The sequence below is a fragment of the Dama dama genome, chromosome 21 (genome assembly GCF_033118175.1).
Source record: "Dama dama isolate Ldn47 chromosome 21, ASM3311817v1, whole genome shotgun sequence".
NCBI classification, from domain to species: domain Eukaryota; kingdom Metazoa; phylum Chordata; class Mammalia; order Artiodactyla; family Cervidae; genus Dama; species Dama dama.
In genome coordinates this window covers 71547145-71691323 of record NC_083701.1, presented here as the reverse complement: position 1 = coordinate 71691323, position 144179 = coordinate 71547145, and the positions used below count along the sequence as shown (strand labels likewise).

The 144179-nt window shown below is 38.4% G+C and overlaps 1 protein-coding gene, 1 long non-coding RNA gene and 1 pseudogene across 2 annotated transcripts; 1 reads left to right on the top strand and 2 right to left on the bottom strand.

Annotated features, from left to right (window-relative positions):
- Positions 1-39862: 39862 nt before the first annotated feature.
- On the bottom strand, positions 39863-121776 carry LOC133042834 (uncharacterized). Its single transcript, XR_009689597.1, has 3 exons — positions 121690-121776; positions 112581-112719; positions 39863-39994 (listed from the first exon to the last, which is right to left on the bottom strand). It is a non-coding gene; the product is annotated as an uncharacterized LOC133042834 (long non-coding RNA).
- LOC133042375 (spindlin-1-like) lies at positions 65281-66053 on the bottom strand (annotated as a pseudogene).
- An 11148-nt stretch (positions 121777-132924) lies between the features above and the next one.
- On the top strand, positions 132925-133530 carry LOC133042374 (chromobox protein homolog 1-like). Its single transcript, XM_061122876.1, has one exon. It carries the CDS (start codon positions 132925-132927, stop codon positions 133483-133485), a length of 561 nt encoding a protein of 186 aa, XP_060978859.1. The 3' UTR covers positions 133486-133530.
- Positions 133531-144179: the final 10649 nt, after the last annotated feature.

Below are 144179 nucleotides of genomic sequence, written 5' to 3'. Positions count from 1 at the left end.
TTAATATGCTATCTAGATTGGTCATAACTTTTCTTCCAAGGAGCAAGCGTCCTTTAATTTCATGATTGCAGTCACCATTTGCAGTGATTTTGGAGCCCCCCAAAATTAAAAAATCCAGTACCTTACTGTCTTGATTACTGTTACTTTGTGCTATAGTCTGAAGTCAGGGAGGCTGATTCGTTTTTGCTGAGCACTGAGCTCCATGGCTGTTTCAGTGGCTTTGTTCTTTGCTTTGAAAAAAGAAAAAGGAAAGAAACTATACAACAGAGTATACAATATTTTTCTTTTTAATAGAAAATATGAATATCTGAATTATTGAATTTTTTAAAGTGTATTTGAAATGTCTTTTTATTAACATGTATTACATGCTAGAGTAATCAAGGGTGGGTGAGGGGCACAGATCTCTATTGTCTCTCAAGATCCTATAGATAGATGTGTTAGAAAAGAAACAAGTGGAATATGATAAAAGGAACTAGTAGTATAGCTAAGTTTGGAAATGAGGTAAGCCAACTATAATCGGCTTTGTGTGTTCAGAGAAGCTTATTTGTATCAAAACTAGAGATCATTTGGCATTTGGGATTTTCTTAAAGGATACCAATGATTGTATAGACTAAGAGAAAATACATACATACATAACATATACATATATATGTTTGGGTGGGTGCCATCACTTTTCAGATTATAAAGATAGGAAGTAGTTATAGGAACTCTCTTTTATCCATAGGGATTTTAATGCTCAAAGTATATTAATATTTGTTGATACATTTGGCTCTCACCTGTGAGCAGTCAAAAGTATGCCTGAAGCGATACATACCCATAAAATGAACATACATTTAAATATATGTTCATGCATTCTATTGTACATTATATCTATAAAATGAATATATGTTCATTTATGCATGTTCATCTTCAATATATTGCATAAACACAAGTATAAAGATTCAGAGGATTAGAAAGTAGTGAAAAGATTATGTTTTGAAGACAAAATTTGTACTTTAATCACAGTTTCATTGCTTACTAGTTTTCTCAACATGAGACCTTCATTTTTGTCCCTTTAGCCTCAGTTTTATCATTTGCAAAAAGTGAATAGCAGTAACTAAATAAATCTATAAAGTTGTAAGAGGACCAAGGTGAACAGAAGACGTGGCTAGGAAAACACTAATAGAAAACCATGGAAGACTTGACTGTTTCGTGTATTGGTTCATGAATCAATTAACCCATTCATTCAAATAACCACATTGTCATTCTCTCTTGAAACATTTACTACTTCCTTTCTATGTGCCATACGTCATTCTCAGAATTAAAATTCAAAGTTGGACTAAGTAAATTCTCTTCTCCAAGAAACTCTCATTCTAAAAAGAACACATTCATTTGGACAGTTTTGAACTTGCACTCTGGGTCCTTCTTTTTCTTCCCATTTTGTGCATGTAGACCCAACCTCAAACTGGGTCCATTAGTCAACCATAAGCTAAATTACACAAGGATAATACCTGCTTGCTTTGATGAAATATGATTATATCATTCAGACACAAAACTTTATAGACTTTAAATCTTGTGAGATCACAGTTCCATGCTCAGAGATTAGGGCTGTCTCCTAAACCAATAAAGAAATACTTCTATGCCCAAGAAGAGTAGAAATTGATGATCAAAAACATTTTTTTAAACTTAAACATAGATCATTAGTTATTTAACAGAAAGGGAAGATAGTTACTTCAAAAGAAACTGAAATTATGACTTCTCAATAAACCATAAAATGTAAAAATTTGAACTTGAAATATAGCCAAAAATGCATACAGTGAGCTAGAAGTTAATAGAGGTTAAGATAATAAAATATGGTCATTTAACTATTTAGTACCTAGAAACTATAAAGGCTAGCCTGTTGGAAATTCAATCCTGAAGGGTTATATAAAGCATTTTAATTAATACTCACAGTAGTTTTTTAAAATGTCAGATATATAACCTACCCCTTATCACTTTTTGTAGGTTTTCTCTTAATTCATATAATTCTAGCCTGCTTTTTCCCCTTGCTTTCTCTCTGCTTTATCAAAATCAAATGTGAGTCAGCCGACATTACATTGCACACATTAAGATAATTTCCTTTCCTTGAGATGTATCAGAGCTACTTTGCAAAGTAATAGATTAAATTACCACATTGCTTATTTTCTATCTTTAATTTGTATATTTGCAAGACAAACTTTGCCAAATTTATTTCTCAGAAATTGGTTTCTTCTATAGAAATAAAATAAGCCATATAGTTATTTATCATTTACTTTACTGTACTTTTATGGGAATCTGATACAGAGTGGCAGCCTGGATGTTTAGATAAGATAACAAAATATGTCATTTGGCCTCCTAATTTTTAATAAAACCACATCTATAAGCTGATGAACCCTGATAACCTGAAGTAGAGTGTGACATTTACCAACAAATTATAAGTTTAGATTTTCAAAGACTAACTTAAAGGATGTAGTTTATTTCCTCTTGTGTACTTTATTGGTCAATAGATGGACAGAGGTGACTTCATTACAGCCTTAGGGTCCAACTATTCAGTTTTCTTGAAAATTTGGTTTACAGAAAAATAGAAAGAAGGAAGTTTTCTTATACAAAATAATTACATTTAAGAATTATTTTCTTACATTGTTTGAGAAACTTGGTAAAGTGATTCTCCCTTATATGTCTTATGTTTAGAATAGATTTGCCAGTTGAAATTCATGTCATAATGTAATAGAATATATCTCCAAGCACGGCAGCAATTACTCCTAAGATAGGCAGTTCTATTTTTCAAAATAGTACTCAGAAATTTCAAAATATATGTTGAATCTTTTATCATTTTCTAATTATCTCTTCTAGTTTGGTTAGACTACAGAAACAGAAGCTTAGCAGAACACGTTAGAAAAGGGAAATAATAATATAATAAGTATGTGTTTGTATAGGCACTCTAGTATAATATATAAATCTCTATAAATTGTCTGTTGTATATCGATCTAACCTCTTCTACCAAGCCTTATGAAATATTTTGGACTTATTTAAATATAGGAGTCAATTGCCTTTAAATTCTTATGTTGTTTATCTCCCACTGCCACAAATTCTCTTTGAGGATAAAATTGTATATTAAATCATGACTAATATTGAGCTAAAATATAATAATGCCTAATCCTTTCATTATTTAAAGAATGACTATTCTGAAAAGGATTGTTGGAGGAATGAAAGCATAGAATAAAAAACCAATAGCCGATTAGTTTTGGTTGACTTTGCTATATTGCATGAATTAGTGTATGAATAATCTAATTGTATATTGAGTGCATTTTGCATTGATTTTACCATATGATTTTTTTTTTTTTTTGGTCAGGCTACTTTTCTCAATGTACCCATGTTAAGCCAGCAATTAAAGATTGACTCAAACAACGGTTGAAGATAAGGAACAGGCACAAAGAACCAGGTATACAAATGCATAGGTAGGCAAGTTAAAATAGCAAAAGAAAATTATTTTAATTTTATAGAAGATCTCAAAATAATGAGAAACCCTGGATTCCAGAAATAAAGGAGATAATCAATCCAAGATCACTGTTTTCCAAAGATTTGATATACTACCAGTCATGAAGAATGAATTTCCTTACTCCTGGGTCTATTAATGTATGCCGAAGTAAAGAGAGAAATGGTGTACCTGGGCATGATTTGGAGTTCTTATGAAAAGAAAATAAGAAATCAATTAATTTCACAGTACAAAGTAGATGCAGTTTATATGAAGTAGTCTGGGGAGTCAGACAATCCATATACATAAATTAACTTCCATGGAAATAAATAGACTAGCTCTCCCATACTATTAAAAGTTTCATTTGCAGTGTTTTTTTTAACCTGTTTTTCTGTTAATGACATTTACTAACACCAGAATACACTTGAAGACCTAATGCTAGTCAATGCAGTTCTAACCTTGATGATAAAGCACTTATTTTCATTAAAGTTACAAAATTTGGCTTATCTGCTCAGCCTCTGGTTGTTAGGTAAAAGGTTTATATATATGTCCTTCACTGATGGGAATGTTGTTGCCTTTCAATGAGAAGTAAATTCTTTACAAACATTACATTTTTATACATAAAGGATTATTCACTTCTCCAGCAATTTAAAAAATATTCTTAGATTATTTTAAACATATCTACAGCCACAGAAATGGTTTATGGGGTAAAAGTTATCAAATATGCTCTCCTTCTCAAATTCTGTTTTCTGTGGATTCAGTTATTTTCATGTAGATCTGGAGGATTGGTTGAGCAGGCTAAGAGAACACCTAGGGGAAGGCACAGGGAAATTTCTGTGAAGAGTTTCTCATAAGAAAAGAAAAAATTGAAATAAACAAAATATACTTACAAACACTTAGACTGAAGCCATCATGGATGTCAGCACCATGGTGAATTAATTAGTTAAGAACACATATGAGTATTTTTAAAAAGTCATTTTAGAGATGTGTGATGCAGTGAACCCACATAACTCTGAATCAAGCAAAAGTGTTGGTAAAAGTAATTTACGTTTGAAAAATGTTACAGATGAGCCTATTTGCAAAGCCTATTTGAGAAACAGCGACACAGACATAGAGAACAAACACATGGACACCACGCAGGAAAGAGGAGTTGGGATAAACTGGGAGGTTGGGATTGACATATATACACGGTAGCAGTAGCACAGTTAGTCGCTAAGTCGTGTCCAACAAATTGTAGCCCACCAGGCTCCTCTCTCCATGGGATTCTCCAGGCAAGAATACTGCAATGGGTTGCCATTCCATTCTCCAGAGGATCTTCCTGACCCAGGGATCGAACTCAGGTCTCCTGCATTGTAGGCAGATTCTTTACCATCTGAGCTACAGGGAAAATCTATATATATACTACTATACAGAAAATCAATAGTTAATGAGAACCCACTGTATGGCACAAGGAACTCTACTCAATGCACTGTGGGGACCTATATGGGAAGAAAATGCAAAAAAGGGGATATGTGTATTGTCGTTGTTCAGTCACGTAGTCATGTCCAACTCTTTGCAACCCCATGGACTGCAGCACACCAGGTTTCCCTGTTCTTCACCATCTCCCAGAGTTCGCTCAAACTCATGTCCATTGAGTCGATGATGCCATCCAACCATCCCATCCTCTGTCCTCCTGCCCTTGTCCTCCTGCCCTCAGTTTATCCCAGTATCAGGGTCTTTTCCAGTGAGTCGACTCTTCGCATCAGGTAGCCAAAGTATTGGAGCTTCAGTTTCGGCATCAGTCCTTCCAATGAGTGTTCAGAGTTGATTTCGTTTAGGATTGACTGGTTTGATCTCCTTGCTGTCTAAGGGACTCAAGAGTCTTACCCAGGATCACAGTTCAAAAGCATCAATTCTTTTGCACTCAGCCTTCTTTATGGTCCAATTCTTATATCTGTACATGACTACTGGAAAAACCATAGCTTTGATAATATGGACCTTTGTTAGCAAACTGATGTCCAATTTTTAATATGCTGTCTAGGTTTGTCATAGCTTTTCTTGCAAATTCTCAACCACTGAATCACCAGGGAAGTCCATATATATGTATACATTTAGCTGATTCACTTTTCTGTATGGCAGAAGCTAACAATATTTTAAAACAACTATACTCCAATAAAAATTTTTAGAAAATAATTTACAAATGAGCTTTTGTTTTGTTTGTTTAATCATGGGCTGATTTTATCATTGCTATAAAATAACTGCTATATAGAGAATTTAAATAGAAATTTGAAAGAGTCTATTTGGAAGTCTCAAACTTACATAAAACAAAGTCTAGCTTCTTGACACTGCAAATTGTTGATACCCTATACAATCCAACTCAACAAGAAACACCATCAACCAAATGGCTCAAATATTCAAAATAGTTGTTCAGTTGACTCTTTTATCTTACCCAAATTATCAAATCCATAAGCAAATCTTATTATTTTTCCTTCAGTGTGTCTGTAACTTCAATCCACTTCTGTTCATTTCCAATGCTAAAACCTGTGTTCTAGCCATTATAATTTTTTTCCTCAAAGACTATATGCAATAGATTCCTAAATGATCTCTAACTTCTGTCTCTCCCCATGAATTCTCTACTAAACAGCCAGTGTAGTCTTTTAAAAGAATAAATTCCTTTATGCGACTCCCTGGCTTAAATTCTCATGTTAAATGTAATCCAAACTCCATAACAAGGCCAAAACAAGAGGCTCTTCATATTTTGATATTCCTCTGAACATTGCATAAATTTAAGTTTATATTTATGTATAGGTATACTGTGTAAACTCCATTATCTCAGTCATGAGAAGTTTGACTTAGGGGTGGTTAGAAGATATGCATCATTCTTTTACACATTCACTCACTTCCTTTGACAATACCAACAATGCAGAGACATCACTCTGCCAACAACGGTGCATCTAGTCAAAGCTATGGCTTTTCCCATAGTCATGTATGGATGTGAGAGTTGGACCATAAAGAAAGCTGAGCGCATAAGAAATAGTGCTTTTGAACTGTGGTGATGGAGAAGACTCTTGGGAGTCCCTTGGACTGCAAGGAGATCCAACCAGTCCATCCTAAGGGAAATCAGTCCTGAATATTCATTGGAAGGACTGATGCTATAGCTGAAGCTCCAATACTCTGGCTACCTGATGATGCTGGGGAAGACCGAAGGCAGGAGGAGAAGGAGATGATAGAGGATGAGATGATTGGATGGCATCACCTACTCGATGGATATGAGTTTGAGCAAGCTCCAGGAGTTGATGATGGACAGGAAGCCTGGAGTGCTGCAGTTTATGGGGTTGCAAAGAGTTGGACACAACTGAGTGACTGAACTGAACTGGACTCACTTCCTAGTAATTTTTTAATGACTACTTTTGGATGAGAATTTTGAGGCAATTTATATTAATTATATATAAAAATAATCATGCTTGTGTAAATATAAATAATATTCATTTGCATATGCCTAGAATAACCCCTCCATTTGTAATACTCTTTATTTTAAGGTTTGTTTTGTCAGATATGACAATTGCTACTCCTGCTTTCTTTTGATTTTCATCTCTTTCCATCCTCTCACTTCCAGTATGTATGTGTCTCTAGGTCAAAAGTGTGTCTCAGTAGATAGTGTATATATAGGTCTTGGTTTTACAACCATTCAGCCAGTCTATGTCTTTTGGTTGGAACATTTAATCCATTTATATTTAAAGTGTTTACCGGTATATGTGTTTCTATTGACATTTTCTTAATTGTTTGGGCTTACTTTTGCTTTTCATTATTGTTCATTTCATTATTGTACTGCATTTTCCTTTGAAATCTCTAAAAGCTTTCTCTTTCTTTGGTTTTCATGAATGTAATGTGCCTACATGTGGTTTTCTTTCAGTCAGTCTTACTTGGACTTAATTGAACTTTTTCAATCCATATTTGTTGTTTTTGATCAAATTTGGAGCATATCTATCCTTTATTTATTCATATATATATGAATATGTATATGTATTTATTCATATATATATAGCATATATATGGTGCATCACTTAAACAACGTATATTGGTAGACATTTTCATATTATCTCACGGAGTCATAGTGGTGTGATTTCAGGCAATCTAATCTCAGCACCCTTACTCCTAACTAGCATATATAATTGTTGTGGTAAGTATATAGTGCCTTTAAAATAATTCTTACACAGTTTTAAAATTTATCCTATTAGTCTGTAAGCTCTCTGAGGGTGGATGATTTCTTCTTCTTTCTTTCAAAGTTATTTTTAACAATTATTGCCCTATAAAAATTTGAATGACTATTCATATCAGGTGGGTTTTGCGATTAAAAATTCTGACGTAAAATTCTCTATTTTAGAATAAAATGCAGCAGCTAAAAAGCTAAAAATTGTATATTGCTTAATAAATCTAGAAATTATACATCAGACTTATTTCCTTTTGAGGTTATACATAAGTTAAAATGGTAACTATTTACATTTTCTAAACTGATATAATAGAGAACCAGGGAAAGGATACTGTTAAATAACAGGGTTTTTTTCTCAAATGAATCACATTTGCCACAGTAATCTATGGTTTACAATCTCATGTCAGATAGACTCACCATAGGATTAAAAAACTTACTGAAGATACAGTCATTCGTGGTCCAGCCTCAGAATCCACCACCTGTAATTTGTTCTAAGTTCTACGTCTGACTGGAGAAGGAAATCACAACCCACTCCAGTGTTCTTGCCTGGAGAAGTCCGTGGGCGCGGGAGTCAGAGAGAGCCTGAAGGGTTGTAGTCCATGGAGACCACAGTCAGACACCGCTGAGTGGATAACACACACACGGTTCAACGTCCCAGGATGTGTCAAAGTGACCATCAGTATTTGCGAGTCTGAGTAAGTGTCTGCGCTGCTCTGTGCTTAGTCTCTCAGGCGTGTCTGACTCTGCAACCACGTGGACTGCATCCCGCCAGGCTCTCTGTCCATGAGGATTCTCCAGGCAAGAACACTGGGGGGTGGGTTGCCATGCCCTCCTCTGAATGATTTTCCCAACCTATGAATCTAACCGGGGTCTCCTGCATTGCAGGCAGATTCTTTACCAGCTGAGCCACCAGCGAAGACCCGAGCCGGTGTACTATTATTCAACCTGGTAAATACTACCTTTCTTTCTTCCTGTTTTTGATTCTTGAGTTTTCTGAGTGATACCAACATATTTTCTTTAACATAGAATGCTGCTGCTAAGTCACTTCAGTCGTGTCGGACTCTGCGATCCTATAGACCATAGCCCTCCAGGCTCCTCTGTCCGTGGGCTTCCCCAGGCAAGAATACTGGAATGGGTTGCCATTTCCTCCTCCAGGGGTTAACATAGAATGATTACATGCAACGTGAAAATAATACTTCTTAACAACAAGACTATATTATTTTGTGCATTTATTAACAGTGTAAGAAATCCAGTATTTATAGCATAAGCTTAGGTTTGTATATTAAATTACAGTATCAAATTCAAATCTTACAAATATGAGGCTTTTTTCTTTCACAAAGTGTATCTCCCTGGGGGAATTATGAATAATAATGCAAGGTAGTCTGCTCATCTGATACATTTTTTAAAAAATAGGAAAATTAAATGTATTGATTATAAAAGCTGCTCAAGTGTTTAAAATAAAAATCCTACAGAAAACTTTTTTTTTAAATCTCTGCTGCAGAAAAAAGATCTCATTTCCTTATGGTAAATTGAGAATTTTTTCCAGGCATTTTTGAGATTCTCTGCACCCTGATAAATTTTTAAATTTTGATTTAACATATTAGTATAAGTTAATCTGCATCAGAAATGCTAAAAGATGCTGGTATATTTTCTTTATGGCACTTAGTCCTCTCAAATTATCTTTATTTTTTATTTTATTCATCTTACTGCCAACTAGAATATAAACACAATGACACACACATCTTAGTATTGCTTTTTAAAAATCTTTGAACTTTTTGAAAAAAAATTTAAATGACATGTTGAATGAATAAACAAAATGACTGGCACTCATCTATTTATTAAATAAGTAATCACAGCCTCTTAAAAGTGCAAATTGCCATAAAATTAACACTATATATGTGTATCTGTGTGTTTGAGTATAACATATATTAATACTTATAATTTAAGCTTGCATATTTGAAATTCATATGTAATTAAAATTTTTAAGTGCTAAGATATTCCTAACAGTGTTCATTGAGAATCTAGAACCTGGGAGCAACATGAAAAAAAAATTAACTTGAAGATACTATGGTATATTCAAATATTTTGTGAGAGAAAATGCAACTAATTTTGTTTCTCTTCTTATGTTCCTTTTTCAGAAAGTGGGTGGAAAAAGTAAATCTAATGCATGAAAGACACACCCTTAATTCTGAAACATTTTCCAAATTTATTTAGTATTCAAAGAAATATTTAAAGGGAGTGAGAAAAACCACTAATTCATCAAAGTCAGATGATTTGGGTTTGAACCTTCACTTTACCATCTCACAGCTTTTTGGCTCCAGGAAAGCTTCATGGACTCTTTCACTTTCAATTTACTCAGTGCAAAAAGCAGAAATTGTAATCACTACTTTAAGAATTTTAATATGATTAAATGATCATATGCATATAATGTAAAGCAACTAATATAGACACCTAATAAATATTATCTAATATATATTAACATGGTAACAATATAGACTAATGATTAGGCCAAGTACCAAATGCCCAACCATGAACAGACAACAGTGGTCAGTAGACTAAAAGTGGATAGATTTGCTGTTGTTGTTGTTCAGTTGCTAATTAACGTGCAACTCTTTGAAACCCATGGACTACAGTACACCAGACTTCCCTGTCCCTCACTATCTCCTGGAATTTCCTAAAATTCATGTCCATTGTATCAGTGATGCTATTTAACTATCTCATCCTATGCTGCCCTCTTTTCCTTTTGCCTTAAATCTTTCACAGCATCACGGTCTTTTTCAAATGAATTTTTTTTTTCATTTATTTTCAATAAGTCGGCTTTTCACATCAGGTGGTCAAATTATTGGAGCTTCAGCTTCAGCAAGAGTCCTTCCAATGAATATTCAGGATTGATTTCCTTTAAGGTGGACTGGTTGGATCTCCTCACAGTCTATGGGAATCTCAAACAGTTTTCTTCAGCACCACATTTAAAAAGCATCATTTCTTTGCCACTCAGCCTTCTTTATGATCCAACTCTTATATTTGCACATGACTATTGGAAAAACCATAGCTTTGACTGTATGGACCTTTGTTGGCAAAGTAATGTCTCTACTTTTTAATATACTGTCTAGGTTTGTCAGTTTTCTCTCCAAGAAGCATTGTCTTTTAATTTCATGGCTGCAGTCACTATCTGCAGTGATTTTGGAGCTCAAGAAAATAAAATCTTTCACTGCTTCCACTTTTTCCCCCTTCTATTTGCCATGAAGTGATGAGACCAGGTGCCATAATCTTAGTTTTTGCATGCTGACTTTTAAGCCAGCTTTTTCACTCTCCTCTTTCACCATCATCAAGAGACTCTTTAATTCCTCCTCACTTTCTGCCATTTACGTAACACTGTTTGGCTACTTTTAGGCTGTATGCCACCAAAGGGAGAGCATCTATAGAGTAAGTCAATTATAATGTCCTTGAAAAGTTTAACAGAAAAGTTGCTGACTACTTGTGGATATTTGACTGAAACAGATCAAATTGTGTTGCAGATGACAACTCAGTTCTCTAAATTCGTGAAAGTCAGCATATTCCACAAACAACAGGTGATAAAACAGGCATAAGCATAATACTCTGGAGACAAAAACCTTGAGATCAAAGGTTCCATATCATGGTACTAAGTTTAGCCCATATCACTGATGAACATAGATGTAAAAACCCTCAAAAAATTCTAGCAAGCAGAATTTAACAATATATTGCAAGGATCATGCACCATGTTCAAGTTGGGTTTATCCCAGGGGTGCATGCATTGTTCAATATATGTGATACATCATATTAACAAATTAAAATATAAACATCATAAGATACCATCAATATATGAATAAAAAGCTTTTAACAACACTTAGCACCCATTTATGAGAAAAGCTCTTCAAAAAATGTGCATAGAAGGAAACTACATCAACATAATAAAGGCCATATATGATAAACCCACAGGAAACATTATTCTCAATGGTGAAAAACTGAGAGCATTTCCTCTAAAATCAGGGACAAGGCAAGTGTGCCCACTCTCACCACTATTATTCAAAACATAGTTTTGTAAATCCTAGCCACAGCACTCAGAGAAGAAAAAGAAATAAAGAGAATCAAGATTGGAAAAGAAGTAAAACTCTCACTGTTTGCAGGTGACAGGATATTACACATAGAAAACTCTAAAGGTACTATCAGAAAATTACTAGAGGTAATTCACTTTTAGTAAAGTCATAGGATACAAAATCGATACACAGAAATCCCTTGCATTTCTATACACTAACAGTGAAAAATCAGGAAGAGCTTGTAACTCACCCAGCCTGGCATTTCACATGATGTGCTCTGTGTATAAGTTAAATAAACAGACTGACAATAAACATCATTATCTTACTCCTTCCTCAATCCTGAACTAGTCCATTGTTTCATACAGTGTTATAACTGTTGCTTCTTGACCCACATACAGTTTTCTCAGGAGACAGGTAAGATGGTCTGGTATTCCCAACTCTTTTTTTTTTCCTTTATTTATTTATTTTTTTTTCCAGTAGGTTTTGTCATACACTGATATGAATCAGCCATAGATTTACACGTATTCCCCATCCCGATCCCCCCTCCCACCTCCCTCTCCACCCAATTCCTCTGGGTCTTCCCAGTGCACCAGGCCCGAGCACTTGTCTCATGCATCCCACCTGGGCTGGTGATCTGTTTCACCATAGATAATATACATGCTGTTCTTTTGAAACATCCCACCCTCACCTTCTCCCACAGAGTTCAAAAGTCTGTTCTGTACTTCTGTGTCTCTTTTTCTGTTTTGCATATAGGGTTGTCATTACCATCTTTCTAAATTCCATATATATGTGTTAGTATGCTGTAATGTTCTTTATCTTTCTGGCTTACTTCACTCTGAATAATGGGCTCCAGTTTCATCCATCTCATTAGAACTGGTTCAAATGAATTCTTTTTAACGGCTGAGTAATATTCCATGGTGTATATGTACCACAGCTTCCTTATCCATTCTTCTGCTGATGGGCATCTAGGTTGCTTCCATGTCCTGGCTATTATAAACACACACACAAACAGATGGAGAAACATACCATGTTCATGGATTGGAAGAATCAATATTGTCAAAATGGCTAGTCTACCCAAAGCAATCTATAGATTCAATGCAATCCCTATCAAGCTACCAACGGTATTTTTCACAGAATTAGAACAAATAATTTCACAATTTGTATGGAAATACAAAAAACCTCGAATAGCCAAAGTAATCTTGAGAAAGAAGAATGGAACTGGAAGAATCAACCTGCCTGACTTCAGACTATACTACAAAGCCACAGTCATCAAGACAGTATGGTACTGGCACAAAGACAGAAATATAGATCAATGGAACAGAATAGAAAGCCCAGAGATAAATCCACGAACCTATGGACACCTTATCTTTGACAAAGGAGGCAAGGATATACAATGGAAAAAAGACAACCTCTTTAACAAGTGGTGCTGGGAAAGCTGGTCAACCACTTGTAACAGAATGAAACTAAAACACTTTCTAACACCATACACAAAAATAAACTCAAAATGGATTAAAGATCTAAATGTAAGACCAGAAACTATAAAACTCCTAGAGGAGAACATAGGCAAAACACTCTCCGACATAAACCACAGCAAGATCCTCTATGACCCACCTCCCAGAATATTGGAAATAAAAGCAAAACTAAACAAATGGGACCTAATGAAACTTAAAAGCTTTTGCACTACAAAGGAAACTATAAGCAAGGTGAAAAGACAGCCCTCAGATTGGGAGAAAATAATAGCAAATGAAGAAACAGACAAAGGATTAATCTCAAAAATATACAAGCAACTCCTGCAGCTCAATTCCAGAAAAATAAATGACCCAATCAAAAAATGGGCCAAAGAACTAAACAGACATTTCTCCAAAGAAGACATACAGATGGCTAGCAAACACATGAAAAGATGCTCAACATCACTCATTCTCAGAGAAATGCAAATCAAAACCACAATGAGGTACCATTACACGCCAGTCAGGATGGCTGCTATCCAAAAGTCTACAAGCAATAAATGCTGGAGAGGGTGTGGAGAAAAGGGAACCCTCTTACACTGTTGGTGGGAATGCAAACTAGTACAGCCACTATGGAAAACAGTGTGGAGATTTCTTAAAAAACTGGAAATAGAACTGCCATATGACCCAGCAATCCCACTTCTGGGCATACACACTGAGGAAACCAGATCTGAAAGAGACACGTGCACCCCAATGTTCATCGCAGCACTGTTTATAATAGCCAGGACATGGAAGCAACCTATTCCCAACTCTTTAAAGGGTTTTCGAATTTATTATGACCCACACAGTCAAAGGCTTTAGCATAGTCAGTGAGAGATAGATGTTTTTCTGGAATTCCCTGCTTTCTCTATGATCCAGTGAAATTTGACAGTTTGATCCCTGGTTCCTCTGCCTTTCCTAAATCCAGGTTGAACATCTGGAAGTTCTCTGTTCACAATGGAATATTACTCAACTATAAAAAGGAATGCATTTGAGTCAGTTTTAATGTGGTTGATGAACCTAGGGCCTGCTATACAGAGTGAAGTAAGTCAGAAAGAGAAAAGAAAATATTGTATATTAACACATGTATAAGGAATCTAGAAAAATGGTATTGAACCTGTTTGCAGAGCCACAATGGAGATGCAGACTTGTAAGAGGTAGAGAACAGACTTGTGGACACAATAGAGGAAGAAGGGGGGGGGGGGGTACGAATTGAGAGAGTAGCATGGAATCATGTAGATTACCATCTGTACATTAGATATTCAGTGACAATTTGCTCTATGACTCAGGAAGCTCAAACTATTGCTCTGTGACTACCTAGATGGGAAAGATAGGGTGAAAAGTGGAAGGGGGTTTCAAGAAGGAGGGGGACATATCATATATATACCCATGCATGATTCTTGTTGACATATGGCAGAAAGCAACACAGTGCATATGGCAGAAAGCAACACAGTGCCACAAAGCAATTATCCTCCTATTAAAAATAAATAAATTAAAAAAAATAATTGTGTGTGCTGTGAATTTGTCCTATAATGGTTTATTATGGTGAGTTGGGTTCTATCTATGCCCTCTTTCTGGAGTTTTTAATTATAAATAAATGTCAAATTTTGTCAAAAGTTTTTCCTGTTGAGATGACTACATGGTTTTTATTCTTTAATTTATTATTATGATGTATCACATTAATTGATTTGCATATGTGGCAAATCTTTGCATCCCTGGAATAAATCCCACTCAATGATTTTTTATGTGTTGTTGGCTTCTGTGTGCAACTATTTTGTTGAGGATTTTTGCATCTATGTTCATCAGTTTTACTAACCTGTTGTTTTCTCTCTCTCTCTCTCTTTTTTTTTGTAAAACATTTGTCTGATTTTGGCATAAGGGTGATGGTGGTCTCCTAGAATGAGCTTGGAAGTATTCCCTCTTCCATGATATTTTGAAAGATATTGAGAAGGATATGTTTTGGCTCTTCTCTAAATGTTTGACAGAATTCACACATGAAACTATTTGATCCTTGACTTTATTTTGTTGGGAGATTTTTAATCACAGTTTCAACTTTCTTACCTCGGTTTGATGTATTCTTATTTTCTAGGTCTTCCTTGTTCAGGCTTACGAGGTTGTACCTTTCTAAGAATTTGTCCATTTCTTCCAAGTTGTCCACATTATAGGTATGTACTTTTTTGTAGTATGATTCTCTTTATTTATGTGGTAGCAGTTGTCACTTCTCTTTCACTTAAAATTTTATTTACATGAGTCCCCTTTTCCCCCTTGATGAGTCTTGCTAAAGGCTTATGAATTTTGTTCATCTTCTCCAAGAATCAGCTTTTACTTTCATTAATCTTTGCTCTTGTTTTGTTTCTATTTCATTTAGTTCTGCTTTGATTTAAGAAATTTTTTCCACCTACTATCTTGAGGTTTTTGCTTGTTCTTTTTTCTAGTGTAAGGTTAGGTTGTTTATTTGAGATTTTTCTTGTTTCTTGAGATAAAATTGTATTGGTATAAGCTTCCTTCTTAGAGTGGCTTTTGCTATATTCCATAGGTTTTGGATATCATGTTTTGCTCTCATTTGTTTCTAGGTATTTTGATAATTTCCTCTTTGATTTCTTCAGGTTATTTAGTATAATATTGTTTATGTTCCAAGTGTTTGTGTTTTTTAAATTTTTTTTCCTATGTGAGTGTGTTATTTGCTCAGTCATGTATGATTCTTTGTGACTCCATGGCCTGTAGCTTGCAAGACTCCTCTGTCTATGGAATTGTCCAGGCAAGAATATTGGAAGTGAAAATGGCTCAGTCGTGTCCAACTCTTTGTGACCCCATGGACTATACAGTCCATGGAATTCTCCAGGCCAGAATACTGGAGTGGGTAGCCTTTCCCTTCTCCGGAGGATCTTCCCAACCCAGGGATCAAACCCAGGTCTCCCACATTGCGGTGGATTCTTTACCAGCTGAGCCACAAGGGAAGCCCAAGGATACTGGAGTGAGTAGCCTATCCCTTCTCCAGGGAATCTTCCCACCCCAGGAATCAAACTGGGATCTCCTGCATTCCAGGTGGATTCTTTACCACCTGAGCTATCCGGAAAGCCTATAATTTATATCAGATCTCATAGTGCTGTGGTCAGGGAAAAATGTCTGATATAATTTTGATTGTCTTAAATTTAGCAAGACTTGATTTGTGACCTGAGATGTGATCTCTCCTGGAGAATGTTCCAGTGCACTTGAGAAAAAAGTGTGCTTTCCTGCTTTTGTGTTGAATGCCCTTTAATTATCAATTAAGTCTATTTGAACTAATCTGCCACTTAAGGCTTGTGTTTCCTTATTAATTTTCTGTCTGGATGATGTACCCATTAGTGTAAGTGTGGTTTTCAAGGCCCCACTCTTATTGTGTTACTGTCAAGTCCCCCTTTTATGGCTGGTAGTATGTGACTCGTGTATTGATTTGCTCCTATCTTGGGTGAATATATATAATTTAGTTATGTCTTCTTGAACTGTTCCTTGATCATTCTGTAGGTTCCTTCTTTGTGTCTTATAATAATCTTCATTTCAAAGTCTATTTTGTCTGATGTGAGTACTGCTATTCCAACTCTTTTTCTGAGTTCTATTTGCATATCCTTTCTTTTCCATCCCCTCACTTTCAGTCTTTTATTTCCCAAGGGGAAAAAGTGGGTGTCTGAAGTGGGTGTCTTCTGGACAGCATATATATGGGTGTTTGTTTATATTCATTAAATTAGTCTGTGTCTTTTGTTTGGAGAACTTAGTTCATTTAAATTTAAGATAATTATTGATACGCACATTCCTATTGCCATTTTCTTAATTGTTTGGGGTTTGTTTTGTAGGGTTTTTTTTTTTTTTTTTTTTTTTTCTCTTGTGTTCATTACCTAGAGAAGTTCTTTTAGCAATTGCTGCCAAGCTGGTTTGGTCGTCTTGAATTCTCTTAGTTTTTGATTGTCTGTATAGCTTTTGATTTCTCCATCAAATCTAAATGAGATCCTTACTGGGTAGAGAATTCTTGGTTGCAGACTTTCCCACTTTATTCCTTTAAATATATCTTGTCACTCCCTTCTGGCCTGCAGATTTTGTGTTGAAAAATCACCTGATAACCTTATGGGGTTTCCTTTGTTTGTTATTTGTTGCTTTTCTCTTCTTGCTTTTAATATTTTTTCTTTGCATTTCATGTTTGTTAGGTTGATTAATATGTGTCTCAGCTAGTTTCTCCTTGGGTTAATCCTGCATTGGACTTTCTGTTCTTCCTGGACTTGGGTGACTATTTTCTTTCTCATGTTATAGAAGTTTTCCACTATAACCTCTTCAAATAATTTTTCAGACACTTTTTCTTTCTCTTCCTGTTTTGGGGCCCCTATAATTTGAATGTTGGTACATTTAATGTTGTCTGTGAGATTTCTGAGACTGTGTTAATTCATTTTTATTCTTTTTTCCTGATCCATGGCACTCGATTTCTACCATTTTGTCTTCTGGTTCACTTTTCAGTTCTTCTATGTCAGTTATTCTGATATTAATTATTTCTAGTGTGTTTTTCAAGTTTTGTATTGTTCATCACTTTGCTTGTTCTTCAGTTTTTCCCAGTTCCTTGTTATTTATTTATTTATTTTTTTTTTTTTTTGCATTTTCTCAATCTGTGCATCCATTCATTTTCTGAAATCTTGGATCATCCTTACCATCATTACTCTGAATTCTTACTCGTGTATATTGCCTACTTCCTTTTAATTTAGTTGGTCTTATCATTTTTATCTTGTTCCTTTGTCTGCAGCGTATTTCTCTGCCATCTCATTTTGTTTAAGTCACTGTGTTTTTTGTCTCCTTGCCACAGACTGCAAGGCTGTGGTCCTCTTGCTTCTTCTGTCTGCTGTCTGGTGGATGAGTTTGGTCCAGGGCCTTGTATAGGCTTTCAGTGGGGAAGGGATCAGTTCTTGCAGTTTGATGCATGGAGCTTGGTCTTGTCTCTGATGGTCAGAGCTGTGTCAGGCATTACGTTTTGGGCCATCTGTGAGCCTGGTATGACTTTAAGCAGTCTGTGTGCTGATGGGCAAGTTGCATTCCTGTCTCGCCAGTTGTTTGGCAAGCATTCTAATGCTGGAACTTGCAGACTGTTGTATCAAGTCAGATTTTGGTGCCACAGTGGGGACCTCCAGAAGAGCTCTTGCCAATTGATATTCCCTGGGGCCAGGAATTCTTTGGTGGCACAGTGGACAGGATTCAGCAGTCCCACAAAGTGGGCACAATCTGGTATACCAAGACCCCACAAACCATGATATGTAATCAAAAAAAAAAAAAAAAGAAGAAGAAGAAAGAAAGAATAGAAAACAAACAAACAAATGAGAAGCCAGAATAACAATAAAAACAAAAAAGGAAAACAAGAAAAGAAAAAAGAAAAGAAAATCTATAGAAAAATAGAAATGAAAAAAAAAACAAGAAAAAACTAAACAGAAAAATTCAATGAAGCAAAATAAAACTATAAAAATAAAAGTAACAAAAAACAAAAGAAAAAATAGCAAAGAATATTTTAAAAAATAGGAAAATTATAATAAAAAGAAAGAGAAAAAAAAGAAAAACATCCAAAGAAAACAAAAAACCTACAGAGCAAAAGAAAAATAGCTAAGTAAAGCAAAATGTAAAGTAAAAGTAGCAAAATAAAAAACTACTTAAAATTTTAAAAATAATAAAACTAATACAATTATGAAATAAAACAACAACTAAATGAAACATCCCTTGGACCTCCACTATCAATGTGCTTGCTCCAAAGCAGAGCCACACCCCACCCCAGCCTCCCCAGGAGGTCCTCCAAGAACTCAAGGTAGGTCTCTGGACCCATTGTGGCCACTATCGGGGCAGCTCAGGGTCTGACCTAGCCCAACTGGCCCGTGTACGTGCTCCCCAATTCCATGGCTTCTAAAGCTAGACCCATCTCCGTTGTGGGAGCACTCACTGTCCATTCAGATATCCCACAGATGCTAGGTTTACCAAGCTGAGGGAGGGGGTTTCACTCATGGCTGGTGCAGCCACACAGAGAGCTTTCAGTTCTTCCTCATCTGCACAATCCCTGGGGCTCAGTTTTGCTTTCAGCTCCACCTCTGCCTGTGGATCGCCATCGGGCATCTGCTCCCTATCTCGGTGGGGTTGGGGGTGGCAGGGAAGGCCTTGACTGACTGGGGCACACTTCCTCATTCAGGCTGGAGAGGGATAAGCTGGCAACGACTGGGGTTCATGCACTCATTCTGATGGGATCCCCGTCTCCTGCCTGGAGTGACGGGGGCTGACGAGAGACTGTGACAGACCGGGGTGCACATGGTCGTCCAAGAGTGAGGAGGACACGGCAGCAATGACTAGGGCACACAGCTGGCTCTGGTGAGAGTCCCCCCAGTGTTGGAGGCGGGGACTCCTGCATGGGGAGAGAGGCCGCAAAGGTTGCCCGGTGCCTTGTACACCACTCAATAATGGTCCCTCCCTTCCAAGGCAGTCTGCCCTTCTTCTAGGAGCATTCTTGGCTATGGAGAATGCTCCCTCCCATCCCTCAGTCTGTCTCCATGCAGCAGGGGTCCTCACTCCTATCGCTTCAAGTGGTCTCCAAGCTGCCAATATCAGTTTTCTTCCTTCTACCCCCTCTCCAAACCCCACACTCAGCAACCAGCCCAGCAGCGCTGGAGGACTCCTGACTCAGGCTGGGGCATGCAGGGTTGTGGCCCAGACCATCCATGGAAGTCTTGCTCTGTCCTGCATGCCGCAGAGTAGCCCCTGAAGCCCCTCCCTCTAATTCAGCTGATCTTACCACCAGTGGGTGGGCCTCCCTGGGTACAGCAACCTCTCCTCTCCTTCAACTGCCGCAACCCCCACCCCAGGGGTGTGGGTCCCATGCCCTGTCTTCTGTTTCTCTTTCAGGCCCTTTCTTAGTGGAAATTCTGACCGTATATTCTTGTAGATATACAGACAGGTTGTACCAAGAGATAGTCTTTCCTTCAGAATAAATGGATTGAGATAACCCAAGCAAAATTGAATCCTCTTATCATTGTCTTATTAAGCAAAGCCGTTACACAGAGTCAGAGTACATTCGTGTAGTTTTTCCTTTCAGTTTAATTAGGCAAAACTGCTTCTCCCTCACTGCATCTCTCACTCTTTCCCAGGAAGTATTCCTCAAGTACCTAACACTGAGTTATTTTCCCTTTCTCTTCTGATGCACATCCTAAGATGCCCTGAAAGCAGAACGCATCCAATCATTAATTACACAGCAGTGTTTACTAAGCTCTCCCTGAAGCAAATACCTCAGCAGTTTTTCTGTGTACACTGAGTTTGTGCTGGCCCAGATCTAGCTGTTTTTCAATTAATTATCTGCTTACTTGCCCTAAGGCCTGTTCTTACTTTCAGCTCTTGCTGACTGTGATCTTGGATGTTTTTTCCCATTTTATTGGAGCCGACTTCTGATATCAATTCTATGTCAGCCTGCTCCTACAGAAGTGCTATGATGCTGCTTCTTTGCCTTTGCTTTCAGGTCACTCCCATGATAACTGCTTTAAAACATACACACAAATCTTGAAATATTATTCTCTATGTACATCTTTCTGCTATTTTCTAGCACTACTACAGTTTTGTTCCCATATCTATTTCTTTTCAAAGTGACTGAGAAATCAAAGAAAGCAAATGCAATCACTGGATTACCATCTCAGATTCAAAGCCTTATCCATTGCTTTTAGGTAAAATTACAAATGTTTAGTATTCATTTATATTTATAATATGTATTTACAATGTGATTACTAACAAAAGTCATATATAATTTCTTAAAATTGTGTACCTAGTTTTCTCTTTGAGGCTGTCTATTTTATTCCATCCCCAATTTAGTACTTTCAACTTCCCTACTAAAGGAAAACTTGAAATCAACTCAGAATATTTTTTCTTAAAGAATAAGGTTTAGCAGAGTATCAAAATCTTGGTTGTTAAATTATTCTGCTCAAAGTTTTGCTAGACCTGGCTTTAATCTAAATTTATCACCCATGAGGTTTATGACCTTGTAGAAATAACATCTTTTCCTCCTAGGATATCTATTTGCAAGAGTTATTGGGAAAAATAAATTAGGCAATGCCTAGAAACCCTTTGGTATAGTGCCTGGTGAATAGTAATTATTCTAGATACTATGCTAACACAGTACACTCAAATAAGGAAGGCAAGGTAAGGACCTAAGAGAAGCAAAGGAGAAAAACAAGAGATAGAAAGAATACCCAGAAGAACTATACAGGAAAGGTCTAAATGAGTCAGATAACCACAATACTGTGATCACTCACCTAGAGCCAGACATACTGCAGTTTGAAGTCAAGTGGCCTTAGGAAGTATTGCTATACACAAAGCTAGTGGAGGTGATGAAATTCCGGCTGAGCTATTTCAAATCCTAAAATATGATGCTGTTAAAGTGCTGCACTCAATATGCCAGCAAATTTGGAAAACTCAGCAGTGGTCACAGGACTGGAAATGGTCATTTTAATTTTAATCCCAAGAGGGATGATGCCAAAGAATGCTCAAACTACTGTACAATTGTCCTGATTCACATGCTAGAAAGATTATGCTCAAAATCCTTCAACCTAGGGTCCAGTACTATATGAACCAAGAGCTTCCAGATGTACAAGCTGGGTTTCAAAGAGTCAGAGGAACCAGAGATCAAATTGTCAACATTCATTGAAACATGGAGAAAGCAAGGGCATTCCAGAAAAATATCTACTTCTGCTTCGTTGACTACATTAAAGCCTTTGACTGTGTGGATCACCACAAACTGTGGAAAATTCTTAAAGAGATGAGAATACCAGACTACTTTACCTTCCTCTTGAGAAACCTGTATGTGGGTCAAGAAGCAATAGCTAGAACTGGAAATGGAACAACTGATTCGTTCAAAATCGGGAACAGAGTACAGCAAGGCTGTATACTGTCACCCTGCTTAATTAACTTCTATGCAGAGTACTTCATGTGAAATGCAGGGCTGGATAAATCACAAGCTGGAATCAAGATTGCCAGGAGAAATATCAACAGCCTCAGATATGCAGGGGTGTGTGTGTCACATGTCCAACTCTTTGTGACCCTATGGACTGTAGCCTGCCCATGGAATTCTCAGATGGTACCACTCTAATGTCAGAAAGTGAAAAGGAACTAAACAGCCTCATAATGAGGGTGAAAGAGGAGAGTGGAACAGCTGGCTTAAAACTCAACATTCAAAAAACTAAGATAATAGCATCCAGTCCCATCACTTCATGGCAAATAGAAAGGGAAAAGGTAGAGGCTGTGAAAGATTTTATTTTCTTGGGTTGCAAAATCACTGTGGTGGTGAATGCAGCCATGAAAATAAAAGATTCTTGCTCCTTGGAAGGACTTCCCTCATAGCTCAGTTGGTAAAGAATCTGGCTGCAATGTAGGAGACCCCGGTTCAATTCATGGGTCAGGAACAACCACTAGAAAAAGGATAGGCTACCCACTCCAGTATTCTTGGGCTTCCCTTGTGGCTCAGCTGGTAAAGAATCCACCTGCAATGCAGGAGACCTCGGTTTGATCCCTGAGTTGGGAAGATCCCCTGGAGAAGGGAAAAGATACCCACTCCAGTATTCTGGCCTGGAGAATTCCATGGACTATACAGTCCATGCGGTAGCAAAGAGTCGGACATGACTGAGCTCCTTGGAAGAATAGCTACGACAAACCTAGACAGTGATTTAAAAAGTAGAGACATCATTTTGTCAACAAAGGTCTGGATAGTCAAATCTATGGTTTTTCTAGTAGTCATGTAGGGATTTGAGAGTAGGTCCCTGAAAAAGTCTGAGCACTGAATAATTGATGCTTTTAATCTGTGGTGTTGGAGAAGACTGTTGAGAGTCTCTTGAACTGCAAGAAGATCAAACCAGTCAATCCACAGGAAATCAACCCTAAATATTCACTGGTAGGACTGATGCTGAAGCTAAAACTCCAATACTTTGGCCACCTAATGCAGAGAGCTGCCTCATTGGAAAAGGCCTGATGCTAGGAAAGATTGAAGGCAAAAGGAGGAGGGGCAACAGGGGATGAAATAGTTAGATAGCATCAGTGCAGTCCATGGGGTCGCGCAGAGTTGGACACAACTTAGCAACTGAACAAAGACAACAACAACAACAAAGTCATTTGGAAAAATCATGTCAAAACTTGGACTTTTAAATGCAGAAAAGGAATATTTGCATTTTAGCAAATAATTGTCAGAAACCAGATAGCACCTTTAATTTACCCAGTGGCATATCAAAATGGTAACAACACATTAGATGTAACACTAGGCTAAAGATGGCTTGATCATAATTGTTCTCTTTTAAAATCCATCTATCTTCAGGTCTACATTATCTAGTTATCTTCCTCATGATCTAATTATGATTTTATTAAAGTTTTGGAGTGTCATGGATAGGTTTCCAACTCACGTATATACCTATTTAAAAAAAAAAAACAAAAACTTGGCACTTTTTCTATTTTTCATCTGTCAAGTTATATTGAATAGTACTGACCCACTCATCTCCCTGGCTTCTGATTCTACACAGTTCCTAATCCACTGTGCTAGACTTAACAATATTAATAGTACTGTGTTTCTGATTGTAGTTACAAACTCCTTGGTAGTATTTAAATTAGAATTGCTCAATAATTATGTTCTTATACTCAGCTGATATTCAAAACCAGAAACCTACCATCAGATTGCCCCAAAAGCATTTGAAAATTCAATGATATGTGCTTACTTTCACATAAAATCACTTCATAATGAAAGGGTGGATAAAATAGTGAAGAAAAGCTGCAGTCCTTGTATAAATAATTTTATATAAATATTTTTTATACACAAACTTAAAACTAAAATGTTTACCCTATATATCAGTTTAGTTTAGCTGTTCAGTCATGTCCGACTCTTTGTGACCCCATGGACTGCAGCACGCCAGGCTTCCCTGTCCATAACCAACTCCCAAAGCTTGCTCAGACTCAGGGCCATTGAGTCGGTGATGCCATCCAACCATCTCATCCTCTGTCGCCCCCTTCTCCTCCTGCCTTCAGTCTTTCCCAGCATCAGGGTCTTTTCCAGTGAGTCAGTTGTTTGCATCAGGCGGCCAAAGTATTGGAGCTTGAGCATCAGTCCTTCCAATGAATATTCAGGATTGATTTCCTTTAGGATTGACTGGTTTGCTCTCCTTTCAGTCCAAGGGACTCTCAAGAGTCTTCTCCAACACCACAGTTCAAAAGCATCAATTCTTTGGCATTCAGCTTTCTTTATGGTCCATCTCTCACATCCATACATGACTACTGGAAAAACCATAGCTTTGACTAGATGGACCTTTGTCAGTAATGTCGCTGCTTTTTAATATTCTGTCTAGGTTTGTTAAAGCTTTTCTTCCAAGGAGCAAGTGTGTTTTAATTGCATGGCTGCAATCACCATCTGCAATGATTTTGGAGCCCGAGAAAATAGTCTCTCGCTGTTCCACTGTTTCCCCATCTATTTGCCATGAAGTGATGGGACCAGATGCCATGATCTTAGTTTTCTGAATGTTGAGATTTAAGCCAGCTTTTTCACTGTCCTCTTTCACCTTCATCAAGAAGCTCTTTAGTTTCTTTTTGCTTTCTGCCTTAAGGATGGTGTCATCCATTTATCTAAGGTTACTGATATTTCTCCCGACAATCTTGATTCCAGCTTGTGCTTCGGCATTTCGCACGATGTACTCTGCATATAAGTTAAATAAGCAGAGTGATGGTATCCAGCCTTAACGTACTCCTTTCCCAATTTGGAACCAGTCTGTTGTTCCATGTCCAGTTCTAACTGTTGCTTCTTGACCTGCATACATATCTCTCAGGAGGCAGGAAAGGTGGTCTGGTATTCCCTCTATATAGTGGCATTATAAAATAGAATTAAGCCTAGGAAAGTTTTAGTGTTATTTATAACGATATCTTCCAAGCACATTACTTCTTTGAAGTTCATATTCAAAGTCTTCAGTATAGAAAATTAAGCAACTGTCAAAAAATTGAATAAAAAAGAAGAAAACAGAAATGGCTATTTTTCTCCATTTTATTGTAATTAGGCAGAGATATACATGGAACAGTTTAAACAAAAGGCTGGTGTTTTACATTCAGATGGTAAACTACTGTGTTATTTTATGTTGCAAACTTTTGTATACGTTGAGCTTGAGGTTGCTATTGGTATTCTAGTTAAACAATAATGGTTTATCTTTCTTTCATATAGAAGGCATTTCATAGAAATTACATAGTAGTAAAATGTCATGTCCTAAGTCGTGTCCAACCCTTGTGACCTCATGGACTGTAGCCTGCCAGGCTCCTCTGTCCATGAGACTTTCCAGGCAAGAATACTGGAGTGGGTGGCCATTTCCTTGGGGATCTTGCCAATCCAGGGATCAAACCCTGGTCTCCTGCATTGCAAGCAGATTCATCAACTGAGCTACCAGGGAAGCCGATCTTAAGGTAGCAATTGGTATTCTACTTAAGCAATAATGGCTTATCTTTCTTCCCTTTAAAAGGCATTTCATTGAAATTATATATTGACACTCAAATCAATATTTTACATTCTAACATGGTGCCTCCAGGGCTGTTTAAATAGTTTCAGAAACATTGCTTCAGTTAATCTTCTTGTTGACATTTGTGGGAATCACTTTTGATACATTTTCTAAGAAAAGAGATGAATCTTTTAGTGCTGAAAATATAGTTTTAGTAATGCTCACATCTACTTTTAGTTAAAGATCCCTGTTACTGGGCATGGGTAAACAAAATTCACAGGTTTTTATTGGCACCTGTCACTTCTTCCCTCAACCTTAGTATATCAGTCAGCCTGTCCACAAACAAACCTGATTTTGAAACTGGACTGAATAAAAATTTTACTTCATTTCACTCAGTGGAATAGATGAATAATAAAACCATGTGAAGTCCTCTATGAACTGATCCCAAGTTTATCTCTCAACATTTTGTAGGGGATTTTACTCATTTGTTTTTGATGGTGTTGTTCAGTCAATCAGTCCTGTCCAACTCTTTGTGACCCCATGGACTGCAACACGCCAGACTTCCCAGTCCTTTACTATCTCCTTGAATTTGTTCCAATCGTGTCCATTGAGTCAATGGTGGCATATTGAGTTTAGCACTTTAACAGCATCGTCTTTTAGGCTTTGAAAAAGTTCAGCTAGTATTCCCTCACCTCCACTAGCTTTGTTAATAGTAATGCTTCCTAAGGCCCACTTGACTTCACACTCCAGGATGTCTGGTTTTAGGTGAGTGATCACACCATTATGGTTATCCAGGTCACTAAGACCTTTTTTGAATGTTCTGTGTATTCTTGCCACCTCTTCTTAATCTCTTCTGCTTCTGTTAGGTCCATACCATTTCTGTGCTTTTTTGTGCCCATCTTTGCATGAAATTTTCCTTGGTATCTCTATTTCTCTCAAAGAGCTCACTAGTCTTTCCCATTCTATTGTTTTCCTCTATTTCTTTGCTTGTTCATTTAAGAAGGCTTTCTTATCTCTCCTTGCTATTCTTTGGAACTCTGCAGTCAGATAGATATATCATTCCTTTTTTCCTTTGCCTTTCATTTCTCTGCTATTTGTAAGGCCTCCTCTGACAACCATTTTTCCTTTTGCATTTCTTTTGCTTGGGGATGGTTTCGATCATCACCTCCTGTATACTGTTACAAACTTCTGTCCCTAGTTCTTCAGGAACTCTATCAAATCTAATCCCTTGAATCAATTTGTCACTTTCACTATATAATCATAAGGGATTTGATTAAGGTCATACCTGAATGGTCTAGTGGTTTTCCCTACTTTCTTCAATTTAAGTCTGAATTTGGCAACAAGAGCTCATGTTTTTAATGAAGCAGTTTCAAACTCCTTTTGGGATAATAAACATATACAAATAGCTCCTAACTCATGCTGTTTCTATGCCTTAATGCCTCTCATCTGTGCCTCATTTTTTGCTACTTTTGCTTGGGGAGGAAGGTTCAGTGCACAGGTTAACTTTCTAGAGAGCTCTCTGACACCTGCTTCCCCCTTACTCCATCAGATACCCCAGCTATATGTGCATAGTATCACTGGTACTTTTTTGCATCTGTATCCCTCATGGACTCTAAATCATTTTAAGAGGGGTATACTATAGTTATTATTTTATTTCTAAGCAATAACACAATGCTTGGTGTTCATTAAGAATCTAATGTAAATGTCAGTTCAGTCATTCAGTTGTGTCCGACTCTTTGCAAAACCATGGACCGTAGCATGCCAGGCTTCCCTGTCCATCATCAACTCTTGGAGCTTGCTCAAACTCATGTCCATCGAGTTGATGATGCCATGTAAATGTAAATGTATAAAACTTTAACCTAAGTTCTTTTAATTACACAAGTGTCTTGACTATCAGAATAACCATTGTACACTAGGCCTGATCCAGTACGAAATGAGAACACAAGTCTCACTTCAATCAAGAGAGCTAAATGTTTTTTAAATTCTACTACAAGAAAAAGAGTAAAGAAAACTTATAAGAAATTATAGTAAGAGATACGGTATCCTCAACAAATACATGAAAACCTTAGAAAAAGGTTTTATATCTTCTTAAACATTACACAATTATAATTCTTCAAATGCTTAATAATGTATTCTGTGCTTGGCATCTATGTTGGTTTTGTTAAATGCCAACTTCCTGTTTCCAAAGTTAGTATTTAAAAAGACTCTCTTTCCTTTATTTCAATGCACATTTACAGAGAGACTTAGGTTCACAGAGTATGATACAAAACAGGCATCTTTTGTATTTTATACTACCTTCTTTCTACCCAACTACAAAGGAGAACAAATGAAAGGAAGCTCAAGGCAAAGAGTTGTAAGTTTAGTTCCTACTGGTAGATGGGTCAGTGCTGGAGAAGAAAGGAAATGGGGACAGATTGTTCAGAGGACAATCAGCCATCAAAGTGCAGGTAAAGGTGCAATGGTCCAGAAGACCGCCAAAACTTCCTTCAGGTCCATTTTAGCAATGTGGGGAAATAGCATTTGCTGCGGCCTCTGCTTATATCTGGGAGAAAGTTTCCCATCCACACTTGACACCTGCCTCTAGGGAGAGCTGGATATGACTGATTCTTAATGGAAGTGTACAGGTAAGAGGAAGACAAAGCTTCATCAGATTAAAATCACCTAACTAACTGCAAGGAGATCCAACCAGTCAATCCTAAAGGAAATCAGTTATGAATATTCATTGGGAAGGACTGATGCTGAAGCTGAAACTCCAATACTTTGGCCACCTGACGCAAAGAGCTGACTCATTGGAAAAGACCCTGATGCTGGGAAAGATTGAGGGAAAGAAGAGAAGGGGGTGGTAGAAGATGAGATGTTTAGATAGCATTACCGCCACAATAGACATGAATTTGAGCAAAATCTAGGAGACAGTGGAGGACAGAGGAGACTGGCATGCTGCAGTTTATGAAGTCGCAGAGTCGGACAGGACTTTGAACAAAAACAATAGCAACAGCGTGTGGCTTAGGAAACTGCCCCATTAAGGAATTTATTTATAAAACAGTGTTGAACTAAAAAAAGCTGAAGAAAATCCCTTTTTGAAAAATCAGAATGTAAAAAATTGAACCTAATTTTAATACAGTGACTGAAAATCAGAATCTATTTATCAATTAACAAATATTAATGAATTTTTTTGGGCATAGTTCCCACTTTCTCAAATCTTGCTGCTAGGACAGAGAATAGTTTAGAAGGATGTGATATAAAGGAGCCATTATAAACACTTAAGGGGTTAATTTTTTTTTAAATAAATTAAGAATATTCCAAGCAGAAGCAATAGGATGTTTAGAGATTTCAAGCTAAAACTGACCATGTCTCAAAGTGTTAGAAAAAAAATTCTATTAGAACTGTAGCAGACTTAAAAATTGGGAGAGTGGTATGAAGTGAGTCTGGAAAGGTTGGCAGGGGCATAAGTATACAGGGATTTTTGGTTCAAATTTATGTGCTAAATATGCTCAAATTTAACAGTGTTTTAATAGCATTTAGACTTTACAACTGTAAAACAAAACAAAACCACTGAAAACAAATAAGGATACAGAAATGTAGTTGAGAGGTAAAATCATGTAATTATAATTTCAGTTTTTCATTACTTTCTACTGAGCTTTTGGTTTTGAATGCCTAGTCATCAACTTCCAAGATAAACCAGATTGAAGGGGAAAAAAGTTGTCAACTTCCAAGATAAATCATATTGAAAGTATGACCATGCATTGGTCTACTAAGATATTATCACAGGTATGGATCCTGGTGTATGTCTATGTTCATATAAGGAAACCTATGTATAATTACATAATATATTAATAGACTTGGGTGTACATATGATGGGTGTATTTATGACAGATGGCTAATGGTCTCAGGTGAATGAGACTTAAAAGAATACCAGTCACCAAGTGTTACCCTTCTAGCATTAAGAGAGAAGAAGGAAACTACTATTCAGAGACCGGCTAAAAATGAAACAAGAGAAGGCAAATGAATAGAAAACATGTACAGTGATCCCTCCACTCCTTTCCTTAGCAGGTGATGACTCATCTTTCCCTGGACAGAGCCCATTTTTTCCATTTCCCATCAGTTTTTCTGAGTGAAATTCCTGTGTCCTTTGTTCTCAGAAATAAGAAACAAACTTTATCTAGCTTTAAGCACTCATCAGACCTTTTTAGTGTCATGACAGAGTCATCTGCTATTCTGCTCCTTCTTATACTTTTATAGCTCTTAACTAGCTCAGGCTTCTCTAAATTTCAGACTGTGAGAAAAAATGGAAATTTCTCTAGGTATCAACCTTGGCTATTTCTTGACATTCCTATGAGAAGTTTCTGGACTATATAATGTCTCAGCTTTCTTCCAATAAAACCAACTGGGGCACTTCATACACAGTGGAGAATAATCACCATTTTTAGGTTTGGGATACACTGAATTGCTTGGGATCCTAAGGACTATCTAACACCCAAATCCCTTCTATCATAATGAGTCACAAGTGGACTTTTAATTTTCAGTTTAGCACTTAGCTTTATTAAATTTATCAGTCAATTGTCTAATATTTAGAAGAAGAGCATTTGCTCTATGTGTTACCAGAATGGCCACTAGACTCTTGATCAAAACTCACCAACTCCTCCTTTAGACAGGAACCAACATACATCTCTAAGTCACAGAGTCTGAACCCAAAGGAAATTATAGGAAGAGAAAGACAGAAACAGAATAGAACCAGCTGAAACCAAAATGTCCACAAATATGACCTCCAACAGACCCTGAGCATCATTCTATACTGATTTTACTGTATTAACACACGGTGTGAGACCCCTACAAGTGACCAATACTGGATATCAGAGACCAAAACGGATAGAAAATAGATTCACCCCATTTTTAGGGAAGCCCTGCTTCTTTCCCAGAAAACTAATACATGTGCCTCCTCATCATTAGTCTCACTCTTACCCTCACTGTGCTATCCCTTAAAAGCAAATTGCTCTCACCATTACAGCGAGAAGTTGATTTGTAACTTGTTTCCACTTCTTCATGCTCTGGCCATTGAATAAAGCTTGTGCTGCTTCAATCTCAGCCTTCATTTCATTTTGGGTGAGTGAACTCAGATGGAAAAAGAACCTTCACTACCAAGGCCTTAGCCAGGCTAGGGCCTGAGCAGGGGTCCGTATAACTTAATTTGGTAATGTATGTTACGGTTGTTCAATCACTAAATCATGTCCAACTCTGCTATAAGGTATGCATAGCAGTGATTCAGGGGAATTCCTTTAAAATAATCAGGTAATTCTGTAAATGATCACAAAATGCATATGTCTGTAAGTTATTCCTTTCATAGAATCTTCTCAAGAAGGAACACTTATTCTGCTAATACTACTGTTACTTAAAAGGTATTTTTGAACCATTTGTTTGAAGATGTATTTGAATTAGTTTATAATCTAATGTTTGCACAGTTATAGTGAATATAGAGCAGTAGATAAAAGATTGATAAGTTCACCCCAGTTTAAAGTAGGAAAAAAAATCACTTCAATAGAGATTGACTAAAGAATGGCAGAGCATCTGCTCCACACATGGCCACCAGCTCACTGCTTTAAGGGAATATCTTTAATGTAATTTGCTCATTATAAAAATGTATATAACAAAATATGTGCACTCATGAATCACTTCCTTCACAGGATTATCTAGGTAAGCAACATAGTAACATCGTGATTGCTAAAATATTCTTAAATTAGTCACTTGGTGTGCCTTGAGACTCAGTTTACAAGTAATGTGAAAGACAATCTCATTTTTGTTTGGTCATAGTTAATGCAGGATACAAATGAAAAGATAGGTCCTAATATAATTCAGAGCTAAGACATAGCATTTCAATACAGATTGGCCAAGAAACTATCTAAGGAAGAAGTAAGATTTAAACTAGACCTTGAATACAAGTATCATTTGGAGATGTATAGAGAGGCAAAGATAGCAGTCTATGCAGGCAGCTCTGTAAAGAAATTCAACACAGGACAACTCAGATTCTGCTCAGGAAAGAGTAAGTAGATATAACTGAAAACAAAGATGCAGAGGAAGACAGAAACAAAATTAGGCTGATAGTTTGTACCAAATTGTGGAGAGTGCTGAGCTCATATGAGTTTTAATTAGCACAATGCCACTGGTAGCCCTAAACCACATTCAAATGCCATTTTTATCATTTTGCTGTAAGCCTTTCCATTAACAGTTTTGTGTGGCTCGTTGTTTGGCATTATTTCGGTCATGGTGCTGCTTTCATTAGCTAATATAAGCAAGATATCTATTAAAGATTTGTTTTTAATTTCCTGCAGCATTTCTATTTTAATTTTTTAGATATTTATAGTTACAAGTATTTGATGAAGACCCTATTCCCTTCAGAATATCAGAATAGGAGAAGTATGAAGAACAAGTGACTTTATTCATTAAAATGCTTAATGTGAAAAAGCCTGTTTCCCCAAAAGAGCTGCATAAAAGGCCACTGTGTAGATTACGCAATCTCGCAAAAACAAAAGACTGTTTTCACCAAAACTAGGTATGTTGGAGTTTTCTTCTCGTTCATTCTTCATTCTTTAATTGTATGGTTTCTTTATTCTCCTTGTTTTACATTATTTACTGTTTCTTCTTGTCTTGACTTCTATTCCACTAACTTGTCCTTAAGCCTCAAAATCTTCCACCTATGTGTTGAGTGTTAAGAGTGCTCATGACTGGAGAGAAGGAATTCTGCTAAGAAGATATTTTAATAGTTTGAATTGAAGGTGATAGAGGGCTGACTTGGAAACATGGTAGAAGGGACAGAGTGAAAACAGATTATTCTAGTGATGTCAGCGCTTCCCTAGTGGCTCAGACGGTGAAGAATCTGCCTGACCCATAGTTGATCCCTGGGTCAGGAAGAATCCCCTGGAGAAAGGAGTGGCTACCCACTCCAATATTCTTGCCTGGAGAATTCCATGGACAGAGGAGCCTAATGGGCTACAGTACATGTGGTTGCAGGGAGTTAGACACTCCTGATCGACTAACACCCTCTTTTCACTAGTAATGTTATGGGAGGAAAATTAACAGGATATTGTGCTTACTTAAAGGTGAGGAGTGAAATTTAGTCTCTGAGGATTAGAATGTGTAATATATGCAATGTTTTCTTCAGCTAGTGTTCAAAAATATTGGTTATAATTTAAATACTATTTATACAATGGTGTTCTGTCCATTATAGGAATCAAATTTTGTGTAATTTTATAAAATTTATTTCCTCTAAGTCTGTATTTGTTTCTAACACATATTTTTAAAGATTCTTCATTATGTGAATGGTTTGATGAATTCTTACAATAATGCTTATTAGCTGTCTTTATCGAGGTATCACTAGACTGGCAAGAGCTTCTTCTTTTTGTGGAGCTTGAGAGTTTCTCTCTGTAATTACTTGTATTACTTATCATTACTTTCTTTTCATCTTCTCTCATTACTTTCTTACTTCTCAGGTGGCAATGACAGGGATTTGATTCTAACTGGATCGAAACTGAAACCAGATCTTTTCTTTCACATGTTATGGGCCCCATTTCATACCAATTGTTACTGACTTTGGTGGATGTGGGGGGGTGGGGTATATTTTGAACCCCTTGCTTGGTGAGCTACAAAAATACAGTAAGAGAAATTTTACAAAAAAAAAAAAAAATTATGAAGAAATAACAGCAGTCCACCTGGGTTGGATTCCTGGGTCAGGAAGATCTGCTGGAGAAGGGATAGGTTACCCACTCCAGTATTCTTGGGCTTCCCCTGTAGCTAAGACGGTAAAGAATCCGCCTTGATGTGGGAGACCTGGGTTTGATCTCTGGGTTGGGAAGATTCCCTGGAGAAGGGAAAGGCTACCCACTCCAGTATTCTGGCCTGGAGAATTCCATGGACTGTATAGACCATGGGGTCACAAAGAGTCAGACACGACTGAGCAACTTTCACTTTCACTTTCATATCCTGTAGGATACCTATAAACAAAGATTTCTTTCTGCTTCAGTCTTTACCAAAGTGGCTAAGCTGCCATAACTTAAAAGTAGGGTCTGTAAAATGCTCTGGAATAGCAGAAATAAGCCTGTTTCTTATACTGGAAAGTTTTCATTTTAAATGGCTTTTTAAATTACCTCCCCCTTTCCTTCTTTTAATAGCAATATTTTCTGTCTCTCATCTGTATTTTTAAGTGTTAACTCACAAACTGAATGCAGCCTGTGCTTGGCAAATAGGTATTAAATACTTTTTCCTGGAAAATGTGTTTGCTCATTAAATTTGACAGTCATTGGTAAATGTGGTAAATGCTGTCAGTGCCAAGAACTCTCTGGCATGGCTGCAGCTACAGGCCATTATTTTAATTGCCTTTAACCTATAATCAATATTTACTGCTTACCATAGAAAGGGACTGCATAGCTAAGCAGTATAAGAAGTGAGTTTATTCTTCTATACCTTAAATTCTGCTTTTATACCTAAAAGATAATATTAAATGCTTCCTCCGGGTACTATCGTCTGTATCAAAACTGTTTCCTACCACTTATTTTGTAAAATATTCACTTATTTTGTAAAATATTTGACATCAGTCAAATCATGTCTATTAGAAATGAAACAGTTGAATTTATAGCTGTGTGAATCCAAAATTCTGCTTTATCATGGAGTTATCTACATCACTCTCATTTTGTCATTGGAAGAAGTTTCTAAATTTTAATAGAAATTTGAGAAATGCATGATTTTAAGCATAAAATCACCATTATTTACTCTGGGAATTTGGAAAAGAACTAAGCCTACAGGTAAAAATCAAGAGATCCTAATTGGAAAGAGGTAGAATGCAAAGGCATGCTGCGATTCATGGGATCGCAGAGTCGGACACGACTGAGCGACTGAGCTGAACTGAACTGAGAATGCAAAGGCTAGGAGAATGCTTTGATTCTTTAAATGTGTGAGTTAACGATGGGGCACCATCGAAGATTATTAAACTGAGGTGTGGCATATAAATGTCACTGTGAAATGATCACTCTGATGACAATGTGGAGACTAAAATGGTAGAGTCAGGATAAGTGGGGTTTAGCATAAATAATAAATATAGCAATTAAAATAAATATAGCAATTATGTACATCAGGAATATAATAAGAGTTTGTGTGTGGCTGTGTACATACATAGGCACTTGAATCTTCATTGGAGACATTTTATAAAAGCAAATATTGGGAAAGGGTTAATTTTCAAAAGTCAGGGATTGGTAAAATAAATATATTACTCTCCATGATAATGAAACGGTTGAATTTGCTTTCTAAGAAGTGTTTTTAGTACACATTGTTCATGGTACACGGTTGACATAATGTTTTTGACACACTATGTGAAAAATTGCATAAATATATATATATATATGACACATTCTTACACATCTGGATGTAAATATTAAATATTATCTCAAAATATTCAAAGTATGGTTGATTGATTTTCTCCTTTTATTTAAATTTATTTTCTAAATTTCTATAGCCAATGAACACTGTATGTAAAAATTGTTGCAAATATCCACATGAAAAAATATTATGCAGCACTATGGATGTGGTCATGAAATTTGAAAGAAGGGCACAATATTAGGGGTTGATGTTAGATTTAACTGGAATTTGATGACACTGAGTTTATCTATAACTCTTCAAGAGTTTGACAAATGTCACCACCAATGAACATCTACAGGGTAGTCATTTCTCAAATAATAACTTTATATGTATCATAACCTTAATTCATGGAAGAGGAAATATGTGAAGAAATAAAATTGCTTAACTACTTTATAATCAAAACACTTTTGTATGATAGTGTCTTATAGTATAGTCTCTAAAGACAAGTGATAATTATATTGGGCAAGAATAATCTACCATTAGAAAACCATTGAAATTCTCAGCTACAAAAAATTAGCGTCTTTTTCCAAATAAAATTTAAACTCCCTTATATTCTAAAAGAAAATATTTCCTGTTAAAATGAATGATGAATTAAGTGAAAATGTATGGCATCAGCCAAACATCATATATTGTTTTTGTTGTTGTTCAGCATCCTGCCCAGCATTTCATGTGATGTACCCTGCATAGAAGTTAAATAAGCAGGGTGCATTATATAGCCTTGTCATACTTCTTTCCCAACTTTGAACCAGTCTGTTTCTCCATGTCTGGTTCTAACTGTTGCTGCATACAGGTTTCTCAGAAGACAGGTAAAGTAGTCTGGTACTCTCATCTCTTTAAGAATTTCCCACACTTTGGTGTGATCCACATAATCAATGAAGTAGAAGTAGATAGATGCTTTTCTGGAATTCCCTTGCATTCTCCGTGATCCAACAAATGTTGCCAATTTGGTCTCTGGTTTCTCCACCTTTTCTAAACCCAGCTTATACATTTGGAAGTTCTTGGTTCATGTACTGCTGAAGCCTACCTTGAAAGATTATGAGCGTTACTTTGCTAGTATGTGAGAGGAGTGCAGTTATATGGTAGCTGGAACATTCTTTGGCATTGCCCTTCTTTTAGATTGGAATGAAAGTGACATTTTCCAGTCCTAAGCCCATTGCTGAGTTTTCCAAATTTGCTAACATATTGAGTGCAACAGAATAGTCTTTCAGGATTGCAAACAGCTCACCTGGAATTCAGTCACCTCCACTAGCTTTGTTTGTAGCAATTCTTCTTAGGCCTGCTTGACTTCACAGTTCAGTATGTCTGGCTCTAGGTGAGTGACCACACCACTGTAGTTATCAGGAACATTAGAACCTCTTTTGTATCGTTCTTCTTGTATTCTTGCCACCTCTTTTTAATCTCTTCTGCTTGTATAGGTCAATATTAATTCTGTCCTTTATTATGTCCATCTTTGCATGAAATATTCCCTTAACATCTCCGATTATCTTGAAGAGCTCTCTGGTCTTTCCTATTCTATTGTTTTCTTCTATTCCTTTGCCTTATTCACTTAAGAAGACTTTCCTATCTTTCCTTGCTATTCTCTGAAACTCTTCATTCAGATGGGTGTATCTTTACCTTTCTCCCTTGCTATTCACTTCTCTTCTTTTCTCAGCTATTGTAAAGCTTCCTCAAACAAACACTTTGCCTTTTTGCATTTCTTTTCCTTAGAGATCATTTTGATCACTACCTCCTGTACAATACTATGAACCTCTGTCCATATTTCTTTAGTCACTCTGTTTACCAGATCTAACCCCTTGAATCTATTTATCACCTCCACTCTATAATAATAAGGGACTTGATTTAGGTCATACCTGAATTGTCTAGTGGTTTTCCCTACTTTTTGCCATTTCAGCCTAAATTTTGAAATAAGGAGCTCATGATCTGAGCCACAGTCAGCTCCTAGTCTTGTTTTTGTTGACTGTATATAGTTTCTCCATCTTTGGCTGCAAAGAACATAATCAGTATGACTTCAGAGTTGATCATCTTGTGATGTCCCTGTGTACTTCTTTTGCATTGTTGGGAAAAGGTGTTTGCTATAACCAGCATGTCCTCTTGACAAAGCTCTGTTGGCCTTTGCCTGCTTCGTTTTGTGCTCCAAGGCCAAAGTTGCCTATTATTCTGGTTATCTCTTGAATCCCTACTTGTGCATTTCAATCCTCTATGATAAAAGGGACACCTTTATGTTGTTGTTGTTGTTAGTTCCAGATAGTGTTATAGGTCTTCACAGAACCATCAACTTTAGCTTCTTAGGCATCAGTGCTTGGGGCATAGACTTGGATTACTGTGATGTTGAATGGTTTGCCTTGGAAACGAACCAAGATCATTCTGTCATTTCTGAGACTGTATTTAAGTACTGCATTTTGAAATCTTTTGTTGACTATGAAGGCTGCTGCATTTCTTCTAAGGAATTCTTGTCCACAGTAATTGATATAATGGTCCTCTGAATTAAATTTGCCCATTCTCATCCAAGGGCTTCCCTCATAGCTCAGTCAGTAAAGAGTCTGACTTCAATGCAGGAGACCTGGGTTTGATCCCTGGGTTGGGAAGATCCCCTGGAGAAGGAAATGGCAACCTACTCCGGTATTCTTGCCTGGAGAATCCCGTGGATGGAGGAGCCTGGCAGTACAGTCTGTAGGGTCGCAAGAGTCAGATACGACTGAGCAACTAATGCACAGCATGCACACAGAGCATATTCCCATCCATTATAGTTCACTGATTCCTATGAGGTCGATGTCCAGTCTTGCTATCTCCTGCTTGACCACATCCAGTTTACCTTGACTCCTGAGCCTTTCATTCCAGGTTCCTCTGCAACATCACCCTTTACAGCTTCAGAGTTTACCTTCACTCTCAGACACATCCACAGCAAAGCATCATTTCTGCTTTGGCCCAGCCCCTTCATACTTACTGGATCTATTAGTAATTGCCCTCTGTTCTTCCCCAGTAGCATATTGGGCACCTTCCAACCTGAGGAGGGGCTGATCTTCTGGCATCATATCTTTTTGCCTTTTCATACCGTCCCCAGGGTGCGCGCAGCAAGAATTCTGGAGTGGGTTACCATTTCTTTCTTCAGTGAACCATGTTTTATCAGAACTCTTCACTATGACCCGTCCATCTTGAGTGGTCCTCGATAGCATGGCTCATAGCTTCATTGAGTTATGCAAGCCCCTTGACCATGATAAAGCTGTGACCCATGAAGCGGCATGTATAATTAGTGTGAATGAAGGCTAAGTCACTTCAGTCATGTCCGACTCATCGTGACCATATGCACTGTAGCCCACCAGGTTCCTCCCTCCATGGGATTCTCCAGGCAAGAATCCTGGAGTGGGTTGCCATGCCCTCCTCCAGGGCATCTTCTGGACTCAGGGGTTGAACCTACGTCTCCTATGGCTCCTGCACTGCCAGCAGATTCTTTACCTCTGAGCCACCAGAGACGCCCCAGACTTAGTATAAAAGATGTGTTTTCTCAGTCCAGGACAAAATGCACCAAGCAGTGTATTATGATTTATTTCATTCAAAAAATACTTTTCATTATCTGTCTTGTGCAATGCACTGTGTTAAGCCCGAAGAACCTATGAAGCTTATGAAGTGTAGTGTAATTTCAAGGAGGTAATAGTCAAACAGATGAAATGACATATATTGTGACAATCAGAAAGCAAGGTAAATATAACAAAGCGGTTATAATAACAATAGAAATCATATAGACAACAAGTTTCACTGAATAAGAAGCAAAATTCCTTAAGTCCTAGATTTTCATGAGAAGCTGGGACTAATACCATAGGTATTGAGTACCCTCCCATTTCAGACTGACTGTAGATGCAAGACTTAACAGGAAATTATGAGATCTGTTTTGCCATCTTTAGCCCACCATGTTCTTATATAAAAAGGGGAACCCACTTAATTGAATGGAAAATTTTCAGCTATAAGGGAGATTATATAGAAGAGGTTTTTGAGAAACTGAAAGAAGTTTCTCAATCACTTTCTCAATTATGAAATATGTAATTGGCAACTGATAGCTATCCAGAAACACTGACAGATCACCTCCTCAGCAGTCCTAGGTCTTGGGTGAGTAGGAGTAAGAATCTAGACATATAAATAATTTTAATTGTCCTAAGAAAATGTTAATTTCTAATTTTCACTATGGAGTGTGTCTTAGTAGTGCCAAAACCAACTGACTGCTGATGGCTTCAAAATATAGCTTCATTTAGTAGATATAAAATTTATAACTACATGGATCACATAATTAGGTCCTTAGAAGTTTAAGCTGTATGACATATGATGGCACAAATAATAAATATATTAAATTTCAGAATAATAGTTTGGTGACATGTACAGTTAGATGATTGTTTTCAAAATAAGCTTTATTCTCCCAGGTTATACTTATTTTATTATAACAAGCAATCACAAGAATTTGAGGAGAAATCTATTTATTTTTAGCAGAATGGGGTAAAATGCTGTCATCTTGCATTTCAAATTAGAGAAAGGGAAGCTGAATTATACACTACATATTATTGAGATAAATAGCTCACTATTTGGATAAAAGTAAAGCAAAACTCTTATTATTTGTAACATCCAAATTGGTCAAATGGGTTAAATACTTAAATATAAAAATAATGCAAGAAACCATTCAAGGGTTTAATTTTTTGAAAGTATACTAAGAATTGGGAAGACCCAAGTATAGTAATAAATTCAGACCACATAATGGATAAGCCTGAAAGTATAAATATCTTAAAGTACCTTTATGGGACACACACCAAGTCACATGCACAGAAAAAGGTGTTCTACATCCCTGGTAGATAGACAGTCTCTAAGGTGGCTCCTAATGATTCTTATCCTTGGGTATTATCCTCCTCTTAAGTGTGGGCTGGATCTGGTAACAGTTCCTGGAAAATAGGAAAAGCAAAAATGATGTATGTTATCACTGTGATTAAGAACTGTAGCTTCCTTGCTCTGGCTTCAGCATCCTTGGCTGACCTGCTGCCATGTCAAGGGGACACTCAGGGTGCGGGTGGAGAGATCTATATGGAAAAGATACAAGACCTGCCAGCAACCACACAAGCACTATTGGAAGGGGACTTGCCCCCAGTTGAGCTCTGAGATGACTGTAGCCCCTGCCAATACTTTGATGACGGCCTGCCTGAGAGCCTGAGCCTGAGGCTCCCAGCTAAGCTACACCTGTTGTCCGTATCGCTGTTTCCACAGAAACCGTGAGATAATAAATGCTTGTTGTTCTGAGCTGCTAAGTTTGGGGATGATTTGTTACACAGCAATAGATAATTAAATAGCCTCATAATTCTTAAAACATAAGACATTAGAAATAATTATTCACACAACATATTGACAAAGATTGAAGGTTAATGATGCCCATTCTTGACAATGTGTGGGAAAAAAAATATTCATGCTATTTATAATGTACAGATTGGTTCATTTTTAAAGGGACGAGTCCCCTCCCTCTTGAAACTCGCTCCCATCTCCCTCCCCATCCTACCCTTCTAGGTTGTAACAGAGTCCCTGTTTGAGTCCCCTGGGTCATACAGAAAACTCCCATTGGCTGTCATTTTACATATGATCATGTAAATTTCTGTGTTACTCTTTCCATACATCTCACCCTCTTCTTCCGCCCCACCCCTGCCATGACCAAAAGTCTATTCCCTATGTCTGTGTCTCCATTGCTTCCCTGTAAGTAATTTCATCAGTACCATCTTTCTAGATTTCATATATATGCATTAGTAGACAATACTTATCATTCTCTTTCTCTTTCTGACTCCCTTCACTCCGTATAATAGGCTCTAGGTTCATCCACCTCATTAGAACTGACTCTAATAGGCTCCTTTTTATGGCTGAGTAGTATTCCATTGTGTATATGTACCACAGCTTCTTTATCCATTCATCTGTGGATGGACATCTAGGTTGCTTCCATGTTCTAGCTATTGTAAATAGTGCTGCAGTGAACATTGGGGCACATGTGTCTTTTACAGTTTTTGTTTCCTTGGGGTATATGCCTAGAAGTGGGATTGCTGGGTCATATGGTGGTTTTATTCCTAGTTTTTTAAGGAATCTCCATACTGTCTCCAATAGTAGCTGTATCAATTTACATTCCCACCAACAATGCAAGAGGCTTCCATTTTCTCCACAATATCTCCAGGATTTATTATTTGTAGAATTTCTGATGATGGCCATTCTGACTGGTGTGAGGTTGTATCTCATTGTAGCTTTGATCGGCATTTCTCTAATAATGAGTGATGCTGAGCATCTTTTCATGTCTAATTAGGTCTTTTGTGTTTCCAAATAATTGTGAAATTTTTTCTTCTAGTTCTGTGAAAAATGACATTGGTATTTTGATAGGGATCACATTGAATCTGTAGGCTGCATTTCATAGTATAGTCCTTTTCACAATATTGATTCTTTCAAACCAGGAACATGGAATATCTCTCCATCAATTTATGTCATCTTTGATTTCTTTCAGCAGTGTCTTATAACTTTCTGTGTATAGTTCCTTTGTCTCCCGTAGGTAGATATTTTATTCCTAGATATTATAGATATATTATAATATTCCTAGATATTTTATTCTTTTTGTTGCAATGGTGAATGAAATTGATTCCTTAATTTCTCTTTATGATTTTTATTGTAAGCATATAAGAATGCAAGTGATTTCTGTGTGTTGATTTTGTATCCTGTGACTTTGCTAAATTCACTGATTAGCTCTAGTAATTTTCTGATAGTAACTTTAGGGTTTTCTATGTATAGTGTCATATTATCTGCAACAGTGAGAGTTTTAATTCTTTTTTTCCAATCCATATTCCTGTTGTTTCTTTTTCCTCTTTGATTGCCATAGCTAGGACTTCCAAAACTATGTTGAATAATAGAAGTGAGTGTAGGTGCACCCTTGTCTTGTTGCCGATCTTAAAGGGAATGCTTTCAGTTTTTCACCACTGAGAATGTTTGCTGTGGGTTTATCATATATAGTCTTTACTGTGTTGAGGTAGATTCCTTCTATGACCATATTTTGAAGTTTTTATCATAAATGTGTGCTTAATTTCATCAAATGCTTTTTCTGCATCTATTGTGATGATCATACGACTTTTATCTTTCAATTTGTATCTTTACTATGATTACTCTGAATTCTTTTTCAAGTAGATTGCCTATTTCTGCTCCATATATTTGGTCTTTTGGATTTTTATAGTTTTCCCTTTATCTGCTGCATGTTTCTCTGTCTTTTCATTTTGTTTGATTTACTATAATTGGTATATCCTTTCTGCAGGTTGCAAGGTCATAGTTACTCTTACTTGTGGAGTTTGCCCCCAGTGGGTTGGGAGGGCCAGTGCCTTGTGAAGGTTATCTGGTTGCTGGGATTCTTGTCTGTGTTCTTGTGGGCATAGCCAATCTTTTCTCTCTGAAAGGCAGTGCTGATCCCAGTGGTGAGTTTTGCAGTGTCCCTGGGCTTGGGATGCCTTTGGGCACCCTGGCTGCTAATGGGCAGGATTGTGCTTTTGTTTCATTGACTGTTTGGCGTGGTGCACCCACCACTGGAGCTGGCTGACTTTCTGGTAGGGTCTTGTCTTTGTGTTGAGATGAAGGCCTTGGGGAGAGCTCTCATCCATTAACGTTTCAAGGGATCGGGAGTTCTCTCCTGGTCCAACGTCCTGGAATCAGGTCTCCCACCTCAGAGGTTCAGTTCTAATTCTTTACTGTAGCCCCAAGACTCCCTAAGCCACACAGCATAGTAGAGATAGAGAAAGAAAGAGATCGAGTGTAAAAAAAAAGATGAAGTCAACCAAACTTACAAACAACAAAAAAAGAATGGATAGACAAACTCCCAAGAAAAAATAGTATAAAATAAAACAAAACCACTCAACAGACAAGAACACCCAAAGAAACTCACTTTCATAAAAAGAAAAGAAGAGAGAGAAAAGTGAAAATAAATAAATAAAAACAGGAACCAGAAAAGAAGAGATTATATGAGCCAATAAGCAAAACATCCATATGTGAAAATAAATCGGAAAAACTAGACTAGCAAAACTACAAAATCAAAAACAATGGGTGGGAGGGAATATAATATTTTTAAAAAGAGCAATACGAAAATTAAAAAATAGAATAAAATAAATTTATTTAAAAATAAGAGTTTTTTAAAAAGCGAAAAGTAAGCTGAAAATGAAAATTAAAGGAATAATAAAGAATAACAATAGAACAATATAAAAAAGAAAAAGACAGTGCGTGTGTGTGTGCATGTACACAAGGAGAGAGAGAGAGGCAGTAAGAAGAATGTCTTCCCGAGTCCTCCATTGTCCTTGCCACACAGTGAGCATCCGACAGTCTGCTTACCAAGGAGGTCCTCCGATAGTTCTAGGAAGGCCTCTGGACCTGGGAACTGTGAGGTCAGTTCAGACTAAAATATGGCTTTAATTCAACTTGTACTTACTTCCAAGGTCCGCAGTCTCAGGCTAACTGTGGTAGGGTAATCTGCTGCATCCCTGACTGCAAGAGTGAATTCCCTTCCTCTTCCTCGGTCACACAGTCCCTGGTGTGTGACAGCTCAGGTGTTTTGGCCTCCCCTCTGCACGTTAGCTAAACATTTACAAGTTAATGAGCTACCTAATGCTAAGGTGCTTTCCATTGTAGATATAGATTGCTATATCTGTCTCTTTAAATGTTAAAAGAAAGGCGTGTGTTACTCCCTCAGCTGTGTCTAACCCTTTGTGATCCCATGGACTGTGGCCCGCCAGGCTCCTCTCTCCATGGGATTCTCCAGGCAAGAATACTGGAGCGGGTTGCCATTCCCTTCTCCAAAAGAAAGGCAATCTTGTAATAATCTCACAAAATTAATAATAGAATATTTCTAAAGGCTCTGTGGCACCTCGCATATTTTAAGACATGAAAATAGAGTTTCTACCCCCAACCAGTTCAAAGTATCCAAGAAAACTGTGATGGTAGTTTAGTTGCTAAATCGTGTCCAACTCTTGCGATCCCGTAGACTGTAGCATGTCAGGCTCCTCTGTCCATGGGATTCTCCAGGCAAGCATAATGGAGTGGGTTGCCATTTCAAGTCACCGAAATAGTAACAAAACCAGATCAATCATGGCGAAGTCATAGAAATTCATGTAGCATAGGAAAAAAAAAAAAAATCAATGTATGGCAAAACCCACTACAATATTGTAAAGTAATTAGCCTCCAACTAATAAAAATAAATGGAAAAAAAAACTCAGTTTCTTGAGGTGAACTGATATATAAGCTTGAAACATTAATCGTATTAGCAGAGTCTGCAAGAAAAGGTAGGGGTGCACTGGGTACATATATAGTCTGAAAAGTTCCCCTGAGTTTACTGTATATATTCAGCCGATTTCCCCATACCAGGAGGCGGTGTCTTACCTACCCACATATGTATCCCTTTATTGAAAATTTTTATTTTAAAATCTTAAATGTTCACATTGCTATTTTAAAATAGATAACCAACAAGGACCTACTGTATAGCACGGGAGATGTTTCTCAGTACTCTGTAATACCTAAATGGGAAAGGAATTTGAAAAAGAATTGACACATGTATATGGAAAACTGAATCACTTTGCTATACACCTGAAACTAACACAACATTGTTAGTCGGACATGACTTAGTGACTGAACAGCAACAAAGAATGACACGGGTGGTGAAAAATAAAAATAAATCAAGGATGCATCCACAATTTCTGGTTTTAATAACTGGATGGAGGGGAGCACCATTTATTGAAATACAGTGTATGTTGGTTGCACTTTATAATCATTAAATCAGTATGTATACATCTTGGAGGCCATAGGACTCATCAGTTCAAGGGTGCAATATTCAAATATCTCAGGTTTAAAGTCTACTTGCTTACATAGAAATCCCACTTCTTTGTAGTAACTTCTAGAAATTCTGAAAGAACTGTGTGTATGTGTTTATGTATGTATAACTATAGTCATTAAACTATCTAGGACTCTGATCCATATTATCTTTTTTGCATTTTAGTGTATGATTTGAAGGTTCTGTCTCCAATAGTAGAAGTCCCAGTTTTCTTGTTACATTAAGATAACCTACACATACATTGAAGCCATCACTCTGTCTATCATAGAATATTACTATGAAGCCCAGCTCATTTGCCTCCTTCCATCTCCTCTTGTTCCCAATAAATCCATTTTCTGCAGGGTTGTTTTGTGAAATGCGATTCTGATTTTGACTTCATTTTTATGGCTATTTTATGCTTTCTCATTTTTCTCAAAATAAAAGCCAATGTCTTTAACCTGGATCTGAATGATTTAGGCTCTTCATTCCTTATCAGTCTTGGGGAAGCCTTACTAGCCTTACTGGCCACAAAGATAAGGATAAAGTTCAGTAGTCCGCATCCTCAGAGTACTCTGTTTCTATTCTTTAGGATCATGTCAAACCAATAATTAATCATTTATGTCATAATGTATGTGATTTTTTTAAGTCATTATTTATTTGATGTCCATCTTCCCTATTAAGCTATAAGCTGTTCATAAACCTAATTGCTTACCTATGTTTCTGCCCAAAAGCATTCCCAGTGCCAAGGCAATGCCTGTATTTATGAGATAGAAGAGAAAGAAAAAAAAAAAAAGGAAGAAGAATATTTCAAATCTCCCCAAAGTAGCTTTTACAATGAGGGTTTGCTCCCACCTAATGCATTTGCACTTTCCAACAGGAAAAAAAGTTGTACTAAAGAAATTCTTTTAAAATTTAAGTAGATTTTATATCCTTTCTAGGAAATTCATTTGAATATTCACACCTTCTCTTGCCAATATGTCTCAAAGTCACACATTGAGGAAAAAATCTGAGAAAATTCTGAGAACAGCTGGTTAGCATATTTCTTGATTAAAAAAAAAAATTGCATAAGAAATAAGTAAAGTCATGAAGATCAGACCTAGGTATCTCCTCAAAAAAGAGAACCCGAGTATAACCCTTTCATTTAGCTTTCTCTAAAGAAATGGCCACATGAGAAATTCTAGAGAAATCTTAGGTAAAGGTTAGATGCTTTCAGGAGGCCTCAGTTCCTGTCCCGTTGTTCATAAGCAAGCCCATTGAGGTTGCTGAAAGCCATTCAAGCTTAGTGCAATCTGACAACCACTCCAAAGAGTGGAGTGTGTATACACGGGAGGGAAAAGGTAAACTGCTACTGTGCTATGTTCAAATGTCAATACTATGCTTCCGGTTTCTTTGGTTTTTATCACTAATCAGGGCAATTTGAAAGCAGAAAATGAGTAAGAAGGAAAGCACCTTTTAGGTAGATGATTCAAACCTCACTAAAGAAATCATTTCAAGTCTATTAAGAATAATACAATAAAGATATTAAAAGTTAAACAGTGGCTCTCATCTCACTTGCACTATCTGAACAGATATAAAAAATAAAACACCTGAAAAACATAAGGCAAATGATTTCTGACACATTAGGCTGTCTAGCATAAAAATATATGTTGCTGTATGGAAACAGGTCAAAAAGGAATCAAGCTAAAACTGTTAAAGTGAGGATAGCATGTATATTTGCTTTCTAGGGCTGCCCCAACAATGTACAACAGACTAAGATGCTTAAAGTACAAGAACTTATTTTCTCATAGTTTTGGAGGCTAGACGTCTGAGACCACGTTGGGACAAGGCTGGTTTCTCCTGAGGTCTTCTTATCTTGTAGATAGAATCTTCTTTCATTGTCTTTAGATGGTCTCCTCTCTGTATCTGCATCTCAATCTCTTTATAAGGATGCCAGGTATATTGGATTTGAGCCCATCAATATTATCTCATTTTATCTTAACTACCTCATTAGAGGCCCTAACTCCAAAGAGAGTCACATTCTGGATGTTACGATTTCAGCATATGAATTTTGAAGGTACACAATTCAGCCCATAACATGTCTGTTAAAAAATAATCTCATATTTTTTCTTCTGCTTCCTATTTGCTTATTTTTAATTGATATATAATCCACATACTATAAAACTTTCCTTTTAAAGTGTGCAATTATATTTCACAGGATTCTCTAGGATGGAAGTCTGCATATATTTGCTTCCAGGAAGGAGTCTGTTATTTTTTAAGTATGAACTTATGGAAACCAAGCACTCTTCATAAAATAATGTGAATAATTTGGTTGAGACATTTGTGAAAATGAGAGGGTACCATTTTTTTGGCAGTCGAATAGAATTTTTAAATACCTATCAAATATTAAAATGGTAAATTCGTCCATTTTCTACCTTGAATTTCTTACCTCTGTAACTCAAAAACTTATTTAAACCTTGAAATTCAAATATATGTTAGTTTATTTCCCAACTAAACCACCAATTATTTAAATGACAGTAGCTCATAGCCAAGAAACTGTCCATTCCCCAAATATCCTTCCATAATAAGAAGATGTTACTTGAACAACTCTCTTCCAGAAAGAAGTACAATGAGCTATAACTTGACTTTGGGTGAAAGTGGAGCTGAAAGTAAAGAAGTGAAGTGAAGTGAAGTCACTCAGTCATGTCCGACTCTGCGATCCCATGGGTTGTAGCCTACAAGGCTCCTCTGTCCATGAAATTTTCCAGGCAAGAAAGAATACTGGAGTGGGTTGCCATTTCCTTCTCCAGGGGATCTTCCGGACCCAGGGATCAAACCCAGGTCTACCGCATTATAGGCAGGCACTTTACCATCTGAGCCACCAGGGAAGCCAAAAAAATAAATACATAAATATATTAAATAGTATATTTTATGTATATTATTTATATTTTATGTAAAATATTAAAACTAATGCATAAAATATTACTAAATTAGTGCTAAATACATAGTACTAAATACATAAAATAGTACTAAAGACAGAATTTTGTCTTTAGTAGAAAGGGTACAATGTTGCACTTAGATCACTGCAGGAAAGGGCATCAGAATTTTTTTAACTGACCCAAATAGCTCTGTTACTTTCAAACACTCATCTTTGTTTATTTTAAGGTATAGTAGAGGTTTCATTCATCTGTAAAGTGGATTTAGCACATTGTGAGTAATGTTTATCACAAGAGTATAAAAAGTGGCTTTAATTGATATTTAATGTTTCCTCTCTTTCTGAAGTATTGTTTTTCTTTGGTTTTGTGTCAACCAGCTTCCTTTAAAATTCTAACAAATAGCTTCCCAGCACTTTTGGCTAGGAAATCACAATGAACTAGTCCTGAAGTTTTTCTTCATTGATTGTCAAGGTTGACTGTCTGAAGACCTTCTTTCAGATTCAGGATAGAAGCAAATGCATCTCTATGCAGGCCGCCAATCAGAGTGGCAGGTATTTCCTCCAATCTGACTAATCATCATTGCAGGGTGAGGGTGTCGGAGAAAATAGAAAATATTCAGAGACACTTTCTTTCAAAAGGATGGGGTTTTAGTCTTTAAACAAATCACAAAAAATCAGGTCAAGAATGCCACCTATTAAGATATTTCACTTGGTCATCTGGGCTGTAGAATTAAACGTCATTTTTTTTTCTTCTTTGGGAAAATCCTTATTTTCTTTCGGTCTCAGTGTCTTATAGATTAGATCAGACACTTTTCAGGATTGTTATGATGATTAAATACAATAAGACTTCGGAAATGTTTCACTTGCAGTGACTCTGGAAAAAAAAATAAAAAGTTTCTGAAATTACTTTGAAATTTGTCCTTGTATAAATTGCTCAGGGATATTTTTTTTTCAAATGTACAACAGCCCAAACAACTATTGTCACAACATTTGTTTTCCAGAAAGCCCTTGGAATAGGGTAATTAGATATTTTTATAAATATGAAAGTAAATATGAAAGCCTTCTTTTAATCTACATGAGTGGTGAATATCTGAATTTAGAACAATAGACTGGAGAAGAGAGCACTTCAAGTCATAATGAAACAGAATGTTGAAGAAAAGACATTGGAAACTTGATATGAACCAACATTCTCAATGTAATCAGCTATGTCAAAAGAGAAAGAAAATTTCACTTTTTGAAAGGTAAACCATGTCAACACTATTGCTCCTATGTTGATTTATATATTCAATTACTCCCTGCTTTGGAAAAATGTGTATTTTATCACTATATAATCTTTCTTCCTTCTTTTCTTTTTTTATTTACTCACTGAACTTGCCTGGTGGCTCAGATGGTGAACTGTCTGCCTGCAGTGTAGAGCACACAGGTTCAATCCCCAAGTGGGGAAGCTCCTCTGGAGAAGGAAATGGCAACCTACCCCAGTATTCTTGTCTGGAGAATCCCATGGACAGAGGAGCCTGGTGGGCTACAGTCCATGGGGTCACTGAGAGTGGGACATGACTGAGTGACTTTCACACACAGGTGCTGTATAAGGCATTGGAGAGTCAGAAATGAATTGTGAAGGTTTTTAGAAGTAATCTCAGTCCAATGAAGACAGATATATGAATTCATTTCCTTAGTGGAGACACATACATTGCATCCTATGTTTTTGTCTTGGTCCTTATTTCTAATTATTTTACTTTGTTTCTAAAGTTCCCATTTAAGAAAAAAAAAAATCATGTGACTCAATTGTGTTTATATAAGAGAATAGGGCTTCCCTGGTAGCTCAGCTGGTAACGAATCTGCCTGCAATGCAGGAGACCCCAGTTCAATTCCTGGATAAGTAAGATCCCCTGGAGAAGGGATAGGCTATCCAATCCAGTATTCTTGGGCTTCCCTGGTAGCTCAGATGGTAAAGAATCCACCTGCAATACAGGAGACCTGGGTTTTATCCAGGAATGGACTCAGGGTGACTTATTCAATCATTCAGAGATTACTATCCTAGTGCTTAGTCAAAGATTAAAATTGACCAAGGCTGTCAAGACAATATTACTACTCCAATAAGCAAGCTTCCAAAGATTCCTTTTCAGAAGGGTTACTGTGCAATCAAGGTGTGAGGACACCTGTTCCACTGTTCAGTTCAGTTCAGTTCAGTTCAGTTACTGTTACTTATTTTATGAGAACAAGCCCTATCATGGATGATGATGATGAGACTTTGAAAATAATATACAATTGGGTTTTTTTTACAGCTTAGCTCCATTGTGGCTTGTATGTTAAACAGTGTTTGACTTTTTAAAGTCAGTTCTTTTTTCATAAGAGGAAGGAGAAAATAACATTCTTGAAATGCTTGTGCATGTATATATCTTATGAAGGAATCTGAAGACCCAAGACAGGAGTCAGCAAACTTGTCTTTATCACAAATATTCAACTTTGCCATTGTTTCATGAAAGCAATCATAGACAATACGGAAACATGTAACTATACCAAGTTTCAATAAAACTTTATTAATGAATCCTGAAAATTTGAATTCCATATAATTTGTATGTCATGCTTTATTATTCTTCTTTTGATATTTTTAAAAACCAGATTAAAATGTATGATCCATTCTTAGATCAAAAGTTGAATAAAAACTGGAAGCAGGCCAGATTTGGCCACAAGCTATAGTCTGCCAATTCTGACCTGAGAAACCAAATACCCAGTCTGAACCAGAATGAGATTCTTGTCTTTTCAATTACAGATCAATACTCTCTCCACTATACCCAGCACCACTCTATAGCTCCCTAAAATAAGAGAAATGCGAACAGTGATGCAAGAACAAAACCATGCAAACATAGAGAAGAAAATTTATAAGATGCTTAGCCAATAGGAACAAAGGGCAGAGGAATAGAAGCCAGAACACCTCTTGAGATCTGAGATTCCATATGCAGCACCGTCAGGGCACCAGGAGGAAAAGGGCATCAAGGGAGGCATGCTCAATCCTGGCTCTCCTACTCCTTCAAGATCTAACCCTAAAAAACACACAGTTGGCTTTCTGGCCTCTTTTCATGAGCTTAAAATCCAAGTGAGGTTGGTTTCCTCGTCATTACAAGGTAATATCTTTGTGAAGTTATTCTACTAGTTCTGAGATCATTAGAATGTCATAGCATCTTTAATGGCCTTCATTTTTGGTTGTGAAATTTTACTTTATATACTCATTCACCCTCTACAAATCTGCCCATTTGGGGTTGTTGTGCCTGTGTATCTTTGCCCGTCTGGTCTCCAGTTGAAATTACATTTTGTATACTGCCACTTCTCAGCATCTTTGAAGTTTGACGTAATGTTGCTTCATTCCAGTTTTGTTGTTGTGGTTAGTTCTATAGTTTCTTGATTGTATTTATCTGAGAGTTCTGTTGTGATGTTTAGTGTAAAGCACCTCGATCACATGATGAGTGATCTATGAATCAATAAATGATGAATTAGAAGAAAACAAAGCAAAGAGCATGTTTCCCAGTTTCAATGCCCCTTTAATTGGGTAGATAGATTGTCCCAGGAGCTGAGTGAAGCTGGACAGGTTTTAATATTATCTCTGAGTTCGATTTAGTTTGGAATCAGGTAGGAAGTAGACAAGAAGCATGCCATACTCCAACAGTATTAATTTCAGTAGGAATTGACATACTCAAGTATGATCAAACTGTAGAACTTCGGGAATCAGGGCCGTAACCTGTCATTTCATTTTTGTGCCACCAACATTTCACTCGTGCTGCTACCCAGCCCTGGAACCAACTCTATACTTCTATGACCTCAAGCTCAGATTCTACCCAGTTTTTTCTCTGTTTCCTTCTTATTGAAGAAGTAGTTCACTCCTCTGTCCTCCAAAATCACCCTATATTTTAGTGGAAATATGATTATGCATGCAATATACCAAAGCCAAGTAGCCAGTCATTCTTTGAGAAAGAAAATTCACGTGGACACTACAGAGTCACTTGACCAAGCTGAGAAATGTGGACTCTTGGGTGAATGAAACCAAAATATCACAAGGGTTCAGAAATGTTTCAGAGAGGCTGGAAGTTTAATCTGCAGGTAATGACAATGTAGCAGTGGATCCAACTCAAGAGTTAGCCAGGTTGCAGCCATATTTCTAGAGGTTTTCTTCTTACTAGATAGAGAATAAAGGTTACACAGAGACTATACTCCTAGGAGAACTGAAATCACAAAAAACGAGGTTCAGAAAAGGGCTCCCAGGCAAATAGAACAGTATTAATTATAATGACAATAACAACTGTGTAATAGTTTGAGGAAGTGCATATATTAGTTTGAGGAACTGTACCATGCCTGACACTAAACGAGATGTTTTATGTTCACTAGCTCATGTAATATTCAAAACCATCTTATGAAATAGGTACTATTATTATCCCAAATTTATATAGGGGAAAATTAACCCTTCCAGAGCTTGAATATCCATCCCAAAGTTAAACAGATGCTGTTGATGGCCTGGAGAAAGGACTACAACCCAAGTGTTCCTATAAGCCAGGGAACCAACAAGATGAATCAACACGGGAGGAGTCAGTGCAACTTGGATGTGTGGTTTATCTCTAATTCATCCATTTGTAGGTGAAGCCAGAGTAAATGAAGCTTTTCAAAACAATATGGAAATACATCAGTCATGTGATTTGTCCCAAAATCGTGGGTATCAGGCTTATCAGTAAGAAAGGCTTGAAGCTCGTGGTAGCCAGATGAGATTGGCTTAGAAATTGCCACCAAATAGGATCCACACGTTTGTCCAGTAGGAAAGGTAGGGAAGAAAAGGTCAGGGGAGCAGACAAGAGTTTACAGATGAGTTGGGTGAAGGAAGCTAAGTCCATGGGACAGTTTCCAGATTTCTGGTTTAGATGATGAGATGGATAGTATCGGCTTTGAAAAGGAAAGGAATATTGAATGGTTTTCCTGTATGATGCCATATAATACCAATAACTAAACATTGAATTTTTCTGCTAGAAAGTTATTGGCAAGCTTTACTTACACTGATTTTGTAGCGTGATAGGCAAGAATGCAGAAATCGGGGTTGGATACAAAATGTGAGTGGAAATAAATGAACAAAAAACTGTTAGACAGGAGTATCAAGAGTCATTCTATCTACCCCATGCCACAGAAAAAGGCAACATTTGCTCATGGTGGACACTACTTAAAGTTTATACGAGCAGAAGGGGACGACAGAGGATGAGACGGCTGGATGGCATCACCGACACGATGGTGAGTTTGAGCAAGCTCCGGGAATTGGTGATGGACAGGGAGGCCTGGTGTGCTGCAGTCCCTGGAGTCACAAAGAGTTGGCCACGGCTAAGTGACTGAACTGAACTGAACTGAGGTGCTGAAGTGTTTTTAAAAAATAAAAACTTTGACAGCTTAGGGCACTTCCGTGGCTCTAGCTGTCTCATCGCCTTCTACTGGAGAAAAGAATCCAAGGTCTCAGTGGAGGCTGGCTGAAGATCTTCCACTCAGAGGAATTTAAAAAGATGCTGGAGGTCACCGAGGTTTTGGATGGAGAACAAAGGCAGTGCTGTTCAGGTTTCCTGAGCCTCCATGGCCAGTTTCTTCACTGTCTGCTCCTGGTTTATCCCTGTGATGGGCAGAGGAGGGGTAGGTGCTGAGAGACAATTCAGCAGAGCCTGGACTGGAATCTTGCCAGCGTTATTCCCTAGGTGACCTTGAGCAAGTTCCCTTTACTTTGGCAAGCTTCAGTCCTTTCATGTGTAAAATAGGAGAGTCAAAGGGCAAAACCACTGGGGTCCCGGCTGCCATCACCAAACTCTCACCAAGGACTAGACGCTTCATTCACGATGGTCTCCCAACAGATTCGCAAAGCAGGAGTCTTCATAATTTACAAATGGAGGGTGTGAAAGACTTAGCCGTAGTATCAGACAAGAGGCATGATCAGTAAATATTGGTTCCCTGCTTCCTGTAATACTTGCAAAATTAAAAAGTCCACACTCATGGATATAAATACACACACACATACATAAAGAGCACATAAGCTAACTTTCTTCAGCTTTAGTGTCTCAGTGTACACAATGACTCCTCCAGGAAGCCTCTGAGAAGACCCACCCCTGCAAGACTCATTGGAAGCCCCTTCAGTGAACTCCTAGTGCCCCGAGTGACTTAGAGCAGAAAGCACACTTTGTTTCATTGATGCATCTCATTTCTCATGTCCTTTCCTGTCTGCTTCATGAAGATAATAATATTAAGTGTTTCACAGAGTTGCTAAGAAAATAGTGCTTGACCCTTAGGAGACACCGTATAAATATCAGATCTTGTGATGATCGTCATTGTTATCATCATGATCACTGGGTGAATCTGAATTAGGGAAGAGGTTTTATTCACATTATCTAGAATAAGTATGAGCTTTTAATAAACATTTATTGACTTAATAGGCATATAAACAAATTTACTAATTATCAACTGATACATGCTATACACATGACTTTTGAAGTTGATTTTTTTTTCTTTTTTTTGGTGGTGGGTCTTCATTGCTCCATGTGAGCTTTCTCTTAGTTACAGGGGTTGGGGCTACCCTTCCATGTGGTGCACAGACTTCTCACTTTGGTGATTCTCGAGTCATGCATGGGCTTCAGTCGTTGTGACTCATGGGCTCAGTAGTTGCGATTTGCAGGCTCATTAGATGTGGTGCACAGACTTAATTGCTCCGAGGCATGTGGAAACTTCTCGGACCAGTGGTCCCCTGCATTGACAGGTAGAGTCTTATCCACTGCAGCATTAGGGAAGTCCTTGAAGTTGACTTTTTTTTAGATTATTTTCTATTTTTCCAAAAGGAAGATGAAACTATCTACAAGACTAAAAAGGGCTATATTCCTTACCACAAATAAAAATCCTTAAGTTCCCCAAATATCCCCATAGAAATAAGGCTAAAGTAAAAGTAGCCATTAAAACATTTTAATTGATGCAACTAGAGCTGTCACAGAGGACAACTTCCATGACACTTTAAATCAAAGAGTGGGTGGTTTTGTGAATATTTTGGTACATAAACCTTCTGGAGAACAACTTGGCCATATTTATCAGCAACCTTAAAAAATAAAGCAGTAATTTTTTTCTAGGAACATCCTTGAATAATAATTAAGAACACAAACATATGTTGGCTTTAAAGACCTTTAACTACATGGTTTATAATATTTAGACAATAAACAATAGGAGATGAAATAAACCATTTAATGTCTATATAATAAAACACTAAGCAGTTATTGAAATTAATATTTTATACCATGCTTACTATAAAGAAAGATGCTTATACTATCAAATGTTATAAAACAATATGTAGAGCATAATACCACTTTTATTTTATTGAGAGTGTAGAGATAACGAGAATAGGGGCTGAGAGACTATTACGTAAGCCCCAAAGCTGGTAATCTCTCCTGAGTACTCACTGCCCTTATTTGATCCTATTCATCATCTGGTCCTGTCTTTTTTACTTTTTATGTCATCTAAGCTTACCATTCTCTGAATCATATTGTCATAATGTTATTTCAGAAACAGCATCATTGTTCATGTTTTTGTAGGAAAGCAACATGACTGATGTTGCTATCCCTTTGTTGCCCTTCTCAAGTCCAAACTCCGCAAGGAAGATAGAGAACAGTCTTTCTTAAATGCTGATCTAAATAAGCATAGCATGTCTTCAGGGTAAAGTCTGTACTCCTTGATATCACATGAGGGATAGTCACTCAGTCATGTCGGACTCTTTGCGACCCCACGGGCTGTAGCCCACCAGGCTCCTCTGTCCATGGAATTCTCCAGGCAAGAATACTGGAGTGGGTTGCCATTTCCTTCTCCAAGGATATCACATATGAACCCATTAAACCTATGACCCCTACCTACTTACCTCTGCGTCTCATTTCACTTGTTGCTGGATCCTTGCACAATTTGAATTTAAATCCGATTTAACTATTTCAGGTTTCCTAAGCCTGGCAAGTTCAGTTCTCTGCATCTTTACATATGCTGCTTTTTTCACCAAAGGTAAGCGTATCTCCTCATTTAGTTGCTATTCATCTTTTACAAAGATAAAATCATTGCTGTTTAAAAGCAAACTGACTATAAACTCTTCTGTTAATGCAGACGTTTGTTTCAGTGTAAACTATATCTCCACATTCAGAAGTGGATAAAAGAGAGTGGAGGCTAAAATTCCAAGGTGTCTGTGGACTTTTCCATGAAGCTAAACAAGAACCAGAATAACTTGACTGAGTAGTCCTTTATTTAACTCAGGACAGGCAAAGGAAGTTCTTTTTCAAGGGATATTGAGAATCAATTGTTTTATATGATATCAAAAGTCAATTTGTATTTCAAGAACCAATGTATGGACACCAGGGGGAGAAAACAGGGGGTTGGTGGAATGAATTGGGAGGTTGGGATTGATGTATATACTCTACTATGTATAAACATAGAACTAATAAGAACCTACTGTATAGCAGAGGAAACGCTATTCAGTGCTCTGGTGATGAAGAGAGAATATACGTCTGCAGAGCTGATTCACTTTGCCTCACAGCAGAAAGTAACATAACATTGTGAAATGACTAAACTCCAATAAAAAATAAAATTTAAAAAGCCATAGAGTTGGCCAGGAGTTGAAGAAGCAGAAGAATCTTGAGAGGGAAAAAAAAATGGAGAGGAGCTCTGTTGCAGAAGGCCAGAGCCTCTGGAGGAGTCTAGCCAGTGAGAACTCGTCATAGCCAAGTGGCCACAGTAGGCATTTCTGTCATTCCAACGACATCCCCTTTGACAAACAAGTGTGGACACACCCATCCGCCAGCGTCTCTGAGCACTGGATGCCAGCCGCTCACAGCTGCACCCTTCTCGTGAAAAGTGCCTGCTAACAACAGGAGCAGTTAGTTCAGAAATGCCTGAGAGGTAGCCTGCAGCCAGTGACTGGCTAATGCAAAGGCATAAAAAGCTATCCTTGGTCTCTAGCAAGGAGAATACTGTGCTGCTATTTTCATTCCCGAGCTCCCCCTAGGATCCACAGTTTCCCTAGCTTTTCCCCCTTTTCTATCCTGCTTTCTTCATCCCCTTACAGACATCATTGAAGCCACAAGAAGCCCTGTCTCAGGCTCTATGCCTGAGGAACACAGCCCAGGATAGGGCCCTAAGATTTTCTAGACCAAGATTGTGTAATACTAAATTTTAAAATATATTTTTTTCATAGATGAAAACTCTCCCAATCCCCTCATCTTCTAAAGCTGGTGCTGCCCACATGTATCCATCAAAACACACCCTGGAAAAACATCTTCTTTAAGTTTGCAGAGGAAATCGGAGACGAATGGCTGAGATCCACATGAGGTTGGCAGCAAGCAGAAGGAAGAAAACATCTACAATGAGATAATTCACTAGAAGCTCAGAACCAATCAAAACAATGAGAATATAGATGCCTGCGAATTCACAGAAACAACTGGAAGGAGAGAAGTCTTCCCACCGAAAACGGGAATTGTAGCAGATACAAATGGACGCTCTACCCCACAACCTCTGGGCGTTGTTCAGTTTCCCTCCAGCTGGAACCCGGTACGCTGATAGCACATCCCTGAGGGTTTTCTCCAGTACTACAGCAGAAATACTAATTTAGTCAAGGTACCCTTCATTGCTTTTTCTCCCATTCCGGTCTCATTTTCCCCCACTCTCTTGTTCTTCCTGGAATTATCTCCCAAATAAATTACCTATACCCAAAAAGTTTGGTGTCAGAATCAGCTTTTGAAGGAACTGAAACTTAGGAAGAAGTCCCAGGCTAATTTTATTTAAATGTGCATTTCCCTGAAAAATTATTTCAAGTATCACTTTTCTGGAGATCATTTGTCTGGCCTGCTTCCTCCTCAACTTGCAATTCTTTATCACACCATGAATAAGTCTCATACATTGGAATAACCTCTGTGTGTGTGTGTGTGTGTGTCTGTGTGTGTCTGTGTGTCTGTGTTTCTTTAAGAACTGAGCTCCTTAAAGTTAGAAAAAGTGTTTACATCCCTCTGTATCCCCAGGGCCAAGAACAGTGCCATTATTTTCATAAATGTATCAGAATTATTTCTGCTGTTGAAAACAACATCAGTTCAGTTCAGTCGGTCAGTCGTATCCGACTCTTTGCCACCCCATGAAGTGCAGCGCACCAGGCCTCCCTGTCCATCACCAACTCCCGGAGTTTACTCAAACTCATGTCCATTGAGTCAGTGATACCATCCCACCATCTCATCCTCTGTCATCCCCTTCTCCTCCCACCTTCAATCTTTCCCAGCATCAGGGTATTTTCCAATGAGTCAGCTCTTCGTATCAGGTGGCCAAAGTATTGGAGTTTCAGCTTCAGCATCAGTCATTTCAATGAATAGTCAAGACTGATTTCCTTTGGGATTGACTATTTGGATCTCCTTGCTGTCCAAGGGACTCTCAAGAGTCTTCTCCAACACCACAGTTCAAAAGCATCAATTCTTCAGTGATCAGCTTTCTTTATAGTCCAACTCTCACATCCATACATGACTACTGGAAAAACCATAGCCTTGACTAGATGGACCTTTGTTGGTAAAGTTATGTCACTGATAACAACACAAGCCCCCACCAAAAAAAGGAGGAAAGTCGAGTTTATTGTATCAAATACTTAAGGAGTCCAGAGAAAGATATCCAGGTTTGTCTTTCATTCAAGACTACAAATGACTCAAACAATGATACCAAAATCAATTTCTTCATCTCTGTTTCTCTGGATATGCTACCTTGAAGTTGGTTCCATTTTCCATATGCTTGCAAAATTACTGCAGCAACAATAGTCACTAATCCTGTGAGGTTTATATCCAATACAAAAAACAGAATCTATGCCAGCAGATGCAGAAAGCATAATTACATTTAACTAGCCTCTTGAGAAACCTATATGCAGGTCAGGAAGCAACAGTTAGAACTGGACATGGAACAAGAGACTGGTTCCAAATAGGAAAAGGAGTACATTAAGGCTGTATATTGTCACCCTGCTTATTTAACTTATATGTAGAATACGTCATGAGAAATGCTGGGCTGGAAGAAGCACAAGCTGGAATCAAGATTGCCAGGAGAAATATCAATAACCTCAGACATGCAGATGACACCACCCTTATGGCAGAAAGTGAAGAGGAACTAAAAAGCCTCTTGATGAAATTGAAAGAGGAGAGTGAAAATGTTGGCTTAAAGCTCAACATTCAGAAAACTAATATCATGGCATCTGGTCCCATCACTTCATGGGAAATAGATGGGGAAAGAGTGGAAACAGTGTCAGACTTTATTTTGGGGGCTCAAAAATCACTGCAGATGGTGAGTGCAGCCATGAAATTAAAAGACACTTACTCCTTGGAAGGAAAGTTATAACCAACCTAGATAGCATATTAAAAAGCAGAGACATTACTTTGACAATAAAGGTCCATCTGGTCAAGGCTATGGTTTTTCTAATGATCATGTATGGATGTGAGAGTTGGACTATAAAGAAATCTGAGCACCGAAGAATTGATGCTTTTGAACTGTGGTGTTGGAGAAAACTCTTGAGAGTCCCTTGGACTGCAAGGAGATCCAACCAGTCCATCCTAAAGATCAGTCCTGGGTGTTCATTGGAAAGACTGATGCTGAAGCTGAAACTCCAATACTTTGGCCACCTCATGTGAAGAGTTGACTCATTGGAAAAGACCCTGATGCGGGAGGGATTGGGGAAAGGAGGAGAAGGGGATAACAGAGGATGAGATGGCTGGATGGCATCACTGACTCGATGGGCATGAGTCTGAGTAAACCCCGGGAGTTGGTGATGGACAGGGAGGCCTGGCGTGCTGTGATTCATGGGGTCGCAAAGAATCGGACACGACTGAGCAACTGAACTGAACTGAACTGAGGTATTACATGACCATCCCTGACTGATCACTGCCACCATAGGAATGCTATGTACTAATTGGCTGAAGTCTGGGCCATTTAATTTGTTTCTGAAGCTGGAGAAAGAGTCCCAACTTGAAGCAAAGAGCTGAAACAGGAAGGAGATGATTTCCTGGGGGAAAAAAAAAAGTCAGCGATATTAGTAAGAGAGAGAAAACTGTATGCTAGAAAGCAAGTAATTGATGTTTCACTACAATGAATAAATAATGATGAATGGCAATATACTTAAATACCACAGAATCTCACTGTGATTTTTGAAAGTAAATACTATACTTGCATTTATATCATTTTACATCAAAATATGTATTTAAAAAAGAGACTGAAAGTATCATTTTTGTCTGAAAATTTTCCTGTTTTGATTGATTAGGGCTTTGTTTCTGCACTCAGACTCAATATTTTTGTCTGCTTCAGTGGATAAGAATATTTGTTTTAATAAAAACTTGCTTAAAACTTGGAAACATAGCAGAGTATTTAAATTTAGTTTTAGGACAAGACTGTATGCAATCTCCAGGGAATGGATTTGCCCGATTAACTAGCGTTCTCATTGACTTCAAACATTGAGAGTTGATATTTTGAGAGTGAATGTTACAAGGTCCTGAAAGAACTGGGCACAGTTTAATATTTATGTAACAAACACAAGAGACATATGAAAAAGTGTCTGGAGAAATCCAAATTATTCTGTGGTGCCTAATTCACCAATTAGAGCAGTAAAAAATAGCATTGTGTTTAAAGTGGAAAATAAAATTTCACTTCATAATATTCATTTTTCAGTTTTCAAAGTTAAGTGAACAATTCTTATTGAATTAAAGTGTTTAACTACACACTAATTTCATGAAGAAATGACAGTAAAAAACACTGATGTATGGCAAAAGCCATCACAATATTGTAATTATCTTCAAATTAAAATAAATATTTTTTTAAAAAAGCATTGATGATAATGTACATTGGATTTTTTAAAGAAAGTCTTACAAAAAATTTCTTAAAACTAATGAAATACCTTTAAATATAAAAATATCTAGTGTATTTTAAGATATGTATTATATTTTTCATATTTTTTCCTATCAGAAATGTATCCTAAAATAACCAGAAATGAGGGTAATGAAAGAGTACTTAGACTTCTTTCATAAATTTTAGTTACCTCTCCTTTCTCTTAACCCTGCAAGTGCTGCAAGCCCTCCTACAAATTCCTGGAATGCAAAGCTGAGTCTGGCACTTTTTGATTTCATATTTTTTTTTGCACTGAAAATCAACAAGGGTAGGGGCTTATCATCTCCTGCATAAATCAGTGGTGTGATTTGGCATTATGACTAGGGAGTAGTCCCACTGTCTTGAAAAATTAAGAAAATGAAATATTTTTTTTCCTATTTCTCAACCTGGAAAGGGAAGACGCAAGTTCAAACTAAATGGAAACAGTCTCCTAAACCAACAGTAGTGAAGTATCTGTGGCTTCATTGGAGAAGAAAAGGAGAGTATTTTGGTTTAAACGCTGGCAAATTTGAGGGATCATATGACAATCTTTTCCATTCCTTGTCATGGATATTGCCAAATTCTAAAACCATATTTCTTGACCATTGAGCAGAGTAGGGTACCTGAACTGAAGGAGAAATTTTCAAGAGATAGTAACATTCTCTCCTTGGTTTTTTATTCCTTAAGCATCAAGCCCAGGTAGACTCAAATGAAGTGTAGGCAACCCTTCACTTGAGAAGTCAAATACACCTGGCACTGTAGAAGACGCATTTGGATACAGAGTGGGAGAAACCTCTCAATGAGAAGAAGGCAAAGTTACTGGAAGATAAATACAAGTTTAACTAGTAGATTGTTAAATATAATTGTAAGAAAAAATATTCCCATTTGAAGTATTTTAGTTGTGGACCAGAGAATCCTAGCTTTGAAAGCTGTTGCTGTTGTTCAGTGACTCTTTGCGACCCCACGAACTCTAGACCGCCAGGCTCCTCTGTCCATGGCATTCTCCAGAATACTGGAGTGGGCAGCCTTTCCCTTCTCCAGGGGATCTTCCCAACACAGGGATCAAACCCAGGTCTCCTGCACTGCAAGCAGATTCCTTACCATCTGAATTACCAGGGAAGCCCAAAAACAAACATAGAAAACAAGAAACCTAAATATATTTAACAGGCACATTTAGTTAGTTACACTGAGCATTCTATTTAGAATAGAGAATGCATAAAAAGGATGGTCTGCTTTTAAAGTCTTCCTTTGAAGCTTTACATGGCAGCCCAACATCACACACACACACACACACACACACACACAACGCAATAATACTACAGCAGATCAATGATAAAGGCCAATACATTTTATACAGAGACTCATGCCTTGTGTTGCCACAAGTCCTATGATAATTTTGGAAATTAATGTTGTATTCCTAGAACAAGGACCCGACATTCCCACGCCAGGAAAGTGCGAACAATGAATGCAGATCTGAAACATGAGCCTACGAAGCTTGAAATACTCAGCTGGGAGCAGAGTTAGTCATGGGTCAGGAAGTGTGGTTTAAGCTACAAAAGGAGAAAAAATGAGGAAAAATAGGAAAAACAACAGAAAACCCTTCCCCTTCCTTCAACCCTAAAGGCAATAAATGGAACAATGATTAAAATGATGATAATAAATTACATGCCATGCTCGTCTGGAAAGTGGCAGATGATGTGGTGTTAAAAGTTACTAAAGGTGCCGGCAGAACAACCACAGTGCAAGTCTTTAAGTAACGCAAGATGTGTTTCAACTGACTCAACCCTCAGGGTACCTCCAAAGAACTTTGTCATTCAGCCTACAGTCACTGTGTCTTACTCACGCGGTGCACGCTGAACAACTCACTCCCCGGGCCGTTTGTGTCCACCTTGGCTCGGGGAGCTGGGCTCAGCCTTGAGAAGCACGTGCAGAAACTCACAAGAGCCCCCAGCAGTACAGACGGCAGATCTGTAGTGTGACCCTTGTATTTGTGACACTCGCGACAGCTGCATTTACGTGCTGCACGAGGCGACCGTCCACCAGTCCAGACCCAGCCTCCCTGAAGGCAAACAGGGACATCACGCGGACCACACAGAGGCCAGCCTCGAAACCACATCATCTCTAACGTCAGGAAGGGCCACGAGAGAGGTCGCCAGAGCCGGTGCCTGATCAGAGCATAGGCATTTACGCTGTCTGCCCAAATAGTAGGTAAGATTTTCCATCACTACAGGACTGGTTTCACGAACCATTTTCCTCCTAGCTTTCAAACTGTCAGGGATCCTCCAGAACAAAGCGATAGGCTGATGCTTTGCTGCTAAATGAACCACTTTTGCAGCTCTATTCTAGTTTCAGCAAACTTGCAGGGAAGGTTACGCTGACTAATGGGTGCTATCAGTCACACCCGCAAGCCAGAGCAGGTGGCTGACCCTGACGTGGCAGGACTCATCGAATGGAATGAATCCACATCAAGAGTATACACCATGATCAAGAACGTACAGCACCGTGAAAGGGGTTGGGAATTTCAGCTGTTAATTGTTCAGACAATTCTCTGAGGCAGAAAGCTGACAGGGCAAAGCCTTCTGACCATAACCACACACCAGTAATAACAGCAATAAAACTAAAGCTATCCCAGAGAACTTGTCAAAAGGCAACAGTGCCATTCTTAACTTCACATTTCTAATATAAAAGTACCATGTTCTTCCAGGAACTTACCAAATACTCATAAACCACGGATACACTATTGACTTTTAAATCCACGTACTGAAATCCAGTTACTAATTTGTACAAATAATGGACCATATGCGCCATCCAAAATACACCTGCATTACCCAGTGTGGACCGAGAACCTGGGTTTTGCTTTAGAAAAGTATTTATAATAAAAAATGGACAAAGCTTAGAATGAAAGGCAGACTTTACCCAGATTTCCAATTGTTTTGTAAATTCTAATGTGGATCATTAACTGTTCACAAGTGATTCATGCTTAAATTTAGCTTTAAGCCTCCAGATTGAAATGATGCTCTGGACTACTGAATTTTAAAACAAGCTGAATGTCCCCATGTGCTTCCTGTGCCAGAATTTAATTTTAAATGAACAGCAGTAATGCACAAAATATAAACGACTTGGGTCAAACACTTCAGTTAAACTGGAGAAAATTATTTAACTCCCACCCCAACCACAAAGAAAGGACTGCCAATGAAGTGTGTGTGTGTGTGTGTGTGTGTGTGCGCGTACATATATATACTATGTATATATACACACTAATATAGATAGGTAGGTAGGTAGATATACATACATATATATATATATATATATATCAAATAAAAGGCAGTAATGAAAGGGTTAACGGCGAGGCCGATCTCCCCCAGGAGGCCAGAGGTCCCCAAGCCCAGGAGGAGACAAATAACAAACAGCAGACAATTTTTTTTTTTTTTCTACATTCCTCTGCTCCTGCTTTAGCCACTGTGGGAGGCTCCTTTAATTCTGTGTTGCTATGACAACAGCCAGTTCTGCCTGGAAGTAACTTTTTTCCAACCTTGAGCTGCTAATTGCCCAACCAAACAATAGCTCTTACTCAGGGAAATGTTTTTCTTAAGGTATGTTAATGAAACTATGTATCTTGTTTGGAGGTCTGTTTTCCTCCAAGACTTACACCACACATCTTACCCAGACAACTCTGGTCCAGAGAGGACTCCCCTTGTGCAGATATGTATGTTGTGGGGTGCAGCTCTCTCAGTCTTGAGGGGTTTCCTTCACCTATGATCAACGAGTAATAAGATGCCTTGCTAAAAACTGGCAAGCGGGTACTCTGCTGCCCCCTTCCGATGTCTGCGTCAGAAGCTTTCTCTATCTCTTTCATATTTTAACAAAACTTTGCTACACAAAAGCTCCAAGTGCTCAAGCCAGGTCGCTGGCCTCAGAAGGAAACCTTCTCCTCTGGAGGCCAAGAATCCTGGCTCCTGGCATCGCTATAGCTCATAGCCACAACCTTTCAATAACAAAAGTACAAAAAGATGCTTGCATTACGGAAGCAGAATAAGAGTGTCAAGAAGGAAGGGGAACGTGGATAAAATTTATTCCAGTTTTAAATGACTCTGATACTAGCTTAACTTACACCAGTGTGCTGGTTGCTCGGTTGTGTCTAACTTTTTGCAATGCGTGGTCTCTGACCCACCAGGCTCCTCTGTCCGTGGAATTCTCCAGCAAGAATACAGGAGTCAGTAGCCATTCCCTTCTGCAGGGGATCTTGCCAACTCAGGGATCAAACCCATGTCTCCTGCATTGCAGGTGGATTCTTTACTGTCTGAGCCGGCAGGGAAACCTCAGCTTTTACCAGACTTGCCTGTGACTCCCTTCCAAACAGACAGACTTCTTTTAAGAGGAAGGAGTTCCTTACACAAAATCCGTTGTATTCACATAAATCTGTACTATTCAGAACAAAACCAGTTCTGCTGGAAGAGATCTGTGTTCTTAGGGATATTTAAGTTTCCATTAAACTGGAAAGCAATCAAGTCTTTATGTCTACAAATTATACATTTAATAGTTCCACAAATTTGGCAAAGTTCGTGACATCAGGATGTTTTCACCAGATCGTAGGCAAAAATATGGAAGTCGTCATCAAACTTGATGAGCTAGACAGATGGTGTGGCTTCTACTTGATGAATGACCATGCTAGTCCTTTCAGAGCCATCTTCTTTGGCCTTTTCCACTTGTTTGCCTACCAGGCTGTCTGCAACTTCTCCCAGTTCCCTTTCTGCTGGAGGTGAATCATTAGAATCGGACAGAATGTGAAGGTTGCCTTCTTTATAATCGTCTAAGAGCTGGTACATGTACAAGACAGGGTCTTTTTCTAGATGATGGAAAGCCATGTGTTCATTATAGGGGTGTGTGCTAAGACCACTCCCCTGCACTCATCTTTAGAACAAACGTGTGCCCCACTGCTTTGCTGATCGTGTCGGCTAGGTGAGCATCACTGATTTGAAATGTTATCATTGTCTTCCCTATCGGGGAGGATTTCAAGTGCAGAAACTCATCTTTATTAAATTCTAGTACCTAAACGCGGTCAAATCCATCACATTTTATAAGATACAAAGAAGGACTTACAGGCACCCGGTCCAGGGTGGTTCCTTTCCACTGGGTGAGGAGGCCGTTCCCTCTGTCCGCCTGTGCTGAATCCTGCAGCCTCCACTGTTCCACTGGGCTGGGAAACAGGTTGGCTCCACCCCGCACTGCTTGGTTGTTCTTTACGGGATGTCCATTTCTTCACAATACTTGCTGATCCACCTGCATGGCCTGCATCAGCTCTGGACCGCTGGCCAGGGGTCTTCCCAAACGGGGTCTCCATTCATCTGCGTTTAAGTGAACAGCAGAGGTGCCGGACTAGGGTGAAAATTCAGTATGCTGCAATTTGAAACTTTCCACGGAATTTCAATATTCTTCTTCATCCATCATCCCAAGCACTCGATTCTTGTTTTTGTTTTTCACAAGTTTAGCAAAAATATGGGATTACTATAAACAAAATTTCCACCACAGTGCACTGTACACACCTGTGTTCCAAGTCCACCTCTCTCCCCATAATGCTTCCAAACTGTTTAGGTATTTAACTCATTTTGAGGTTATTTGTGTATGGTGTAAGAAAATGTTATAATTATTTACCTGTATCTGTACCATTTTCTTGCACCACTTATTGAAGAGATCTTTTCCCTGTTATATTCTTGCCTCTTTTGTAGTAAATAAATTGACCATAACTACATGGGTTTATTTCTGTTCACTTGATCCATGTTTCTATTTTTGAGCCAGTACCATACTGTTTTAATTAATGTATCTGTATTGTATAGTCTGAAGTCAGGGAGTATTAATATCTCCAGCTTTGTTCTTTTTTCTCAAGATTGCTTTAAGTATTAAGGGAGTTTTGTGGCTCTACATAAACTGTAGGATTCTAGCTATGTGAAAAATTTGATGGATATTTTGATAAGGATTGCATTAAATCTGTACATTAGTTTGAGTAGTATTAATAGCTCAACAATATCACTTTTGCCAATTTGTGAATGTGAGATATTTACATTTCTTTGTATCATCTTCAATTTCCTTCATCACTGTGTTATAGTTCTTAGAGTTTAGAGTGTAAGTATTTCCTTGTTTTTAACGCAATTTAAAAGGGATTTTTTTCTTAATTTCCATTTCCGATAGTTCATTGTCAGTGTATAGAAAAGCAACAGATTTCTGTATATTAATCTTGTGTCATGCAAATTTACTGAATTCATTCATTAGTTTAATAGTCTTTTTCATGGTGATTTATGGCTTCCTATATAGAGTATCAAGTCATCTGGGAAGAGTGAGAGCTTTACTACTTCCCCTCCTACTTGGATGTCATTTATTTCTGTATTTATGTCTGATTGTTGTGGCTAGGATTTCTGATACTATATTAAGTAGAAACAGAGAGAGTAGGCATCATTGTATTGTTCCTGATTTTAGAGAAAAAGTTTTCAACTTTAAACCACTGAACATGCAATTAGCTGTGGGTTTGTTATGAATATATGGTTGCTGTGAGTTGAGATATATTCCCTCTAAAACCAACTTTGATGGAGTTTTTAACATGAATAAATGATCATTTATTCAAGTGCTTTTCTTGTATCTATTGAAGTGATCTTGTGATTTTTATCTTTTTTAAAAAATGTAGTGTATCACAATGATTGATTTCTCAATATTGCAGCATCCTTGCATTCCTGAAATAAAACCAACCTGACCATGGTCCATGATTCTTTTTAAATATTGTTGAATTATGTTTGCTAATATTTTGTTGAGGAATTTTGGCTCTGTCAGATATTTGCTACTGTTGTTCAGTTGCTAAGTCACGTCCAACTCTTTGTGATCCCATGGGCTGCAGCACGCCAGGCTTCCCTGTCCTACATTATCTCCCAGAGTTTGCCTAAACTCATGTCCATTGAGTCGGTGATGCCATCAAAGAGTTGCATCATCTATGGCTCCTTTCTTCTCCTGCCCTCAATCTTTCCCAGCATCAGAGTCTTTTCCAATGAGTCAGTTCTTCGCATCAGGTGGCCAAAGTATTGGAGCTTCAGCTTCAGTATCAGTCTTTCCAATGAACATTCAGGGTTGATTTCCTTTAGGATTGATTGGTTTGATCTTGCAGTCCAAGGGACTCTCAAGAATCTTCATCACACCACAGTTCAAAAGCATCAATCGAATCGGGATGGGGAATACATGTAAATCCATGGCTGATTCATGTCAATGTATGACAAAACCCACTACAATATTGTAAAGTAATTAGCCTCCAACTAATAAAAATAAATGAAAAAAAAAAAAGCATCAATCGGTCAGCGCTTAGCCTTCTTTATGGTCCAACTCTCATATTCATACATGACTACTGGAAAAACAATAACTTTGACTAGACGGACCTTTGTTGGCAAAACAATATCTCTGCCTTTTATGCTGTCTAGGTTTGTCAAAGCTTTTCTTCCAAAGAGCAAGTGTCCTTTAATTTTATAGCTGCAGTCACCATCTGCAGTGATTCTGGAACCCAAGAAAATAGATCTCTGTTTCCATTGTTTCCCCATCTATTTGCCATGAAGTGATGGGACTGGTTGCCGTGCTCTTGGTTTCTTAACTGTTGAGTTTTAAGCCAGCTTTTTCACTCTCCTCTTTCACCTTCAAGAGGCTTTTTAGTTGCTCTTCACTTTCTACTGTTGGGTTGGTGTCATCTGCATGTCTAAGGTTATAGATATTTCTTCTGGCAATCTTGATTCCAGCCTGAGCTTTAGCCAGCCCAGCATTTCTCATGATGTACTCTGCATATAAGTTAAATAAGCAGGGTGACAATATACAGCCTTGTCATATTCCTTTCCCAATTTGGAACCAGTCCATTGTTCCATGTCCGGTTCTACCTGTTGCCTCTTGACCAGCATACAGATTTCTCAGGAGGCAGCTAATGTGGTCTGATATTCCCATCTCTTTCAGAGACCCACACAGTCAAAGGCTTTAGCTTAGTCAAGGAAGCAGAAGTAGATGTTTTCCTGGAATTCTCTTGCTTTTTCTATGATCCAACAGATGTTCGCAATTTAATCTCTGGTTCCTCTACCTTTTCTAGATCCAGCTCGTACATCTAAAGCTCTCTGTTCACATACTGATGAAGCCTGGCTTGAAGGCTAGCTTGGCACTGGAGCACAAAGTGAAGCAGGACCCAGACTCACAGAGTTTTGCCAAGAGAACACACTGGTCATAGCAAACATCCTCTTTCAATGACACAATAAACAACTCTACACATGGACATCACCAGATAGTCCATACCAAAATCAGATTGACTATATTCTTTGAAGTCAAAGGTGGAGAAGCTCTGTATAGTTAGCAAAAACAAGCCCAGGAACTAACTGGTCCTTATTGCAAAATTCAGACTTAAATTGAAGAAAGTAGAGGAAACCACCAGACAATTCAGATAGGACTTAAATCAAATCCCTTATGATTATACAGTGGGAGAGACAAACAGATTTAAGGGATAAGATGTGATAGAGTGCCTGAAGAACTATGGTCAGAGGTTCGTAACACTGTACATGCGGAGGTGACCAAAACCATCCTCAAAATAAAGAAATGCAAGAAGGCGAAATGGCTGTCTGAGGAGGCCTTACAAATAGCCGAGAAAAGAAGAGAAGCTAATGGCAAAGGAAGAAAGGAAAGATATACGCATCTGAATGCAGAGCTCCAAAAAAAAAATCAAGGAGAGATAAGAAAACCTTCCTCAGTGATCAACGCAAAGAAATAGAGGAAAACAACAGAATGGGAAAGACTAGAGATCTCATCAAGAAAATTAAAAATACCAAGGGAACATTTCATGCAAAGATGGAGTAAAGACAGAAACAGTATGGACCTAACAGGAGCAGAAGATATTAAGAAGAGGTGGCAAGACTAACAGAAGAACTGCACAAGGAAGGACTTAATAACCCTGATAACCGTGATGGTGTGATCAGTCACCTAGAGCCAGACATCCTGGAGTGTGAAGTCAAGCAGGCCTTAGAAAGCATTATCAGATATACTGGCCTATAATTTTATTTTTGTAATGTCTTCTGTTTTTGCCTCAGTGTAATGGTGGCCATGTAAAATAAATTTGGGGGTGTTTCTTCTTCTTCAGAATATTTTGAAAGGGATAAGTATTAGCTCTTTATTATATGTTTGCCTGAATTGTCCCGTTAATCTATACTGTCTCAGATTTTTATTTGCTGTGAGTTTTTTTATTACCGATTAAATTTCACTGCTGGTGATGTCTTTCCAATTATTTCTTTTTCTTGATTCAGCCTTAGCAAGTTTAATGCTTATAGAAATTTATCCATTTCTTCTAGTTTGTTTAATATGTTGGCATATAACTGTTTACAGTGTTATCTTGTGATTATTTAACTCTGTTTTAGCAGTTATAATTTCTCCTTTTTCATTATTTATTTTGGTCATTTTCTTAATAAGTCTGGCTTAACTGTTAACAATTTATCTTTAAATTAAAAAAAAAACAGCTCTTGAAGATTTTCATATTTTCTGTTTTGATCTCTGATTGGTTTCCGCCCTGATTTTCATTATTCCCTTTTTTCTGCTGATGTTGAGCTTTGTCTATTCCTCTTTTTATAATTTCTTTAGAAGGTAGATTAGCTTTTTGCTTTCATTTTTTGTTGTTCCTTGAGGTAGGCCACTGCAAGTTTACAGCTTATAACTGCTTTTGCTGCCATGCATAGATCTTGGAGAAGGAAATTGCAACTCGTTCCAGTATTGTTGTCTGGAGAATTCCATGGACAGAGAAGCCAACAGGCATCGCAAAGAATCAGCCTCAAAACTGAGCAACGGAGCACACAGATTCCTGAAAGTTTTAATTTTTTTAAATTTTTCTCAAGGTATATTCTGACATCTTCTCTGATTTCTTTATGAATCCCTTGATTTTGAGTAGCATGTTATACTCTCTCCACTTGTTTATCTTTTCCCACATTTCATCCTCTGATTGATTTCTAGTTTCATCATGATATGTAGATGATAACCACTTTAATGGCAGAAAGTGAAGATGAAACAAGGAGCCTCTTGATGAAGCTGAAAGAGAAGAGTAAAAATGTTGACTTAAAACTCAATATTCAGAAAACAAAGATCATGGCATCCAGTCCTATCACTTCATGGCAAATAGACAGGGAAACAGAGGAACTTGCCAGATTTCCTGTTCTTGGACTCCAAAATCAATGTGTACTGTGACTGCAGACATGAAATTAAAAGACAGTTGCTCCTTGGAAGAAAAGCTTTGACAAACCTAGACAGCATATGAAAAACCAGAGACATCACTTTGCTGACAAAGTTCTGCATAGTCAGAGGTATGGTTTTTCCAGTAGTCACGTACAGATGTGAGAGTTGGACCATAAAGAAGGCTGAGTGCAGAAGAATTGATGCCTTCAAATTGTGGTGCTGAGAAGATATTTGACAATCCCTTGGACTGTAAGGAGATCAAACCTGTCAATCCAAAAGGCAACCAACCCTGAAGATTCATTGGAAGGACTGATGCTGAAGCAGAAGCTCCAATACCTTGGCCACCTGATGTGAAGAGCTGACTCATTGGAAAAGACCCTGATGCTGGGAAAGATTGAGGGCAAGAGGAGAAGGGGATGACAGAGGATGAGATGGTTGAATGACATCACTGATTCAATGGACAAGAATTTGAGCAAACTCAGGGAGACAGCGAAGGACAAGGAAACCTGGTGTGCTGCAGGACTCTTCATGGAGTCAAAAAGAGTCAGACAAAGCTCAGTGACTGAACAAAAATATTGTTGTCAAAAAAAAAGCTTGGTATAATTTCTGTCTTCTTATTCATTGAGATTTGTTTTGGAGCATAGCATGTGATTTAGCCTGAAGACTATTTCATGTACCCTTAAAAGTAATATGTATTCTATTATTTTTGGATGGATTTCCTATAGATATCTCTCAAGTACATCTGGTGTAATGTTTCACCCCTATTTTCGTATTGATTTTCTCTCTGGATAATCTGTCCATCGATATAAGTGGGGTTATAAAGTTTATTTTTATTACATCATTGTCAATTTCTCTCTGTGTGCCTGTCAAAATTTGTTTTATATATTTAGGTGCTCCTATATCAGGTTCTGAGAAAAGAAGAGAAGTGAAAGGCAAAGGAGAAAGGGAAGGATATACCCATTTGAATGCAGAGTTCCAAAGAAAAGCAAGGAGAGATAAGGAAACCTCCTTAAGTGATCAGTGCAAAGAAATAGAGGAAAACAATAGAATGGGAAAGGCTAGAGATCTCTTCAAGAAAATTACAGATACCAAGGGAACATTTCATGCAGAGATAAGGTCAATAAAGGACAAAACCAGAAAGGATTTAACAGAAGCAGAAGAGATTAAGAAGTGGTGGAAAGAATATATAAAAAAGCGTATGAAAAAGGTCTTAATGACCCAAATAACCATGAAGGCATGGTCACTCATCTAGAACTAGACATCCTGGAGTATGAAGTCAAGGAGGCCTTAGTGAGCATTACTACAAACAAAGCTAGTGAAGGTGATGGAATTTCAGCTGAGCTATTTCAAATCCTCAAAGATGATGTTAAAGTACTGCACTCAATATGCCAGCAAATTTGGAAAACTCAGCAATGGCCCATGACTGGAAAAGGTCAATTTTCATTCCAATCTCAAAGAAAGGTAATACCAAAGAATGTCCAAACTACCACACAATTGCACTCATTTCTCATGCTGGAAAAGTAATGCTCAGAATCCTTCAAACTAGGTTTCAACAGTAGATGAACTGAGAACTTCCAGATGTACAAGCTGGATTTAGAAAAGACAGAGGAAGCAGTCACCAAATTCCCAACAACTGTTGGATCATAGAAAAATAAAGAGAATTCCTGGAAAACATCTACTTCTGCTTCATTGTCTACACTAGAGCTTTTGACTGTGTGGATCACAGCAAAGTGTGAAAAAATCTTAAAGAGATGGAAATGCCAAACCACATTAACTGCCTCCTGAGAAACCTGTATACAGATCAATAAGCAACTGTTACAGCCAGACATGGAACAACAGACTGGCTCAAAATCGGGAAAGGAGCACGTCAAGGCTGTGTACTGTCACCCTGCTTATTTAACTTATATGCAGAGTACATCATGAAAATGATGGGCTGGATGAAGCACAAGCTGGAATCAAGATTGCCAGGAGAAATATCAACAACCTCAGATATGCAAATACCACACTACTGGCAGAAAGCAAAGAGGAACAAAAGAGCTTATTGATGACGGTGAAAGAGAAGAGTGAAAAATTTGACTTAAAATGCAACATTCAAAAAACTAAGATCCTGGCATCCTGTCCCATCACTTATAGCAAATAGATGGGGAAAAAGTGGAAACTGTTACAGATATCATTTTCTTGGGCTCCAAAATCACTGCCGATGGTGACTGCAGCCATGAAATTAAACTACACTTGTTCTTTGGGAGGAAAGTTATAACAAATCTAGATAGGATATTAAAAAACAGAGACATTACTTTGCCGACAAAGGTCTATATAGTCAAGGCCGTGGTTTTTCCAGTAGTCATGTATGGATGTGAGAGTTGGACCATAAAGAAAGCTGAGTGCTGAAGAATTGACACTTTCCAACTGTGGTGCTGGAGAAGACTCTTGAGAATACCTTGAACAGCAAGGAAATCAAACCAGTCAATCCTAAAGGAAATCAACCCTGAATACTCATTGGGAGGACTGATGCTAAAGCTGAAACTCCAATACTTTGGCCACCTGATGCAAAGAGCTGACTCATTAGAAAAGACTCTGATGCTGGGAAAGATTGAAGATGGGAGGAGAATGGGACGACAGAGGGTGAGATGGTTGGATGGCATCACCAACGTTTTGGACATGAGTTTGAGTAAGCTCCAGGAGTTAATGATGGACAGGGAAGCCTGGCATGCTGCAGTCAATGGGGTGGCAAAGAGTTGGACACAACTGAGTGACTGAACTGAACTGAAGTAATTCCTTGATGGCATGTTATGTTAAAGCTTAATTGAAGGACACTCTAAGTTTGATTCTGAAGCTTATCTCAGTAATCTATCATTTAAATGCAAATCTGATGCCCCATGACCTGCAACCAGGAGACGTGCATGTTGGGAAAGACAAAATTTAAAAGACTATCTCCAACCTGGATAGAAGGACCCTTATCAGGTACTCTTAGCTAGCTCATGCACAGTGAAACTGAAAGGAATGGACTCTTAGATTAATTTTCACTAACAAAAGACCCCTTCACTGTACTGGCCTGTGAAGAGAGTGACTGACTTCAAAATCACCTTAAAACAATGCTCAACCAAAGGAGAAACTATACTCACACCATGATGAGAAGAGGACATCAGAAATAGACAGATTGCCCAAGATCCTAGACCTGACTTATGATCTTTTATAATGTTTCCTTGACTTCTTGGAGCTTTGCAAGTGAATCAAATGTGGGCATGATCTTATGCTAATTTTAAAAATCAATCCAATTGTTGAGTTTGTGGCCAATTACCTGCGTCTAGTACTTCTGGATGACCTTGGTGGGTTTCTCCACTCCAAGGCTCTTGGGAAATTTATTCTATAATAAAAGAAAGAAATCATATTTCTGTTTAGGCCAGTACTGATATTGCTATACGGAATACCCTCCCCTAGCCAATCATTAATGCTTACTCTGATGCTAGCTATAAATGTGAATTTTCCTCTATTACTTAGGCTCAATCAGAGCAACAATAGAAATTTCAGCTAAGAAATAAGACCTCCCAGAATTATGGGGTATATTTATGTAGTTTACACCAGGCTATGGTAATTTAAGTTTAAAGGCTCCTCTGTGGTGGGAACAATTAAATCATACTAAGGATTAACAGTCTAGAAACACTAGGACACTGGGCTGGGTAATGATGGACAGTACTAATATAATATTTCCTTAAATGTAAGAATTGATGCAGAACAGGCTAAGTCAGATGACGTGGGACATATTGGACCATATCTAACGGAAGTTCTTGGCTTAATGCTTACTTATGACTTTTCTAATACACTAGCTATGTTGTTAGTATTTCACCTGTTTTACAGAATTGGTGGTTTCTTACATTGCCAAATTGTGTGATTAATCCTCTGACAAAATGATGATATATAGTTCCATGTAAGCTCAATGATGATAATACTGTAATTCTAGATATAGGAAGAAGCAACAAGAGGGAATATTCTTCTTGACCATAAGATAGGAGGTCCAGAGACTTTTTGGCAACTGTTAATGAGGCCTAGTTCAAAGATAGTGAATTGAGTAGTGTATTAGAAAAATTTTCACCTGGCTTGGGAATGAGCATTCCTAGCACCATGGGACAAAAGGGTCATGAAATGCCCCCCAAATAATAGTCAGATTTACTACCATGAAGGGGGCTCTCCTGATGGAAATGAGCACTTTCCATCTGCCTCTATACAGATTAAATCATGAGCTGCTGCAGCTGCTTGCCTTCAATACCCCCCTGAAGGGAGTTCAGGGTGGAGATCAGGAAAGTCACTACTCTGTTCTCTGGGAAAAACTAGCAGGACAGGCCTTCGGATAGTTACATATTTCCAGGAGAAGATATTATGAGCCCAAATTTTGCATCTTCTCATACCTAGAGATAGACTAAGATCATTAACAGTGATATCTGATTTGGCTATTAGGTAGAATATTACAATTAAAAGTCAAAATGGAGTAGCTATGGTTCAGACATTCAAGGAAATAACAGATGATACTATGGGTGTGATTTCACACAAGTCCTTGTATGGCTAAGAACTTGAGTCTTCTGAGCTGTGTCAGACTTATACTGAGAGTTTACACCTTGTCTTGGGATCCAGGATGAACCCCCAAGATGACAGATGAAAGCTTATGGCGTGGTCTCTGAAGGAGAAGCTTTAACTCCAGGACCAAAGACAGTCTCAGTCACTCAGAGCTTTGTGTAATAGAAATTTTATTGAAGTGCTAGTGACAGAAAAAAGCTTCTGACATAGACATCAGAAGTGGGTAGAAGGATTACCTGCCTTGCTTGTTTTAAGCAGGGCATTGTATACTTTTCTGCTAGCTGTTGAGAATAGAAAAAAAAATACCTCAAGGCTGTGAAAATTTTGCCCAGACCCTTTCTCATAACATACATCCTGGGATGACATCGGCATGAGATTAGCCAGAAGGTACAGGTTAACCCAGAGCTCAAAGCTGTGCAAGTTTTACCTAGACATTCTCCCATAACACACATTCTGAGGTCAAAAATGTCAATCCTTGAGCAAGAGATACTGCTGCCTATGGGGCCTGTATGTCTGAGGCAAAAGAATGTGCAAAGGAGAGCATGTTCACCTCCTCCTTAAAGGGGCCTTAGGCTTGGACTCCTTATCAACCTGTCTGAGTTAACTCTCAATATGACATCAGTCATTCTCAGAACAGTGTCTGCCGGCAGCTGGTAACTGCAACCTTACTTTTTAAAAGTTTCTTTTCATAACTATGTCATTTTTAAGTGATGGAATTGCTTTAGATCATACATTAACAAAATGAAGCGAGTATGATGAACAATAGCGTCTGTTATCTATGTGCTAATACCACATTAAAAGTTAAAACCTAGCTAGATGAAACTAGACAGGTGGCTACCTGGCTATAGGTCTCTCCAGTGTGCCCAGTCTGGACTGAGTTTTAGGCTTATTCTCCTGAAAAGAAATGAGGGGCTTTTTTTAGTCTATTAAAATTCCAATTGCCACTCCTTCAACTACCTCTATTGTGGGTCTGTTACACCAAAATGAGAGACCAATAGGTTGAGGTTTTAATCATATAAGATTCAGATCCAGGGCTTGGGACTCAGAAATATTTCCAATTCAGTGTCAAGTTTCCCAACCGAGGCTGGACTGTGCCCTATTTTAGCAGGAAACGGCCAGAGTCATCACCACCTCACTCCTTGAATTGAAAGGGTGCAGCCCACTTGGGGTTCCAGAACACAAACCCTTTCTGTGCCACTTGTTTCTTGCTGATAGAATATGGACTTCATTCAGCCTCGTTGACCTTCCCTGAGCTCCACAGGTAAAATTCAAAGACTTATTAACCAGGGAAGGGAAGGAATACAGGAATAGAGGAGGAGAAATCAAATGGTGGGACAGCCTTGGGGTAGGGTCCTGGTTCCTCCTCAAGAAGTGTGCACAAGAATTTGTTGAGGTCCCCACCTCTCGAGGATGGTAACTTCTGGCTGAGTTCAAAGATTCTTAGAACACCACCCTGTTCCTAGAGCACCTACCTGCCCAACAACCAATCAGAAGATAGTCACACACCCTGAAACCCTCACCCCAAATTTTGCCTTCCTTTCCTGGATCCCGTGATGATCATTCTGCTAGGCCTCATTTCTGGCCTCTGTCTGTTTCAACTACTTACAAGGTTCATCTCTGACAGGGTCCAACAATTACAGGCTAAATTTTCCTACGAGGGTGAATGCCAGTTTCAGGCACAGAACATCTCAACCTAGATCAAAAAGAGAGAGACTACTACTCCACCAGACAGGACTCCGCCCACTCTCATCAGGGAGTATTAATAGTTACAGAAGAAAGAAACAGAGGTATCTTGAGTATGAAGTCTCTCAGGGTGGAGTTGTTAGGTGAACCAGCTGAAACCACCCACCCTTGCCAGGCCCAATAGTGACTGCTTGCATAAGTTATCTTAAACAGGAGGTCCTGGTAAGGAAGGAGGAACCCATAAGCTACCACCAACCTGAAGAATCGGAGAAAGGTCAGAAAGAGAAAGGAGACTACAGATTCTACGTCCTCTCAGATTCACAGAATTCTTCTTGCTGGAAGCCATCTTCGCTGAGGCATTGATGTGCCACCAAGAAGGACCCTGAATTTGGAGAAAACCCAGGAACTACCCCAATGACCATAAAACCAAGGCCTGGGAGCCTGCGACAGTGCCATCCTCCTGGGCTCCCCTGCCTTCCTGCTCTGCACCCGGGCGGCCTCCCCAGTAGCTTCTTGCTTTGTCAGCACGTGTGTCTCCTTGGACAGTTCACTTCCGAGTGTTAGATAGGAGCACGGTCTCAGGCCCTAGAAGTGGTCCCACTTCCTGCAACAAACGGATAAACTGGATCACAGATCTTGGGGATAAAGAAGGCTAGTTCAGATCAACATTTGAATCAAACGTCAAGTTTTGAATCTGGTGATTGATTGAACAAGGAAGAAGAGACCACATAGACTAAAATAGTATCTTGGATTTCTTCTTTGGTTAATCAGTTAGATGATGATGAGATGTTCTTTAGATTTGGTAACATAAAAGCTTAGAATGAAGAAGAAAATTGTAAAGATGGATACTAAGATCTGTCATATATAAAGGAGATATATATATATATATGGCCTTCCTTTTCTGGGCCCAGTGATGATCATTCTGAATATACTAATATATATGTGTGTGTGTATATGTATAGGAGAAGGAAATGGTGACCCACTCCAGTATCCTTGCCTGGAGAATTCCATGGACAGAGGAGCCTGGCAGGTTACAGACCATGGGGTCACAAAGAGTTGGACGTGACTGAGCAACTAGCCACACACACACACACACACACACACACACACACACACACACACCCTTTATAAGTGTCAACATGAAAAGAAACATGCCATGTAAGAGCTGTGAGATGGGTCTTCCTGGGAACTATAGTCTGAGACACAGCCTCTCAGGTAGCTCTGAAAAATTGAAGAGATAGGAGGGGAACCACTATATGTAGTATAGTCAAGATCTCACTGAAATGTTACTGCTATTCACAAGGATCAGATATCTCATTTAATAATTGCAGTGCTTTGCTAAGTATGAGAAGATGCAAAACTTTGGGTACATAAAAATTCCTCCTAGAAATATCTAACTATCTGAGGACCTGTTCTGTTAGTTTTCCTTTGACCTGAATTCTTTTCTAAGGTATGTGGTAGGTCAGTGACTACAATGACTAATTTCTCAATTCTTGTAGAACAGGATGGTAGAAAACATTGTCTGTTTTACATGTGAAAACATTACTCTTTAAAGATATGTAGTCATAACAACAACGAACAGACAACCTTTTTCAAACACCAGTCACTGATCTAAGCTAAGTGAACTACCAGTGCAATTTGGAAGCAATTTATTAGCAATGCAAATGTCAAGCCACTTCTGAATTTCCCAAAAGCAGGATAAACAAAATAAATGTACCATCAAGTAGCACAGGTGAGACACTCAAGCTTCAAGAACTCTCCTTTGATTACTTTAAAAACGAGAGAAAGGCAGCATAACAAGTTTCCACTTGATCAGACTATGTTTATTCATCCTGATGCAAGTCAGAGGAAGCAGGCCTAATAGTTTTGAATTGCTATAAAAGGTTGTATGCACTTGCCAGATTTATGCATTTAGGCCATAAAAGAAAAAAGAATCTTACAGAGGCACTTTCTTAATTAAGCAATTTAGGTATAAAATCAGGGAGAAAGAAAAATATATATATTACAGCACCTGCCCCAAATGACCTCACTATCCTTTTTTTATCCAAAGATTTCCTTTTCAGCTCCCCACACTAGTTCAAAGATTTCTGCCTCAAGTAAAACATCTCCTGAACACCTCCACCCATCAGTTCCACCAACTAAAGACTTCCACCAACTTGTACATACTTCTGTTGGAATATTAATTCATTTCATAATCATTTATCTATGTCCCCTTGTTCTGTGGTGTTTTCAAAGGCAAAGCTCAGGACCTTTCACAGAAAGATTTTAACCATGTATGATCACAACCAAAATCAGGAAGAGAAAAGAGGGAACCCTAATTCTTTAAAGTTTAGGGAATTTTTATTGAGCTCATTTATATTAACTTATAAATCTGATAATATAATGTCATATTACTATGTTAAAGAATAATTATCTGAAAGGGGTATAACCAAGATTCTCATGAAGATACAAAATGATCACATGTTAAATATTTTATTTAGCTAGTTATTAATGAGGAAATTAGGTATATGTTGCAACTGGTTCAAAGGAAAAGTCAAACAAGTACAAATTTTTATGGAGTAAATGTTCCTTAGTGAAGAAATGTAGAAAAGAAGTTACAAATTAATATAAAAAATTGACCCCCCCACCCCGGGAGGAAAGGGGAAGAGTCAATTGAACCTCCACCAAACAGAATTTATTTGCATGTCTAAGAACAGGAATTATTTTGCATTGCTATCAGTTACTGGCAATTTTCAGAGTTGTAAAGTAGCTCAAAGGCAATGAAACACTAGACTGCTAGACCCAAAAACACAGGAGCTGTATTCTAAACAATGAAAAAATTTCCATTGGAGATAGTGATCTTCTTAGTTTATTGAAAATTGGCTTACAATTATAAGCAAAAGATGGGATGGGGGTTCCCTGTTCTCTGATTAAAGATTAACCCATCATCAAAACTTGGTTTCCTCAGTTTGTAAGAAAATATTTCTGACCTCCCTCACAACATGTTCAGTTATATCATTAACTATTCTTTTTTGATACAAAAATGACTACAAAATCTAGCATCTGTTGAGGTACACACTACTCTGGATAATACAAACAAGGTACAAAGATACAGTGTTCAGCACAGAGCACACAGCCAGCATTTTATAGCAACTATATATAGAGTATAATCTATAAAAATTTTGAATCATTATGTTGTACACCTGAAACATATTGTAAATCAACTATATATTTAATGCTGAGTACTGCTATAATCTTACACTGGATTGGAAAAGCAAAATACAGCTATAGAATTTTTTTAATCTATTTATTTAGAAATGAATGACGGGGTGGGGGGTTGGCCAGATGGTGTGATGAGTGCTTTACCTACAGAATTTCTTTAATCCTCATGTCAAGTTGATAAGGAATTCTATTATTCTTATTTTATAGAAGAGGAATCTGAACATTAGTCAAGGTTTTAAATCCCAGAGGTAGCATGTGATAGCTCTGGATCTGTGCTGTCCAGGATGGTAGCCAATCGCTATGTGTGATTATTGAGACTTAAAATGTGGCCAGTTCAAACTGTTATGTGCTATAGGTCTGTTGACTAACATATTGCACAGCCTAAAAGCTGAAAATTATGTTTACCCAGCAGACATCCTGAGGACTTCAAGACCAGGACACAGCTTCTCAGATCACTCTGAGAGACTGTTCTGAAGAGGCAAAGGAAGGAGTCAGGATATATAGGAGTTTTGCAACAAAGACTAGGTAGTTAGACCATCAAAGGATTGCTGTTAATTAAAGAAAATCAATACCTCAAGATGGGGAGAAAATGTAAACAGTAACAGACTTTGTTTTCTTGGGCTCCAAAATCACTATAGACAGTGACTGTGGCCATGAAATTAAGACACTTGCTCATTGAAGTGGAGACCAAAAGAAAGCGGGAGAAACAACACTTATATCAGATAAAACAGACTTTAAAATAAAGACCATTATAAGAGACAAAGATGGACACTACATAAAGATCAGGGGATCAATCCAAGAAGATATAACAATTATAAATAAACATGCACCCAACATAGGAGTATCTCAATAGATAAGGCAAATCCTAACAACTATTAAAGGGGAAATTGACAATAACACAATAATAGTGGGGAACTTAATACCCACTCACACCAATGAACAGGTCATCCAGACAGAAAATTAACAAGAAGACACAGCTTTAAATGATACATTGGACCAGTTAGACCTAATTGATATCTACAGAGCATTCCACCCAAAAACAATGGATTTCACCTTTTTCTCAAGTGCAAATGGAACATCCTCCAGGATAGCTCACATCCTGGGCCAGAAATCTAATCTTGGTAAATTTTTTTTTAATTGATCACTTCAATCACCTCTTCTGATCATAATGCTGTAAGATTAGATATCAATGACTGGAAAAAAGCTATTTAAAAAAAAAAAAACAAATATATGGAGGCTAAACAACATGCTTCTGAATAACCAACAGATCACTGAAGAAATCAAAAAGGAAATCAAAATACACATAGAAACAAGCGATATTGAAAACACAAAAACCCAAAACCTATGGGATTCAGTAAAAACAGTGCCAAGAGGGAAGTTCATAGCAAGACAAGCCTGCCTCAAGAAACAAGAGAAACATCAAATAAACAACCTAACCTATACCTAAGCAACTAGAAAAAGAAGAACAAAAATCCCCCAAAGTAGTAGAAGGAAATAAATCAGAAAAATCAGAGCAGAAATAAATGAAAATGAAATGAAGTAGACTATAGCAAAGATTAATACAACTAAAAGCTGGTTCATTGAGAAGATAAACAAAATAGACAAACCATTAGCCAGACTCATCAAGAAAAAAAAGGGAGAAGACTCAAATCAATAAAATTAGAAACGAAAATGTGGAAGAAGACACATGTATCCCATTGTTCATTGCAGCAGTATTTACAATACCTAGAACATGGAAGCAACCTAGATGTCCATCGACAGATGAATGGATAAAGAATTGTGATACATATACACAGTGGAATATCATTCAGCCATAAAAAGGAACGATCTGAGTCAGTTCTAATGGAATAGATGAACCTAGAACCTATTATACAGAATGAGGTAAGTCAGAAAGAGAAAGATAAATATTATATTCTAATGCATATATACAAAATCTGGGGAAATGGTACTGAAGAATTTATTTACAGGGCAGTAGTGGAGAAACAGACATAGAGAATAGACTTATGGACATGGGGAGAGGAAAGCAAAGGATGAGATGTATGGAAAGAGTAACAAGGAAACTTATATTACCATGTGTAAAATAGATAGCCAATGGGAATTTTCTGTATGGCTCAGGATACTCAAACAGGAGCTCTGTCTCAACCTAGAGGGGTGGGGTGGGGAGGCAGATGGGAGGGAGGTTCAAAAGGAAGGGGATATATGTATACTTATGGCTCATTCATGTTGAGGTTTGACAGAAAACAACAAAATTCTGTAAAGCAATTATTCTTCAATTAAAAACTAAATATTTTTTTAAAAGAAATGAAAATGGAGAAATTACAACAAAGCACAGAAATACAAATGATCATATGAGACTACCATGAGCAACTATATGCCAATAAAATGGACAACTTGGAAGAAATGAACAAATTCTTATAAAAGTATAACCTTCCAATACTGAACCAGGAAGAGACAGAAAATTTGAACAAACCAATCACAAGCATGCAAATCAACTATAATCAAAAGTCTTCCAAAAAAATCAAGTCCAGGACCAGATAGTTTCAGAGGCAAATTCTACCAAAAATTTAGAGAAGAGATGGCACCTATCCTACCCAAACTCTTTCAGAAAATTGCAGAGGAAGAAAAACTCCCAAGCTCATTCTATGAAGCCATCATCACCCTGATGCCAAAATCAGACAAAGATGCCACACACAAAAAAAGAAAACTACAGGCCAATATCACTGATGAACATAGATCCAAAAATCCTCAACAAAATTCTAGTGAACAGAATCCAACGGCATAATAAAAAGATCATACATTATGATCAAGTGGGCTTTATTCCAGGGATGCAAGCATTCTTCAGTATTCTCAAATCAGTCAATGTGGTACACCATATTAACAAACAGAAAGATAAAAACCATATGATCATTTCAGTAGATGCAGAAAAAGCCTTTGAGAAAATCCAACACCCATTTATGATAAAACCTCTCCAGAAAGTAGGCATAGAAGGAACATACATCAACATAATAAAAGCCAGATATGACAAACCCACAGCAAATATTATCCTCAATGGTGAAAAATTGAAAGCATTTCCTCTAAACTCTGCTGAACAAGACTTCTGAGAGTCCCTTGGACAGCAAGGAGATCAAACCAAAGATTTCCAAAGTCAATCTTAAGGGAAATCAACTCTGAATACTCATTGGAAGGACTGATATTAAAGCTGAAACTCCAGTATTTTTGGCCATCTGATGTGAATAGCTGACTCATTGGAAAAGTCTCTGATGCTGGGAAAGATTGAGGGCAGAAGGAGAAGAGGGTGTCAGAGAATGAGATGGATGGACAGCATCACTGATGCAATGGACATGAACTTGGGCAAATTCAGGAGATGGTGAGGGACAGAGAGGCCTGGTGTGTTGCAGTCCATGGGGTGGCAAAGAGTCAGACATGACTGGACAACTGAACAACAACCTCTAAAATCAGAAAGAAGACAAGGATGCCCACTCTCACCACTACTGCTCAGTATGATTTTGGAAGTCCTAGCCACAGCAATCAGAGAAGAAAAATAAATCGAATCCATATTGGAAAAGAAGAAGTAAAACTCTCACTTTTTGCGGATGACATGATCCTCTACATAGAAAATCCTAAAGATATCCACCAGAAAATTACTAGAGTTAATCAATGAATATAATAAAGTCACAGGATATAAAATTAGTATACAGCAATCCCTTGCATTCTGATACACTAACAATGAAAAATCAGAAAGAGACATTAAGGCATCAATCCCATTCACCTTTGCAATGAAAAGAATAAAATACTTAGAAATAAGTTTACCTAAAGAAACAAAAGACCTTTATACAGAAAACTACATATTCTCTTAATAGGGGAAGAAAAAGAGAATGTTGGCAACCAAGGGGAGCATAAATGAGTTTTAGAAAGGACGAATGGGTCATTAGAAGAATAGATGGGGGACATGATAGTTTGTGACAAAGTCTGTCTGAGTGTGATGTCTATTTCTAGTGTCCTCTTCTGTGGTAAGTCAATCTGCTAGAAAATTCCTTCTAGGGAATTTATGACAATTGAGTTCCTTTTGGAGGATCTGTCTTTAGGTAACAAGGCAAGTTCAGAAAAAACATTTCCCTGAATATGTTGTTTTTATACCCAGGTTGGTATTCAAGAGGTGAACTGAAAATTTGAAAGTTTTTAAACTTTTTTTTCTTTTCTTTCTTTCCTCCTTTCTATTAATTGAGGATGTCTCAGATTTGCATTTTCTCATCCATAAAGGAGAAAACTTAGCCATTAATGGCTTCCTTACCTGCTTGCATTTAGACTTTCTTACATGGAAGTTATGCATTTTAAAGAGAAATGTAAGATCAGATTCTGAACTTTTTCAGTGACTTGAATTTTCAGTAATTATTCTTTTGTTCTAGGAGAAATGACTGAGTGGTGAGCAAAGTCTTTATCTATAATACTACATAACAGAGACTCTTAAATCTTTATTTCTATGAATGACCTGATGTAGAATATTTTATTTTCAAAGAGGATTCAATAATAAGAGGAATGAATTTCCTCCTTAATATGCTATTTTAAATTTTTATTTATTTTTAAGTCTGCTTTATGCTTTTTGGGATAAAATCAACTTGTTCTAATTAAAAACATCTCCTGTGTCCTTGATGTTTGAACATTTTATTTCTTAACTTCTGCATATTTTTAGGGCCTAATGTTCAACTTCATGCTCTGTGAGAATACCAACTGATTGTAGAAATATGCATTAAAATAGTGTGAATTGTCATTTCCGTGTCCAGACAATGCTGATAGAAGCACTGTGCATATGGGATGGCTAATATCACTTTTAAAATAATAATAATGACATATACTATTACCTAGCTAGGAAAATAATGTGGATGATTTTTCTTATTGCCCTTTGTTCTATTTTGTTTTAATAAGTTCACCACTAAATATTAGTAAAAGTGCTATGACTAAGAAATCATGGATCCTCTATTTTAATCTCTTTATTTAAAAAAAAAATTTTAAATCATCCATAAAAAGCCTTGCAGCTTTCTGTTAATTCTTCTGAAGGATTCTAAGCCTCAAATATGTAAGAAATGAAATTGATTAGATCTTCTTTTATTGGCAGATAAGTTATAAAGTGATGGCAGGTGTTCTTAAATCAAACTCACTAATTTAGAATTATCAGGAAAATTACGAAGTGAGTCAATTACCAAGATGTGATGATGTGGTTAAAACAATCAATAATGTCTTTTGTTATGTTTCTATTCTTCATCTGATGTATATTTTATGTGGATATAATCTTTATCTCTAATTAATAGTATAGCCATTGTGAAACTTACTTTTAAGCTTTAGTACTTAACGTTTTATTGTCCCCTGTCCTCATCATTAATAATGGCTAACTGCACCTGTTTCCTTTAGCCAGTTGAATGATTTCACTTTATTATCATTATTTTTTGAAAACAGCACTTTTAATGCTATACCGAGACCAGGAAAAAACCTGCCTCAGATAATTATGGAAGCCTTCTGAAATTTAAAATTTTTTTAAAATGTCCAAGTATTGTAATATTTATTTCAGGCACATATTCACAACCATTTTTAAATAACAAATATTAAGTAAAACACATTTACTGAAACAAATTTTTTTTAATCTGAAATCAATTTTTTTTTAAATCTGAAATGAACAAAATCATTGAAACACTTAACCCTTAGGGGTTCCCTTGTGGCTCAGATGGTAAAGAATCCACTTGTTAATGCAGGAGACCTGGGTTTGATATCTGGGTTTGGAAGATCCTCTGGAGAAGGGAATTGCTACCCATTCCAGTATTCTTACCTGGAGAATTCCATGGACAGAGGAGCCTGGCGGGCTGTAGTCCAGGGGGTTGCAAACAGTCAGACACAGCTGAGCACCTAACACTCTCACTTGGTGTTCTAACTCTGCTATTCTGACCAGACCCCCAGTTAGAGCTAAAGCTCATTATTTTTTCAGATGTCCTCTACTTTTGCTCTTTCTTAAAATTTAAAGTAAACTTGGAAGTAAGGAGAAAAATGAACCATATTTTGCTACTTAATAATATCGATGATCAGGACTAATGTCCACACATTTTGTCTCTGTTTACAGAGTCTCCTAAAGGGCAACTTTTTCTTAACATTTTGAATTCTCTAAAGGTCAAATTTGTGTTCTATGGAACCAAATAATGCCTTTCAGCTCTGTATTTTCCACTGTCTCAAGTCTTTTTACTCATGTCTTAAGATTTGTTCCTACTCACAGCACTTCTGACACCAAAAATGTAGAGGTTTTCTTCCAAATCAACCAATTCAACAACTCTCCAGACAACACTGAGTGTCTTACAATTCGATTCAGATCTGACCCCAGCTGCTTGGATTTAGAACAGACCCCCACAGGTTAAATGATCAATCCCACAAGATTTCCCTCCACTTCAGATGCCAGTTGCAAATTCTGCACCACATGTAATTCTGACCAAATAACTGTAAACCAGGAGTTCCCATGACTGCCTCCTCAGTAATTTGCTATAACGGCTTACAGAACTCAGGAAAACAGTTTACATACTACTACCAGTTTATTACAAAGGATATAACTCATCAACAGCCAAATGGAAGAAATGTACATTATAGGGCAAGGCATGCGGGAAGGGGCACCCAGCTTCCCTGCCCTTTCTGGGTAAGCCACTCTCTCTGCACTCCAACACATGCTTCAACCCAGAAGCTCACCCATCCTGCTGTCTAGGTCTTTTTTTATGGAGGTACCAATTCATGATCGTGTAAATCATTGGTCATTGGGGATTAATACAATCTTTAGCCTAGCGCCCCTCCTTGGAGGTCAAGTGCGTGGAATTGAAAGTTCTAACCCTCTGCTCACATGACTGGCTCCTCTGGCAACCAGCCTCCATCTGGAAGCTATCTAGAGGTCCACCAAGAGGGACCTTATCAACCCAGGACCTTAAACCCCAGTATGATTGAAAGCAGTTTATTATAAATAATGAAGAACTTTCCTCTAACTGTACCACTAAGAAATTTCAAAGGTTTTAGATGCTCTGTGCCAGGAACCAGGGATGAAGGCCAGGTTCATATACATTAAACATTTTAAGGAATAGGTAGACTAAAATTTCCAAATTAAAAGTAAAAGCCATAGAAGTTTCAGAATTACACTTTGAGCACCACTGGGCCCCTGATAGCTCAATTGGTAAAGAATACACCTGCAATGCAGGAGACCCCGGTTTGATTTCTGGGTAGGCTACTCACTCCAATATTCTTGGGTTTCCCTTGTGGCTCAGCTGGTAAAGAATCTGCCTGCAATGTGGGAGACCTGGGTTCAATCCCTGGGTTGGGAAGATCCCCTGGAGAAGGGAAAGGCTACCCACTCCAGTATCCTTTCCTGCAGAATCCCATGGACAGAGGAGCCTGGTAGGTTTCCAGTCCATGGGGTCGCAAGAGTCGGACACGACTTAGCGGCTAAACCACCGCCACCACCGGGCCCTGTAAAGTCCAATCTGGTAAGCTGATGCGCTCTGCCTTATCAATCAATGGGGCTATAATACCACTCATTTGATGTTATGTCATACCCTGCTATCCCCAAACAGCCACACTGAACTGATCAAATATGTCTACTATTTTCCTTTCTATTATTACTGCTATGAATGTTATTAGGCTTCCCACTTGGCACGGTGGTAGAAAATCTGCCTTCTAGTGTAGGAGATGCAAGAGACGTAGGTTTGACGCAGGTTTGATCCCTGGGTTGGGAAGATGCCCTAGAGTAGGAAATGGCAGCCCACTCCAGTACTCTTGCCTGGAAAACTCCCTGGACAGAGGAGCCTGGAAGACTGAAGTCCATGGGTCTGCAAAAGGTAAGACATGACTGAGTGCACACACATGCACACATACACACACACACATGCATGCACATATTAATATCATTATTACTCTTTTCAACAAAGACATTCATGACGAGTATACGATGTGTACTAGGCAATCGCCTAGTTTCCATTTGAAGTTAAGCCTGATAGCCTTAAGTGAGAAACAGAGGAGAAAATGGAGCCGTGCATCTAGAAAATCTAGAGAGCTTTTAAAAATTGACACTATAATTCTAGTGTTTTATAGACAAAATCTATGTCTATAATTATGATTATAATTGCAGACTTTCATTACTCATTTTGAATATTCTGACCTTCCACAATTATTTTCCATGACTCTGATTTGAAAGGTCTGGGATTGGGTCCAGGAATGTATAGTTTTGAAAGCTCATCGGGTGATCCTTCTGTGCAACTAATTTGCAAACCCTTTAATCACACAGGTGGAGGGATTAAAGCCAAGAGGGTAAAGTAACTGATCCTTTTGAGGTGAAGTTTCACCATTACAATTTACATGTTCAGAACTTCAAAACTTCTACATCATTAATATTTTAATGGAATATTTTCAAGAATGGCTGTATCAACTAAGGACAGGAAGATCAAGGAGTAAAACTCAAGATATGTAATTAGGGAGAGACGAGATTCCCAGAGGAACACAAATAATGAGATTAATTCATTTTCACTTGCATTATTGTCTTTCAGAGAGCCAATGACCCAGAAAGGAGGTAAAACAGGTAGTCTTTGCACTGTTATAGGTTATAAAGATAAATATAAAGATACCGTAACTGAAGGTCTTAACATTTCAGTGACTACCCGCAATCACACAATTTTGTTGCTAGAACTCTGTCATAAACCCCAAGTCAGTACATCAAACACCACATTCTTCTGACATTTGACGCTGAAGTGAAAGAAAGTGGAGTCACTCAGTCGTGTCCGACTCTTGGCGACCCCGTGGACTATAGCCCACCAGGCTCCTCCGTCCATGGGATTTTCCAGGCAAGAGTACTGGAGTGGGCTGCCATTGCCTTCTCCAGGGGACCTTCACGTCGCAGGGATTGAACCCAGGTCTCCCACATTGTAGGCTTCTGAGTCACCGGGGAAGTCCATTTGATTCTAAGTGATTATGTAATTTCCAATTTTACCTCAGGCTGAACACTGTAGTGGGGAAGGTATACATAAGGGAGCTCATACTGAAAAAAAAAAAAATCTTAAAGAGCTCTATCCCTACCTTGTAGAAATCTTAAAATATAATGTGTTTAAAAAATATTTGATATTTCATAGCTGTCAAAAGGGACTTCCCCAGTGGCTCGGTTGTGAAGAATCCTCTTGCAATGCAGGAGAGGAGGGCTCAGTCCCCAGGTTGGGAAGATCCCCTGGAGGGGGGCCTGTCAACCCACTCCAGTGTTCTTGCTGGAGCACCCCAGGGACGGAGGAGCCTGGCGGGCTACAGTCCACGGGGTGGCGAAGAGTCAGCCGTGACTGAGTGACTGAGCACATCACAGCACACAGATGTCAGAAACGTCCCATAAGCGTCTTCAGCGCAGCCTCGTCCTTTGATTTATTTTTTGCTGTCTTTCCTTCAAGCAAATTTACTTCAAAACTGTAACCATATTTTTTGTCAACTTTTCTCCATAGCATGGATATTGTGTTTATTTTTTAATACAGTTTCATGGGTATTTTATGTATTCAATCCCACTCTCCCAGTGCAGCCTACCTTCCCTTTCCACCTCAGTACCCATATGTTCGTTCTCTGCATTTTCTCTCTACATCTCTCTACTTAGGCTTTGCAAATAAGTTTATCTGTATCACTTTCTCTGGATACTATGTTTAAAACCAATCTATATCCCATTGGTATAACATAATTTAGAAACCAAAACAAATCCTAAACACAAAATAAACGAATAAAATGTTTTTTTTTTTTTTATTGTATTCTATTTTCTTTTCTAGCAGAATATGTCAGGTAATAGCAATAACAGGGTAGAATTCCCAAAAGCGTTCATAGAATTTCTTAGCCAGAATCCTTAATCTGACACTCAAGCCCTCTATGATGTGTCTCAATACCTTTATTTCCAAACTTCTTCCTCACTGCTCTTCTCATATCTATCACTTTCCCCTCATGAACTGAATATTTGTGCCCCCCACCCCAGTCATACACTGAAACCAAATGCCCAGTGTGATGGTATTAGGAAGGTGAGACTTTGAGAGGTAAGGAGCATTCAGTTCAGTTCAGTTCAGTTCAGTCGCTCAGTCGTGTCCGACTCTGCGACCCCATGAATCGCAGCACACCAGGCCTCCCTGTCCAACACCAACTCCCGGAGTCTACCCAAACCCATGTCCATCGAGTTGGTGATGCCATCCAACCATCTCATCCCCTGTCATCCCTTTCTCCTCCTGCCCCCAATCCTTCCCAGCATTAGGGTCTTTTCCAATGAGTCAGCTATTCGCATGAGGTGGCCAAAGTATTGGAATTTCAGTTTCAGCATCAGTCCCTCCAATGAACACCCAGGACTGATCTCCTTTAGGATGGACTGGTTGGATCTCCTTGCAGTCCAAGGGACTCTCAAGAGTCTTCTCCAACACCACAGTTCAAAAGCATCAATTTTTCAGTGCTCAGCTTTCTTCACCGTCCAACTCTCACATCCATACATGACCACTGGAAAAACCATAGCCTTGACCAGATGAACCTTTGTTGGCAAAGTAATGTCTCTGCTTTTAAATATGCTGTCTAGGTTGGTCACAACTTTCCTTCCAAGGAGTAATAGATGAGGTCATAAAGGTGAAACCCACATGATTGGGGTTAGTGCCCTTATAAGGGTCACAAGAGAGTTTGTTTCCTCTTTCTACTCTCTTCCATATATGAGACTACAACAAGTCAACAGTTTGCAAATCAAAAGAGGGTTCTCATCAGAATCCAACTATGCTGGCACCCTGATCCGGGATTTCCAGACTCAGAAATACAAGAAATAAATTTCTGTTGTTTATAAACCTCATCTATGGTGAATTAAGACATTTCACCTGAGCAGTTCAGGCTATCCAGGTGGTACAGTGGTAAAGAATCTGCCTGCCAATGCAGGAGCAGAAAAAGACACCCAGAGATCAAAAAAAAAAGAAAAGAAAAGATTCCACCCCTGGGTAGGGAAGATCCCCTGGAGAAGGAAATGGCAATTCACTTCAGTATTTTTGCCTGGAAAATTCCATGAATAGAGGAGCCTGGTGGGCTACAGCCCACAGGGTTGCAAAGGTTGCAACTAAGCATAGGAAAATGCACCTGAACAATCCCATTTTCCCATGTAGTTCCTGGTCTTTTCATAAGAATATTTTTCCACATTCTGTTCATCTTCTCAATTTCTGGGGTGTTTAAATGCTCCCTGTCCTTCCAAGTGTATTGCAAGCGTCACTTCTTTATTTCCCTCAGTGAAGACTGTTCTCTTCCTCTTATATATGACATTCATAATTTCTACCCTAAACTATAGTTCTTTCTGATCATTGTTTCTCTTACAGAACGCTGCTTCACACAGTTGTCAATTATTCCTTGAATAAATTACTGAATTGATGAAATAACTAGGGACCAGATTTTTAAATTTAGCATTCAAATTTAACTTTGTTCATTATTAAACATCTTAGTATAAACCCCAGTTTCCATGTCTGCCAAAAAAAAATTTTTGCAAGAAAGTAAATCTCTTTGATTTCTGTCATTTTTTATTTATTTTTTTTCTTAAAGTGATTACTATGAAGGTCACTAGGACCTATTTTTTAAGACCATAAAGAAGAGAGTGAGCAATTCGTTTTGACAGTTGTGGTACTTGAGCCAATATTTTCCAATTCGCTTTTCCCATGCCCGTATTCTAAATTAACTAAGCACAAGGAGATGCCTCAGATATAGCACTTTATTTAAAATAAGACACTGCTGTCTTAATAATTAGTAAAATGCAATAATTGTCCCTTGTTATGGTTCCATTTTATTTAAATATGATAAAAGATGCAGAATTATCTCACTCAAAAATTGAAAAAAAGTACTTATTTTAAAAAACTTAGAAATTCCCAGTTATTTTTCAACATTTTCTCTTAATGATTTTTCTTTCTGAATCTGAAATTGAGGGAGATATGTTTTATAAATTTAGCATGTTTAAACAGTTATTTGTCTAATGTTTAACAGTTAATTACAAAAGGAGCTAAAATTATAAGGGTGTGTATGATTTTTTCTAAACATTCTGCATTCGCCAAGAAATACCTTAAATTGTGTTTCTAAGAATTTTCATGATAAGTGAGAATCTTAACTTTAAATATAAAACACTAAAATAAGTTAAGGAAATTAGAGGAGAACAGAGAAGCCTGGTGTGCTACAGTCCATGGGATCTCAAAGAGTTGGACATAACTTAGTGGCTGAAAAACAAGGGCATCAGATAATATAACTTGTTATATTATGTTGGGAAAATACTGTGCTGGTAGGGAAATTGCTGCTGTGTACTTAGGATTCTTTTGTCAGTTTTAAGTCAGTTTAGTCACTCAATTGTGTCCAACTCTTTGCAACCCCATGGACTGCAGCATGCCAGGCTTCCCTATATATCACCAACTCCCGGAGCTTACTCAAACTCATGTCCATCGAATCAGTGATACCATCCAACCATCTCATCCTCTGTTGTCCCCTTCTCCCACCTTCAATCTTTCCCAGCATCAGGGTCTTTTTCAATGAGTCAGTTCTTCACATCAGGTGGCCAAAGTATTGGAACTTCAACTTCAGTATCAGTTCCTCCAATGAATATTCAGGACTGATTTCCTTTAAGATTGATTGGTTTGATCTCCTTGCAGTCAAGAGTCTTCTCCAACACCACAGTTCAAAACCATCAATTCTTCAGTGCTCAACCTTCTTTATGGTCCAACTCTCACATCCATACATGACTACTAGAAAAACCATAGCTTTGACTGGATGGACCTTTGTCGGTAAAGTAATATCTCTGCTTTTTGATATGCGCTCTATGTTTGCCATAACTTTTTTCCAAGGAGCAAGCGTCTTTTAATTTAATGGTTGTAGTCACCATCTGCAGTGATTTTGGAGACCAAGAAAATAAAGTCTGTCACTCTTTCCATTGTTTCCCCATCTATTTACCATGAAGTGATGGGACTGGATGCCATGATCTTAGTTTTTTGAACGCTGAGTTTTAAGCCAGCTTTTTCACTCTCCTTCACTTTCATCAAGAAGGTCTCTTTGCTTTCTGCCATAAGGGTGATGCATCTGCATATCTGAAGTTATTGATATTTCTCCCAGCAATCTTGATTCTGAAAATATTTCTCTTGATGATAAGTTTTAAGTTATATTTAAATAAACTGATGGAGTGGGGTAAGTATCTGTGTGTAAATTAGAGTATGTCTTATTGATGCTATGGGATAAAACTAGTTATGTGACAAATTCTGTAGTAATATTAACATGAAAGTGAAAGCGTTAGTCGAAAAATGAAGTAAATAACAGCAGGCCTTAAATCAAAATGCCAATTTATTTCCACATATTTATTCTAAAGAAAAAAATCCCAAATGTGAACAATGATTTAGCATCTCGGCAACATTTAAAAACTCAACAATGTTTACCACAAGAAAAAACGGAAGCAGCTAGTCGCTAACAAAAGTAAAACCTTTAAATTATGACTTCTATATAATGGAATAGAATGCAACATAATGGTTCTTCCCAGGTGACTCAGCAGTAAAGAATCTGCCTGGCAATGCAGGAGATACAAAAGACACAGGTTCAGTCCCTGGGTCAGAAAGATACCCTGGTGGAGGAAATGGCAACCCACTCCAGTGTTCTTGCCTGGCAAATTCCATGGACAGAGAAACCCAGTGGGCTACAGGCCATGGGGTCACAGAGTCAGACATGACTGAGTGAATATGCGTGCACACGTGCATTCAACGTAAGATCACAGAGAACTGTTCATGTTATATTAAGTTTAAAATCAGATTCTACCTATGTTTTCTTCTAAAAGTTTTATAGTTTCTGACCTTACATTTAGGTCTTTAACCCACTTTGAGTTTACTTTTGTGTATGGTGTTAGGGAGTATTCTAATTTCATTCTTTTACGTGTAGCTGTGTGGTTTTCCCAGCACAATTTATTGAAGAAGCTCTTTTCTCCTTTGTATATTCTTGCTTCCTTTGTCAAAGATAAGGTGCCCATAGGTACATGGGTTTATCTCTGGGTTTTCTATCTTTTTCCATTCTATGTTTCTGTTTTTGTGTCAGTACTATCCTGTCTGGATCACTGTTGCGTTGTAGTATAGTTTGAAGTCAAGAAGGTTGATTCCTCCAGCTCCGTTTTTCTTTCTCAAAATTGCATTTGCTATTCAGGGTCTTTTATGTTTCTATAAACATATGTTCTAGTTCTGTGAAAAATGCCCTTGGTAATTTGATAAGGAATGCATTTAATCTGTAGACTGCTTTAGGTATTATAGTCATTTTCATAACAATGATTCCTCCAATCCAAGAATCTGATATATCTCTCCATCTTCTTGTGTCATCTTTGATTTCTTTCATGAGTGCCTTATAGTTTTCTGTATACAGGTCTTTTGTCTCCTTAGGTAGGTTTATTCCTAGATATTTTATTCTTCTTGTTGCAATAGTGAATGGGATTGATTCCTTAACTTTTCTTTCTGATTTTTCATTGATAATGTATTGTAATGCAAAGGAATTCTGTGTATTGATTTTGTATCCTGCAAATTTACTATATTTATTAATTAGCTCTAGTAATTTTCCAATGATTTCTTTAGGGTTTTCTATGTATAATATTATGGCTGCAAGCAGTGAGAGTTTATGTCTTTTCAAATCTGGATTCCTCTTATTTCTTTTTCACCTCTAATTGCCATGGATAGGACTTCACATCCTCCATCTTCTAGAGTAATGAAAATAAAAGCAAAAAAAAAAAAAAAAAAAAGGCAACCTAGTTAAACTTAAAAGCTTTTGCACTACAAAGAAAACTATATACAAGTTGAAAAGATAACCCTCAGAATGGGAGAAAATAATTGCAAATGAAACAACTGACAAAGAATTAATCTCCAAAATATACAAGCAGCTCACTCATCTCATTATCAAAAAACCAGATACTCCAATAAAAAGAATCACTGGAGGAGATAAAGGCATTTCTTCAAGGAAGACATGTGTGTGTGTGTGTGTGCTAAGTCACATCAGTCATGACTTTGAGAAGCCCAAAGAAAGCATATAGATAAACAGTAAAAACACAAAAAAAGTCTCAACATTGCTCATTATTAGATAAATGCAAATCAAAACTACATATGAGGTATCACCTCACACCAGTCAGAATGGCCATCATCAAAAAGTCTACAAAAAATGAATGCTGGAGAGAATGTGGAGTAAAGGTAACCCTCCTGCATAGTTGGTGGGAATGTAATTTGACACAATTTTTATGGAGAACAGTATTTTCATCCCAATCCCAAAAAAACACAATGCCAAGGAATGTTCCAACTACTGCACAATTGCACTCATCTCACACACCAGCAAAGTAATGCTCAAAATTCTCCAAGCCAGGCTTCAACAGCATGTGCACTGTGAACTTCCAGATGATCAAGCTGGATTTAGAAAAGGCAGAGAAACCAGAGATCAAATTCCTAACATCTGTTGGATCATCAAAAAAGCAAGAGAGTCCCAGAGAAACATCTACTTCTGCTTTATTGACTATGCCAAAGCCTTTGACTGTGTGGATCACAACAAAATGTGGAAAAGTTTTAATGAGATTGGAATATCAGACCACCTGATCTGCCTCTTGAGAAATCTGTATGCAGGTCAAGAATCAACAGTTAGAACTGAACATGGAACAACAGATTGGTTCCAAATTGGGAAAGGAGTACATCAAGACTATATATTGTCACCCTGCTTATTTAACTTATATGCAGAGTACATCATGAGAAATGCTGGGCTGGATGAAGCACAAGCTGGAATCAAGATTGCCGGGAGAAATATCAATAACCTCAGATATGCAGATGATACAACCCTTATGATAGAAGTCAAAGAATTAAACAGCCTCTTATGAAAGTGCAAGAAGAGAGTGAAAAAGTTGGTGTAAAGCTCAGTATTCAAAAAACTAAGATCATGGCATCTGGTCCCATCACTTCATGGCAAATAGATGGGGAAACAATGGAAACAGTGACAGACTTCGTTTTCTTGAGCTTCAGAATCACTGCAGATGGTGACTGCAGCCATGAAATTAAAAGACACTTGCTCCTTGGAAGAAAAACTATGACAAACCTAGACAGTATTAAAAAGCAGAGATATTACTTTGCCAACAAAGGTCTGTCTAGTCAAAGCTATGGTTTTTCCACTACTCATGTATGGATGTGAGAGTTGGACCATAAAGAAAACTAAGGACTGAAGAATTGATGCTTTTAAATTGTGGTGTTGGAGAAGACTCTTCAGAGTCCCTTGGACTGCAGGAGATCCAACCAGTCCATCCTAAAGGAGATCAGTCCTGGGTATTCGTTGGAAGCACTGATGCTGAAGCTGAAGCTCCAATACTTTGGCTACCTGATGGAAGAACTGACTCATTTGAAAAGACCCTGATGCTGGGAAAGATTGAAGGCAGGAGGAGAAGGGGATGACAGAGGATGAGATGGTTGGATGGCATCACTGACTCAATGGACATGAGTTTGAGCAAGCTCTGGGAGTTGGTGATGGACAGGGAGGCCTGGCGTGCTGCAGTCCATGGGGTTGCAAAGAGTCAGACATGACTGAGCGACTGAACTGAACTGAAAGCTGCAAGGGAAACTGAAAATATAATAAACTTTACCTGGGAAGTTATGTGTCCACTTAAAACAGGAGAGAACCACTGGTCTGTTACTAAAGTGAAAATGAGGAAGAGAAGAATGGGTTCTGCAAACATGTAGCATTTTGCCGAGAGTTGCATAAAAATACTATTTTTTATGGCTAGATGAGATAACAACTTATTTTTAGATTTTTTTCCAACCACTTTATTTTTCCAGTTTTACTTTATGTTATTGAATATTTCTCTAAAACCCTTCTGAAATTCCTTAAGACATCCTTTTGGGTCTCAGTCAGTCCAGTTCAGTCACTGAGTCGTGTCTGACTCTGTGACCCCATGAACTGCAGCACGCCAGGCCTCCCTGTCCATCACCAACTCCCGGAGTTTTGTGGAAAATAATTGTAAATGGTTCATATGTGCTGTTAAAGAATATGTTTTCTACTAATTGGGTTCATATATATCTTTTTTCATGTATATCTGGTGCATCAAGTTTGGTATTATGCTTTTCAAATCTTCAGTTCCTGTACTAATTTTTGTTTAAGAAAGAAGTACACAAAATCTTCTACAAAAATTATGAACTTAAACGTTTTTTGTTACCATAACATAAATATTTGTTTTCTATATTTTGAGGCAGTGTTGTCATTTCAAATACATGTATCATTGCTTTATACTCTTAGTGAGATTTTTCTTTTGTCATTATGTACTAAGACCGTTACTATTAATGGTTGCATTAAATTCTTTTTTGTCTTAAATTAATATTGCTACACAAACTCTTTAGCCTAGTATTTGCTTAGAAAATATTTTTTTTTATTTCTGTATTTTTAATGTTTCTAAGTCATATCGCTTTGTATGTGTGGGTGTTTGTCGCTCAGTCATGTCTGACTCTGTGACACCGTGGACTAACCTGCCAGGCTCCTCTGTCCATGCAATTCTCCGGGCAAGAGTACTGAAGTGGGTTTCCACTTTCTCCTCCAGGGGCTCTTCCCAACCCAGGGATCGAAACCAGGTCTCCTGCATTGCAGGCAGATTCGTTACCATCTGAGCCACCAGGGAATGTAACTTTATATATGTTAGTGTATATACACATATATGTGCATATATCTTGTTTGCTATATAAGTTCTTTTCTTACGTAATCTAATTTCTGATAAGTATACTTCTATCTATACTTTTTGTCTTTCATTTTTCCTTGTATTGTTTCTTTTTCTGCAACCTATTGGATTGAGTTGCTGTTTCTAATTCTCCCAAAGGACCCACTTATTCAGAAATGGTGTACTTCCTATTCTTTATCTTTTTTCACGTCTCTAATAGATAAGTAGGGTCTTTTAGATCATCTTTGTTTCCACAAATCAATTTTGGTAAGCTGATTGCTTTGATCTATTGAATTTAGCAGCATTAAATTTTTCACAACGTATCACTTTTCCTTGAAATGTTTGTGGTGTTTGGAGAGGGTGGAACTCTAACATCCCAAGCACCTCTCAGCAGCAGGTATCTTAATTGTGCTCTGAGCTTCTCCATAGCAACCACGACCTGGAAACACAGCTTAGTCCCACTTTCCATTCTTTAAACAGCTAAGTTTAATTTTTTAACATGGATACTTAACAATGTTTGAAGTTGATCAATATCTTTATTGTCCTGTTGAATAATAAAATGACCTTCAAGTCCTGCGGCACTGATTTTCCATCCTCAACTACTTCTGTATCATTGCAACCCAGTAAGCAACGTAATCTATGTCTGAATTTTAAAACAGAGTTTTCCCAGCTCAATCTGCCATATTGACATGAGGGTTATTTTAGAAATCTTCTCTCATAAACTTTTATATTGTACAACAAAAAAAAGTAGATTATTTTATAGGGAGAGTTCAGTTCAGTTCAGTCGCTCAGTCGTGTCCGACTCTTTGCAACCCCATGTACTGCAGCACACCTTGCTTCCCTGTCCATCACCAACTCCCGGAATTTATCCAAACCCATTTCTATTGAGTCGGTGATGCCATCCAACCATCTCATCCTCTGTCGTCCCCTTCTCCTCCTGCCCCCAATCCCTCCCAGCATCAGGGTCTTTTCCAATGAGTCAGCTCTTCGCATCAGGTGGCCAAAGTACAGGAGTTTCAGCTTCAGCATCAGTCCTTCCCATGAACACCCAGGACTGATCTCCTCTAGGATGGACTGGTTGGATTTCCTTGCAGTCCAAGGAACTCTCAAGAGTCTTCTCCAACACCACAGTTCAAAAGCATCAATTCTTCAGTGCTCAGCTTTCTTTATAGTCCAACTCTCACATCCATACATGACCACTGGAAAAGCCATAGCCTTGACTAGACGGACCTTTGTTGACAAATTATAGGGAGAAAAGACAGTTAAATAAGATTTTATAATTTGTGAGAGTCAAGAGATATAAGACAAAAGACAATATGTCTTATGTGAATACGAACTTTCAAATTGCTAGTACTAATTTTAGACGACTGCTTAAGCAATCAGTAAACAGCAAACAATTTGAAGATAGAAAATGTTAAAATTAGAAAAGGGTAGGGTGTCTCTTTTTTTTGTTTTTTGTTTTTTTTTTCTTTTTCTAGAAGAACAGTGTCAAAGTTTTGTTTCAACTATGATCATCATTCTTACTTCCTGATTATCTTATAAGAGTATACTTTGGAGCATGATTTATAGATTTCAAGGCCTAAAGCTGAGGATCATGAAAAAGGAGGAAGAATCTAGAAGCTAAGCCTCCCCATCTCATCTCAGCTGTATTTCCATCTAACCTCAGAGCTTAAGCAAAGGATTGCCTACTGAAGCGACATTGTTGAGAGGTTCCAAAAGCTCTGCCTACTACCAGATCTGCCCATTCCCCATTCAGCCTAAAATCTAAAAAAAAAAAATCATCGAAACACTTCACTTCAATCATTTTGTTTCAAGACACCAAGTATGTAGTGGCCCAACATAAAACATATTCTGCATATTAATACATAGAATATAATTCATAATGTTTTCTACTTATCGTCATCTGGGCTTAATCAATACATTCCTTTTTCTTTTTTTCCCTAGAGTTCCTTGTCAAGAGAGCTGAGCTGGAGTCCACTATGATAATCACAGTCAGGAATCAATTTACATCTGAAAGGTATATTTACTAAAGTCAAGAACCTAAAGTAGAGTATGTTTCTGGTAATATATAAACTAAGACTACATAATTGAGATTTACCCTTTTTGACTGCAGCATTTAAGATAAACTTTTAGATATCTCAATAATGATGATGATAATTTTAGAGTCATTTCTGTGAAAGTATAAGAAATGGCATTTATATTCATCACGTTCTTATAAGTGACTACTATAAGGCCATCTTACAGGGGAAGAAATTGAGACTATGAGAAAACATGTAACTTGCACAATATCATACATTAAAATATGGCAGTACTGGAATTCAGTCTTCTTGATTTCAAAGGTATGCATTTAGCAATTAAACTAAGTTACCTCCTTACTCTGAAATGTTCACACAGCATCTATACCTTTCTCTGTTCCATCCCCAAAAGGATTCCAAGAGCTCATCCCCTTTGTTTCCTTTTCCTGTACAAAATACATATGATACAGCAAGACCATGGTGTATAATTCTCACATATGCCTCAACATGGGTGCAACTGAAACCTTCTTTAATTACTGTGAGCACCCTCTATAAGTGATACTGTTCAATGTGAAAGGCGATGTTGAAATCAAAATTGTCACCAGGTCTGAAATAGCTGATTTTGTAACAAGTGTAATATGAGCAGTTGGTGGCAGCTTTTGGATCTTTTCCAACACAGAGGGCCCCATGCGAGTGGCAACTTCTTGTCTATTGCTTACTTTAGATAGCAGTCAGTAAGAATTTGGATAGTTAGAGTGTTCAATTTTTTCTTGGCATTTAGCAAGTAGAAAAAATGTCAGCACATTTCTTGACAATACCAATTTTATCATCCTCAAAGGGCTAAGATAGTCTGCTTTTTGTTGAAATCATTTGAAAAGAATCTCTAGCACTCTCAGTTTAAAGAAAAATACTTCTTTTTCACTTCTTATGTAAAAGAGTTACTGAGTGAAAGAGATAACGTTGTCATTTTTAAGACTGTCTTTTGCCTCTTTCCCAAGTGTTAGCAAGAATCAACAATAAAACAATATTAAAAAGTAAACACTGTTTAGAAAAGACCTGCTTTCTAGCACTACAATGGCCCATATTTAGGACCCACTGGATTCTTACCTCTCTTCTCACTGTTCTCCTTATCTGACTTCTTTTATATTTTTAGCCCACTGATTACCTAGCATATTTCTGAATAAAAATATCCATGTATACAAATACCTGGATTTCTTTTTACTTTCTTAAACATCAATACACAAATATTCAAAGCAAGTGCTGTTAGCTTCTCTTCAGAAAATGTTTGTAAACATTCAAAAAATGTTATGCTTCGTGTGTAATCTTATATTAGAAAAAAAATTGATGACAGTAAATTCTATTTTCTCTTGTGGATAAAAGGATTCTTACTCTTAGCATTTATTAACAAAGGTGTCCAATGGCAATAAAGTGTTATAACTCGTTCACACAGAATTTCATTCTCATAATATATTTGTTAATTTGGTAAAGATTAAAGAATTTTTTAAGGGAAAGGCTTATTTTCAAGGAGAAGCATTATACACAAAATGCTTCAGTGAATTAGTGCTTTGTAGTTCAATGACTGCCATAAAAATTGCTGGAATATGTTAAAAATTAGAGAAAAGCAGAAAGTATTTGCTATGGTGAGAAGGCAACTGTTCAGTTAAATAGTTGGTTTCATAGAAACAGAAGCTTAAATAAGTCAGTTCATCTTTTCTAATAAACTCTGTCCAACTCAAAACAGTTTGTTTGGTCAGGTTTTTTCTTATATTTGGAGAAATTAGAATAAGTTCTGAGATTCCGTTGAAATACGAGAACAAGGGAAACATCCAACCAAAGCAGAGCAGGTGACCTAATCTAACATATACACAGACGCCCCATTGCACACAAGCATACCCTCAAATGCCCCACAAATGATTATGAGTCTAAAATTCAAATAATAATCAAACATATGCATGCTTCCCAATCTTTGATAGTCAATATTTAAAAAAACAAAGTAAATAAAATGTTAACGTTTCAAAATATACACAATGAAAAGTACAATATCTGGCACACTGGTAACTACAAAAATCATTCACATATTTGTCATATTTGAGAAATAAAGCTCAATAACTAGGGGATCTATGAATGACTCATGATGTCAAGTATTTTGACTGTACAAATGAACAAAAACCTTGAAATGATGCAAAAATAATCAGCCTACAACTGCTGTGATGTCTGCTCCTTTACAAAAATTTGTGACAATTCAGAAAAATATACTGGTGTCCATTTAGCTCAACTGTCGTACGACCTAGATGGTTACTAAGCAGTAAAATTAATCCTCCCAAGATAGGACTACACAGATTGTCTTATCTGCTTCTGCTGTCTGTGTTACCCTTTCAAAAATATTCTGACTGAAAGAAAAATTGTCGGTTTTTAAGGTAACATTTGATGCAATTGTTTATGGAAAGTATAGATTTTTTAGGGCGTTCGTTCAGTTAAACATAAACAAAAATTGCATGTTTTCAAGAAATAACAATTGAAGGTGAAATATTTGGAAATCCTTGGGAGTTATCCAAAACAAATGTAATTACTGACTCTTGGAGAACGTATTTGATTCTGTGCAGTATAAACTGGAGTGTCTATCTTGCCATTATCCACTAATTTGATCGTGAGGCCATATTGTGATACCCAGACAGATCAAACTTGGAACTCATATTTTCATTCTTGGCAGTGACTCAGACATTTAGAATTAAGAACATTCTGGCAAGGTTTCTGGATGAGGCCAAGCTGTATCTTTAAATGACAGACATAGATTTAAACATTTTTAAATCATTCAAAGTCTTTTAAATTTATTTTAATTTCATATTTAGAAAAAGTGAGGAAGTCACCTGTTGGGTATTGCATTACAGAGAAGAAACAAGTAGCCAAAGCTCTGATGTGACGTAGGAAAGGGGAGTACAGGCTTTGGAATTAAATTTGGGTTCTAACCATGACTCACTTCTCACACTTCTCACATGTAATATTATACCAGTCTTTCAATTTCATTAGATTTAATTCACTCTCAGTGAAATGGCAATAATAGCATATGCCTTAGAGAGTTCAACCAGATATAAAGGGAACATGTTAAGGATAAGCATTAGTCTTCTAAGGTGTTTGATAACAAATAGCTTGACTTTGCTGTTTTCATTGAACTGATTTTGGTTGACTTCAGGAAATTCCAGCCAAATCGGTTCTTGAGATCTATATTAACACAGATTTCTTGGTTCCAGGTGCTCTTCTCTAAGTTTTTATAATGTTGTTTAAGTCATGTCTCTTTTGCGACCCTATGGACTGTAACCTGCCAGATTCCTCTCTCCATGGGATTTCCCAGACAAGAATACTGGAGTGGGTTGCCATTTTCCTCTCCAGGAAATCTTCCCAACCCAGGGATCATACCCACAGTCCCTGCATTGAATTTTTTTACCACTGAGCTATCAGGTTTATCTAATATCTGAAGATAAATAGAACCAAAGCCCAGATATGTACATTGAATGCTAACGGTTTCAATTATTTTTAATATTCATTTAATGACAGAAACAAAGGATACTCAGCAGCTACCAAGAAGAGAACTAACTTGACTTTTATAAATTGCAGTACTGTATTTTAGAGCCTCGTGGTAGCCACATGGCCGAAGTTAAAAATTTCAGCCTTGCAAGAAAGTCAGGGAACAGGCTAGATAGAAGGGTAGCTTTTTGTGGTTTTGTTTTTGCCTGGCCACGTGGCTTATGTGATCTTAGTTCCCCGACCAGGAATTGAACTCTGGTCAAAGCAGTGAACATCCAGAATCCTAACCACTAGACCACCAGGGGACTCTAATAAACGGGTAATTATAATTTCATCCCAGGAATAACACTCACTTGAAATTAAATACTAGTCTACAAACTAAATTTTAAAATGCAACCAAAGACATCACTATGAGTCTGGAAGAATACTTTAACATACGATTTAAAAATATAATTATGGTTACATCAATTTCAATTAGATAGAGCAATAGAAAATCCAGCTTTGTTCTTACAGAGGAGCCAGTCAGGCAAAAGAAGTGTGTTTTAGTTAAATGTTGTATTTAGTGAATACAATTAAAGTATCTGAACATTAATAAGCACCTACTTGGATTTCAGAAAGATTTTGCATAGAAATTTTCATATGAATTAATCTTGGTGCCAACTGAGATATCAATTTCAAAATACATATTAAAAATAAAATAGTTCTTTCAAATCGTGAAGAAAAAACAATTTGCATACAACCAAGACAAGTAATGATACAACCAATTGCTTTGGAAATCAATCAGCCCTCTATATTTGTTTAGCAACTGTTGCTATATTTTAGCAACATTGCCAAAGCTTCCCAGATTTGATTTCAATCCAAAATTTTTAGCAGAACTCAGCACTTGAGAAACAAAGGGAAAAGGTAAATCCAGTGCAGATGTACGTTTCTACAATATTTAATGCGTAACAGCATAGTTACAGCATGTTAGTCATCAAAGCAATCAGCCTACCAAAAAATACTAAAGAAACCTGAAGCCAAGCTGAATATTTCTGTTCAGTCCTCTCACAACACATGTTACAAAGGCTGAAATATATATAATAAATATACTCATTTCATGAATATTAATAGTTATATGGGAACGGGTGGTGGTGGTGACGAGTTAATCAATCATCAAATACTTAACCATACACCCAACAAACTACTAAGCTATTTGAGTGGGAAAACAGAATAGTATGATTAGTCTCTTATTTCAGGGACATAACAATTATATTGTTTTTTGTCATTCATTTCAGTTTAGTCGCTCGATGGTATCTGACTCTTTGCAACCCCATGGACTGCAGCACACCTTTTTTCCCTGTCCATCACCAACTCTGGAGTTTACCCAAACTCATGTCCATTGAGTCGGTGGTGCCATCCAACCATCTCATCCTCTGTTGTCCCCTTCTCCTCCTGCCTTCAATATTTCCCAACATCAGGGTCTTTTCTAAGGAGTCAGTTCTTCATATCAGGTGGACAAAGTATTGGAGTTTCAGTTTTAGCATCAGTCGTTCCAGTGGATATTTAGGACTGATTTCCTTTAGGATTGACCGGTTTGATCTTCTTGCAGTCCAAGGGACTCTCAAGAAAAAGCATCAGTTCTTCATCACTCACTTTCTTTGTAGTCCAGCTCTCACATCCATACTTGACTACTAGAAAAACCATAGCTTTGACTAGACAGACTTTGTTGGCAAAGTAATGTCTCTGCTTTTTAATATGTTGTCTAGGTTTGTTATAGCTTTCCTTCCAAGGGGCAAGCGTTTTTTAATTTGATGGTTGCAGTCACCATCTGCAGTGATTTAGAGCCCCCCAAAATAAAGTCTCTCACTGTTTCCATTGCTACCCAAACTATTTGCCATGAAGTGATGGGACCAGATGCCATGATCTTAGTTTTCTGAATGTTGAGTTTTAAGCCAACTTTTTCACTCTCCTCTTTCACTTTCATCAAGAAGCTCTTTAGTTCTTCACTTTCTGCCATAAGGGTGGTGTCATGTGGGTATCTGAAGCTATTCATATTTCTCTTGGCAATCTTGATCCCAGCTTGTGTTTCATCCAGCCCGGCATTTCACATGATGTACTCTGCATATAAGTTAAACAAGCAGGGTGACAATATACAGCCTTGACATACTCCTTTCCCAATTTGGAACCAGTCTGTTGTTCCCTGCCCAGTTCTAACTATTGCTTCCTGACCTGCATACCGATTTCTCAGGAGGCAGGTCAGGTGGTCTGGTATTCCCATCTCTTTAAGAATTTTTCTCAGTTTGCTGTGATCCACACAGTCAAAGGCTTTAGCATAGTCAATAAAGCAGAAATAGATGTTTTCCTGGAATTCTCTTGCTTTTTCGATGATCCAACAGATGTTGGCAATTTGATCTCTGGTTTCTCTGCCTTTTCTAAATCCAGCTTGAACATCTGGAAGTTCACAGTTCATGTACTGTTGAAGACTGGCTTGGAGAATTTTGAGCATTACTTTGCTTATGTGTAAGCTGAGTGCAATTGTGCAGTAGTTTGAGCATTCTTTGGCATTGCCTTTCTTTGGGACTGGAATGAAAACTAACTTTTTCCAGTCTTTTGGCCAGTGCTGAGTTGCTATCATATTTAGTGCCAAATGCTGGTCACTCCCCTCCATAAGTTACATTTCAGTAATCAGCAATCTTTCAGGAAACATTTATTAAATAGCTACTATGTGTCAGGCTAACTACATAAAGATGCTAAATAAGACATAGCCCTTCAAGTGTCTAAAATTCAGTGAGCGAGGACTCCCTTGGTGACTCAGTGGCAGAGATCCAACTGGCCATGCAGGAGACACAGGTCCAATCCCTGTGTCTGGGAAGACCTCACATGAAGCGGAGCAACTAAGCCCATGCTTACTGCAACTGCAGAGTAATTCCCACTTGCCATAACTAGAGAAAAGCCCAACAAGGAATGAAGATCCAGCACAGCCAAAAACAGATAAGTAAATAATTTCCAAAAATTCAGTGGGAGAAACAACTCAAAAGGGATAATTGCAGAATTATCTGTTGATAGAGATAGGGACATAGAGATATACAAGAGGAACTCCTCCTTAAATATGTCTACACAGATCTCATGTACCATGTGAGGTAAACAATGGGGTTAGCCATCCTACCTTAAAGATGAGGAAATTGAGACTCAGAAAGATTAGGTAGTATGCCCATGGTCATATAAGCCTAAAGCAGAAATATGAGTTTAACTTCTCTCCCATTTTATGCTTCATGAGCATCACTTCTCTACATAGCACAGAGGACTTAGGAAGCAAAGGTGGGGCTCTTTCCTACTCTGTATGGATAGAGAACTATTATTAGTAATCACCCTCTGCTCTTCCCTGGTAGAGCACCTTTTCACGGGGTTCATGGGGTTATCATGGCAAGAATACTTGAGTGAGTCACCACATCCTTCTCCAGTGGACCACAGTTTTCCAGAGCTCTTCACTATGACCTGTTCATCTTGGGTGGCCCCACATGGCTGGCTCATAACTTCATTGAACTACACAAGCCCCTTTACCGCAACAAGACTGTGATCCATGAGACACAGCTCCAGAAAGAATTAAATGACCAGGCCAAAGAGGAACAAGGCTCAGTTGTGGATGTGTCTGGTGGTGAAATTAAAGTTTGATGCTGTAAAGAACAATATTGCTTAGAAACCTGTAACGTTAGGTCCATGAATCAGGTAAACTCAATGTGGTCAAGCAGGAGATGGCAACACTGAACACTGACATCTTAGGAATCAGTGATCTAAAATGGACAGGAATAAGCAAATTTAATCCAAATGACCATTATATCTATTACTGTAGTCAAGAATCCCTTAGAAGAAGTGGAGTAGCCCTCACAGTAAAAAAAAATGAAGAAGAGTCTGAAATGTAGTATTTGGGTGCAACCTCAAAAGTGACAGAATGATCTCAGTTCACGTCCAAGGCAAACCATTCATATCACAGTAATCCAAGTCTATGGCCAAACAATAAATGACAAAGAAGTTGACTGGGTTCTATGAAGACCTATAAGACTTTCTAGAATTAACACCAAAAACATAAGTTATTTTCATCATGAAAGATTGGAATGCAAAAGTAGGAAGTCAATAGATACCTGGGATAACAGACATTTTGCCTTCAACTACAAAATGAAGCAGGGGAAAGGATAACAGAGTTTTGTCAAGGGAGCGTGCTGGTCATAGCAAACACCCATTTCCAACAACACAAGTGATGACTTTATATATGGATATCACCAAATGATCAATACTGAAATCAGAATGATTATATTCTTTTCAGGTGAAGAAGCTCTATACAGTCAGCAAAAACAGGACGAGCTGACTGTGGCTCATAACATGAGCTCCTTACTGGAAAATTCAGGCTTAAACTGAAAAGAGTAGGGAAAACCACTAGGCTATTTAGGTATGACCTAATTCAAATCCCCTGTGATTATACAGTGGCAGTAACAAAAAGACTCAAGGGATTAGATCTGATAGACACAGTACCTGAAGAACTATAGATGGAAGTTTGTAACATTGTACAGAAGGCAGTGACCAAAACCATCCCAAAGAAAAAGAAATTCAAGAAGGCAAGGTGGTTGTCTGAAGAAGTTTTACAAGTAGCTGAGGAAAGAAGAGAAGTGAAAAAACAAGGGAGAAGGGGAACGATAAGCCCAACTCAATGAAGAGTTCCAGAGAATAGCAAGGAGAGATAAGACGTTCTTCTTCGATGAACAATGCAAAGAAGTAGAGGAAAACAATAGAAAGAGAATGACTACAGATCTCTTTAAGAAAATTAAGGGTATCAAGGAAATATTTCATGCAAAGATGAACACGATAAAGGACAGAAATGGTAAGGACCTAACAGATGCAGAAGAGATTAAGAAGTAGCAAGAATACACAGACTTTTCAAAAAAGTCTTAATGATCCAGATAACCACTATGGCATGGTCACTCACCTAGAGTCAGACACCCTGGAGTGTGAAGTTAAGCGGGCCTTAGGAAGCATTGCTACAAACAGTTCATGGAGGTGGTGGAATTCCAGCTGAGCTAGTTCAAATCCTAAAAGATGATGCTACTCAAGTTCTGCACTCAATATGTCAGCAAACTGGGAGAACTCACCAGTGGCCACAGGACTGGAAAAGGTCAGTTTTCACTCCAATCCCAAAGAAGATCAATGCCAAAAATTGTTCAAACTATCAAACAGTTGTGCTTACTTCACAGACTTCAAGGTTATGCTCAAAATCTTTCAAACTAGGTCTCAGCAGAATGTGAATCAAGAACTGCCAGATGTACAACATGGATTTTGAAAAGGCAGAGGAATCAGAAATCAAATTGCCATGATCCATTGGATCATAGAAAATTCAAGGGAATTCCATAAAAATATCTACTGCTTCATTAACAATGCTAAATCCTTTGACTGTGTGGATGGATCACAGCCAACTGTGGGAAATTCTTAAAGATACAGGACTACCAGACTACCATACCTGTCTCCTGAGAAACCTATTTGCTGGTCAAGAAGCAACAGTTAGAACCAGACATGGAACAATGAACTGGTTCAGAATTGGGAAAGGAGTAAGATAAGGCTGTATGATGTTACCCTCCTTATTTAAATTTATGCAGAGAACATCAGGCAAAATACTGGGCTGGATGAATCACAAGCTGGAATCAAGATTTCCAGGAGAAATAACAAAACAACCTCAGATGTGCTCATTAATGGCAAAAAGTGAAGAGGAACTCAAGAGCCTCTTGATGAGGGTGAAAGAGGAGAGTGAAAAAGATGGCTTGAAACTCAACATTCAAAAAAACCATGATCATGGCATCTAGTCCCATCACTTCATGGCAAATAGATAGGGAAACAGTGGAAACAGTGACAGACTTTATTTTGGGGGGCTCCAAAATCACTGCAGATGGTGACTGCAGCCATGAAATTAAAAGACACTTGCTCCTTGGAAGAAAAGCTATGACCAACCTAGACAGCATATTAAAAAGCAGAGACATCACTTTGCCCACAAAAGCCTGTATAGTCAAAACTATGGTTTTTCCAGTAGTCATGTATGGATGTGACAGTTGGGTCAATAAAGAAAGCTGAGCACCAGTGAATTGATGCTTTCAAGTTGTGATGCAGGAGCAAACTCTGTAGAGTCTCTTGGACAGCATGGAGATCAAACCAGTCAATCCTAAAGCAAATAAACCCTCAATATTCATTGGAAGGACTGATGCTGAAGCTCCAATACTTTGGCTACCTGATACGAAGAGCTGACTCATTGGAAAAGACCCTGATGCTGGGAAAGATTGAAGGCAAAAGGGAGAGGCAGAAGATAAGATAGATATTAGCACTCACTCAGTGGACATGAATTTAGCAAAATCCAGGAGATATTGGAGGCCAGGAAAGCCTGGTATACTGCAGTCCAAGAGGTCGCACAGAGCCTAACAGGACTTTGCCACTGTTTAACACCAGATAGAGAAGTAAGGAGAGAAAACGCATTGATTCAGAGAATTTCATGCGCTGCTACCAAGTATTTTAGGTATAAACTTAAAAGCCATACATTTATGACAGACATAAATAAAAATAGCCAAGTTAGAACATTAACTCGTCTACTTATCAAGAATATAGTACTCTCTTTTAAATAAATTGAAAGTCATCTGAAGATACTTTGTCTCATTACTGAGTACTTTTTGTGGTCTTTCATTTCTCAGATTCAAAAGAAAAATGCTACTACTTCAGGAATCAACAAACAAGCCCTCCAGGGATGCAAGAGTACCTGAACCCAAGTCCAAGTTCCTAGTCCCAAGTTCCTCTGAGGTGAGTGAAGTTAGGCCATACAGGACTAAATAAAAGACAGGGAGAATCATAAGACTGCAACATTCTAAGTCTCGTTTTTCCTTAATAATTGATTGCAGTTGTGTCAGCTTCTCAGCTTTTAAAATCCATTCTAGCAAACTTAGTATTCATGAAAAAAAGTTGCTCTTATTAAATACAGTCTCCTACCCAAGCAGACACTCCTTCCACACCAGTTTGACTGAAGAATGCACTCTCAAACAGCTTTGCACTCAAGTTTCCAACAATCAACTGCAGATTTCCAAGAGAGCCTTAATTTGTAGATAGACAAAAGAGTTTTGTGTGTTTGTGTTCATGTGTATGTGTCTGCCCTCTAAAGTAAAAACAGACATGGTAAATTATGAAAACAAGAAAATATAAAGATGTTTCATTAATACTGATATCATTATTTTTCATTACTTAATGTTAATAATACATGTTTTATTCTAATATAAAAATTCAAATGAAAGAAGATGTGCTCAGTAGTAAATCCAGAGGTCCTTTGCACTCAACAACTACAACCACAAGTTCTCTCCCTCTCCATGACTTGTGCTCAGCCTTCTGTTCTACTAATCAATACTTTTGCACACCTATATGTGTACTTACACATATGTATCTTCAGAGGTTTTTTTAAATAAATTAATCATCCTTACAAGTTTCTCTGCAACCTGTGGTTTCAATTTAACAATGTTTTTAAGCTCTTACTTTATCAATGGGTACAGATCAAATTTTTGTAAGGATTGCTTGTTATTCAAAGTATAAATGACTCATAATATATTTGCTTACTTAGTAAGTTCCTTTTATGGTGCCACTGCAAAGTGTTTCACAAAAAATCTGCCATCTCAGATCGGTTTCTTTTCAACTCATGACTCGCCTTTAAATAATTTAAACACCAGTGTTTGACACTAGGAAAACATACTAGTAAACTAGGATGGAAGTTTCTATTTATTAATCTCATATTAGTACTGAGCTACACAGTCAGACAAGGTTTAGTGACAGAATAACAACAACTGAGCTACACATTTATAGGAATGAAATCTGTGACACCTGAAAAAAAGCCAATAAAAAATTCATGTGTTTTAATATGATTGATCCCTAATTTTCAACTAAAGTGGTACATATAAAGAAAAAACAATATCATGACCTATTCTCCTTGAAATGACATTCATAAATTACCACTGAGAGTTTTATTGCTAAAAGGATTACAGAGTATGTAATCATAACCATTATAAACAATGAATTTTCCTTGGGGTTTACATTTCAACATTTTACAAAGTTCTTAAGCACTCTCTCACAGCCAAAACAGCCTTATTTTTTATTTCTATTGAGAAATCATGTCAGGACTATCTCTGCTTTCATGCATTTGTGCTCAGAGGGGGATAATCCTCCAGTCCCAATAAATTGTCATCATTTGAAGTTAACATACAAGACTCACTAAATGGGAAGAAATTAATGATTCACAACCAAACCCCTATACCATGCTCTTTCTAGTCCAGAATTTAGTCTCAAATCTCATCCATACCAAAGAATGATCATAAATTCTGCATTGAAGAAATCTTCACAATTATACTCAGAAAAACAGCATGATGTATTGAGGGTAACAGACGGTTGGTTGACAAGGCGCTGCTTACTTTTTAAAGGCACATATTTAAAAAAAAAAAAAACAGATCACAAGATCAGAAGAACTGATTACTAAATTGACCAGGAACAAGTTAAATGGCCCAGCATGATCAGTACACAGAGCTAGAAAAGTCATTAGACATGGACCTTGTTTAATTGCCTCAATTCTACTTTTGCTAAGAATTACACAGAAATGACAAATCTTTATTTAAATATTTACTATGGTAATATTGTGGTTTAGTTGCTAATTCATGTCCAACTCTTTGCATCCCCATGGACTGTAGCCCGCCAGGCTCCTCTGTCCATGAGATTTCCCAAGCAAGAATACTGGAATGGGTTGCCATTTTCTTCTCTAAGAGATCTTCCCGAACCCACATGTCCTGCATTGACAGGTAGATTGTTTAACATTGCATTTCTGTGAAATATAATACTGCTTTGCTGTCATCTTTCCCAGAAAAACATGAGAGGACTGAACACAAATGTAGGTTAATTTGTCCCTCCCTCCATCCTTCCCTTCCTCTCTTACCTCCTCCCTTTCTTCATTCTTTCCTGCTTTCCATTCCTCCTGTTGCTTTTTCTTTTTTTCATCCCTGTAGCACACGGTTTCTCCATCTCAACACTACTGGCATTTGAGACCACATCATTCTGTCTCGTAGGAGCCTGTCCTGTAAACACAGGAAGTTTAGCAACATCCTTGGCCAATACCGACAAGGTGCCAGCCGTCCCTCTTCAGTTTTGACAACAAAAATGTTTCAAGACATCGTCAGATATACCAAGTAAAATCACCCCAGTTGAAAACCACTGTTGTAGCATTTGTGAAGTATGAATCTCCTACAGCAAATTCTTAATCCTACCCACTCTATCCACATACCTTGCAGCCCATAAACTGAGGTAACGCCTCATTGCCCACTGCACCAGGTGACACCGCCTTAACCACTGTTCTCAACATCCTCCTCACCCCAACCAGTAGGAATATAGCAAAACTATTAATAATAAAAATAATCATCAGCACCTGTTCTAAGAACTTTAATATATTTTAACATAATTTGTTTGAGTCAGTTTTCTCTTGTTTAAGAAGGAGATAATAATACTCACTACCTAAAGGATCTTTGTGAGAACTCAATGAATTAATGTAGCTAAAGCTTAAGTTGAGCACTTATTAAATGTCACTTTAAGTACTAATGATCTTTATTTTTACTGCTATTATCATCTTCTCATTCAAGTCTCTCAGCTGCCCTAATAAACAGAAGAACTGGAATGCAAACATGAATCTATCTAATACCAGAGCCTGGGCTTGTAAATATTAATGTTGTTAAAAGATGAGGCACTAAGAATGGCATATTAAGACAATTAAATTTGTGATTTAAATTTATTTTAGGATTCAGAGTTTAAGAAGTAAAAAGAAACAGGAGAAAATAACTTTATAATAGCTATTTAATCAGGTACATCAAAATATTGTCATTTCAATGTGTAAATAAAATTGTTGATGATACTTCTTTTTTTAAGTGCTCAGAGTCTGGTGCTTGCAGCTCATCTTAATCTAAACCACACATATTTCAAGGGCTCAATAGCCAAATGTGGCTAGGGTACTCTATTGAACAGTGCAAGTTTAGACTAAGGAATACCAAGGATATTATGTTTGTGCAAACCTCACTGCCTCCTCATCACATGTCAGTCATGTGGTTGAAAGTCTTGCCTTCCTTGTTAGGTTAGATCTCCTTTAGTGAAGAAGACTATAACTTGTTAATAATAGTGTAGCACACACAACTGAATGTGCTATTTATCTAACAGAAGCATGAACCAAAAAATAAGCAAGTGAATGAGTGAAATAAAATGAAAATCAAACAGCAAAACTGCATATTTTTTATTCAGAAGTGTGTTATTTAGCCTCCATATGTTTGAATTTTTAATAGTTTTTTCCTGAAATTGAGATCTAGTCTTACTGCATTGTGGTCAGAAAAGATGACTGGAATGATTTCAATTTGTTTGAATTTACCAAGGCTAGATTTATGGCCCAGGATGTGATCTATTCTGGAGAAGGTTCCATGTGCACTTGAGAAAAAGGTGAAATTGATTGTTTTGGGGTGAAATGTCCTATAGATATCAATTAGGTCTAGCTGGTCCATTGTGTCATTTAAAGTTTGTGTTTCCTTGTTAATTTTCTGTTTAGTTGATCTATCCATAGTTGTGAGTGGGGTATTAAAGTCTCCCACTATTATTGTGTCATTGTTAATTTCCCCTTTCAACTCATTAGCATTTGCCTTACATATTGCGGTGCTCCTATGCTGGGTGCATATATATTTATAATTGTTATATCTTCTTCTTGGATTGATCCTTTGATCATTATGTAGTGTCCTTCTTTGTCTCTTTTCACAGCCTTTATTTTAAAGTCTATTTTATCTGATATGAGTATTGCAACTCCTGCTTTCTTTTGGTCTCCGTTTGCGTGTATTTTTTAACCTCAGAGAAGCAGAGAGTTTGAAAATCCACAATATCTATAGTAAGAATCATTTGGCTGCTGAGAGAAGAGTGCAGAACTATAACAGATGCACAACTCAGATCTCCTGCTGTCAATCTGATAAAACCCTGAATATTTTCACATTAAAAATGCACTTTAATTTTTTCTGTATTCACATCCTGCCTGTAGAATTGCATGATTTTACACAATTCTTTTTAAACTTTCTTAAGAACAGACTTTAAGCAAAGTATCTTTAGAAAAATTTACAGAAATATTACAGAAGGATGGACAAGTGATATAAATACTAAAGTCTGGATTGTGTATAGCATAGCATATCCATTTGTCAAAGGATGACTAAACAGTCTCAATTGTTTGATCTATTTTGAGTACTAATCCTTAAACACTGTTTTTTTCTTAAAACATGAAGACCAAACCAAGTATAAAGTTCTGGATAAGTGAACAAGCGCAGATACAACGAAAGTATTAACTCTCTTAATAGGCTTTGTGGTTATAAACCTGTTCGTTACACTACATTTTAAAGCTCTATCATGAATCAATCTTTGTCCAATTTCTACATTATACATATGGACATGAGTATACATACATAAAATTGAACTTTAACATAGAGTCATATGAGTTCCTATTAGACCTTCTTTTCTTAAGTTTCTTAAGTCATATTTCAAAATTTTTAAGTTAAAATTCATTTTAATTCTAACATCTACTACATTAACTAACTTTCCTAGTTTTATGACAACCACAAATCTGATCACCACATTGACGTCTTGAGCCAAATGTTTATGAGAATATTAAATGACAGCATTTGGAAGTTCTGTGGAGCACCACCAGTTGTAGTAGTTCTCAAAATTCAAGTGCAGAATTGCCCTGTGGAGCTTTAAAATAGACATCTAGGCCTGCCCTCCATTAAATCGGATTCAGTTGGTCTGGATGAGGGCCTAGGAATACAAAGTTTTAAAAAGCACCAGCAAACATAAATGCTCTGGAGAAATGAGAAATAGCAAAGGAGGAAAGGCATGCTCTGTTCATTCAGAGCTTACTACACCGAGGCAGTCAGCCCTGTCTCTCACATGTAACAGAGGCAGGCGTGGAGGATAAAAGGCCTTATAATGAGGGGGAAACAGAGAAAGACGTCAGGTGTTACTGACTGTGTATTTGTGTCCCACCCAAAACTTCTATATTGAAATTCCAACCAGGAATATGATGGTTTTAAAAAGTGGGGACTTTGGGAGGTAAGTAGGTCATGAGGGTGAAGCCTTCAGGAGAGAGACCCCAGGGAGCTTTCTCACCCTTCCTAGTGCATGAAGACACGAAGAGTCTGTCTGCGAACCAAGAGGCGGTCTTTCACTCTGAATCTGCCAGAGCCTTGATCCCAGCCTCTAGCACTGTGAAAAATAATGTTTATTGTCTAATCTCCCCAGTCTATAGTGCTTTTGGAATAGCAGCTCCAAGAGCCTGAGAATTAAAACGTGGCCTGGTTGGAGGTTGTTGGCCTAAGGAAACTGCAGGCAGGGTAAGCGGACGTGGGACGTCCTATGTGACTGGCTGGGTGCTTTGACTTTCTCCTGTTGATCCTAAATTGGAAGCAGGGGCAAAATTAGGTCAGTTATTGACCAAGTCCTGGTTACCTGAAGCCAATTTTTAGAAGGGCTACTGTCTGGCTTCCTGGACTGTCTGACTATAGGCAGTAGTCTGACTTCCTGGACTAGTTACTCTAAGTAGGAGGTTGGCTTTCTAGGCTGATGGCCACACATTGTGGATCAGAGTTCTATTTTTATATGTAGTCTAGTCATTGTCCGTATGTGTATTGTCTTTCAAGCTCCAGGAAATCCCGATACAAGAGTTTCTGAAACCGTACATGCTAGACATTTAAAGACCCTCTCCTTGGTCTCCTGGTTGACTCATTAAACTTATGGTCTCAGAAAGCTGACATTTCCTTGTATGGCCCCAGTCCATAAAGATATTAAGACTGAACGACCAATTGAAATACAATCTCTGACTTGTGTAACTGTTCACAATTTACAGTATTTCACATTCTTTTTCACATTTAATCTTCATATTGCCTTTCTTTATGGACATGATTGTATTAACATGTGATAACTTGCAACAGGCTACAGATTACACCAATTAGACATAAATGAACAAAAAAAAGCACAGAAAGTTTTTCTAAACCTATTTCACCACCAGAAGGAAGAGGTATGTGTTGGGGGGGAATTTATCCCAATACAGTCACAGAGGAGAAAAAAAAAAAAAAAAAAATATATATATATATATATATATATAAAATTTGGTAAAATTTTTGATGACTACATACCTATTAGAATGGCATAAAGAAAAACAAACAAATAAAAAAGCCTGACAATTCTAAGTAACAGAGGGAATGAGAAGTAATCGGTGCTTTCACATGTTGCTAGAGGCAATGAAAACTGGCCCAGGCACTCTCATTGGCTTCCACTTTGGAAAAACTGTTCAGAAATTTCTTGTAAAATTAGATATACACCTACCATCTGGCCCAGCAACAAAACTACAGATATTTACCCTAGAGAAATGACAACTTATATTCATGCAAAAACCTATATGTGAGCATACATAACAGCTTTATTTATAAATGTCAAGAACCAGAAACGACTCCGATGTCCTTTAAAATTAGGGAATGGATAAATAAACTGCTCCATCCATGTGATAAAATAATACTCAGCATTTAAAAAAGAATAAACTAATGATTCAAGAAACAACGTGGATGTATCTTAAATGCATTTTGCTAAGTGAAAGGCCACATAGTTTATGCTTCGATTTGTTTGACATCCTTGAAAAGGCAGAGTTATAAAATGGAAAAATCAGTTCTTGGCAGGGGGTTGGGGAGTGGGAGGGAGAAGTAAACTACAGAGGTGCAACTGAAGGGCGTTTTGAGGATGATGAAACTGCTCTTTAAAAAGCGATCATGTTAGATACACGACTCCATACATTTGTTAATCTCCGTAGAGCTGTATTCCACAAAGGATAAATTTTACTATCTGCAATTTTTCAAGTAAAACAAGATATAGGGGGAATCCAAGACAGAAAGAAGTCTGTGAAAAATGAATTTAAATGTGCTATAAATGAACAACACAGGGAGTGGGGAAGAAAGGAGCTGACCCAAGTAACTTTGGGGAAATGGTGGTAGGACTGGATACTGTAAAGTCAAGGATAAAAAGAACTGCATATAAAAATTTTTGTTGTTCCGTTGCTGTGTCCAATTCTTTGTCATCCCACAGACTGTAGCATGCCAGGCTCCTCTGCCCTCCAATGTCTCCCAGAATTTGCTCAAAATCGTGATCCTTGATTTGGTGGTGCTATTGGACCATTTCACTCTCTGCCAACCCCTTCTCCTCCTGCCCTCAATCTTTCCCAGCATCAGGATATTTTCCAATAACTCAACACTTCGCATCAGATAGCCAAAGTATTGGAGCTTCAGCTCCAGTAACAGTCCTTCCAATGAATATTCAGGACTGATTTCCTTTAGGATGGGCTGGTTGGATCTCCTTGCAGTTCAAGGGACTCTCAAGAGTCTTCTCCAACATCACAGTTCAAAAGCATCAATTCTTCAGTGCTCAGTTTTCTTTATGGTCCAACTCTCACATCCATACATGACCACTGGAAAAAGCATTGTTGCTTTTCAATTACTGAGTGGTGTCCGACCCTCTGCCACCCTGTGGACTGTGGCAGGGCTTCCCTGGTGGCTCAGCTGGTAAAGAATCTGCCTACAATACACGAGACCTGGGTTTGACCCCTGGGTCGGGAAGATCCCCTGGAGAAGATGGGATGGGCTTCCCATCCAGGTGAGACAGGCTTCCCAGGTGGTGCTAGCAGTCAAGAACCCACCTGCCTATGCAGGAAACATGAGAGATGTGGGTTTGATCCCTGGGTCAGGAAGACCCCCTGGAGGATTGCATGGCAACCCACTCCAGTATTCTTGCCTGGAAAATCCCATGGACAGAGGAGCCTGTTGGGCTATGGTCCAACACACACATGAGAAAGTGACACAGGACAAATTCTTGTTCAACTGAGGAATAAAGAAGCTGACCTCAGGAATTTATATTTTGGGGGTTTCCCAGGTGATACTGGGGGTAAAGAACCTGCCTTTCAATGCAGGAGATGAAAGAGACATGGGTCTGATCCCTGGGTCAGGAAGATCCCCTGGAAGAGGGAATGGCAACCCACTCCAGTATTCTTGCCTGGAGAATCCCACAGACAGAGGAGCCTGGCGAGCTACCGTCTACAGGTTTGAAAAGAGTCAGACATGACTGAAGCAACTTAGCTTGCAGGCACAGATTACACCAGACCTCCCTGTCCCTCACCACCTACTGGAGTTTGCCCAAGTTCTTGTCCATTGAATCAGTGATGCCATCCAACCATCTCATCCTCTGTCATCCCCTTCTCCTCCTGCCTTCAATCTTTTCCAGCATCAAGATTTTTTCCAATGAGTCAGCTCTTCGTATCAGGTTGCCAAAGTATTGGAGCTTCAGCTTTAACATCAGTCCTTCCAATGAGTATTCAGGGTTGATTTATTTTAGGATTGAGTGGTTTGATCTCCTTGCAGTCCAAGGGACTCTCAAGAGTCTTCTCCAACACCACAATTCAAATGCATCAGTTGTTCAGTATTCTGCCTTCTTTATGGTCCAACTCTCACATCTGTACATGACTACTGGAAAAACCATAGCTTTGACTACAGGGACCATGGTCAGCAAAGTGATGTCTTTAGTTTTTAATACGCTGTCTAGATTTGCCATAACTTTCCTTCCAAGGAGCAAGTGTCTTTTAATTTCACGGCTGCAGTCAGCGTCTGCAGTGATTTTAGAGCCCAGGAAAAGAAGAGCTGTCACTGTTTCCACTTTTCCCCTTCTATTTGCCATGAAGTAATGGGATTGGATGCCGTGATCTTAGTTTTTTTAATACTGGATTTTCAGCTGACTTTTTCACTCTTCTCTTTCACCCTCATCATGAAGCACTTTAGTTCTTCATTTTCTGCCATTAGAGTGGCATCATCTGCATGTCTGTTTGTTAATATTTCTCCTAGAACTCTTGATTCCCGCTTGTAACTTATCCAGCCTGGCATTTTACATGGTGTGCTTTGTATAGAAGCTAGACAATCAGTGTGACAATATTCAGCCTTGTCATACTCCTTTCCCAATTTTGAACCAGTCTGTTGTTCCATGTCCAGTTCTAACTGTTGCTTCTTGACCTGCATACAGGTTTCTCAGGAGACAGATAAGGTGGTCTGGTACTCCCACCTCTTTAAGAATTTACCACAATTTGTTGTGATCCACACAGTCAAAGGCTTTAGCATAGATGTTTTTCTGGAATTCCCCTGCTTTCTCCATGATCTAATGAATGTTGACAATTTGATCTGTGGTTTTTCTGCCTTTTCTAAATCCAGCTTATACATCTGGAAGTTCTTGGTTCACATACTGCTGAAGCCTAAATTAAAGGATTTTGAGCATAACCTTAGTAGCATGGGAAGTGAGTGCAATTGTCTGATATTTTGAACAATCTTTGGTCCTGCCCTTCTTGGAAATTGGGACAAAGACTGACCTTTTCCAGTCCTGTGGCTACTGCTAAGTTTTCCGAATTTGCTCACATATTGAGCGCAGCACTTTAATAGCATCATCTTTTAGGATTTTAAATAGTTCTGCTGGGACTCCATCATCTCCACTAGCTATATTGGCAGCAGTGCTTCCTAAGACCCACTCGACTTCACACTCCAGGATGTCTGGCTCTAAGTGAATGACTACACCATCATGGTTATCCAGGTCATCAAGATACTTCTTGTGCAGTTCTTCCATATATTCTTGCCATCATTTTTTTAATCTATTCTGCTTCTACTAGGTTTTTATTGTTTCTGTCTTTTATTGTGCCTATCTTTGCATGAAATGTTCCTTTGATATCTCCAATTTTTAAAAAATTTAAAACTTTAATCTCCCTTATAACAAGACCCTATTACAACCTGTTACGAAGTCAGTGTATGGATTACAACAGGAAATAGTAAAATATACGTGCCAGATGATCAATAATGATAGCTTTCCTAAAGACTGCACATTGTAAAGTAAAAATAAAGAGCTTCTAACTCACAACCAGAATGAGCTTACTCTTCTTCTTTTCAATGGTACTGAAGTAGATAAAATGAAGAAATTGTACTGTGGGATCATTTTCAACCTATCATAAATGAAGAAGACTCCTCCCCTCATTTAATGTAATGTTTCACAGGTGGGATCTTCTTTGCAGAGTTGCCTTACCACTTTTCACATTTATTGATAATCTACACTCTCTATAGTACGGAGTATTCTCACTGAGTTTTGTGAGCCATGTATCCTATTTTGAGTCACTCTGGCTGAATAGAATTAATGAGTATTTTGTAACTCCACAAAACTTTTCTTGGGTAGTGCTCATGATTTTTAATCAGAAATGCAAAGTAGTCAGTAAGTAAACCACAGCATCTTAAGAGTGACTGAATTAAAGTCATAATATTGAGTCCCAGTCTTGCCACTTCCTTGTGTGGATAAAGAACTTACTTACTATGGGCCTGTTTCCTTGGTAGCCAAATGTTATAATAATCCTTTCTTTGATTATTCCACAGGGTTGTCATGAGGACCATGAGAAATTATGAAAGCATTAAGGTTTTATAATCTCATTACATAAAAACTAAACAATTGAGAGTTGCCATGATGACTACAAGTAGTAATCAGGAAATTCTTAAAATGAATGAAAATCAAATAAAAATTCTTTTTATATTGATAGGAACAGTACATTACTGACTGTGTACCCTGACCAAATGATATGATTCTGAAAACCATAAATATAATCATTAAAATGTCTTCTTCCAATTATAAAATATTCAATAATAAGGAAAAGAAAAGTAAATTATAATGTATTGTTTAGTCACTAAGTTGTGTCAGACTCTTTCATGACCCAATCAACTATAGCCCATCAGGCTCTTCTCTCCACGGGATTTCCCAGGCAAAAATATTGGAGTTGGTTACCATGCCATCCTCCAGGGAATCTTCCCAACTCAGGGATCGAACCTGCATCTACTGCATTAACAGGTGGATTCTTTACCACTGAATCACCCAAGAAGCCCAAATGATAGTGTAGCAAATCAATTAAATAATTTTCCCAAGGGATCTACCTCTCTGCTCTTCTGTCTCAGCAACATCATGAAGCAGTTGAAGTTCTTTTGTGGAGCTTTTTCTTCAGGACCCTGTCAAGAATTTAGGTGTTTTTCCATTGTTCTAGGGAACTGTGGCAACTTACTGTTCACTTCCCCATAGTCAGCTGCTGAAACAAGACTTACAGACCTGATGAAGCCATGATCACTTTCAACTTCAGTTTCATTACCTGAAAAATGAGGTTGTGTTATATTGACAGGCAGATTCCTTATCACTGAGCAACAAGGGAAGCCCAGGGAAGCCTTCAATTTTGAAATTCAAAAAGAAAAAGACTCTTCTTAGGGCCTTGGAAGGCACCAGGTAAGAGCCCCTCAAGAACAGTTCATTAGCTTCATGCCAAATCTTGTCTCTCCAGCCAGCCTGAGCCTGCCCCTGGTCACCTGCTGGCTGAGTAGAAGGGAAACCCAGACTGTGATACAGAAGATGACACTTGAGGATTGAAGCTGAAAGGTCATGGGAAGGAGCAAACTCTAGAATGCCTAGAAAAGCTCCTAGATGTAGTGGAAATGTAGTTACTACCTCAATCTTGCATTAATGACAGTATGAAAATAGACATTCGCTTTCCTTGACAGAAGAATAGGAAACTGGACTAAAACCAGATTCTGCTAAAGAATCCAGAGCACGTGCACGCCCCAGGGGATACTGCCAACTGCACGTCGGAGGGAGAGTGGCAGCACGATCAATGAATTACGGCTGTCAGGGCGCTGAAATCTAAGGTGACCCAGAGAGTTAACGGCCTCAGCTTGATTGTGTCAGTCCAAACCAGAGAACTCGGGTAAGCTGAATCGGAGATAGCGAATAGAGATTCAAACTACATTCTTCACAGTTGGAAGAATTCAGCAAATCTAGTTCTAGTATATATTTTTAAAAAGATAAAAACACAATCTCTGCCCTCATGGTGTATATATTTACATGGAAAATTGTTTTAGGTCATAGACCTTGACATGGAGATTTGTTTATGAAAATCTTATTGAGCAGTGTTCTCAGGAGGACTTCCCAGGTGGTGCTAGTGGTCAAAGACCCACTTGCCAATGCAAGAGACATAAGAGACGCAGGTTGCATCCCTGGGTTGGGAACATTCCCTGGAAAAGGGAAAGGCTACCCCCTCCAGTATTCTTGGGTTTCCCTTGTGGCTCAGCTGGTAAAGAATCTGCCTGCAATGCGGGAGACCTAGGTTCAATCCCTGGGTTGGGAAGATCCCCTGGAGAAGGGAAAGGCTACCCACTCCAGTATTCTGGCCTGGAGTCCATGGGGTCGCAGAGTCGGACTCGACTGAGCGGCTTTCATTTAAAGACCATTCACCTCTGATCTCCCCAGCAAAGAACTAGCAGCCTTGTGTTTTAAAATGTAGGTTATGTTTTTTGCCATACATTGACATGAATCAGCCACGGATTTACATGTATTCCCCATCCTGATCCCCTCTCCCGCCTCCCTCCCCATCCAAAAGTAATTAGCCTCCAACTAATAAAGATAAATGAAAATAAATATATTAATTAATTAATTAAATGTAGGTTATTATTCAGGTATGGGGAATAATAGAAGGTGATTGCCATTGAAAGAATAGCTTGTTAAGTTCCCTAGAGGAGGGGCAGACACAGGGGAACACCAGTGTCAGCCAGGAGGCAGAGGAAGTGGGAGAAAAGGCGTGCGGGAGCCTTGACTGTGGTTTCCTCAGAAAAGAAAGGGCTCGGCAGGGTAAGCAGTAAGCAGAAGAGGAACTAAAGAGCCTCTTGATGAAAGCGAAAGAGGAGAGTGAGAAAGCTGGCTTAAAGCTCAACATTCAGAAAACTAAGGTCATGGCATAAAAACTCAGTCACTGAGTGACTTTCACTTCACTTCTCTGAACTGAGACTATAGGGCTTTCAAAACTTCCCGCCATAATATAAACAGGCCCCTTGAAAATTATAAGGCACAGTTCTAAAGACACCAATGGCCACTTAAAGAGCAGAATGAAGGTAGGTATGTTTAGATGGAGTGCGCTGCAAATGAGTATCCTCACTGGATTACAATGGAAGACTGTGCTCACCAAAGTGCATGGTGGGAAAGAGCCCACCTGCCAATGCAGGAGACCGGGCTTCCATCCCTGGGTTGGGATGGAGGAGGAGATGGCAACCCACTCCAGTGTCTTTACCTGGACAATCCCATGGATGGAGGAGCCTGGCAGGCTACAGTCCATGGAGTCGCAAAGAGTAGGACACGACTGAGCGACTTAGCACAAAGTGCCTTGTGAGGCCGCTGGCTACCCTGTAAGGACGTAGTGAGCTGAAGGGAGTCATCTCCGGGAGAGAAAGAGCATTTCAGTAGAATGTGTTATCCCTTCCTACTTTACTAGTCCAGTCCTGCTGCTCATGTCCTGTTTTAAATATTCTATTTCTGTTTGACTACATTCTGTGATTCTATCCCCCGATAGCAGATGGTCCACACTTGGCAAATTCTGTGGGTAATTCAAAGATTTGTTTACCTTTGCTCTGAAGCTCTGTGACATTTGTTCTTACATTCCAGTAGAGGCAACAGAAGGAGAATAAATGCATAACATAGAGACTCAACTACTGTTCTTAAAAATAGGTTGGCTTGATATGTTTTCCCTTAACTACCGTTAAATATTTTTTATAATAGTGAAAGCCAAATAAGTGCAATGGTCCAAGAGAAAATAGGGAAAACAAATGCTAACAGGCTTCATGTATAATGCCAGTTGTATTTGGATATAATGCAACTTTGCTTTTTGAAAACTTAGAGTGGAAAATGTTATTTTCTAACATTATTCAGAAACCTTGCAAATAAAGTTTCTGTCAAGTCCTTTCAAGATTTGTACTTCAGATTGGTGGATAAATATTAGGAAGTTTTCAGGGTAGGACTGAGAAATAGTATCTGTTTTTTCACCAAGACAGGAGACACAAGAGACATGGGGTCAAATCTGGGTCAAGAAGGTCCCCTGGAGGAAGAAACAGCAACCCACTCCAGCATTCTTGCCTGGAGAATCTCAGGGACAGAGGAGCCTGATGGGCTGTGGTCCATAGGGTGGCAAAGAGTTGGACACGTGACCTAGCATGCACACATCTGTTTTTTTCAAAAACATACTCAGCCTCTCTTCTAAAGAAAACTGAGGCTAACACAGGACAACTTTTCAGTTCACAATCTATGGTTTTATAAAAATGATTTTCCTTGGAGACTGTAATTTGAACTACATCATTTCTATGTTAGGGCTTCACAGGTAGTCCAGTGGTAAAGAATCTGCCTGCCCATGCAGGAGATGTGGATTAGGTCCCTGGGCCGGGATGATCCCCTGGAGGAGGAAAGGGCAACCCAGTGTCCTCACTGGGATAATCCGATGCACAGGGGAGCCTGGTGGGCAACCATGGGGTCGCAAAGAGTCAGACACGAATGAGAGACTGAGCACTTCTATGTTATGTATATAAGCTGAATTCTTAAGTCAACTTTCAGTTTCCAGACACAAATAACCTCTTATTTAGAGCACTGAAACTGCTTGTTGTCTTTCCTTCCTAAATTGTACCTTTTTATTTTCACAGAGCCAACTAGATCTGCCAAGTGCTAAAGTTCAAATACATTTGTGGGTTTCTGGCCAAAATAATCTTAGATCTATTTGTACTTATTTCATACATGAAATAAGGATTACTTTATATACAGCTTGCATGGTTTTTTATTATTAATAAAAAATATTTAACAAGTGTGAGAAGTCACTGCAGTCGTGTCCAACTCTTTGTGATCCTACGGACTATAGCCCACCAGGCTCCTCTGTCCATGGAATTCTCCAGGCAAGAATACCAGAGTGTTAGCATACTCTAATGGTCTTTATCTTTCTGGCTTACTTCACTCTGTATAATGGTGCACTAGGAAGACCCAGAGGGATCGGGTAGAGAGGGAGGTGGGAGGGGGGATCGGGATGGGGAATACATGTAAATCCACGGCTGATTCATGTCAATGTATGACAAAAACCACTACAATATTGTAAAGTAATTAGCCTCCAACTAATAAAAATAAATGGGAAAAAAAAAAAAGAGTACCAGAGTGGGTTGCCATGCTCTCCTCCAGGGGATCTTCCCAACCCAGTGATCAACCTGGGGTCGTGCCTTAATTATTTCTTTCAATTTACTTTTAAATACTATTCTGTTAAGTATTTCCTTCCCAGAGAGTTAGACAGATATGCTTAAATATAGTGTAATTTTATGCACTTCCATCTCAAATTAGATAGTTTTGTTTACTTTGGGGGATCCTGATTATACTCTGTGTAGTTGCTCAGCTGTGTCCGACTCTTTGGAGCCCTGTCCATGGGATTTTTCAGGCAAGAATGCTAGAGTGGGCTGCCATCTAGGTTATTTATATTTCACTTCAGTTGAATTTTTTAACATTTTTTTCAGAGTAGATGAGAATGGATCACGCTGGTCCAAGCAGGACTTTGAGAAGAGAACAATCACAGAACCGATATCCCCAAGAGTAAATAGGCACTTGTAATATAAAATTCCTCTGTCAATTATAACTGCCCTTTTGTGGTTTGTGAATCATTTTATATGTTTGAAGTAGGTCTCTATAGTAAAGTCAAACCTTAAAGTTCTTTCCACTTGCTCTTAAGTGTCAGTCTTTTGGGACTATAACTGAACGTAAGTTTCTCAAGAAAAGAATTCAAATTCTAGCATAAAGAGTCTCCTTTAGACATGTTAGATAACACTTAATTAAGCATTTTATATATTGTTAAGGCTTTATGCTATGCAGCCTGTGTATAAAATGGTTATTGAAATGGTTTTAATATTTTAAAACTTATATAATTTCTCATCTAAGTACTAAAAAGTCAGTACTTACACTCTGGCCACAAGTAATGTATAATATGTGTTATTCTTAGTCACTGTATTAATATTAATAATACTCATAAGGAATTAAACTATTAATTTTTGATTAGACCCCAAAAAGTCTTATTATTGCACTAATTCAATCACAGGAAACACAAAGGGTGCTGGATTTAAGCTGAATGCAAATAAAATTTAAATATTTATTGTTTGATTTAACCACACTGGTATATGCCCTAGATGTGGCTTTGCTTTTATTCTAGTTATAGAAAATAATTCAAACAACTCTCCTATTTGCATACAAAGGGAATATTTTTCCAACATGATTTTCTGTTCATCTGACCTAAAGAAATCTCTTCTACCCTGTCTTTAATCCATCTTTTAGAGCCATATCATAGCCCAATCTGAAGTGAATATTATTCCTAGGCAACCAAGTGTTTTGCTAACTCCAAAAAGTCAACTTTTTTGCATTTACACAATCTGGAGAATTTTTAATTAGAGAGAGCAACTGGCATTACCATAAACACACCCAAGCGTACCCTCTTGTAGGGCTAATAGCTGTCTGTGCCTGAGGTACAATATTCCGCTAGCAAGCAAATGTAACTGAGTCAGACACTTCTAATAGTGGAAGAGGGGGTTGAAACACACAGCAGTACCAGAAGTCAGTTGATCCCAAAGTGAGTTCTTTCCACTCACCTCTTTTAACTGGGGCTTCCTTGATGGCTCAGTGGTAAAGAATCCGCCTGCAGTGCAGGAGTGCAGGAAACTCAGGTTTGATCCCCGGGTCTGGAAGGTCCCCTGGAGGAGGGCATGGCCACCCACTCCAGTATTCTTGCCTGGAGAATCCCATGGAGAGAGGAGCCTGGCGGGCTATAGTCCATAGAGTCACAAAGAGTTGGACACAGCTAAAGCAACTGAGCGTGCACGCACACAGCTCTTTCAACACTGGTCAATTCCAGGTAACTGTTGATGATCAACTGAGGTAGCATTCAAACATGACTTGTCCGGCCTGCTTAAGTCATCTCCATGCTTCACTCACATTCACTAGGGTAGGGCCTGCCTCTAGGACACTTGCCATTTTCCCACCTCCTACATCAGCAAAGTATTTCCTACTATATCAGTCAGGATGAGTTAGGTTGGGCATTGTAACAAATTAGCCCTGAAATCTCAATGGCTGAATAGCCCAAAGATTTATTTTGCACTCATATGAAGTCTGATAGATATCAGGTGATTTTCCAGAACATCTGACCTCTAAACACTAGACTCAGTGTGATCCAGCCATTCTATCTTGTGACTCTGCTTTCTCAACAATTGCAGAGAAAGATATCACCTAGAGATCACAGTTGCTCTTTGCACTTCAGTCCAAAAATGACACAAGCACTTGTACTCAATTTATTGGCCAGAATTAGTCGTTCAGTGCTTAATCTGAAGCCAGGACAGGTGGCCCAGAGTGTCATTTTCTGCTGGTTGAATTCCCTTTATACTCATCACTTTACCACTGTGTAATAGCATAAAAAATTTACAAAGATCAATCTTTTTTGACCCTTTAAATGAAGACAGGGGACTGACAGTATAGGCATTTCTTGAAATAACTCTTTAGTTTTGTTCCGTTGTTTTATTTCTTTATGAAATAAGTGCAGTTGCTGAATAAAATAAATATATAATTTGAACCTTCAATTAGATATAAAATATTATTTACAGAATCTGATTAAATGCTTTAGGGCTTTAAATTTACTTTAAAATTTCATTTAGAGGGACTTCCTTGGTGATCCATGGGTTAAGACTCAACATCCCCTGTGCCCAGGTTCCATCCCCAGTCAGGGAACTAAATCTCACATACTGCAACTAAGAGTCTGCTTGCTGCAACTAACAGCCTAGGTACTGCAACTAAGACCTGGTGCAGTCAAATAAGTAAAAACAAAATAAAATACAGTACACTCCTACACTATTGGAGAGAATGTAAATTGGTACAGCCACTATGGAAAGCAAGATGGAGGGTCCTTTGAAAACTAAAAATAGAGTTACCATACGATCCTGCAACCCCACTGCTGAGCATATTTCTGGAGAAAACTATAATTCTAAAAGATGCGTGCCTCTGAACGTTCATTGCAGCATTACTTTCAATAGCCAAGATGTGGAAACAAACTAAAACTCCCTCCACAGATGTATGGATAAAGAAGTTGTGAGAGATATATATATATAAAATATTACAATAATGGACAGAAACGGTATGAACCTGACAGAAGCAGAAGATATTAAGAAGAAGTGGCAACAATACACAGAAGAACTGTACAAAAAAGGTCTTAATGACCAGGAAAACCAAAATGGTGTGACCACTCACCTAGAGACAAACATCCTGGAGTGTGAAGTCAAGTGGGCCTTAGGAAGCATTCCTACAAACAAAGCTAGTGGAATTGATAGAATTCCAGCTGAATTACTTCAAATCTTAAAAGATGATGCTGATAAAAGTGCTACACTCAATATGCCAGCAAATTTGTATAACTCAACAGTGGCCACAGGACCGGAAAAGGTCAGTTTTCATTCCAGTCACAAAAAAAGAGCAGTGTCAAAGAATGTTCAAATTACCACACAATCGCACTCATTTCACATGCTAGCAAGGTAACGCTCAATATACTTAAAGCTAGGTTTCAGCAGTACGTGGAGAACTTCTGGATGTACAAGCTGGATTTAGAAAAGGCAGAGGAACCAGAGATAAAACTGCCAACATCTGTTGGATCATAGAAAAAACAAGGGCATTCCAGGAAAACATGTGCTTCATTGACTACACTAAAGTCTTTGACTGTGTGGATCACAAAAACTGTGGGAAATTCTTAAAGAGATGGGAGTACCAGACCACCTTAGCTGTCTCCTGTGAAACCTGTGTGCAGGCCAAGAAACAACAATCAGAACCATACATGAAAAAATAACTGGTTCAAAATTGGAACAGGAGCACGACAAGGCTGTATATTGTCACCCCGTTTATTTAACCTCTATGCAGAGTTCAGTTCAGTTCAGTCACTCAGTTGGGTCTGACTCTTTGCGATCCCATGAATCACAGCACGTCAGGCCTCCCTGTCCATCACCAACTCCCTGAGTTTACTCAAACTCATGCCCATCGAGTAGGTGATGCCATCCAGCCATCTCATCCTCTGTCATCCCCTTCTCCTCCTGCCCCCAATCCCTCCCAGCATCAGGGTCTTTTCCAATGAGTCAACTCTTCACATGAGGTGGCCAAAGTATTGGAGTTTCAGCTTCAGCATCAGTCCTTCCAATGAACACCCAGGACTGATCTTCTTTAGGATGGACTGGTTGGATCTCCTTGCAGTCCAAGGGACTCTCAAGAGTCTTTTCCAACACCACAGTTCAAAAGCATCAATTTTTCGGCGCTCAGCTTTCTTCACAGTCCAACTCTCACATCCATACATGACCACTGGAAAAACTGTAGCCTTGACCAGACAGACCTTTGTTGGCAAAGTAATGTCTCTGCTTTCTAATATGCTATCTAGGTTGGTCATAACTTTCCTTCCAAGGAGTAAGCGTCTTTTAATTTCATGGCAGTAGTTACCATCTGCAGTGATTTTTGGAGCCCAAAATAATAAAGTCTGACACTGTTTCCACTGTCTCCCTATCTATTTCCCATGAAGTGATGGGACCAGATGCCATGATCTTAGTTTTCTGAATGTTGAGCTTTAAGCCAACTTTTTCACTCTCCTCTTTCAATTTCATCAAGAGGCTTTTTAGTTCCTCTTCACTTTCTGTCATAAGGGTGGTGTCATCTGTATATCTGAGGTTATTGATATTTCTCCTGGCAATCTTAATTCCAGCTTGTGCTTTTTCCAGCCCAGTGTTTCTCATGATGTACTCTGCATATAAGTTAATAAGCAAGGTGACAATATACAGCTTTGACGTACTCCTTTTACTATTTGGAACCAGTCTGTCGTTCCATGTCCAGTTCTAACTGTTGCTTCCTGACCTGCATACAGGTTTCTCAAGAGGCAGGTCAGGTGGTCTGGTATTCCCATCTCTTTCAGAATTTTCCACAGTTTATTGTGATCCACACAGTCGAAGGCTTTGGCATAGTCAATAAAACAGAAATAGATGTTTTCCTGGAACTCTCTTGCTTTTTGATGATCCAGCAGATATTGGGAATTTGATCTCTGGTTCCTCTGCCTTTTCTAAAACCAGCTTGAACATCTGGAAGTTCTCAGTTCACGTATTGCTGAAGCCTGGCTTGGAGAATTTTGAGCATTACTTTACTAGCATGTGAGATGAGTGCAATTGTGCAGTAGTTTGAGCATTCTTTGGGATTGCCTTTCTTAGGGATTGGAATGAAAACTGACCTTTTCAAGTCCTGTGGCCACTGCTGAGTTTTCCAAATTTGCTGACATATTGAGTGCAGCACTTTCACAGCATCATCTTTCAGGATTTGAAATAGCTCATTTCATCACATCCACATGATGCAAAATGCTGGGTAGGATGAAGCATAAGCTGAAATGAAGATTGTAGGGAGAAATAATAGTAACCTCAGATATGCAGATCATACCACCCTTATGGCAGAAAGAAAAGAGGAACTAAAGAGCCTCTTGATGAAAGTGAAAGAAGAGAGTGAAAAAGTTGGCTTAAAACTCAACATTCAGAAAACTAAGATCATGGCATCTGGTCCCATCACTTCATGGCAAATAGATGGGGAAACAGTGGAAACAGTGGCAGACTTTATTTTCTTGAGCTCCAAAATCACTGCAGATGGTGACTGCAGCCATGAAATTAAAAGACGCTTACTCCTTAGAAGAAAAGCTATGACCAAACTAGACAGCATATTAAAAAGCAGAGACCTTACTTTAACAACAAATGTCTGTCTTGTCAAAGCTATGGTTTTTCCAATAGTCATATATGGATGTGAGAGTTGGACCACAAAGAAAAGTGAGCACCAAAGAATTGAAGCTTTTGAACCATGGTGTTGAAGAAGACTCTTGAGAGTCCATTGGACTGCAAGGAGATCAAACCAGTCAATTCTAAAGGAAATCAGTCCTGAATATTCATTTGGAAGGACCGATGCAGAAACTGAAACTCCAATACTTTGGCCACCTGATGCAAAGAACTGACTCATTGGAAAAGACCTTGATGCTGGGAAAAATTGAAGGCAGTAGGAGAAGGGGACAATAGAGGATGAGATGGTTGGATGGCATCACCAACTCAATGGACATGAGTTTGAGCAAGCTCCAGGAGTTGGTGATGGACAGGGAAGCCTGGCGTGCTGCAGTCCATGGGATCGCAAGGAGTCATATACCACTAAGTGACTGAACTGAACTGAAAAATTGTGTAGGATTATGAGATTACAGTTTACATATTCATTACTTTTATTCTCTTTTACTTACCCTAAAATGTGCCATGAGAATATAGCATACTTTGGAGAGGAAAGGGAAAATAATGAATTTCTCTGGTCTTATTTCTAACTGTTGCCTTAAGCAATGGAAGTTTCTGAATGTTTGAAACAATGAAGATCCTTAATTGCATCAAATGATTTGGCCTAAATGAAATTTTATCTATTATACCTGGTGGAATGATTTCATCTCCCTTCCTGAAGAATGAGGCAGTTAATAAGCATAGATTGAATGTGGATTCAAGTTAAATCATACATTAATATTAAGTTGCATTTCCTTTAAAATTTTTTAATTTATGAAATCATCTTGTTTTTAGGAAAAAAAGAATAATTAAACTGATTTCCACCATTGCTCAGAGAATACTCCCAGCTGCAGGCAAAACCCATTAGAAGAACATCTCTATTAGAATGAAACACAAATCCTGTGAACATTTATATGCAACATTTGGAAATTCATGCTTTAGGCTTATGGAAGTGATTCAAATGACTGCCTCTCATTAAATGTTGAGAGCAAAACCAAACTGATATGCCATTCTAATGAGCAACTCTTTCAGCTGTTATAAAGGGTACTATGGTGGGTATCTCAAGCATTCAGAGGCATAAATCAATCATTACATAAAGCAATGGAGGCAGGCTTAACCAGGAAATGCAAGAAATATATACATATAGCCACATTGCTAAAAATGGAATCAGTGGCTGCCATAATAAGATTATTTTAGAGTTGCGGGTCACTCTTCGGCCTGAGTAGACCAAGACAATGCTACGTGGGTTGGGTGGACGGCTGGGGGATTGGGCTGGAGAGGAAACAGTAAATTGGGAAGAGGACTCACGGGACAGCCTGGGCGCTTGAACCAGCGTAGGGAGGGTTGAGGACTGCAAGACCCAAGGTTAGAAATGTAACCTGAGAATATTGGATCCAGCCAGGGCTGGGAGAGGAAATCCGCTTGCCGAGTTAGGGAGCAGTAACTTCAAGGAAATTCAGCGTCATCCTTTATACCAGAAAGCTGGTGGGCACTATGGGGGAAAAACAAAACAAGAAGAAAGTGGAGGAGGTGCTAGAAGAAGAGGAGGAAGAGTACATGGTGGAGAAAGTCCTAGACCGCAGAGTGGTGAAGGGCAAAGTGGAGTACCTGCTGAAGTGGAAGGGGTCCTCAGATGAGGATAACACATGGGAACCAGAAGAGAACCTGGATTGCCCTGACCTCATCGCTGAGTTTCTGCAGTCACAGAAAACAGCACAATACAAGACAGATAAATCAGAGGGAGGCAAGTGCAAAGCTGATTCTGATTCGGAAGATAAGGGGGAGGAGAGCAAACCAAAGAAGAAGAAAGAAGAGTCAGAAAAGCCACGAGGCTTTGCCCGGGGTTTGGAACCAGAGCGGATTATTGGAGCTAGGGACTCCAGTGGAGAACTCATGTTCCTGATGAAATGGAAGAACTCTGAAGAGGCTGACCTGCTTCCTGCCGAGGAAGCCAATGTCAAGTGCCCGCAGGTTGTCATATCCCTCTATGAGGAAAGGCTGACGTGGCATTCTTACCCCTCAGAGGATGATGACAAAAAAGATGATAAGAATTAACTTTCTTGAATACCAGCCCCTGTCACATCTGACTGTGGGTTTCAAGTGGGGAAAGGAGGAGTTCTACTTGTCTTGACACCATAAAGATGGCTTGAGAAGATGTCCTTTGGAGAGCCAGTATAGTTTCTCTGCCCTGCAGCAGCCCAAGTGCTTTAAAGCCTTTCCATGCTGTATAGTTTGCACACCCATCCCGGTGGAGGGGAAGGAGGGTCAGTGTTTCAAGCAACCCATTCTGAACTTTGCTTAAAAAAAAAAAAAAAGCAGAGGGCCTTCTATGAAGGACAAAACGCAGAATGGGATGTGGGAGAGCAAGAGATACTGTAAATCTTCAAAGACCGTCTCCACAACCCACACAGCCTTCTTCCCGATAGTGTTAACTCTGCATTTTACAGCGTAGCATGTGTGTAGTTTTTGGCTATTACTGGTGTATTATTTGGGGTGGGTGGGGTGGGGTGGGAAATAAGGGAGGTGGGTTAGGATCATCTTTGTTAAAATTTGGGGAAATGGTGAAACAAAAGAAAGAACAACTAATAATGATTGGGTTCTGTGTCCAGAATATTATTAAAAAAAAAAAAAAAAGATTATTTTGCTCACATTATTACTCCCACAGTATTACTTTACTTTTATTAGAATAGAATGATGTAATATATTTTTTAAAAGATTCTCCTGATCGATTTTTAACTTGTGTATTTATTTATTGATGGAAGTTATTAAACATGTCTCAAAGAAAAACACTTCCTTTTTTCCGTTTTGAACATTTAACCAAAAATTATCAGTTATTCTCAAAATTATTTCAACAATATCAAACCCAACTAGTCTGTAGAAAAAAGGATAAAAATCAGTTAGCTCATATATAAAGAGTGGTCAAATTATGATTTAATGACAGAGGAAGTTTATTGCATCAGTTTTTAAAATAATACATTTTCATGTCAGTCAACAAAGAGAATTAAGGAGGACAGTTCTCCCTAAAAGAATATAAGGGAGGAATGGAAGAGAAAGAGTAAAAATAATTTGATGGGTATGACCACTGAAAGGAGTGGTAAGTGAGGGTAAGTAAAGTAAGTAAATATCAGTTTACAATGGCGAGAAACCCAGGCAGAGTACTCAGGAAGTTTGCCCCTCTCCTCCTGCAAGTCTACCATCCTACATAAGGGGATACCACCATATCCAATTGTTTTACAATTCTCTTTATTCCAGGGACTTTGCCCTGTCCATGCTTCATAATATCCACTAGAGTAGTTTCCTACCCGTGACTCTCAGAGTTTTCTAATTATGCTTCATGTATGTCTTTCTGATGCCCACGAAAATCTACCAACAAAGAAAAATGTCAGAACCCTTAGGTCAATCAAAAGGATACTTAAGGGGGTTCATTCTTGTGTTTTCCATTTCCAAGTGTTCTTTCAGGCTTGAGGTGATGATCAAGAGCAATGATTCAAGCCAGTTAAAGCAGATATCATGGGGAAGCAGGGGCAACTTGGAGTTAAAAATGGTAGGGGACTTTGGGTGTCCATTGCCCCATCCCTACCACCAGATCCACTGTCTTCCCTTCACGACCATGCTCTCTACCAAAAGAAGTTGCGTTTCGTGAACTTTATTACCCAGGCTTCTTTACCCTCTGGCTTCCATTTTGGTTTGGCTAAAAAGAGTCACCCACAGGAAAATTGGAACATAAAAGGAGAAATACTAATGGGCATTTCTGTCCCTCTTCCCTGTTTTGGCACTCTACTGTCTTCATTCTTCAATTGAACATAAAGCTCCCATCACTTCTAGTCCTCCCAGGATCTAAATTCTTTTCAGATCCAGCATCACATTCTCTCTTATTGCCCCTTCAAGCCATTAATAACCATTGTGTCCCTTATAGCCAGTCCCTGAAACTTCAGTAGTCTTTGATCATCCATTTAACTCCACCCACACCACAGTATTTGTTCTACTCCTTAACTTCTCTCTGCTCAGCCTCTTTGCTGTCAGAACCCTGACACAGCCTGGAGATTGTCTTACATATGCACATCACACACTTTTCCCTCAGGAACTCTAAGAAGTCAAAGAACTGGTCACTCTAGACCAATGCTAGAACTGAAACTTACAACTCTATAACATCTCTCCACCTTCTTCCACTGACCGGGATTCATCTACCTGAGAAATTTGTCAGAGATGATTGCAAATAGCTACAACATTTGTCTTTGTGTCATTGACAAAGAAGAGGATATTCCTAATAAAATACAGTGTGATAACAGTGGATATTGAAATAAACAAATATTACCCATAATTTTTAATCCCCTCAAAAATGTTAAAGAAATAGTCCATTTATGATCATTCTATGACAGTTCCCTATTTCTTTCTAGCAATATATTGAATAAGTTTGCTAATCTGCTTTTATTTATTTTTGGCTCCCTCACTGCACAGAAGCCACATGAAGGCCCACGTCTGCACTTATTATTGTGTATGCCTGGTGTCAGAGAAGAGTAGAGCACAAAATAGTCACTCAGTAACAGTATTTGTGAATAAATTAAGAACTTTATTTTCATTATTTCATGTAATTGTTCTTACCATCCTTCAATGGGTCCTGTATTACTATTATTCCCATTTACAGATGAGGAAACATTATCAGAAAAGATAAGTAACTTGCCCAATTTCACACAGTTAGTAAGTAGTCAAGTTAGGACTGGAGCCTATATTTGTCTTATACTTCCCTATTCTAGTTCATGGAAGCTCTGAGCATGGTCACCAATTAATTCAATTAATATTCATGTGAATACAATACTTATTTTGTATCATATACTAGTTCTGAGAGCTAGGTATATTGCAGTAAACAAAAGAGAAAAAATCTCTTCCTTCACTGAGCTAGTCAAAATTAAAATTACAAAGACAAATAACAGAAACAAATCAATAAGATATATAATAAGATATCCAAGTCATCATTTTTGAAGAAAATTAAAACAGAGTAAGGGGATAGAAATAGTGAGTGGGTTGCTATTTTACCTTCACTACCTTGTCAGTGAAGGCCACCCAGAGATCTGGGAATTTGCTGGCCTATATACTATCCTTTGAGCATATTGGAAAAAGGCAGACCTTCCTTCAGGCACTTGCAACCCTTCTTGTGAACCACCGTGGCTCTCTGCTTCCATGGCAATTACCACAGTCCAGCCTCTCATTTCTCACTTTAGGTTTACTGCAAGACTTTTCTGATTTGTCTCTCTACTCCTTCTGCCCTCTGCTATCAGACTAACCTTAATTACTCTGGCCTAGCAAACCACGCAGAGGCTGGATTCTGGGCTCCATTTCAATCTCTTTCAGACAGCTTTGTATAGAAGTCAACTCAATGTGACAGCCTGTTTTCAGGAGGTGATGTTTGACTAAAGGCCTGAATAAAATTAGGGATCAAGCCATGAGAATATGGGGCAGGAAGAGCATTCTTTAATCCCTAAAACTAGAGCATGTTTGGTATGTCATAGTAGAGCAAGATCAGTGTGGTGGAGGGAGCAAGGAAAATATTAGAAAAAGGAGTAGCTCTGGTAAGGACTTTGCGTTTTATTTTAAGGGTATGGGAAGCCCATTAAAGTACGGAGTTATGAATTCTCTCTCTTAACATGAAAAAACTCCTTTACATAGGAGATAAGATTCGACCTGAAAATACAAAAATGAGTTGGAGTTGTCCCGTGCATAGAGATTCCATGTAGAAGAAATCTGCAAGGTAAGATCATGTGAAAGAAACACAAATAGTTAGGGAACCTAATCCTTGCTACTGAAAATTTCTAACACAGATGAACCTCATCCACATCACCATAGAAGCTGTTAGCAGTGCAGAATCTTCGGCTTTTCTCTAGATCTACTGAACCATAATCTGCATTTTAAACAAACTTAGAAGTAAATTGTAAGCCTGGCAAGGGATAGTGGATGAGAGGAAATAAATTATAAGTGATCTAGTGTTCTCAGATTATGTGCATTAGGCATTAAGGGATGTAGAAGTTTATGAGCCTGGATAGTTAGGTTGAACTCATTGGGACTCACTATACTTTGAGTATAGTGATTGAGGTTCTGGAACATTCTGACAAGAGAAAACATTCCCATAACAATAGTCACCTCACAATGGTTGAGTACTATTGTCTGTGAAATTTAGTATGTTAAAAGTAGAGAAATTTCTTGTAATATTTCATGTAAATTTCAGTTTAAGATACTGATATAAATATGTATTTTTTTCTTTAAAAGAGGCCACATTTTCTATATGAAATAAAAACTATTATCTGGTTATATATGGATATTTACCCCATGTTAGTTTATATACATTCCTTAGAAGCCCTTAAACATGCTGAACAAACTGAGAAACAAAATAGTCCTTGTAGATGTACATCAATGAACTGTTTATTCTTTTCATTTCTCATATTCCAAAGGCCAGGCTAAATTGCAAATGTGTTATTTCTAGGAATGTAAATGTGATCAATTACACGACTTCTCTACATCTTTGTTTTGGCACACATCCTGTTCCATCTTCTCTTGCTTATTAAAAATAATAAATAGGGACATTCAGAATTCACCAAAAGGAGCAAGGGTCAATATAGCAGATAAATTGACACATCCCCAAAATGACTTGAATATTAATTTTGCCAGAATGTTTCACGGGGTGATTTTTATTTTTCCTTATGTCTTTAAATCTTTTCTTAATGCTATTTTGGCAATCTTGTGCCTCAAGAAGCGTTAGGATGGACAGAGGTAGCAGGTATCCAAGGGCCTGGAAGATACACAGAAAGGAAGTATGAAGGACACAGTTTGCAATTTATGATAAACAAGAAGTTCCAGTCAGATTCCTTGTCTTCAGAGAAAGCTGATATCAAAAGCTGGCAGAGATTCAGTGTGAAGGAATGGACAGAAATTCCCCAGAGGAAAAGCTGAGAGCTGAAGATAAAGGAGTAATCAAGAGCCAGACCTGGAAGAGTCTTATGTACGCAATGAAGAGTTTGTGCCTTGTCTTGACCTCTGAGAGGAATTTATCTTCTCTTCAAAAGCAAACACCCAAGCTATGATCAATTTTCATCCACAGTCACCTTTATTCTTGCCCTGTCCTTTGGCCCCAACTTTACTCCATTTCTCATAAAGTAGCTAGACGGGGAATCTTTTCATTTCACTGCTAAATATTCTTCAAAGACTTCCCTGTGCACTGCAAATGAAATCCAAATTCCTTATGACTTGGTCCAACAATCTACATATGGAAAACACAACTCTACCTCTTGCTTATATAGTGACCTCCTTTATTTCTTCCAATGGGTCAAGTTATTTCATATTTCACAGCATTTCCATCATCCATTCTCTCTGCTGAAATGTCTTTCTACCTTCCACTCCACTCTTAAGATTGCTAACTCCTCTTCACTCTCGAGTTTTGGCCAATGGAACATCTCCTCCTGATTGTCCCATCCGAAGTATATAGTATCTCAATTTTCTATCTGTAATAGCTCCTTAATTATTTCCCTCACACGTCTTAATTCAAAACTGCTTATCTGTTGGGAGTGGAGATCAACATGGCAGAGTAGGAACACACTTAGCTCACATCCCCGCCATGAATTGCTCTTCTACTGAAAACAGCATGGAGACTAGAAAGACGCTTATGCAACCAAGGAAGCAAAGAGACCCACAGGAAAGGGAATGGTCTGAATCTGCACCCACAGAAAGGGACACAGAAGAGGAGGGGATATCATGGTCTCAGGGATCTTCCCTGGGAAACAAGGAGTCCTGAGTCACACCCGAGGCAAGCCAGCCCTGGGGTCCAACACCAGAGACAGTTCCCCTCCGCCGGTTTGAAACCCGCGGGCGGACGCACTGGAGGGCTGTCAGAAGCCGAGAGTCTGCCCCTCAGCCGCACAGACACAGCCGCTTACGCCCGCTAACGGCAGGGAGGCGCGGGCTGAAAACTGCCTCGGGCCCGGGTGGTTCCCTGGCCCACCCCAGGGCGCACCCCAGCCCGCACCGGGTGCCAGCTCCAACGCTTGGCTCCAGCCCTGCTCTGAGCAGGGCAGAGGCTGCCCTTGCCAGGGGAGGGCAGGCACACGTGGAGGGAATGATCCCAGCCTGGACTCGACCCTGCCTCTGACCGCGGCAGAGGCAGCCCTTCCCCGCGCACACAGCCCTGCGCGTGCCCGCGCCCGCTCGCTCCAGGCCGCAGCGTGCAGGCCGCAGGTAAAGCTGGTGCCCTCACTGGCTCTCCACGACTGATCACTGAAACGAGAACTACTGTAAGGGGCTTTTCCAAGAGGGTGGAGGACGAGGAGGATCCGGAGCTCATCTCTCCCCACAGGCTCACCAAGAATACATATGCTGGCACAGCGTTGGTGCTTTGGGGATTAAGAATCCACCTCCCAGCGTGGGAGACTCGGGCTTGATCCCGGGTCAGGGAACCAAGACCCCAGACGCCGCAGAGCAGCCAAGCCCGCACATCCCAACTAGAGAGCCCGCGTGCTACAAGCAAGACCTGATACATAAATAAAAATAAATAAATAAATAAAAATATTTATTCACAGCTAGGTGAATAAATATTTGTCAAAATACATATACACATGAAAGGATTCTCGCAGAACACCTGCTTCACGCTAGCAGAGGACTGCAGACACCTAAAAGGATAAGAAAGATCCCCATGCTACCAGGATGAAAGATAAACGCAGGGACAGGGAAGAGATGAGGAGGTAGGACAGGACTGGCGCCCTGGCAAAAAGCTGAAGCGGGGGCGAGGTTCCTGCATCCGGAGAAGCCCTGTCCCCAGCCGGGGAGAACAGCTGGGCCGGAAGGGGAGCTGCAGCGGCTCACGGCGGAGCCCAGCTCCGGGGCGATGGAAGAAAGGACGGAGGGAGACCTACTCAGATGTTCTGTGCAACAAACCTGTGCGCCCCACCCCTACGACGAGCGACTGCCAGGGCGTACAGGGGCCTTGGGGCAGGAACTTAGGGTTTGGAGACTAGACCCAGGGAGGGGACCGCTGTTGGTTGTGAGGCAACCGGAGGGAGGACCCAGGAATGCTGGCGGAGGAAGCCTGGACAGTCACAGAGGCCAAGAGCCCTTCCGAGAGATGCAGAAAGGGCGGGGTCACCATGGCAACATCTCTTCTCTCGCTCCATCCCCGCCTCCACAAGCACTAGGGAGGGCTCCCCCCAGAGCTGGCTCACCCACACCCGCCGCCCCACTCTGCCCAAAAAGGGCGACCCACTCACCCCAACCACCGCCCGATGGGCTGTCTAGTTCTAACCGCTACCCCGCACTCTTCTACCAAGGCAGCTAGCACGTCTCAATCACTACCTCCTCTCCTTTCCGCCCAACTGGCTCATGCTTGGGAACCTCTGAAACGGATTTTGGTAGGAGAAGCACACGCAGAGGTGGGGACGAAACCCTAGGGGCTGAGTGATTAAAGAAGAAGAGATGAAATCATTATTCATGTGTGCACAGACGGTGAAGTGACGCCTCCTAAATGTACAGCTGCCTAAGTTGAGCGCCCATGAAACATCTGAAAGAACAACTGCTCCTACGGTTGGGACAGGTCTGGCTTTAGCAGCTGTGGGTTTGTGGTCAGTTTTGTTGTTGTTGTTCAGTCACTCAGTTGTGTCTGACTCTTTGCAACCCCAGGGACTACAAAACTCCAGGCTTCCCTATCCTTGAATATCTTATGGATTTTGCTCAAACCCAAGTCCACTGAGAAGATGATGCTCTCCAAACATCTCATCCCCCTTGTACTCTAATTTAAAAAAAAAAACCTGTTTATCTATTTGTGCACATTCCTTCTTCATATATTAGTTTTCTACTGCTATAGATCAAGCTTAGCAGCTTAACACAGCACACATTTGTCATCTCACAGTGTCTGTGAGTCAGGAGTTCAGACAGCCTAAGCTCCATCCACTGCAGGCCTGATCTTAAGGATGTCTGCAAGTATTTTTGTCACATCTGGACACTTGGCTGAGGAAGACTTCACTTAGGCTCACTTAGGCTGTTGGCAGAAGCCAGTTCCTTGTAACTGTGAGAATGAAGATCTCAGTTTCTTTCTGTCAACTGGAGACTGCTTCTTGCCACATGGCTCCCTTAATTCTTTAAAGCCTGCAAGAGAGAAAAGTCTTTAGAATAAGTGTGCTAACAAAATAGAGCTTTATATAACATAATCATGAGAATGCCCTCCCATCACCTTTGCCATATTCTATGGTATAGAAGCAAGTCACAGGTACCACTCACACTCAAGTGGAGGGGATTATATAAGGGTAAGAACATCACTGGTTGGAAATAATTGGGGTCGTCTTAAAGTCTGTTCTCCACAGCCTGCCCTTTGACCTCTAATGATTTATTGATACACCCCTCTCAAAAGCAAAATACGTTCAATCCCCTCCCAAGATTCTTCTTATAGCATCCTGTTATGGTATCCTAACATAACATCAGTTCAAAGCCAAAATTTCCATCTCTAAATCAGGTCCAGGTGAAGATGACAGTCCTGGAACTAATTTGTCAAGTATAGTTCCCGGGACATAATTCCTCTCCATCTGTGGATATGTGAAACTAAAGAACAAGCTGTTGTTGTTCAGTCACCAAGTCATGTCCAACTCTTTGCAACCCCATGGACTGCAGCATGCCAGCCTCTCTCCCCGTTACTGTCCCATGGAGTCTGCCCACGGTGATGCCTCCCAGCCATCTCATCCTGTTACCCTCCTCTCCTTCTGCATCAGGGTCTTTTCAAATGAGTCAACTCTTCATACCAGGTGGCCAAAGTATTGGAGCTTCAGCTTCAGCATCAGTCCTTACAATGAATATTCAGGACTGATTTCCTTTAGGATGGACTGGTTGGATCTCCTTGTAGTCCAAGGGACTCTCAAGAGTCTTCTCCAACACCACAGTTCAAAAGCATCAATTCTTCAGTGCTCTCCCTTCTTTATGGCCCAGCTTTCACATCCATGCATGACTACTGGAAAGACTGCCTCAACTGCCTCAACAGGCAAGTTATCTACCCCCAATTTCCTCCAAGAAGCATCTTTGCTCTATGAATGTGGAGACTAAGCCAATCTTGTTCAGCACTTTATGGTCAAGAATGCACTATACTTAAGATGTTTAATAAATGTCCCTGAATAATTAATTCATAACCAAAATGTCAGCAAGCAGACAAAGCATGGTCCTGAGGTTTGATAAGGACCCAGAAACAGAGAATAAATATCAAGACTGAGAAGCAAACAGTCAAAACTAGAAAATAATAGTTTGAATATGAAATAAAGAAGAAAAAGAAGGAAGGAAAGAATGGAAGGAGGGAGAAAGGAGAGGAAGAAAGGAGGGAAAGAGGGGAAAAAAGAAGAAAGGAAGGAAAAACATAGCAGTATCAGAGTATGTGATCAGAACAAGACCAGTAACAAAGAGGATGCTACTGAACCAGATACTTACTACTAATTCATCTAATAAACCCTTATAAGCATTATAAAGATTTTACAATTCTAAAAATTATGGTATCTGAGATAAAATAATATACCAGATACAGTCCCAGCATTCAAAAAGCTAGTCTAATGGGAGATACAAAATGTAAGATGATAAATAGTAAAAATTAATAAACAGAGGGCTAACGAAATACATGGGGAAAATAACTACTCTTGTATGAGGGTATGTCAGATAAATTGTCCCCAAAGATATCCCCTCTAAATGTAGTTCTAAAGATAAGAAAGATTTAAGTCAACAACTGCTATCCGGATTATGCTGGAAAGGGGAAGGAAAGATGATGTTTTAGGAAGAGAAGAAAAATACATGTTAAAAAACCAACAGTGAAAACCAGCATGGTATATTCCGACAACTAATTTTTTTTTTAAAGTACTGGAGAGTAGAGCTGGATGATAAAAACCGATGAGAATTGAGACGCCACGCTTGATAAAGGGGACCCAGGTTATAATATGAAATTTGAACTTTATTTTTAGTATAGTGGAGAGCTATTAAAAAGTTTCAAGTAAGAAAATTTAAAAAATCAAACTTATGCTTTAGAAAGATCATTCTGACTAATGCAGAAGATCAACTGGAATGAATAAGACCTAAAGACAGACAGATTAGCTATGAGACAGTTATTTCTGGAATCTAACTAAGAAACAGAGGAAGTTGGAAAAGGCAAAAAGCACAAAGAATTGAGCAACAATGAGTAGAGCTGGGGTTTAGTTGCACGCTGGGATCAGGGGAGAGACGAGAGGAGATACGGCTGAGGGCCAGTTCTCTGTTTTGAAAACTGATTGAGCAGTGGCACTGTGTGCCAAAGTAGCAATTAAGCAAGAGAAAAGTTTAGGGTCTAGGTTGGATGGAGGTGAGCCACGCTAGAAAATCTTAGTTTTGAGTTGCCCCTGGGAATTCCAAGTGGAGACGGCTTGAAGGCAGTCAGTTGTACGTGGCTCTGGAGCTCAAGAAAAAATGTTCATCTAGGGTTACTGATATTTCCCTAACTGAGGAAAAAGATTGGCCACAGAGTTCAAGGACTAAAGAATGACTGGCACTGGAAAAGTGAAAGATGAATGCTGTCTGCTACACAAGTCAGAGGAATTTGGAAACCAAAAAAAAAAAAAAATCAGCAAAATGTTTTCTAAATACTTGTAACAAGTTTTCTCATCTAATCCTACACAATACAGTGTGTAAAACATCAGTGAAGATTTCCAATCAGCCATGTCAGATGTGTTTATCTCTGCTCCTAGTGGAAATAATGCATATTAGAATGTCAATACTAT

Coding starts and splice junctions, on each gene's coding strand:
- LOC133042374 (XM_061122876.1), top strand. CDS start 132,925: ATGGGGGAAAAACAAAACAAGAAGAAAGTGGAGGAGGTGCTAGAAGAA.